The following is a 102,341-nucleotide window of genomic DNA, read 5'->3' as shown; positions in this document are numbered from 1 at the left end:
TGGTCACAAAGCGCCGAGCTATCTCCCTGTGCTATGCAGCTGCTTCCCACTAGCTATCTATTTTACAATTGGTAGTGTATATATGTCCTTACCACTCTCTCACTTTGTCACAGCTTACCCTTCTCCCTCCGCATATCCTCAAGTCCATTCTCTAGTAGGTCTGTGTCTTTATTCCCATCTTACCCCTAGGTTCTTCATGATATTTTTTGGTTTTTTCCTTAGATTCCATATATATGTGTTAGCCTACAGTATTTGTCTTTCTCTTTCTGACTTACTTCACTCTGTATGACAGACTCTAGGTCCATCCACCTCACTACAAATAACTCAATTTCGTTTCTTTTTACGGCTGAGTAATATTCCATTGTATATATGTGCCACATCTTCTTTATCCATTCATTCAATGATGGACATTTAGGAGGTTGCTTCCATTTCCTGGCTATTGTAAATAGAGCTGCAATGAACATTTTGGTACGTGACTCTTTTTGAATTATGGTTTTCTCAGGGTATAAGCCCAGCAGTGGGATTGATGGGTCATATGGTAGTTCTATTTGTAGTTTTTTAAGGAACCTCCATACTGTTCTCCATAGTGGCTGTACCAATTCACAGTCCCACCAGCAGTGCAAGAGTGTTCCCTTTTCTCCACACCCTCTCCAGCATTTATTGTTTCTAGATTTCTTGATGGCCATTCTGACTGGTGTGAGGTGATATCTCATTGTAGTTTTGTTTTGCATTTCTCTTATGATTAAAGATGTTAAGCATTCTTTCATGTGTTTGCTGGCAATCTGTATATCTTCTTTGGAGAAATGTCTATTTAGGTCTTCTGCCCATTTTTGGATTGGATTGTTTGGTTTTTTGTTATTGAGCTGCATGAGCTGCTTGTAAATTTTGGAGATTAATCCTTTGTCAGTTGCTTCATTTGCAAATATTTTCTCCCATTCTGAGGATTGTCTTTTGGTCTTGTTTATGGTTTCCTTTGCTGTGCAAAAGCTTTGAAGTTTCATTACGTCCCATTCGTTTGTTTTTGTTTCCATTTCTGTAGGAGGTGGGTCAAAAAGGATCTTGCTGTGATTTATGTTATAGAGTGTTCTGCCTATGTTTTCCTCTAAGAGTTTGATAGTTTCTGGCCTCACATTTAGGTCTTTAATCCATTTTGAGCTTATTTTTGTGTATGGTGTCAGGGAGTATTCTAATCTCATACTTTTACATGTACCTGTCCAGTTTTCCCAGCACCACTTATTGAAGAGGCTGTCCTTTCTCCACTGTACATTCCTGCCTCCTTTATCAAAGATAAGGTGACCATATATGCGTGGGTTTATCTCTGGACTTTCTATCTTGTTCCATTGATCTATATTTCTGTTTTTGTGCCAGTACCATACTGTCTTGATTACTGTAGCTTTGTAGTACAGTCTGAAGTCAGGGAGCCTGATTCCTCCAGTTCTATTTTTTGTTCTCAAGATTGATTTGGCTATCCGGGGTCTTTTGTGTTTCCATACAAATTGTGCAATTTTTTGTTCTAGTTCTGTGAAAAATGCTGGTGGTAGTTTGATAGGGATTGCATTGAATCTGTAGATTGCTTTGGGTAGTAGAGTTATTTTCACAATGTTGATTCTTCCAATCCAAGAACATGGTATATCTCTCCATCTATTTGTATCATCTTTAATTTTTTTCATCAGTGTCTTATAATTTTCTGCATACAGGTCTTTTGTCTCCTTAGGTAGGTTTGTTCCTAGATATTTTATTCTTTTGTTGCAGTGGTAAATGGGAGTGTTTTCTTAATTTCACTTTCAGGTTTTTCATCATTAGTGTATAGGAATGCCAGAGATTTCTGTGCATTAATTTTGTATCCTGCTACTTTACCAAATTCATTGATTAGCTCTAATAGTTTTCTGGCAGCATCTTTAGGATTCTCTGTTTATAGTATCTTGTCATCTGCAAACAGCTTTACTTCTTCTTTTCCGATTTGGATTCCTTTTATTTCCTTTTCTTCTCTGATTGCTGTGGCTAAAACTTCCAAAACTATGTTGAATAAGAGTGATGAGAGTGGGCAACCTTGTCTTGTTCCCGCTTAGTGGAAATGCTTTCAGTTTTTCACCATTGAGGATGATGTTGGCTGTGGGTTTGTCATATATGGCCTTTATTATGTTGAGGAAAGTTCCCTCTATGCCTACTTTCTGCAGGGTTTTTATCATAAATGGGTGTTGAATTTTGTCGAAAGCTTTCTCTGCATCTATTGAGATGATCATATGGTTTTTCTCCTTCAATTTGTTAATATGGTGTATCACGTTGATTGATTTGCGTATATTGAAGATTCCTTGCATTCCTAGAATAAACTCCACTTGATAATGGTGTAGGATCCTTTTAATGTGTTGTTGGATTCTGTTTGCTAGTATTTTGTTGAGGATTTTTGCATCTATGTTCATCAGTAATATTGGCCTGTAGTTTTCTTTCTTTGTGACATCCTTGTCTGGTTTTGGTATTAGGGTGATGGTGGCCTCGTAGAATGAGTTTGGGAGTGTTCCTCCCTCTGCTATATTTTGGAAGAGTTTGAGAAGGATAGGTGTTAGCTCTTCTCTAAATGTTTGATAGAATTCGCCTGTGAATCCATCTGGTCCTGGGCTTTTGTTTGTTGGAAGATTTTTAATCACAATTTCAATTTCAGTGCTTGTGATTGGTCTGTTCATATTTTCTATTTCTTCCTGATTCAGTCTTGGCAGGTTGTGCATTTCTAAGAATTTCTTCCAGGTTGTCCATTTTATTGGCATAGAGTTGCTTGTAGTAATCTCTCATGATTTTTTGTATTTCTGCAGTGTCTGTTGTTACTTCTCCTTTTTCGTTTCTAATTCTATTGATTTGAGTCTTCTCCCTTTTTTTCTTGATGAGTCTGGCTAATGGTTTATTAATTATGTTGATCTTCTCAAAGAACCAGCTTTTAGTTTTATTAATCTTTGCTGTCGTTTCCTTCATTTCTTTTTCATTTATTTCTGATCTGATCTTTATGATTTCTTTCCTTCTCCTAACGTTGGGGTGTTTTTGTTCTTCTTTCTCTAATTGCTTTAGGTGCAAGGTTAGGTTGTTTATTCAAGATGTTTCCTGTTTCTTAAGGTAGGATTGTATTGCTATAAACTTCCCTCTTAGAACTACTTTTGCTGCATCCCATAGGTTTTGGGTCGTTGTGTCTGCATTGTCATTTGTTTCTAAGTATTTTTTGATTTCCTTTTTGATTTCTTCAGTGATCACTTCGTTATTAAGTAGTGTATTATTTAGCCTCCATGTGTTTGTATTTTTTACAGATCTTTTCCTGTAATTGATATCTAGTCTCAAAGCATTGTGGTTGGAAAAGATACTTGATACGATTTCAATTTTCTTAAATTTACCAAGGCTTGATTTGTGACCCAAGATATGATCTATCCTGGAGAATGTTCCATGAGCACTTGAGAAAAATGTGTATTCTGTTGTTTTTGGATGGAACGTCCTATAAATATCAATTAAGTCCATCTTGTTTAATGTATCATTTAAAGTTTGTGTTTCCTTATTTTTTTTCATTTTGGATGATCTGTCCATTGGTGAAAGTGGGGTGTTAAAGTGGGGTGTTAATTAGGGTGTTACCCTAATTAAAACTTACATTTACACAAAAACTTGTATAAAAGTTCTATACGTAATTGCCAGAAACTGGAAACTACCCAAATATCCTCAACAGTTGGATACATCATACTCTGGTGTATTTGCTCAATACAATACTATTCAGTATTAAAAGGAATGGACAACTGATATATATAGCAACTTCCATCAATATCAAAGGCATTGTGCTTAGTGGAAAAAGAGATACAAAATGTTACATATTAGATGTTTCCATTTATACGACATTCTGGAGGAGATTATATGAGAGGGAGGGACTTCCCTGGTGGCGCAATGGTTAAGAATCGGCCTGCCAATGTAGGGGACATGGGTTCAAGCCCTGGTCTGGGAAGACCCCACATGCCATGGAGCAACTAAGCCCGTGCACCACAACTACTGAGCCTGTGCTCTAGAGCCCACATGCCACAAGTACTGAGCCTGTGTGCCACAACTACTGAAGCCCATGTGCCTAGAGCCCGTGCTCCACAACAAGAGAAGCCACCTCAATGAGAAGCCCATGCACCGCAACAAGGAGTAGCCCCCGCTCGCTGCAACTAGAGAAACCCCGCACGCAGCAACGAAGACCACACACAGCCAAAAAAAAAAAAAAAAAAAAGTGGGAGAACAGGCCAGTAGTTTCCCAGGGTTCGTGTTGTGGGGAGAGTGTGACCATAAAGTGTTAACACACGGAGTTTTTTTTGAGGAGATGGAACCAGTCTGTATCCTGATTCTGATGATGATTACACAAGTCTATACATGTAACAAAAGTTATAGAACTCTACTGAAAATTTAAAAAGTTAAATTTAAAAATTTAACTAAAAATTTAAAAATTTTCCTGTAAAACTTTTGTTGATTTAGTTATACAGTGAATAATATCAAGTTATTTATTTATACAAGATTGTGGATGTGTGCTTATAGATTTTGGAAGTATATATAGTAAAGTGGGAGAGTTTAGTATTCTTTTTTTTTTTTTTTTTTGGCCACGCAGGGAACTCCCATTTCGTATTCTTTATAAATTTTCTCTACTTTAATTTTATTTTCTTTACCATGCCTTATTTTTGGGGTAAAATATACATCTCATAAATGGTACTGTTCAACCATTTTTAAGTGGACAGTTCACTGACATTAAATACACTTATATTGTTGTGAAAGCATCATCACCACCCATCTCCAAAACCTTTTCAGCATCCTATTCTGGGGAAATCTGTATCCATTGAAGAATAATTCCCTATTCTCCCTACCCCCAGCCCTTGGAAACCATGGTCCTACTTTCTGTTTCCATGTATTTAACTATTCTAGGTACACCATATAAATGGAATCATACAATATCTGTCCTTTTGAGTCTGGCTTATTTTACTTGTTTTAATGTTTTAAGGTTCATCCATGTTGTAGCATGTGTCAGAATGTCCTTCCTTTTTAAGGCTGAATAATGTCCACTATATCTATGTACCATACTTTATTTATCCATTCATCCAGTGATGTAGGATTGCTTCCACGTTTTGGCTATTGTGAACAATGCTGCTATGAACATAGGTGCAGAAACATTGATATCTGTTTGAGTCTCTGCTTCCATTCTTTGGGGTATATGCCCAGAAGTGGAATTGCTGAATCATAATTATATGTTTAATATTTTGAGGACCTGCCATACCATTTTCCACAGCAAACCATACAATTTTAAACTTCCAATGCCATGTTTCTTTGTGTGGTTTTTTTTTATTTTTATTTTTTAGAGGAAAGGTAAATCTAAGGGTCCTTTTTTTAAAACTTTTATATTGGAGTATAGTTGATTTACAATATTGCGTTAGTTTCAGGTGTACAGCAAAGGGATTCCGTTACATAAACATATATCTATTCTTTTTTCAGATTCTTTTCCCGTTTAGGTTATTACAAAATATTGAGTAGAGTTCCCTGTGCTATACAATAGAACTGCCACGTTTTTATTTTAAGCCAAGAATAAGTATATTTGCATTGGGGCAAGAATTATATAATTAAATTATTTTTAAGTTTAAGTGTAAAATTCTATGATTCTTTTACAACTAATTTAATGGTAAGATTTGTGAACTGACTTACAAAATTAACCATCATTTGTAAAGTTGTTTCTGGGAGAAAATGCCTTCATAGATTCCTTGTGTTGGCTTAGAAAGTTTTTTTGTACTTGGGGATGCCAAGTATAAATATCTAGACTGTATTTAAATCAGTGCAGTAAACCTGATTTAATGGAACCAGTCTGCCGCCTTGTGGAATTTTAATGCAACTTCCAATTTTACAAATTGAGAGGATGGCTGTAATTTAGAAGCGATGCCACTTGTGTTCAACCATTAGGTTTTTTCCAGCGTCAATTTAAAGAACCAGTTTTATTTAACATATCTATGCAAGATCTATATGAGGATAACTTAAAAGTGTTGCTAATGGACACAAGTATTTGAATAAATGTAAAGGTATTTTATGTTCTTGTCTAGGAGGAATACACAAAACACATGCATTGAGTGGTCATGGAAAAAGATTCAAATCGCTTTTCACCATATAAAAGATTGCATATTGCAAAACTTCTCACTCTTAAGAAAAAATGCAATTTAAAAATAAAATTGTTTACAACGTGTATGAACCTTGAAAACATTATACTAAAGTGAAATAAGCCAGACACTAAAGGACAAATATTATATTTGTCCTTTTTTATTGTATGGAGTTACCATTACAAAATATGCTCTTAGGCTTCCCTGGTGGCACAGTGGTTAAGAATCCGTCTGCCAATGCAGGGGACACGGGTTCGAGCCCTGGTCTGAGAAGATCCCACGTGCCGCGGAGCAACTAAGCCCGTGCGCCACAACTACTGAGCCTGAGCTCTATAGCCCAGGAGCCACAACTACTGAAGCCCGCGCACCTAGAGCCCGTGCTCCGCAACAAGAGAAGCTACCGCAATGAAAAGCCTGCGCACCGCAACGAAGAGTAGCCCCTGCTCGCCACAACTAAAGAAAACCCGCACAGAGCAACGAAGACGGAACGCAGCCAAAAATAAATAAATAAATAAAAATTTAAAAAATAAATAAATAAGCTCTTTACTTCCACTTTATCTTAGCTGAAAGCATTTAGCAAATGGGAAGGAGTTATGAAGTAAGAATAATAGCATTTATTAAAGTCTGTTGTAGGCCTGAACATAATTCTCTCAATCCTCATAACAACCCTGCAATATAGACCTGATTAGTTACATATTGCAGATGAGGAAAATGAAGCTCAGTAAAATTCATTGGTGTGTCAAAAGTCTCAGCACCACTTCATGCCACAGAAAGGGCTTAAAGTCCTGTCAGTTTCCAAAGCTGAAACACTGGGGAGTTCCCATTGGGCACCCCACCTTAAAAGGGATTTCCCGATCTGTTGTCTGATGTCCTTTTTCTCCATATCCTTTGAAACACATGGTTCCACATTAGAGATGTGGCTCATATCCCAAGCTCTGCGGGGCTGGCTCTTTGTGGATTATTTTCCCCAGTTCACAAGAAAGTATATGGTGCTGAACAGGGAGGCGTGATGTAGCAGGGCGGCTGCCTGCCAAACAGGCTGAGCTTGCTGGGCTGCACCATAAAATGCCAGGCTTTGAACAAAGGGGAACCATCCTAGTATTCCAGGACTTGGCTAGAACATACTCTAATAGTTTTAGAGAAACATTGCCAAATGGGCATGTTCATAGATGTCAGGCCAACATAGTTATGGATTGGAAAACCATACAGTCAACAAATACTTACTGAGTTCCTACTATGACTGTTCTATGTAATATTTTTTTTTCTATGTAATATTTTGTTAAGTATCAGAACAGACAAAAATCCCTGCCCTAATAGAGCTTTCATTCTAGTAAGAATAGGCTGACAATAAGATAAATAGGTAAATTATGGCATGCATTGGAAAGTGATATTTTAAAAAAAGGATTACAGAATCAGATGTTTCTCCTGAAAAGAAAAGGCTAAAGGAAAATGTTGCTAAATCTTGCTAGTCAATATAACAAAATTGCTAGTCAATTCTCATCCTCATGTTGGTCAATTAGCAGCATTTGACATAATTGATCATTCCCTTCTTCAAATGCATTCTGGGTTCCAGGATTCCACACTGCTGCTTTCCTCCTATCTTAGTGGCTAATATCCTTTGGCTGTTTTTAGGTTATTTCTTCTCATTTCCCCAACCTCTAAACATAGTAGTGCCCTGAGACCTTCTCTGTCAGTCTGCACTCCCTTGCTTGGTGATCTCATCCAGTCCCATGATTTAAATACTGTATATTGCCAAACTCCAAAATTATAACTACAGCCCAGACCCCTCCTCTGAATTGAAAGCTATTCAATTGCTTACCCAATGTCCCCACTTGTAATTACAAATTTAATATGAATTTCTGTTCTTTCCTCCTAAGAAACCTGCCCTCCCCACTGTCTTCCCACAGTTAATGGCAACTGTCAGCCTTCCAGTTTCAGCTTGGGCTGCAAACCCTAATGTCTTCCTTGACTTTCCTCTTTCACCCCTGTCTTCTTACCAGTAAATTTGGCCTGTTGTACTTGCCAAATATATCCAGAATGTGCCAGCTTCTCACCTTCGATATTTCCAGCCTAGTTCAAATTATCATCATCTCTTACTGCATTATCACAAGTACGGTTTTCCTCTGCTTTTCAAAAAGTTCGAGTTTTGCCACTTCACTTCTTGGAAAAACCTACATTAGTGCCTACTTTCTCTAACTGATAAAAGTCCAAAGAGGATTTTCGCTTTCATAAAAAAAAAAAAAAACGAAAATAGTGTTCAAGTTTGTTTTGCAGCTAGCCGGTTCTAGAGGCTGCACCCGAAGCTCGGAGAATGACACCGCCAAGCTCCTTCCCCTGGAAATACACTCAGCATCTCAGCATCAAGCCGCCAGAGCTTTGCACTGTGTCTGTGATCATCTGCACTTTATCTCGATTTATTTTGTTCATCTGTTAGCAAGATGTGTCCTAAGGCAATTGCTTTTTCGCCTTCCGCCATTTCGGCTTAGAAAAAGTTTCATAGGATCGCTCTGCTTTCGGAGAGCAGGGCAAACCTGTACCTGGTCTCCCTCCTAACACCTTCGTCCCCGCTCCCTCAATCTTTTCTTAGAATGGCAGCTAGAGTGTTGGCTTTTTTAATTAAAATGTAAATAAGATCATGTCCTTTTTCTGTTCAACGCTTCTCAACAACTTTCCATCTCAGAGTAAAAGCCAAGCCCAAGTCCTCGCAGTGGTCCGTAAGGCTCTATATGCTCATTCTTCCCTCCCTGGCCCTGTCTTACTCTCCGTCTCCTATTTCTCTCCTCTCTGATCACCCCACTCCAGCCACATGAGTCCTCCTTGCTGTTTCTTGAGCCACAACAGACACACTCCTGTCTTAGGACCTTTGCATTTGCTCTTCCCTCTGCTTGGTTCACCCTGAAATAACCGCTTGACTCAGGCTTCCCCTACTTCAGATTCTAAAGTGTCATCTCGGTGAGGCTTTCCCTGGCTAACGAATTTAAAACTTCCAAGTCACATCACCTCCCCCCCTCCCGCCCTTTACTTTTCCAGATGGCGCTTAATCTAACACCATATAACATTTACATACATGATTCATTCTTCACCTCTCTGGAAGTTCTATGAGGGGCAGGGATTTTTGTCCACTTTATTCATTGCTGTATCCCTAGGGCCTGGCTCATATTAGGTGTTCAGTATGTCAACGTCCACCAGCCAGACCACCAGTCACACACCCACTGGTGAACAGTTGGGTTGTTGGCTTGTTGCAATGAGGGAGAACGCACACCAGAGGGAACCATGGAGTGACTCAGCAGATGTTAGCACTGACTTAGAGCAGTAAGGCTTGTGTATATTAGGTGATTTGCGGGGAGGTTTCAAGGAAGTGGGACTTTGCTCTGGATTGGATGCTGTCAGGAAACAGTAATAATTCCCTGGTTGGGTATCTTAATGAATTTTCTGGATAGAGGGAAGAGTGCAAGGCTGAAAACTGTCGGTAAAGCAGCAGCAGTTATATTAGCGGGGAGAGGGGGATGTTCAGTATTTTTGTGGTTTACACAGTGACCTCGTTTTTTATCTCTACTTAGATAAGATTTATGAAGTGGTTTTGTTTTTGCTTTGTTTTATCCTGCTTTATCAAGGTCATAGAGTGGTCTTGATTGATGTAGGTGTTCTGTGAAATCGTTTATGTCCAGTAGGGAAAATACATGTCTATCTGTGAATGCCAGGCTAGAGGCTAATGCCACTTAGACCTGCCTAATAGGACCAGGCTAGTTCCCAAGGTCAGTGGTTGCTTTTCTCTTGTTCAAGTATATATTTTTTAATGATTTAATGAATGAATATAATGGTGGTCTTCATATACCTGAAGGGCTGTCCCATGAAATAGGCTCATTTTATAAGAATTCAGAGGGTAGAGCTGGGACAATGGGGAAAGTCACAGAGTGAGCAAGCTTCCACTCACTGTAAAAGCTTTAACAAAATGAGCCCCTCAACAGGAAGATGAATTCCAATGATTTGACTTCTCAGTGGTGACTGGAGAGTTAATGGATTGGGATATTATAGACGTGACTAAGGCACTGAATGGAAGGCTGGACTAATAGCCTCAGATTTTTGTGCAGTTCTGTGAAGATCTCCCCAAACCTGCTTGGCCTTCCAGCATTCTTCTTATGGAGTTCCCAGTAAGAATCAGACACTGGCTCCGCTAAGATGAAGAAAAACTGTCTAGGGCCTTTTAGGATTTCACAGTCTAGAAGTGGAGACAGACATGGAAGCAAACATCTGCAGTGTAGTTCTTAAGGGCAGTTCTGAAAAATAGTTCTCCCTGGAGGCAATTTCACCCCCCATGGGACATCTGGGAATGTCTGGAGACATTTCTGATTGTCACCAAGGTGGGGGGGTGGAGCGGTACTACTTACATCTAGTTGGTAGAGGCCATGCATGTTGCCAAGCATCCTACAGAGCACAGGTCAGCCCCACATCAAAGGATCTGTCATTCATCTCAGAATGTCAACAGTGCCAGTGTTGAGAAACCCTGTTCCAGAGGGAGGGGGAAAAAGTGAAAGATACATAGAGGGAGGAATGGGTCATGCTAGCTCTAGGGAACATCAGGAAAGGTTTTACAGAGGAGGTCATAACTGAGCTGGGTTTTGAAGGTGGGATAGGAATTCCCTGGTTTAAAAAAAAGTGCCTAATTATTTTGGAGAAACAATCTGAAATATTTATTGATAAATGATATGACGTCTGGGAATTCCCTGGCAGTCCAGTGGTTAGGACTCCACGCTTTCACTGCTGAGGGCCTGGGTTCAATCCCTGGTTGGGGAACTAAGATCCTGCAAGCAGCTTGGCAAAAAAAAAAAAAAAAAAAAAAAAAGCGTAATTCACTGCAAATAATTTAGTGTGGGTGTAGGGGTGGTGTGAGAAAGAGTCGAAGTTTGGCCAGGAGTTGAAAATTGTTGAAACTGTGGATGGATACGTGGAGGTTCATAATATTCTTCATTTTTTTATGTTCTTGAAATTTTCCGTAACAAAAATTCCAATCAAGTTTTTTCTTTTTATATTATGGTAAAATATACATAGCATAAGATTTACCATTTGAACCATTTTTTTAAGTGTACAATTCAGTGGCATTAAATACATTCACAATGTTGAACAACCATCACCACTATTTCCAGAACTTTCTCACCATCCCAAACAGAAATTCTGTACGCATTAAACAATAACTCCCCACTCCCTACTCCCCACAACTCCGGTAACCTCTGTTCTACTTTGTGTCTCTATGGATTTGCCTATTCTAGGTACTTCATATAGTTGAAATCATATATTTGTCCTTTTGTGTCAGGCTTATTTCACTAAGCGTGTTTTCAAAGTTTACCCATGTTGTAACATGTATCAGAATTTTATGGCTGAACAATATCACATTGTTTGCATATAGTACATTTTGTTTGTCCATTCATCTGTTGATTCAAACCAATTTTAAAAGGAAATTCTTTATTTGGGGGAGGTGGGGGCAGGTGGTTGCAGGAAGGATAGTGTTTGCATGTTTAAAAGGATAGAAAGCAGTGGAGGGACTTACCTGGTAGTCCAGTAGTAAAGAATCCACCTCCAAATGCAGGGGACGCAGGTTCGATCCCTGGTCAGGGAACTACGATCCCACATGCCGCCGGGCAACTAAGCCCGCGTGCCACAACTACTGAGCTCATGCGCTACAAACTACAGAGCCCACGTGCCCTGGAGTCCACTCACTACAACTAGAGAAAGAAAACCTACATGCCACAGCTAGAGAGAAGACTGAGTGCTGCAGTGAAAGATCCCACATGTCTCAACGACGATCCCTCATGCTGCACCTAAGACCTGACACAGCCAAAAATAAATAAATAAATAAGTAAAGAAAATAAATAAATATTTTTTTAAAAAGCAGTGGAAAATGGAATTGTATAGGATTGGGGAAATAGAGAAGTTTGTCACTGCTGGGGGCTCAAGAGCACAGAGAGGGGAACTGTGGCTGATGGGGCTGCTGAGAATGCTAGAACTGAGTTAATATGAGTCTTGTATGCCATACTAAGGCTATGATATTTTTCTTATAGGCAAGGGAGAATCAGTGGAGGTCCCTCCCCTGCCCCAATCAAAATATATTTATTATTTCTTCTCATTATACAACTAATACATGCTTGTAGTCAAAAATTCAAACCATACTGAAATATAAACATTTGAAAGAAGAAATCACTATTTTCTTATCCATACAGCTAATCACCATTAAAAGTTTGATGTATATTTCATATCAGAACTCACCAGCTGGGCTTCCCTGGTGGCGCAGTGGTTGAGAGTCCGCCTGCCGATGTAGGGGACACGGGTTCGTGCCCTGGTCCGGGAGGATTCCACATGCCGCGGAGCGGCTGGGCTCGTGCGCCATGGCCGCTGAGCCTGCGCGTCCGGAGCCTGTGCTGCGCAACAGGAGAGGCCACAACAGTGAGAGGCCCGCGTACCGCAAAAAAAAAAAAAAAACAAAAAAAAAAACCTCACCAGCTGAAGACCACAAGAACCACCTAAAGTTAAAGTTAGATTTATTTAGCTTGCTGCAGCAAGGAAGAGCACACGCCAGAGAAACTGTGGGGATGGATCATTAAGAAGGAATTGGGGGGAATTCCCTGGCAGTTTTACTGCCATGGGGCCCGGGGTTCAATCCCTGGTTTGGGAACTAAGATCCTGCAAGCCTCGTGGCATGGCCAAAAAAAAATTAAAAAAGGAATTAGGAAGGGTTTATTACAAGATTTGATCTTGTGCTGATTTTAAGGAGGTTTTAGGGAAAGCAGGATCCTGTTCTGGATTGGGCACTACAGGAAGCAGGGGCAGTTTGGTGACTGAGTAGATCTTTGGAAATTTTTAACTGAAATGCCAAAGGATTAAGATTGAGCTAGAGATACCACTGGTAAAGGAGTTGTAATTATTTATGTATTTACAATATAAGAAAAAGGTAGTAGCCATTTTCATGGTTTCAGGGTGGCCTTGACTCTGTGTTGTTCCACAGCAGTCTCAGAATAGCCTTTTCTGATTATTGTTTATATCTTGTGAGGCCTAGCTGATGTTTTGTTAGGAACATTATAGCTTAGTGTGAAAATTAATGAAGGGAAAAGTCACCAAAATGGAGTCGGGAGGTCAAAAGGGGGAGCTCTCACACAGTTACCACTAGACCTCAATACAGATCCCAAAAGGAAGAGACAAACCCCATCACTCCAGCAGAAGTGACACTACTACCACCAGCAGGAGGGAAAAAAATAATTTCTTCCTGCCTGGCAACAGCCCATCCAATGAAAAATCCACTATACTTCAAACTCCCAGTTTCCTCCAATGGACCTCTTGTTTCTAACAGCCCCTCCCAACTCCTCCTCCTCTATAAAAGAGTTTTCTCTCTTGTTTTACTGGGCTTGCCTGTGGTTTGCCATAGTCGCATGTCCTGAATTGTATTTCTTTGCTGTTCCCACATAAACTCATTTTGCCACTAAAAATAACTGGATGTTTTATAGTTTTAGGTTAACACTAGCTATCAGCTTCCAGGATTATCTTTTTACTTTCTCAGTTCCCTGTTTTAATCAAGGGTGGATGAAGTCAGCCTGCAGGATATTTTATTCTGTGAAATTCAGATCCACTGTCAAGATTCCATTCATCAAAAGGTTGTTTAGAGGACACTATCTGTTGTTGAATTAAAGTCAGTACTTCATATTTTGTTAGAAGATGAGCTGTTGAATCATCTGAGGTGACAATGGCTGCATGGCAGCATCTACATATAGGGGAAAATCAGCCAAAGTACCTGACCTAATTTCTTGTTTCCTGAAACATTTTGGTAGTACTAAAGATTCCAGAGGGCTTCCCTGGTGGCACAGTGGTTGGAAGTCCGCCTGCCGATGCAGGGGACGCGGGTTCGTGCCCCGGTCTGGGAGGATCCCACATGCTGCGGAGCGGCTGGGCCCGTGAGCCATGGCCGCTGAGCCTGCGTGTCCGGAGCCTGTGCTCTGCAACGGGAGAGGCCACAACAGTGAGAGGCCCGCGTACTGCAAAAAAAAAAAAAAAAAAAGATTCCAGAGAAGTCTGTAGGAATCTAAGTACATTTTTCTTTTAAGATAACATATATTCCACCTTGAGGGGTCAATATTATATCTAGAGCAACTCTATTTTGATCACTGCCTATCCAAGCTTATGAAATTTTGAAAGAGGGGTTCTATGACTGGTGGTATTCATTTACCTTTCCTGTTACTTCCCTTCCCTAACACATAGCATCCCCCCTCTTACTTTTTGGTGGAGACAAAAACATCCCTTCCTAGGTGTGAAATGATAGGGATTTTAGACTTTTGAATGTCTTGACTGTTGTGGTGTAAGCCATATAAAAAGTTGTTAATGGGGCATTGCCTGGTGGTCCAGTGGTTAGGACTCCACCCTTCCACTGCAGGGGGCATGGGTTCAGTCCCTCGTTGGGGAATTTACATCCTGCAAGCCACAAGGCACAGCCAAAAAAAGTTGTTAGTAATTGAATCAAATTAACCATGGAATCAACTGATTTTTTACAAGGGAAATATACTAGAGGGAACTGGGTAGCACTCAAAGGAAAATGGATACAAACCCAACAGTTAGTTTTATTATATGTTTTAGCTAAATCACAAGAAAATCACATTAGGTATTAGACTCATACCAAGGACTAACTGAAGATAAAAAGAGCAATATTAAGAATGGGGCCTTACAAGTATTGTGGTCAAGAGGTACCCAGAGTCTTAAACCAAAAGAGAAGAAGAAAAATAACTAGAAAAATAAAGAACAAGAGCATATATATTAAAGCATGATAATCTGTGATTCTTGGTATTTGGGTCTAGTTCTGTGGGTCTTGAGTAGGAGTTGTTTACTTTATGCAGTTTTTAACTTGATCTGAAGGGCTTGGGTGGATGTTTCTCCTATCTGGAGTTTTCTACTTCTGCGGATTCCTAAGACTCCTCAGATGAAGGTTTTTTCCTGTAACAGTCTTCCAGTGTGGTGGTTCCAAAACATGTCTGTGAGTTGTTGACGCTCCTTCCATCAAGAGGTGGAGTCTATGTCCCTACACCCATGAACTGGGGTGGGCTTTGACTACCTTGTCTAATAAAATAAGATAGAAGCAACGTTGTATGACTTCCAGTTGCCCCTGGGGCACTCACTCTAGGAGGCTTCTGCAGTTCTCTAAGGGATCTGCTTATCCTGGGGCTGCCATGCAAAGAGATCATGTGAAGATGAGAGGGAGGAAGGAGGGGAGGAGAGAGACAGATGAGGAAAAGAAGAAGAAGGAGGAGGAGGAGGAGGAGGAGGAGGAGGAGAAAAAGAAGAAGGAGAAGAAGAATGGGAGGGGGAGGAGGGGGAGAGATGAGAGGGGAAGGAAAGAAAGGGGAGGGGAGGGGAGGACAGGGAAGGGAAGGGGAGAAGAGATGGGTCTGAAGGTCCTAGCTCTTTCAACTCCCAGTTGTTTGAGTCTTCCCAGCCCAGGGACCAAACATGAGTGAAGAAGCCTTTGAGATGACACTAGCCACAATCTGGCTGTAACCGCATATGAGACTTTAAATGCTAACTGCCTAGATGAGCTCAGTTAATTCCCCAGATTTTAAAAAGATTTTATTTATTTATTTTTGGCTGCATTGGGTCTTCACTGTTGTGCGCAGGCTTCCTCTAGTTGCAGCGAGCAGTGGCTACTCTTCATTGTGGTGCGCGGGCTTCTCATTGCAGTGGCTTCTCTTGTTGCAGAGCGCAGGCTCTAGGTGCGCAGGCTTCAGTAGTTGTGGTGTGCAGGCTCAGTAGTTATGGCACACGGGCTTCATTGCTCCGTGGCATGTGGGATCTTCCCGGACCAGGGCTCGAACCCATGTCCCATGCACTGGCAGGCGGATTCTTAACCACTGTTTCGCCAGGGAAGCCCAATTCCCCAGAGTTTTGAGCAAAATAAAATGGTTGTTATTGTTTGAAGTTGCTCTTTTTGGGTGGTTTGTTATGCTCCAAGAGACAACCAGAACACAATGAATTGATGATGGCTTGTGTCCCTCTAATTGAGAGACTTGAATCCAGGGATCAGTACCTTGGAATTTTATTGTCATGTAACTTGATAACAGCACTTGCTAAGGTCCTTTCTATTGAAATTGTTCTCTGATCTTCTTCATAATCTAAAAGTTCCTGGTCTAAGATTATGTAGAAGCTGATTAGGTGACTGGTGAGGACAATGGCCATGCATACCTTTTGGTAGCAAGACTAAACAGCTTTCCCTAATTTATTATATTTAGTACCATTATCAGAGTAGAGGAGAGTAGTATACTCTATTGAGGATTAATTCATAATTATCCTGAGAGCATCGAAAAAACTCCATAGTCTTTAATTTAGTTCATAAAATGTATTACACACACTATCAGTGGACAAGAACATTTAAACCTGAAATCTGTAAGTAAAATCTTTTGTAGACTGTTATAGTACAGTCTTTGTATATGAACATTAGTATGCTTTTTTTAAACCTGAGAAATACATTATTGAAACATATGTAGGGACTTCCCTGGTGGCCCAGTAGGTAAGGCTTCATTCTCCCAATGCAGGGGGCCCAGGTTCAATCCCTGGTCAGGGAACTAGATCCTGTATGCATGCCGTAACCAAGCATTCTCATGCCACAACTAAGAAGCCCGCATGTCGCAACAAAGATCCTGTGAGCGGCAACAAAGACCCAGTGCAGCCAAAATAAATAAATATTTTAAAAAAGAAACATATGTATATTAATAACTTACTTATACATAGCACAGGGAATTATAGTTATCATCTTCTAATAACTTATAAAGGAGTATAATCTGCAAAACTGCTGAGTCACTATGCTGTACATCTGAAACTAATATAATACTGTAAATCACTTATACTTAAAATTTAAAAAATTTTAAAGTAAAAAAATAACTTACACAAAGTTTAACTTAGAAAGACTGAAATTTTTTAGCTTGTAAATTTTCTTTTATCCTAAGTTTGGTAAACATAAGAGCTCTCATAGCAGTTTTGGGTCCATTACAAAGTGGAGAATGTGAAATAAACTTAATTATTTCTATTAGGTTTCCTTTTTTTTTTTTTGTACTGAAATAAGATGCATAGAATTAACATCTTAATTACATAGAATTAACCATTTGAAAATGTACAATTTAATGGTATTTAGTACATCTGCAATGTGTTGCAGCCACCACTTCTGTCTTGTTCCAAAACATTTTTATCACCCCAAAAGAAAATCCACATTAAACACTCACTCCCATCCCCCACCTCCCATGCACCCTAGCAACCACTTTCTGTCTCTGGATTTACCTATTCTGGATATTTACATATAAATGGAATCATAAATATGTGATCTTTTGTGTCTGGCTTCTTTCACTTAGCATAATGTTTTTGAGGTTCATCTATCTTCTACCATGCATTACTATTTCATTCATTTTTATGGCTGAATAACATGCTACACTGTTTTTATTATTGTAGCTTTGTAGGAAGTTTTGAAATCAGAAACTGTGAGCTCTCCAACTTTGCTTTCCTTTTTCAAGATTGTTTTGGTCATTCAGTGTCCCTTGCAATTCCATATGAATTTTAGGATCAGCTTTTCTATTTCTGCGCAAAAGACCATTGGGATTTTAATGAATTGCACTGAACCTGAAAATTGCTTTGGGTAGTATTTCCATATTAACAATATGTCTTCCTATCTATAAATAAGATTTGTCTTTCTACTTATTTACGTCTTTAATTTATTTCAACAGTATTTTATAGTTTTCAGTGTATACCTGAAAATCCTCTTGGTTAAATGCATTCCTAGGTATTTTATTATTTTTGATGTTACTATAAATGGGACTGTTTTCCTAAATTAATTGTCAAATTTTTCATTGCTGGTGTATAGAAATACAACTGATTTTTTTGTGTTCATCTGGTATCCTGTAATTTTGCTGAATTAATTTATTAGTTCTAATTATTTTTTATGGATTCCTTATATATACAATTTTCTATATATAAGATCATATCTTCTGCAATAGGATATACATTTACCTCCTCCTTTCCAATTCCGATAACCTTGTATTTCTTTTTCCTTGCCTAATTTCTATGGCTAGAACTTCCAGTATAATGTTGAAAAGAAGGGGCAAAAATAGGTATCCTTGTCTTTCCTGATCCTAGGGGGAAAGCTTTCAGTCTTTCACCATTAAATATAGTGTTAGCTGTGGGTTTTTCCATACATGTTCTTTATTATGTTGAGAATAAAAATATTCCTACTTTGATGAGCATTTTTTTTTCTTATCATATAGGGATGCTGGATTTTGTCATATGCTTTTTTTTCCCCACTAATTGAAATGATCATGTGTTTCTTCTTCATTCTATTTATATGGTGTATCATATTGATTGATTTTTGTATTTGAACCACCCTTGCATTCTTGGGATAAATCCCACTTGGTCTTCATGTATAATCTTTCAATATGATGCTGGATTTGGTTTGCTAGTATTTTGTTAAGGATTTTGTATTCCTTGTATACCACATATTCATAAGTGATATTTGTCTACAGTGTCTTCTTGTGATAGTCTTCCTTTTTTAAGTTGAAGGGGCATATCTTCTTGTTACTTGGTGGCCATTCCAAGAAAGCCAAAGATAGTTTATGGAAAAAAAATGCATTGTTCTAAATTTGAGGCCTGTATTTGGGAAGACAAATTGAGAAATATGGTCAGAGGACCCAAGATATGAAAATAAGTCATAATTATCTAAGGGCATAAACAGTTACAATCACTATTTTGAAAACACAGCAATAATTAACAATGTCAATAAATACAGATCTAACTGCATGTTGTGGAAAGCCATGGTACACTTGTTAGGGGAACCACTGACTAAAACCGCCCACCTTAGCCAGGCCTGATAGTAAACACTTGCATGAGTTATCTTACAGCAGGAGGTCCTACTAAGGAACGCAGAACTAACAAGCTACCACCAGCTGGAAGAATTTGGGAAAGGTCAAAAGGAGAGAGGAGACGTCAGTCCATATGTCCTAACAGCCACCCAGAATCCTTCTTGCTGGAATCCATCTTGGCAGAGTGATGCACAAACCATTAGGAAGGACCCTGAGTCAGAATGATTGGCCAGAGACAACCTGGAAACTAACTCCATTACCATAAAGCCTGAGACTGTGAGCCGCGTGGCAGAGCAGTTCTCCTGGGTTCCCTTACCCTGCTGCTCTCCACCCTGGCACCCGTTCCCAATAAAGTGGACATATGAATTATATATATTCTCTCCGCAGCTAGATTTTGCTCTCAGTGACATATATGTAGATATGTATAATTATAAATAACATAGACTAGTGGTGTAAGTACTAAATAAGTCATTCAAGTCAGTTAATGACATAGAAAGGAAATTCTCACATGTATTGGACTGGTTGGGAAAGAAAAGAAGGTAGAATTCAAGGTGGTCTTTAAAGTTAAGGTAGACTTGGGGCTTCCCTGGTGGCGCAGTGGTTAAGAATCTGCTTGCCAATGCAGGGGACACGGGTTCGAACCCTGGTCCAGGAGGATTCCACATGCCGCAGAGTGGCTGGGCCCGTGTGCCACAACTACGGAGCCTGCACACCACAACTGCTGAAGCCTGTGTGCCACAACTACTGAAGCCCGTGTGCCACAGCCGCTGGGGCCCACGCACCTGGAGCCCATGCTCCAAAACAGAGAGAGGCCACCACAGTGAGAAGCCCATGCACCACAACAGAGAGTAGCCTCCACTTGCTGCAACTAGAGAAAGCCCACACACAGCAACAGAGACCCAATGCAGCCAAAAATAAAATAAATTTTTTAAAAAAATAAAGTTAATGTATATGAGATAGAGAAGGAGGGAGTGGGAAGAGTTGGAATCTCAGGTGAAGACAATTTGGGAGAAGATATGAAGCCATTTTGGTGGCTTCAAGGCTCAGGGAATAGTGTTGAAGATACTCTTAGGTCTTGGGAGACAGGTTAAAGTTGGATTAAGTTAAGGCTTAGAACTAGACTAAGCAGATAGGATAAAGAAAAGGATGTAAAATGAGGGAAAGAGAAGAATGTAGAGATAGGAATTAATATTGGAGTGAGAGGAAGAGGAAGGAGAGTTACCTCACCTCTTGAGGTATCTCTGAACCTCAAGCTGTAGTGACATTAAAAATGGGAAAGAGAAGCTATACTTATAATCAAACAAACAAATAAATAGGCAAAGTTCTTGAACAGTGTTTCCCAAAAGATGGCTTAGGAATTCCTGTGGTTTCTTATATACCTTTCTTGAAATTTCTTGTATTAATATTTAGAATATGACAGCATCTGTCTTCTGTTTCTTTTGTGAATTATCATAGTTAAGACAAGTGCTATGTCCAAATGTGCTGAATTAATTATGAGATTTCTGAAATTAATTTTTAACTATGTAATATATGAATATGTTCTTGTAAAAAATGAAAACAATTCAGACACAGCTTAAGGGCACCAATTCTTATCCTCTCTTATTTGCATACTTATGAATTCTTATAAAATATATACTTTTATAAAACAAACATTATACTGTACTTATTTTTTGTAACTTAAAAACAATCCACCATTGGATTTATGAATCTTTTAAGCTGCTGCATGTATTCTGTAAGATGAAGTATCACAATTGATTTAGCCATTTACATGAAGAAAGTCCCAACTCTTCACTGTTACTGAGCTGGACCACACAACTAGCATTTGGCGCCTTGTGCAAACACGCTGGTGTTTAAGAGATTTTTAATTAACCCTTGGTAAATACAGTTTCTCCCAGGAGGAGGGTTCTAAGCCTGGCAAACACCGCCCCGCATCCGGCCCAGACCCAGGCGGCACGCCCCCCGACCGCCTCTCCAGGGCGCGTCTCTTCCCCGCCCCTTCCGCTCGGCCTCGGCAGAGCCTGTTCGGTGGGCGGGGCGTGGGTAGGCCGTGACGTCACTGCCGGCTGGTCGCCATCTTGCTGGTTTGCGGCCGATCTTGGAAGTGGCGGCAGCGGTGGTGAGGGCGTGGGGAAGGGTGGGGTGAGGGGGCGAGGCCGCGGCGGGGGCGGCGAAACTCTCCTCCCCCTCAGCCTCACCGCGTGGGACGGCGTGAGCACGGTATCGGAGTGATGTCCGCTTTCTCTGAGGCGGCGCTGGAGAAGAAGCTGTCGGAGTTGAGCAACTCGCAGCAGAGCGTGCAGACCCTGTCCCTGTGGCTAATCCACCACCGCAAGCACTCGCGGCCCATCGTCACAGTGTGGGAGCGGGAGCTGCGGAAAGGTGAGTCGGCCGCGCCTCTCGGCCTCTCCCCGCCGCTCCCTGCCGCTCCCCGCCACCCGGCCAGTTCCCTGGCATCCCCGGGACCACCCCCCTCCTTAGGAGCCCCATTCCCCTAGCGACCCCAACTCCCGACTGCCCCGCACGCCGCCTCCCCAGGGCCCCGGGCTTCCTGGCGTCGGTGGTCTGCGGGCCAGGAGGAGCGGCGTGTACTGCGTTTCCTGCAAAGTCTACGTTTAGTAGGTGTTGTTGAAGAAGGTATTGTATAAAGGATTAACATTTCTATTGGTTTAACGTGGAAACAGTAGCCAGGGGCTCAGCACTCCGCACCTAATTACAGTTAGAAATTTAGGCAGTCAGGTTTTTTCATTGGGTACATTATAATGGAGGATAGAGGAGGGGAAAGATTGGTATGGGGAGATACTTCCATTATTTCTATAACACATCAACTCAAACTTGTGAAATTAAGGGGAAACATAGTTTTAGAGCTGGGGAGTGTAAAATAAGATGCGTGATGCAATGGAAAGAACTCTGAATTTGTAGATTTCAGAGGAGATGGATTAGGGAGATTTCTTAATTTCTGGATTGCAAGTGCCTCACCTGAAAATGAGGGAATTAGATTAAGTTGATCTAAGGTCCTTTCTTGCTCTATGATTACATGCCTCTGGGGCAGCGTCTTTATTTTGCAAAGCATTCTATAGTGCTCCTGTAAATGAAGTTAACTTTTTTTCAGCTGTAGTCTGCTGTCACTAAAATATCTAGAAGAATCATTTCACTACTGCAGAGCAGATTTATCCGTAAGAACTGATTGTATGATGGTACGAGTGAAAATTAAAATATTTCATTTGCTTAGTCTGAATTTGTACCTTAATTCTTATTTCATTCGGTAAAGAGAATGGGCACTCTTAATTGTTGTTTCAGACATCCTAATGTACCTGATACGATGGTTATTATTAATTGTTTTAACAAGCCATTGTTAATCAAGTAGATGTGTACTGATCCATATGAAAGCCACATGATGATTAATATCAGAGCCAAAATGTGGCATTGGCTATATAGAGTGGAGACATTCTGTATGTTTTCTTGTGTATTTGCTTGTGGTTAATCCCTTAGAACAGTGGTCTCCAACCTTTTTGACACCAGAGACTGGTTTCATGGAAGACAATTTTTCCACGGACCTGGGGGGGAGCAGGATGGTTTGGGGATGATTCAAGAGCATTACATTTATTGTGCACTTTATTTCTATTATTATTACGTTGTAATACATAATGAAATAATTGTACAACTCACTATAATGCAGAATCAGTGGGAGCCCTGAGCTTGTTTTCCTGCAACTAGATGGTCCCATGTGGGGGTGATGGGAGACAGTGATACCCTAAGTGTGTTGCTTATGTCCAGTCTACTCCGTAAGATGCAGCTTAATTGTCACTTGCCACTCACTGATAGGGTTTTGATATGAGTCTGCAAGCAGTTGATTTATTATGGTCTCTGTGCAGTCAAACCTCTCTGCTAATGATAATCTGCATTTGCAGCCGCTCCCCAGCGCTAGCATCACCGCCTCAGCTCCACCTCAGATCACCAGGCATTAGATTCTCATAAGGAGCATGCAACCTAGATCCCTGGCATGCGCAGTTCACAGTAGGGTTCGTGCTCCTATGAGAATTTAATGCTGCTGCTGATCTGACACGAGGTGGAGCTCAGGTGGTAATGCGAGTGACGGGGAGCAGCTGTAAATACAGATGAAGCTTCGCTCACTTGCCCACTGCTCACCTTCTGCTGTGCAGCCCAGTTCCTAACATGCCATGGACCAGTACCGGTCTGTGGCCCAGCAGTTGGGGACCCCTGCCTTAGAATAAGTTGATGTAGAGCCCTGTTTTTCACTTCATATGTAAGTGTATGTGTATTGGCTGTCATGGAGGAATTCACCTGTGAGTGGCCGAAAAGGTTTGAGAAACACAGATATAAATGTCTGGCAAATAGCTGTGAACTTTGAGAAGGCAGGAATTGTCTTTGCTTTTCTACCTTACTAGATATGAAAATCAACAACAGGTTTATATTTGGGGGTGGGGTGGGGAGGGAAGAAAGAGCATAAGGATTGGTACCCAAATTGTTCTTAAGAACTACCACAAATCAGTAGAAAAATGGCCATACTGTTAAAAGGCATTTTACGTAAGCGGAAACCTGAAAGGCCTATAAATGATACTCAATCTTACTAATCAAGAAAAAATAAATCAATGAAGTACCACTTTAGACCCTTTGGTTTGCAAAATTAAAATTATGATAGGAAATGCCCTGCAAGTCCAGTGGTTAGGACCCGGCGTTTTCACTGCCTGGGACCCCAGTTCGATTTCTGGTTGGAGAAGTAAGCTCCCGTGGGGTACAGCCAAAAAAAAAAAAAAGAAAAACAGGTGTGACAGTACCTAGGATTGGTGAGGATGACAGGAAACAAGAACTCTCTCACACTGCTGACTGTAGTGTAAAAAAGGAGATGTGTTTCCATTTGTTTCCAACTCTAAAGAAGTTGGAAACAAAGATGTGTTTCCATTTGTTTCTAACTCTAAAGAAGTTGAAGGTATATGTCCTTTGGCCTATCAGTTCCATGAATATATCCTGGAAACTCAAGAAATTATGTTTATTGTAGCCTCTTAATAACAAAATTAGATAAACACTTTAAACATCTCATTAGTTAGAGTATGGACAAATATATTTTGTCTTTCATACAGTATAATATAATACTGTCCAACAGTTTTTGTGAATGAACTAGAGCTTCATGAAACAACATGACATGAATATTGGGCTAAGAAAGCAAGGTGCAGACCAATATGCTATATAGTGAAAGTTTGAAAACATGCAGAACAATACTCTATATTGTTTACAGGTATCTGTAGCTAGAACATGCATAGAAATGATTAACACCATAGTCCTAGATAGTGGCTACCATAAGGAAGAGAGGGAATGAAAATGGATCTGTGTTAGCTTATAGTACATATATATGAAACATTTTTTGAAACAAATGGAAAATGATAAGATGTTCTATTAGCTGAGTTTGGGGATGTTTTCATATGTTAAAATGTTTCATAAATAGAGTTAAAGGCATATAAATAGATGCTTTAGGAGGAGAATAGTGTTGGGTGATGATGGTGATGATAGAAATGGTAGTAATAGTGGAGGTGATGATCATGCTGCTGCTGCTGCTGCAGCTGCAGCTGCAGTTCTCAGTGTGCTCTGGGCTTTTCTGCCAAGGGTTTCCTTTCCTTGACACACGATTGTGCCTTTGTAGGGTGTAGCCATTATGTCCTCCCCATTCTCTGCAGTTTTGCTCATCAACTTTAGGATCCTCTCTTTCCTTTAGCATAATGATAGTGACAGTAATTTACTGAGTACAAGGCATTGTTTTAGACATCTTACTGTGATATCTTGACTCCTCACATTATCTCTGCAAAGTAAGTATTTTTGAAAGGAATTGATCAAATTTGAAATGTCAAGAAATTAAGGAAAATTAGTTGAACATTTTGTATTAAGCTAGGCATTCTTTAGTTTCTTGAAGTGTTTAAAGAAGACAAAAATGTGACATCGGTAGGAAAAATTACTGCTCAAAATATGAGAATGAGTAGGTAAAATGATACGTCAGATATGGTAATCATGCAGTTGTAAAGATTTCCCCTTTGTCCACTTTTCTTATTTTTGTCTCCTTTAAAGAAAGATAATTTATTTTTGGAGGAATATACCCTGTGGCCCTTATGAAGACCAAAGTAGCTATAATTTCCCTGATAAATGCAATAGAGTGTAACCAAAAACATAAGTGACCATTTTGTTGTTTTGTAACAGCTCTATTGAGTTATAATTAAGATACCATACAATTTACCCATTTGGTTTTTAGTATATCATATATTGTAAAACCATCACCACAATAAATTTTAGAACATTTTCATAACCCATGCCTTTTAGCTGTCATTCCCGCTTCCCCACCTCTAGGCAACCACTAATTTACTTTGTTTCTATAGATTTACCTTAAATGGAATCATATGATATATAGTCTTTTGTGACTAGGCTTCCTTTGCTTAGGATAATATCCTCTAGGCTCATTCTTGTTGTAGCATGTATTTAGTACTTCATCCCTTTTTATGGCCAAATAATAATCCATTGTATGCATTTATCCATTCATCAGTTGATAGACATTTGGGTTGATTCCACTTTTTGGCTATTATGAACAATACTGCTATGAATGTTTGTGTACAAGTTTTTGTGTGGATGTGTTTTAATTTTTCTTGGATATATACCTAGGAATAGAATTGCTAGGTCATATATGAACTCTACATTTAATGTTTTGGGGAGTTGCCAGACTGTTTTCCACAGTGACTGCATCATTATACATTCCTGCTTGCAGTGTATGAGGGTCCAATTTCTCCACATCTTTAACAACACTTATTATTATCTGTCTTTTTGATTATAGACACCCTGTTGGGTGTAAAGTGTCTTGTGGTTTTGATTTGTGTTTCCCTGATGACTAATGCTGTTGAGCATATTTTCATTTGCTTATTGGCCATTTGTATGTCATCTTTGGAGAACTGTCTATTCAGATCCTTGCCCATTTTAAAATTGCATTGTCTTTTTTTTTTAATTTTAGAATTTCATTTTTTTTATACAGCAGGTTCTTATTAGTTGTCTTTTATTATTAAGTGTTCTTTATCTTATTTTTTAAATTTATTTTTTAAAATTTATTTTTACATCTTTATTGAAGTATAATTGCTTTACAATGGTGTTAGTTTCTGCTTTATAACAAAGTGAATCAGCTATACATATACATATATCTTTATGTATTTTACATACAAGTCTGTTATCAGATCCATGACTTGCAAATATTTTCTCCCATTCATTGGGTTGTCTTTTCACTTTCTTAATACTGTCTTTTGAAGGTGATTGTTTTAAACTCTGAACTTCTCAGTAGTGGGCTAAATTATAAATTAGCCCACTAATTAAATTATATGTTGCATTAATTGCTGTAGAAATATCATCCATGAATGTACCAGAATTTACGAAACAACACTGACAGGCTCTTTCCTACATGCAAACACTAGGCTCTTTCCTACATGCAAGTACAAGAACAACAAGTCTCTGCAAGAGTTGTAGAAAGAGAATAGATAGGAGGAAGTTCTTTGTAGTTGATTAGAGTTGCTGCTTTCAGTAGTCTAGTTGATTGAGTCGTTTACACTTGCCTCTTGTATGTTATTCATATTTGAGTCTTAACAAAATCATAATTGTCTCAGCCCTTTAGAGTATGTTAATTCACCCTGTATTTATTATCTTATATATGTCTAGCATTGGATATATTCCAGTCATAAAACAACGTGTTTTTTTGGTTTTGTTTTGGCCATGCCGCGTGGCTTGCGGGATCTTAGTTCCCTGACCAGGGATTGAACCCGGGCCACAGCAGTGAAAGTGCCAGGTCCTAACCACTGGACCGGCAGGGATATATTTATATGTCAAATATATTTCAATTAAAAAAATAAATAAAAAGAAAGAACGTTGGTCCCTGCCCTCATAGAATTTGTAGTCTCATGGGGAGGGCAAACAACGAACAAGAATTGTAAATATAAGTTTTGTATTAAGTGCATTTAAGGGAGGAGAACATTAAGTAGTTAGATGGTGAGGGAAATGATCTCTGTAAGGTGACCTTCAATTAAAGACCTCTCTGAACCAGCTATGCCATAAATGGGGAGGAGGTATTCAGCTACTGGGATATGTGAAGATGCTGAGGCAAGAAATAGCTTGGAATGCAAAGAGCCAAACCTGGGAATGTTCAGCCCTTGAGTGCTCTTTACTGTTTTTCCCCCACTGGCAACAATTAAAATATTAAAATGCCTAAAGTTTAGATTTTCCTTCTATTTGTAATCACTTGTTAAAATCAGTACTTTGTTATCAATAAACTGTATTAGACATCTTTCAGGGAACTAATTATCACTTTATATTGTATTATAGACTGGGGGATTATGTGTTGGTTATGAAGTAGATAGTGGGTTCCTATAGGTGGTTGTTTTCCAAGTTTTAGCCTGCATAATCTCAACATATTGCCTTTGATAAAGGTTCTTAAATATGTCGAATTAACATTTATATTCATGAATATGGCTTTAGGTTTGTAAGTGGTGCTAAAATAAGTATATTCTTAGATACTCTATTTGGTTTTAGAAAAATACAAAAGGTTAAAGAACATTTTTCATCCTCTTTAAAAACATGTAGCCATATAAATCCTTAAAACGAAGAGATTCTGTTTTTGAATTGACAATTCAATGGCTTTTATATTGTCTAATACTGTTATTTTGGAAATACTATACTTTTTTGTAGTTAGCATTAAACAAGTAAGTTAGACAGTGTTTATATTTTGTTAATTACACTAAGAATTTGTTTTTCTCAAATCTGTATGACTTTTATGCACCTCAGTGTAGTCATCATCCAGCTGTAACAGTTATATTCTTTGTTAACAACTTTAAAAAAGTTAATTTCTTAAAATATCATCAAATATCCAGCTAGTATTTGTTTCCTTGATTGTCTCACATTTTTTAAATTTTAGCCAGTTATTTGAATCAGGATGCAAGTAAAGTTTCTTCATTGCATTTGATTATTATATTTAAGTTCCTTTACATCTATGGATTCCCTCTTTTATTTTAAATTTATTGTTTGAAAAAATCACATTGGTTGTTACATAGATATTCTCAGGGTCTAGACCAGGGATTATCGACTGTATGATTAAAGGATCCCTTTATTTTTGTAAAAATTATTAAAGGCCCCTGATCTTTCATTTATGTGGTTTATATTTACTGGGAGTTATATTAGAAAGTGAAACCTTGAAAAATATTTATTTAATAATTATTATTTTAAAACTGTGGTACTAAATTGATTTTATGTTAACATAAAATGACATTTTTAATGAAAAATAACTTAAAAATATTAGGAGTGATTGTTTTACATTTTTGCAAATCTTTGTCTGTCTTAATTAAAAACAGCTGAATTCTCATGTCAGCTTTTCCATTCAGTCTTCTTGTGATGTGTATCACATAACTGCAGGAATATAACACTGTACACAGGTGAGAGGATGAGAGCGAAAAAGACAAATAATGTCTTAGTATTATTGTGAAAATAGTTTTGAGTTCATGGACTCCATGAAAGGGTTTTGAGGACCCGCCAACAATTCACAAACCAGATACTAAGAGCTAGGCCATTTCCTATTATTGGTAGTTAGATCAAGAGGCTAGCACCCATTGCTTTGCCTTAAGCAGACATATTCCCTCCAAAATGTTAATTCCTACTCAGTGTGAACTTAAACCAAATTTATGAAATTTCCCTTTGGGTTATAATATAATTTTCTTTAGGTTCTCTTTCCTATAACATACAGCTTTTTTAAAAATCGATGGTTTGATGTTGTTTTTACGGCTCCAAAATTTAAGGAAATTATCCTTAAATTTCTAATAAAAATAAAGGTGTGCGCCTGCATTAAACAAACATAATTATAGTTCATAATTTTACAAGTGTATTTTTGAATAAAATGAAATTTTCATTTGATATGTAAAAGTTTCTCCTGTTGGTTTCCTTTACTCATCAAATACCTATTGAGCTCCTGCTCTGTTGCTAGACCAAGGATGATTCAGTGGATAAGGGAGACATAGCTTACATATCAGTCAGGGCAACAGACTCTGCTAAATTAGTAACTTCATAGTGATACAAAGAGAAATATCAATATAATTGGGAAACTAGCTTAGTTTAGGCAATTGATTTGAGATTTGAATTTACTAGGAGCTGTACAAAGTATGTAGACATAGTTTTTACTGTTGCTTTAATCGTTTGAATGTCGTTTTATGTCAAACAAAGGTTATTTGACATTTTAAATGTAACATTTCAGTTCACAACTCCTTTTTGGAACTAGACAGGATAATAAAGTAAATATTTTAGGTAGACTTTTAATGTTTTGTGTCTGCAAAGAACTTTAAGTGATTTAAGATTTTTAAAATCCTTTTGTTTGTAAAAATGTATGAAGAGGATTATAATAATGAATTATTTATGTAGTCACCTTGCAGTCATCTAGGTTATTTGGTCATTTTTGGTTCTCTTGGCTTTTATCAGGTACCTGTTAGTCTTGTTCTTCTTCTTCTTTTTTTTTTTTTTTTTTGCGGTACGCAGGCCTCTCCCTGTTGTGGCCTCTCCCGTTGCGGAGCACAGGTTCTGGACGCGCAGGCTCAGCGGCCATGGCTCACTGGGGCACGAACCCGTGTCCCCTGCATCGGCAGGCAGACTCTCAACCACTGCGCCACCAGGGAAGCCCTCTTGTTCTTCTTTTTATAGCTTTTCCTTAGTCCCTTTTATATCTATAATAACTGAGAAACTAAGAAAAAAATTACCATTCTATATACTTTCCAGGTGTATTTTTTAAAATACAGTATATTTTAGTAGGTAGTAACATGCATGTAATACAAAATTTAAAAGTCACAAAGCCTCCTTTCCACTCTTCTCCCCCTGCCACCCATTTTCCTTACCCAGAATCAATCTGTTAAGTTTATTCTTCCAGAATTTTCTGTGCATATATAGTCATCTACATATGTTACAGTTTCTTTCTCTCTTTCATGTTTAGACAAATGGTTGGATATTATATAGATTTCTCTGTGCTTTTGCTTTTCTTTTTAATATATCTTTCAGATTATGATGTATTTATGTATATGATGTTGCCTCAATTAAAAAAATGACTGCACTGTATTCCATTTTATGGATGCACCAAAATTTATATAACTGTTACTCTATTGATGAACATTTAGGATGTGTCAGTTTATCTTATAGTTTATAAGTATTAATTTATGTTACTAAATATTCTTATTTTCTTAACGGTTTCAGCTGATAGAAGTGGTAGGCATTGGTTTATCACACCATTTTTTTTTAAGTTCTTTTTACCTCCACCCATTTGAAATGCCTCCTTTAACATACACTCAGTTTTCATATATATATTTGGCATATTTGTAGACTGTCATTCTGCTCCATTCATCGGACTACTCATGTATCACTGTCACACTCTTTATTATGTTTTCACATCTAGTAGGACATCCCACTCCAACCCCCCGCCAGTCTGCAAATTGCTCTTCTTTTTTTTTTTCCCCAGAGTTTTCTTGTGTCTTCTTGTTTTGTTTTTCCATATAAACGCTAGAATCAACTTGTCATTTGCAAGAAAAAAATTATTTTGGTATTTTATTAGCTCAAAGAGAATTCACATCTTTTTTTTTTTTTTTTTTTTTATTTATTAATGGCATGTGGGATCTTAGTTCCCTGACCAGGGATTGAACCCGTGCCCCCTGCAGTGGAAGCTCAGAGTCTTAACCACTGGACTGCCAGGAAATTCCCGAGAATTTACATCTTTATGATGGCTAATCTTCTTAGGCTGAGAACCGTGCAGTCTTATTCTAAATGTATTTGTTGTAATTGTTTAAGTAAGTGGTTCTCAAACTTGTTCAGGTATTCGTTCATGATGCCTTGTAAAGCCCTGTGAAGACCATCACAAAATGCACATTTAAGTTTACAGTAACTGTATAACTTTGCACTAAATGTATCTCATTTAATTCTAGTACAGGCTAATAGAAGAAAGTGTCAGAGGATTGTCACGTTATGCGAAAGCACTTAAAACTGAAAACATTTACATTCATTAAGGTTTTGTTTTTTGTTTTTTTCTTTGTAAATTGGGAAAATGGTTTGCATTGGTTGATTTTTGTGATGACATTTTGGTCCAGTTCAAGGAATATTCTTCTTCAAGAGCATGGTTTAAAAACCTTATCTATTTATGAATGGATGAACAAGATGTACGTATATGCAATGGAATACTACTCAGCCATAAAAAAGAATGAAATAATGCCATTTGCAGCAACATGGATGGACTTAGAGATTGTCATACTAAGTGAAGTAAGTCAGAGAGAGAATGAAAAATGCCATATGATATCACTTGTATGTGGAATCTAAAACATAACACAAATGAACCAATCTATGAAACAGACTCACAGACCTAGAGAATAGACTTGTGGTTGCTAAGGGGGGCGGGGGAGGGATGGACTGGGAGTTGAGGGTTAGTAGATGCAAACTATTATATATGGAATGGATAAACAACAAGGTCCTACTGTATGGCACAGGGAACTATATGTGATAAACCATAATGGCAAAGAATATAAAAAAGAATGTATATATATGTATAACTGAATCACCTTGCTGTATAGCAAAAATTAACACAACATTGCAAATCAACTACACAACAATTAAAAAAAACCTTTGTCTATTTAATTCAACATGCTGTTTTCATCTCTTTAGTATTGGAATAAATCATAATGTGTATGGTATTCTATTTTATAGATTATTCTTTTAAACAAGGAGGTTTGGGTAGTTAAGGACCATGTTTTTCCTGAACTATCAAAAAATTCAGTTTTCTTAGTAGAAAATCATGAGTTATCTTGAAGAGCACTTGTGATGGTTAATTTTATGTGTCAAATTGACTGGGCCACAGGTGGCTTTAGATATTTGGTCAAACAGTATTTTGGGTATGTCTGTGAAGATGTTTCTGGCTGAGATAAAACATTTTAATCTGTAGAGTGAGTAAAGCAGGTTGTCCTTAATGTTGATGGGCCTCTTTCAGTCAGTTGAGGGCTGGAATAGAACAAAAAGGCTGATGCTTCTGTGAGTAAGAGGGAAACTTGTCCGGCCTGACTGCCTTCTTTCCTTCCTTTGGACTTAAAGTGAAACATGGGCTCTTCCCAGATCTTGAGTCTGCTTTCTGACAAGTGCTATGCCATCAGCTCTCCTGGGTCTCCAGTTTGCTGACTGCAGATCGTGGGACTTGACAGCCTCTATAATCACATGAACCAGTTCCTTATAATTTCTTTCTGTGTATGCACACACACCTTATTAGTTCTGTTTCTCTGGAAAACCCTGAGTAATGTATACATAATCCAGATTTACAACAATTTAATTAGTAAATCAACTAATACTTAATGTGGATTTAATCAAGTTTATTGTTTTAGAATTTTAAAAATGCAGTTGATGTGCTATAACTAGCACATAAAAACGCTTAATGATTAAGAATAATTTCACTTTATTTATTTTTAAAATTTTTTTAAATTTATTTTTATTTATTTTTTTGGCTGCGTTGGGTTTTCATTGCTGTGCACGGGCTTTCTCTAGTTGCAGCGAGTGGGGGCTACTCTTCGTTGCAGTGCACAGGCTTCTCATTGCAGTGGCTTCTCTTGTTGAGGAGCACGGGCTCTAGGCGCGTGGGCTTCAGTAGTTGTGGCACGCGGGCTTCAGTAGTTGTGGCTCACAGGCTCTAGAGTACAGGCTCAGTAGTTGTGGCACATGGGCTTGGTTGCTCTGCAGCATGTGGGATCTTCCCGGATCAGGGATTGAACCCATGTCCCCAGCATTGGCAGGTGGATTCTTTTTTTTTTTTAAAGAATATTTTTTTAAATTAATTAATTAATTTATTTATTTTTGGCTGTGTTGGGTCTTAGTTTCTGTGCAAGGGCTTTCTCTAGTTGCTGCAAGCGGGGGCCACTCTTCATCGCAGTGCTCGGGCCTCTCACTGTTGCAGCCTCTCTTGTTGCGGAGCACAGGCTCCAGAGGCGCAGGCTCGGTAGTTGTAGCTCACGGACCTAGTTGCTCCACGGCATGTGGGATCTTCCCAGACCAGGGCTCGAACCCGTGTCCCCTGCATTGGCAGGCCGATTCTCAACCACTGCGCCACCAGGGAAGCCCTGGCAGGTGGATTCTTAACCACTGTGCCGCCAGGGAAGTCCCACTTTATATATTTATAATTGACACTTTAGGTGTAATTTTTGCTTTCTTCCATCAATATGCTGATGATTCAATATTCTTTTTTTTTTTTTAGCAGTCTCAATGTCACTGTATTTCTTGAGCACCTCAAACTCAGCATGTACAATGCAACACTTTGTCATCTTTCCCCACTCTTGTCCCACTTCCCTGTTACTCTTCCTGTATTTCCTATTTGAGTGAAAGGGATTACCGTCTACCAGTTGCCTAATTTCAGAACTTCAAGATTATCTTGACAACTCTCTTTATACATACCTCACCTGCAGCTTTTTATTGCTATTTTAGCAGTATTCTGTTTGTCTCTGCTATCCCATCCCACTGCCCAGCTCCTCATCTTTTACTAGCACTCTTGCAGTAATCCTACTCCTAGGTATATATTCAGAAGAATTGAAAGTAGGTATTCAAGCAAATACTATACAAGAATGCTCATAGCAGTGTTATTCACAGTACTCAAAAGGTGGAAACAACCTGAATGTCCATTAGTGGATGAATAGATTTATGTGGTATATCCATGCAATGAAATATTATTCAGCCATAGAAAGGAATGAAATACTGATTCATGGTACAATGTGGATGAATCTCAAAAACATATGAAGTGAGGACTTACCTGGTGGTCCAGTGGTTAAGAATCCTCCTGCCAGTGCAGGAGACATGGGTTCGATCCCTGCTCCAGGAAGATCCCATGTGCTGCGGGACAGCTAATCCAGTGTGCCACAACTACTGAGCCCATGCTCTAGAGCCCATGAGCTGTAACTACTGAGCCCACGCACCACAACTACTGAAGCCTGCACGCCTAGAGCCTGTGCTCTGCAACAAGAGAAGCCAATGCAATGAGGAGCCTGAGCACCACAACGAAGAGTAGCCCCTGCTTGCTGTAACTAGAGGAAGCCTGTGTGCAGCAACGAAGGCCCAACAGCAGCCAAAAAACAAAAAACAGAAAAGAAAGGAAAAATGAAGAGAAAGAAGCCAGACACAAAAGGTCGCATATCGTAGGATTTCATTTTATATGAAATATCTGTTGAATACCAATAGAATATATGATTCCACAAAGGGAGAAAGTCGTTGCCAGGGACTGGGGGGGGAGAAGAGTAATGGGAAATGAATGACTGTTTAATGGGTATGAGGTTGTCTTTGGGGGTGACAAACGTGTTTTGGAAATAGATGTAGGTGATAGTTGCACAACTATATGGTAAATGCTCCTGGATTATACACTTTAACATGGTTAATTTAATGTAATGTGAACTTTCTCTCAATTAAAAAAAAGATGATATAGGGAATTACCCAGCGGTCCAGTGGTTGAGAATCCGGGCTTTCATTGCCAAGGGCACAGGTTCGATCCCTCGTTGGGGAACTAAAATCCCACAAGCATTACAGTGTGGCCAAAAAAATAAATAAATAAAAATATAAAAATAAAAAAAGGTGGGGCTTCCCTGGTGGCGCAGTGGTTGAGAATCCACCTGCCGATGCAGGGGACACGGGTTCGTGCCCCGGTCCGGGAAGATCCTACATGCCGCAGAGCGGCTGGGCCCGTGAGCCATGGCTGCTGAGCCTGCGCGTCGGGAGCCTGTGCTCCGCAACGGGAGAGGCCACAGCAGTGGGAGGCCCGCGTGCTGCCAAAAAAAAAAAAAAAAAAAGTGATATAAACGCATTGCACTTTTATGTGTCTTTTTTGTTGTCACAAACTACATTTTTTTTTTTTTTTTTTGGCTGCGCAGTACACCATGTGCGGTATGCAGCATGCGGGGTCTTGGTTCCCTGACCAGAGATTGAACCTGGGCCTCCTGCATTGGGATCGTGGAGTCTTAACCACTGGACCACCAGGGAAGTCCCACAAACTGCATCTTATATATGTTGTGTGCCCATCATCAGACTTATTATTATTTTATACATTTCTATTTTAATTCACATAGGAAACAAAAAGAGAAGTTACCAACCAAAAAATAAAGTAATACTGGCTTTTATATTTACTTATGTAGATACTTTACTGATGTTCGTTATTTCTTTATATGGCTTCTAGTTATGATCTAGTGTCCTTTCATGTCAGTCTGAAGGACTCTCTTTAGCATTTCTTGTAGGAGACATCTACTACCAATAAAGTCCTTCAGGTTTTGTTTACCTTGAAATGTCTTAATTTCTTCTTCAGTATTGAAGGGTAGTTTTGCCAGATTTAAAATTCTTGGTCGACATTCCCCACCTCACCCCCACCCCCAGGGGTTTAAATATGACATCTCATAGCCTTCTGGCCTCCACAGTTTGATGAGAAATTGTTAATTTTATTGAGGCTCCCTTGTGTTTACATGACAATGAGTCGCTAATTGCTGCTTTCAAAAATTCTTTGTCTTTGTCTTTGGACAGTTTGATTATAGTGTTTCTCAGTGTGGGTCTCTGAGTTATTCCTACCTGGAGTTCATTGAGCTTCTTAGATTCGTAGATTCATGCCTTTTTTAAAATTTGTGGAGTTGGGGGCCATTATTTCTCCATATATTCTTTATGCACCCTCTTCTCTTTCTCAGACTCCTATAATGTGTGTTTGTTAGCTTGGTGGTGTCCCACAGGTACATTTCACTCTGTTCTCTTGCCTTTATTCTTTTTCTTTCTGCTCCCCAGACTCCATTTCAATGGTCTTATCTTCATATTTGTCAGTTCTCTTTATTCTTGACATTTTCTCTGGTGTCACCTCCATGTACTTTTTATTGCTATTATTATAGCATTTAACATATAGTATTTTAGTGGTTCTGTGTTGAGTTTCTTATTACTGGAGGACTGAGCCTATTCCTTTGTTTCCTCAACGTAGCATACAGTAGATACACAGTAAGTATGTGTTGAGTGAGCTACTGAATGAATGTTGCAAAGTATATAGAATGAGACTTTCAGAGCTAGAAGGAGTATTACAGAATGTTTTGCTGTTTTTTTTAAAGAGTAGTGCCTGAATTTGGAACTTCTGACGTCTTAAGGCAAATATTGAACTCCATTTATAAACATTTACCTGATTGAGAGAAAGACTTGAAAAATTTCCAGCTTTTTCAGTCTATCATATTGTTCTGCTCTTGCCATATTTATCCATCTTTAGAGAAGTGGTTCTTAAAGTGTGGTAACTGGATCCCCCTTGGTGGATCACCAAGACCCTTTTAAGAGGCATATGGGACAAGGTAAAAAATGTTTTCATAGTACTACTGAGATGTTCCTCTCCCCTGGCCCTTTTCACTGTGTTGGCATGTTCTGTGGTGGTGTAAAAAAGCAAAGGTGGGTGAAAACTGGTAGTGTCTAATCAGTAGTCAAGGCAGAGACACCAGACTGTACCAGTAATCATTGTATTTTTCACACCACACGTTCACAGCTTAAAAAATATATCACTTACCTGACAGTGCTCATCAGCGTAGCTCAGATTACTAATTTGGTTAAATCTTGACCCTTGAGTGCATGTGTCTCTGTGCGTGTGTGTGCGTGTGCACTTTTTTCGTTGTGTAAAATATACATAACATAAAATTTAACGTTTTAACCTTTTTTTCTTTCTCTTTATTGTGGTAAAATATACATAATATAAGGGGCTTCCCTGGTGGCGCAGTGGTTGAGAGTCCGCCTACTGATGCAGGGGACACGGGTTCATGCCCCGGTCCGGGAAGATCCCACATGCCGCGGAGCGGCTGGGCCCGTGAGCCATGGCCGCTGAGCCTGCGCGTCCGGAGCCTGTGCTCAGCAGTGGGAGAGGCCACAGCAGTGAGAGGCCTGTGAACCGCAAAAAAAAAAAAAAAAAAAAAAAAAAAAATACATAATATAAATTTACTATTTTAACCATTTTTTAAGTGTACAGTTCAGTGCAGTTAAGTCCATTCACATTGTTTTGCAGCTGTCATCACCATCCACCTCCAGAACTTTTTTCATTTTCCCAAACTGAAACTCCATTCCCATTAAACAATAATTCCCTTTTCTCTCCCAGCACCTGGCAACCACCCGTCTACTTCCTGTCAGTTTGAATTCAGCTACTCTAGTTGCCTCATTTAAGTGAAATCATACAGTTTATTCTTTTGTGACTGGCTTATTTAACTTAGCATAATATCTTCAAGGTTCATCCATGCTGTAGCATGTGTCAGAACTTCTTTCCTTTTAAAAGGCTGAATAATACTCTTGTATGTATATACCACATTTTATTTATTTGTTGATGACATTAGGGTTGCTTCCACTTTTTGGCTATTGTGAATAATGCTGGTATGAACATGGTTGTACAAATATCTGTTTGAGTCCCTTCTTATTTTGAGTATGTACCGAGAAGTGGAGTTGGTAAATCATATGGTAATTCGATGCTAATTTTTTTAAAAATAAATTTATTTTACTTATTTATTTTTGGCTGCATTGGGTCTTTCGTTGCTGCACGCAGGCTTTCTCTAGTTGCAGCGAACGGGGGCTACTCTTCGTTGTGGTGCTCGTGCTCCTCATTGTAGTGGCTTCTCTTGTTGCAGAGCACGGGCTCTAGGTGCGTGGGCTTCAGTAGTTGCTACACATGGGCTCAGTAGTTGTGGCTCACAGGCTCTAGAACACAGGCAGGCTTAGTAGTTGTGGCGCATGGGCTTAGTTGCTCTGCGGCATGTGGGATCTTCCTGGACCAGGGCTCGAACCCATGTCCCCTGCATAGGCGGGAAGATTCTTAACCACTTTGCCACCAGGAAAGCTCTCTGTGTTTAATTTTTTGAGGAACAACTGTACTGGTTTCCATACTAGCTGTGCCATTTTACATTCCTACTTGCAGTGCACCAGGATTCCAATTTCTGCACGTTTTCATCAGTGCCTGTTATTTTCTGTTTTTTTCTTTTTTGTTTTGAAAAAAGACATTCTAATCGGAATGGAGTGGTATCTGTGGTTTTAATTTGTGGTTCCATAATGACTAGTGATGACTATATATGCAAGAGTTTTTTGCTATGCTCGCTCTTCCATTTTATTGGTCTATATGTCTGTCCTTATGCCTATACTACACTATTCTGATTACGATAGTTTTCTAGTAAGTATTGAAATCAGTAGTATGGGTCTTTCAATTTTAATTTTCTTTTAAAATATTGTTTTGACTATTTGGGATCATTTGGGAATCTATATGAATTTTAAGATGAGTTTTTTGATTTCTACCAAAATGCCATTGGGAGTTTGATAAGGATTGCATTTAATTTGTAGGTTGCTTTGAGCAGTGTTATCTTAGCAATATTAAGTCTTCCAATCCGTGAAAATGGGATGTATTTCAATTTATTTGTATCTTCTTTTATTTCTTATTATAGTTTTCAGTGTACAAATCTTACACCTCTTTGGTTAAACTTATTCCTAAGTATTTTATTCTTTTTGATATAATGGTAAGTAGAATTCTTAATTTCTTTTTTGGATCATTCATTGTTAATCTATAGAAATGCAATTCATTTTTGAACGTTTTGTATTCTGCAACTTTGCTGAATTCATTTATTAGCTCTAACAGTTTTTTTGGACTCATTAGGGTTTTATACAAGTAACATCTGTGAACAGAGATAATTTTACCTCTTCCTTTCTAATTTGGATGTCTTATTTCTTTTTCTTACCTAATTGCTATGGCTAGAAGTTCCAATACTGTGTTGAATTAAAGTGGTAAAAGTGAACATCCTTCTCTTTTTCCTGATCTTAGGGGAAAAGCTGTCAGTCTTTGACTATTGAGTATTGCATTAGAGGTGATTAAATATCTTTTTAATAATCTGTGTGACAAAATGGGAAGTCTACATAAAGTACCGTATACTGAACATTCTGGAGGAAATATGCCTGTGTGATTGAGTTGTGAGCTAAACCAGATGCTTTTTTCATGGAGCACCATTTTATTTGAAAAAATGACAAGAGAAACTGTGATTATTCAGACACGGATATTTGGCAGATGTTTTCTCAAAAAAATGAATACAATGAACCTGTTCATCAAGGAAGACAACTGACAGTATTTGTTGCCCATTATAAAATTCAAGTTTTCAAGCAAAAATTAGAATTTTGAAAAACTCAAATGTGCCATCATGAGCCTGACAACTTCCCAATGCTTTTAAACACTTTTCCAGTGAAATCAATAGTGATACTTACAAATGTGATTTTTTTATATTGCCTAATAAAATGTTTCAGCAGTTGGAATGTTTGTGTAACTCAGCAAACCAGTATTTTTCAAAAGACTTATGCATGATGTTACAAAATTATACAGGAGTCAAAGATCCATTCAAAGAGCATGGTAGCTTAAAGTATTTTAATGTAAGAGGGTTTTAGCCGTTCATTGATATGTTTTCAGATTCCATATTACAATTTAGAATCTTCTTAAAAACTACAACTTGTTGGATTTTGGTGTAGTTTCAAAGAATATCCACAATTATCTGTAAAGACTGTTAAAACATTTTTCTCTTACCAAGTTTATATTTGGATGTGGTCTGCTTTTTTTTTAACTTTACTTTTACTAAAACAATATATTGTGGTATGTTTAATAGGAAGCACATATGAGAATCCAGCTGTATTCTGTTGAACTGGAGATTTGCAAAAACGTAAAACAATATGATTCTTCTCACTTAAAATTTTTTTGGTGGAAATATATTTTTTAAACAAATGTTATTTATGTTAACATATAATTTTAAAAATTGTTTTTAAATGAACTAGCACATGTCTTAAGAATTCCTCTGTTTTAATTTCTAATAAGGTAAGTATTGGTGGATAAACAAAAGTTTTTTGGGGTTCTCAAGAATTTGTAAGAGTATGAAGGGGTCCTGAAACCAGAAAGTTTGAGAGTTGTTCTCAGATTAACAGAGACCATGGGTGCTTTGCATTAATTTTCTTTTAGTTCATCTCTATCTTGCCTAGTTTAATGTAGTAATTGTTTTCGTTTTTAAAGCTTTAGCTTTCAGATTCTTTTGGAGTTAAGTCACTGAAATTGATATTAATGTTTATAAATAAATATGTAGAGTGAACACTGGATTTTGTTTCAACCACCCTCTTCTGGGAGTGCTTTTGTAGTGATTTTTTAGCTTCAAAACTAGAGGACTTAAAATGAAATTTTTGAAAATACTGTTTATTTTTCTGTAACTACAGATTCACATTCATTTGTAAGAAATAATACAGAGGGGTCCTGTTTACCCATTTCCAGCTTCCCCCAATGATAGCATCATGGAAAACTAGTTTAAAATAAAATCTCTATAGATATTGAAAAACATCATAACTGTAATATTGACATTGATATAGTCAAAATATGGAACATTTCCATCACCACGAGGAACCCTCATGTTGCCTTTTAATAGCCACATCCACCTCAATCCCGGCACACCCTTATTTAACCCTAGTTTATTGAATTTTTCTTTTATGCGTTATGCTTTTAGTGTCAAGTTTAAGAACTCTGCTTAGCCCTGGATTCCAAAGATTTTTTTTCCCTGTGTTTTGTTCTAAAATACTTATAGTTTTGCATTTAAGTCCATGATCCATTTTGAGTTAATTTTTATATAATGCGTGAAATTTAGGTCAAGGTTCAAATGCTCCAGCACCGTTTGTTGAAAAGGCAGGCTGTCTTTCCTTTATTGAATTGCTTTGCTCCCTTGTCAAAATTGACTTGAGTGTATTTGTGTGAGTCTGTTTCTGGGTTCTCTGTCCTATTCCATTGATCCATGTGTGTCTCCCTCCACCAATGCCACAGGTAATCTTGATAGCTATATGATAAGTCTTGAAATTGGGTAGATTGATGCCTTCCACTGTATTCCTTTGCAGAACTGTTTTAGCTACTCTGGTTCTTTTGCCTTTGTCTATAGACTTTAGAATATAATCTGGTCTATATCAATAAAAATTATTTTGCTGGGATTTTGATAAGAGTTGCATTAATCCTGCATATCAGTTTAGGGGAAATTGACCTCTTTATTATGTAACATCTTCTAATCCATGAACATGGTATATTTCTCTATTTATTTTGATCTTCTTTGACTTTTTTTTATCAGTATTATGTAGCTTTCAGCATACAAGTCCTGTACTTGTTTTGTTTTATTTACACTTAAGTATTTCAATTATTTTGAGCAATTTAAAGGGATATTTTATTTTTAATTTTATTTTTCTCATATTTATTCCTAATATATTGAAATACAACTGATATAATAGCCAAGACATGGAAACAACCTGAGTGTCTATCAAGAGATGAATGGATAAAGAAGTTGTGAGATATGCGCGCGCGCACACACACACACACACACACACCACACACCGCAGAATATCATTCAGCCTTAAAGAAGTGAGGAAATGCTGCCATTTTTAACAATGTGGATGGACCTTGAGGATGTAATGCTATGTGAAATAAATCAGAGAAGGAAATACTGTACAATCTCACTTATATGTTGAATCTTAAAAAAAAAAAAAAAAAGCCACAAACCCAAACTCAGAAAAAGAAATCAGATTTGTGGTTGCCAGAGGTCGAGGTGTAGGAGGGGGAATTGGAAGAAGGTGGTCAAAAGGTACAAACTAACAGTTCTAAGATAAATAAGTAGTAGGGATGTAACGTACAACAGGATGACTATAATTAACACTGTTGTATGATATGTATGACAGTGTTAAGAAAATAAAGCCTAAGAGGTGTCATCGCAAGGAGAAGAAAATTTTTTTATCTTTTTGTTTTTGTGTCTATACGAGATGATAGTTAACTTACTGTGGTAATCAGTTCACAGTATATGTAAACCAAACCGTTATGCTGTACACCTTAAACTGATATAGTGCTGTATGTCAATTATATCTCAAAAAACTGGGGTGGGGGAAGCAGCTTTTTCTTTATTTTTATGTGTCAGTTTCATTTCTTCTTTTTTTTTACTTTTATTATTTCCTCATGCTTCCTTGTGTTTATTTTGTTCTTCTTATTCTAGGTTTTTGAGGTGGGAGCTTAGATTATTGATTTTAGACTTGTTCATCTTTTCTAGTGTGTGCATTTAGTGCTGCAAGTTTCTCTCAGCACTGCTTCAGCTTTATCCCACAAATTTTGTATTTTCAACATATTTGCATATGCTAGTTGAAGCATTTTTATGATGGCTGCCTTAAAATCTTTGTCAATAATTCTCAAATCTCTGTCATCTTAGTGTTGGCATCTACTGACTGACTTTTTTCGTTCAGCTTGAGAGCCTCCTGGTACTTGGTATGATGGAAATTTTGCTGATCCATAGATTTTTTTGTATTATATTATGTTATGATACTCTGGACCTTACTTAATCCTGTTTAAGCTGGGTTTCTCTGACACTACCCCATCAGGGGAAGGAGGTGTTCTTTGTTACTGTTGGGTGTGAGTGGGAGTTCTGGCTCCCCACGAGACTTCCGCTGATACCACAGAGTTGCTGGGCCACGGTGGAGGTGCTGACTTTCCACTAGGCCTGCTGTGACACCACCCCAGTGAGTGCCTCCTTACTGCTGAGTGGGGTGGAAGTCCAGGCTCCCTCCTTTGCCTTCTCTGACACTACTCTGGAGAGGTGTTGGGCTTCCACATTACAGCCTTTGCTGGTGTGGATGTGAGTGGGGTCACAGATTTTTCTTTTTTCTCTTTTCTTTTCCTTTCTGCGGTGTGTTTGGTTGGAGTAGATAGGGTATTTTCTAAAAGTTTTTCTGTCTTGCTAGGCTGCCCTTTTCCTGCTCCTTTGACGAGAGTGAGAAGGCTTTTGTTGGAACTTTTTATATCTGCACCTGTTAGGATTTCTGGGGTGCTGGCCTCTTCAACTTTGAATCTGAGATATATGAGGCAAAGTGAAAACTCTGGGAACTCACCTTGTGTTGAACTCCCAAGTTCCCTAGCCAGTCTGCTGCCTTTTCTTTTCCTATGTTTGGTTTATTTATAATGTCTAGGATTTGTAGTTGTGCTTTGCAGGAGGAATAGGGAAAAGTATGTCTGCTCTATCTTCTCAGAAGCAGAAGTCCTCTACAAATTGGGCTTTCTATTGGAATTGGTACACATCATTTGGAACTCTGAGACTAGTGTGTTCTACCAGTATTTTCTTGTCTTTGATATTATAGGATATTTTCGGGCTTGCCTGTTGTGTTAGTATTTTAACAAGCTTATTTTAATGTAACTGTATGCTAAACACTAAATTTTACTTTTTATCGGTTTAAAACATACATTTGTTGTATGTGTTTTAAAGTACAGTAGTATGTAAAATTGCTAAGTAAAAATTGATTGCAGAGAGGTCAGATATTCCCAGATTAATCTGTAAATTCAGGGCAGTCTGTAAGAAATGTAAAACTAATTCTATAGATCATTGGGAAATGTGAATGTGGAGGAAGAGCCAAGGCAATCTTTGTCTTGTGAATTTTGACAGTTTTGAAGGGAAAACAATAATGAAAGTAGTGTGCCCTTTTAGGTATCCACGTAGACTGTAAAGACATTGAAATTAGGAGAGTATGATGTCGGTAGAGGAAGAGAAATATATATATATGAAAGGAACAGAGTAGAGATTTGTGAGAAGACCTATTTTATGTGGGCATTTGGTAAATTAGACACTTGAAACTCATGTGATAAGAGATGGAATATTAATAAATGATTCTTAGATTCCTAACTAATATCATATGAAATTAATCCAGTTGAATTAAAGATATAACATTGAAAAGAATCAACTATGGAGTCATGTAAGAAAAATACATATTTATAATCATTTCTAGTTTTGGATCATGAAAGGACTTTCTAAATACAATATAGGCCATGAGTCATATAGGAAATAGATTTGGCTACATAAAGTTGTAAAATCCCTGAATGCAGAAAATATCAAATTTTAATTTAAGCAACAGATTTGGAGAAAATATTTGCACTACCTAAAACAGGAAAAAGCTAATATGCATAACATATAAAATGCTCCTGTGAGTTGATAAAAAAACAAACAGCTCAGTAGGAAAATAGGGAAAATGATGTGAGTGGGGAACTTGAATTGAATTCCTTCAATTTACAAAAGAAGGAATATAAATGACTGAGAAATCAGCTTTAGTAATATATAGGGAATTGCAAATAAAAACAGGATCACTTTACTCCTGAGAGATTGGCAAAGATCTTAAATATTAATAGTATTATGTTGATGTTGGGAAATGAGCATTTTCACGTGGGAGGAGTTCAAACAGTTGGCCTTTTTGATGGGCAACTTGACAATATCTGTCAAAATTTAAACTGCATACCTTTTAACCTATCACCTCTGCCTGTCAAAATCTATCCTATAGGAATACTTGCTCAGGTTTACAAACATAAAAGATATTAAAGATTTGAAACAACATATATATATATATATATATATATATATATATCATGTGACTAAGTAGTTATTAAAAGGAATGAGGCTCTTAAAGAGAGTTTGTAACAGATCTGTTTATGAACACAAAAATGCTTTGGATATATGAAGTGTGAAGAAAACTGTAAAGCATTATGTGTAACATGATCTTACTGAAGAAAAAATTCTGTGTATGTGTGTATCTGTGAATAAGTATATAGTATTTGCAAAGGCACATTAAATGGTATGAAAAGGATACACATACTAAATAATTAACTCATTCATGGTGAGGGTGTGGAGATGAAAGGAGATTTTACTTTTTATGCTCAATTTTTATTTAATTTTTAAATTAACTGTTTATCATAGACTTAAAATTATATACAAAAGTAAGTAAAGACAATAAGATTTTGAACTTCCATGAACCCATCACCCAGCTGCATTGTTACTAACGTTATACCTTTCTGGTTTCATCTACCTAAATCTTTCCTACCCTGATACCTACTTATTTTCCTGTTTTTTTGTTTTTTTAAAGCAAAACCCAGACTTCAAACCATTTAAAAGACATATGTCAGGATATATTTATAATAGATAAATTAAGCCTTATATTAAAATTTTAATGTAATTGTAAGAGCTCTGTCACACCTAACGAAGTTAACTTTGATTTTTGTTGAACCTAGTCCATGTTCAGTATCCTAGATTCCTTGAAAAATGTCTCTTTATAGTTAATGTTCAAAGTAGAATCCAAAAAGTTCCACTCATAACATTTGGTTAACAGTTCTCTTTAATTTGTGTCCCCTTTCCCCCTACATTTTTTTCATGTAGTTTACTTGTTGAGGAGACTGTGTCACATGGACTATAGAATTTCCCTCCTTAGGCATTTGGGTAATTCCGTCCTTATGGTGTCATTCCCAAAGAATACTGCATTACCTGTGTTATGCACTTCCTGCTGCATCACATTAAGAGATACCTAATGTCAAGTTGTTCTATATTTAGGGATGAGATTGATCAGTGGATTCAGTTGTTATCATTATGAATCCATTATGAAGTTCCTCATCACCTTTCACCCAGTGGTTTTAGCAGCTTCTGATGGTGGTTGGTTAGACTCCTTATTTTATCAGGAGTTGCGAAATTATGAATTTCTAGTTCTTTTATTCTTTCTGTGTTTATTATGCAGAATTCTTTTCTAACAGTGCCTCTCAAAAAGTGTAGGCCTCTGCAGCATCAGTATCACCTGGGAATTTGTTGGAAATGCAAATTCTTGGGTCCTATCCCAGACCTACATCAGAAACTATTGGTAGGAACCAGTTATCTGTGTATTAACAAGCCCTCTAAGTGGTTCTGAGGCATGCTGCAGTTTGAGCATTTGTTGCATAAGAACTTTCTTCATCAGCCATTGTTGACTCTGAAATTCAGTTCATCCAGGAAAAGGAGGATAAATGGCTTATTTTTTCCCCCTTGTCAGCTAAATTAGTTCTTTAGCAACCTTTTTTTTTTAAGTATTTTTTATGAACTTATGGATTTTTAGCTATTTGTGTTTCAGACCATTGTAGTCGTTCTTTTTGATACTCTTTTGCCAGTGGCAGCATCTTGGGGCATTGCTTGTGTCCTTTGGATACAACCTTGGTAGTTTTTAAAATAATTTTCTTACTTTCTATCACGACGAGATGTTACAGGCTCATCTTATGTAGTTCCTGCTTTTATTAACAAAATGTTATTTAGGGACCATAGTATGTGTTGATTGATTTCAGTGCATTTCTTTTAGTGCGTTTAATTACTTTAATACTTCTTTCATTGGTAAATGGGGATAATAACTTATTCTGTAGGGTTGTTTTGAAGACTAAATGAGATACGTAATAAACTTTTAGAACAGTGCCTAGGTCATAAGAAACTAGTCAGTATTATTTTAAAGATATTCTTAATAGGCCAAAAAAGTTTTAGTTTCAGTTCCACTCTATAAGCATAATGTGAATATACAATGTGATGTGTATTCTTTAGAACTCTTCCAGTTCACAGTGTCTTTTATAGTGGTGTAATGGTCCAGGATGAAGTTTGTGCTTTTCAAGATTTTAAGAATTCATTTGTTGTGTATACCAAAATGAAGGTTTTTAAAATTTGAGGAAGCAGAATTGCCTTGGGCCTTTTAGAATGGGAAAGATGTCCATTTGTCTGGGCCTAGGTGGAGTTTTTTTTTAAACCAGACATTGAGACAGGAGAGATCATGGGTAAATGCCCTTGCAGGACAAAGTCAGTTGGTGGAGCACCAAGTCGGTACTACCCAGAAGCCCTTTTCAGCATGGAGGCTCAAGTTAATCATTTAATATATAGCTCATGTTTCCATGTTATGACTTCTTTGTTGGTAACTCTTGATCCCCCTCAAATTCTTTCTTGATCTTCCCCCAGAGTAAAGCTATCTACTATGTGTGTGTTTGTTTGGATGTGTGTAATTCAATACTGTTAGATATCTTTCTATATTTGTATATAAATCTATCTCATTTTTTAACAGCTATAGAGTATTGGATTGTATGAATGTACCATGATTTAATTAGTTCTATCTTTTGTGTTTTATCATTAATATGCTTAGTGATTTCTTTGTGCATTTATGAGAAGATACCCATAGGATAAATTCCTGGAAGTGAAATTTGCAGGGTCAAGGGATTTGTGCATTACATTTTTCATAGATATTGCCAAATTATTTTTCTAAGAAGTCACACTAATTTATATTTTAATTACAATGTCTGAAGGTATCTAAAGGTGATAATCTTACCCATATTCTTGCCAACTTTAGTTAGTGTCAGACGTTCATCTTGATCAGTCTAACAGGTAGAAAATGATAGTTGGTGTTAATTGCTTAACATTTGTACTTTTTGACCTTCCCCTTCACCCTACTTGCATATTTTTCAATGGGGTTATGATTTGTGAGAACTCTAGAATGGAGGAGGGGAAAAGAAGATATTTGAACTCAATACACTGAAAATAAGAAAGAGTGCTAGATCTGTAAGAAAGTAAAGTTTGTCTTCCATAATCAGAATTTGAAGTTGAGGTTTCTGAAAGTAGTGTAATTTTACATGTGTTCCCCTTTCAGCTGCTGGGTGAGGTTAAGACCAGAAGCTAAGCTAGTAGAACAAATAATTAAAGACATAAGTTTAGGCCAAAATTGATTGATTTAGTAAATGTTGAGCAAATTATGAATCAGCTGCTAGCCTTGATTCCATAGATTGGTAGATGAGACTGACAATTGTTGCTTTAGATGGAATTTAGTTGGGAAGCACCAGATTAAATTAAAACAATTATAGTTGGAGTAAATACTCCATAGGAAAAGTATGAGGTGGTATGAGAGCATATCAGGGCTGCCTAACCTATGTGTAGTGGGTGGTCAGGGAAAAATTAGAGGAAACCATTTAACTGAGGTCTAAAGCATGGGTAGGAGTTGGGGAAATTGGAGGAGGAGTAGTGTTGGGCATGAAGAGAGAGTAGTGTAGAGGTGGAGACAGACCTTTTTGGGCCTTTGGTTCATGTTAAGGATTTAAAATGTTATCTGGAGAACAGTAGAAAATCTTTGAAGGATTTTAAGCAAGGGATGGGCTACCAAAAGTGTGAGGCATCCTGGCAGTGATACAGGAGTATGCCAGCTCTATCCATTTTTCACCCACCTCAGCCATTAAGAAGCAGCCATCTGTGTCTGACTGAACTGTTTGTCCTGTCTGGGATCGATAGGATCCATTCAAGAACCATCTGTTGACTATGCATTTTCTGTGGCAAAGAATATTACTAAGTTAAAGCAGTTTCTGCCTTACAGCCACCTATCCATCCATATGAACATGTTTTCTAGTCTGTGATTCAGTTTATCAGGGAAATAAATAAATAGGGCTGTCCAACAGTTGTTAATAAATCCTTAATAGATTTTTGTTTCAAGATAATGGCTTTTCTTCTGATGTCCTTCTATAAGAACTGCAGTAATGCTCATTGGTGCGTGTGTGTACATGCATGTGTGTATATACATATATATATTTGTTTATTAAATTTTTTTGCTGCTTCTCTATATAGAATGCTTCCCTTGGAAAGAAGGTTCCTGTATTTACAGATAAAACAACGTTTTTTTAGCTATTTGTTGTGTTTATGAGCATTATCATCTACTGTGGTTATAAATTTCAATCTACATAAAAACACAGTGATTAAATTAGATTATGATATTCTGTATCATATCAAAACAAGTAGGCATATGGTCTGAACAGTGTAAGAAAATAAGTAATGATCCTATCACTTTCTGATTATGAAGAAATAAAACTAGATTATGAACTCAGTATGAATTAGTGAGACTAGATGGCATTTCTGTAATCCTTTGAATAAGTTTGTTTCCTATTGTTTACTAGTCTGGATTCTTCTTTCTGAAGCTTTGTAATTGATCCTTATTTGAATTGTTTGTGAATTATTGTGAATCCATTTCTTACTTGTGTGATGAACTAAACTTGTATAGCCCTTTTTGGGGAGTATGCTCAACTTTTTAGGTAATACTATGTTCTCTTATATTAGCCAGCCAGACTTTATTATTATTATTATTTGTTTTGATGTACCTATTCATATACAAGGTCCCTGGAAAAGGGCTATACTTAGTACCTACAGGAGCTTAAGATTTAGTTCAGTGAGGTGAAATATAAGAAAATGGTTTCTCACAATACGTTGACTAGTCCTTACTTGGCTTATATTGGTACAAACATAGCAGTATACACACAGACTAACGGGGATATAATATTGAATTTATGGTTGCTTTCTCTGGTGGTGTCATATATTAGTGAAGACAAAGAATTAAAAAAAGAACTAACATACTTAGTCATGTCACCTATCATGTGCCAGTTTGTATGGTGCTTGCAAACTCCTGATTGAACAGGAAAGGTTATTTTTGGTCTGTGCCCAGCATGGTCCCTGGCACATAGCAAACATTAAATAAACGCTAGTTAAATTGAATGGAAGATTGAGAAAATATGTGTCTTTATAAGGAAACTGTGAACTGTAAAAACGTAGAAGTTGATTACATCAGACCCATTATTTAGCCTTATATTCTGCTGCCAATAGAGTTATTTCTTTAAGAAATTATGAAATGTCTTGTTTGCCCTTTCTGTTAACTTTGCATGTCTTTGTAACAATTTATGGCTCTGTTATATATAACTTATAAAAATTTATTTGAAAATCATTTTTGTGATTTTCTTCTGGAATTGCTTGTTGTGATTTGTTGCATTAGTTTATTATTTGTTCTACATAAAGTTTTAAATGGAAGTAAACTTTTCTCTGAAAATTTGGAGAAGGGTATAATTTATGGCAATTTCTAGTTTTTCTCATATTTTAGCCTGGGTTCCACAAGGAAAGAAATGAAAATTATGTTTTGGTATTTGGATTCCATACTAAAGCCATGCTCCTGGTACAGAGTTCATTCTTTGGAATATACTGGGAAATGTGTGTTGAAATCTTGAAAATTTTTACTTTAGTGTACATTGCAGAAATGATTCTGAATTATTTTCAAGAGATTAGTAGCTCACAAATTTTAAAAAACAGTGTAAAATGTATACTTTTAAATGTTTGTGGTAAAATAAACATAACAAAAAATTGACCGCTTTAATCATTTTTAGGTGTGAAGTTTAATGGTATTAAGTACATTTATCCTGTTATGCAACTATCATTAGCATCCATCTCCAGAACTCTTTTCCTATTATAAAACTGGAACTCTATACCCATTAAACAGTAACTCTCCATATCTCCCTCACCTAGCCCCTGGCAATCACCATTCTACTTTTTCTTTGAATTTGACTATTCTAGGCACCTGGTATAAATGGAATCACACAGTATATGTCTTTCTATGACTGGCTTGTTTCATTTAACTTGATGTCCTCTGGGTTCATTCATATTGTAGCATGTGTCAGAATGTCCTTTTTAAGGCTGAGTAGTATTCTATTTGTATGTATATACCACCTTTTGCTTATCCATTCATCTTTCGACAGACACTGGATTGCTTCCACTTTTTGGCTGTTGTGAATAATACTGCTAACATAAAATATTTTGGTTGAGTTGCTACTAAATCTTCTCTAAAGGTAGTATCCTCTTTCATTTATGACAGTAGGCATAGTCCAGTTGTAAAGAGGGAATGCTTTGGAGTTGGACTTTTAAGATTCAAATCATGGCTGATCCCTTCCTGTCTGTTTCACTGTGGGCAGATAACCTTTTTGATGTCTATTTTTATTCAACTGCCAAATGCAGATAATAATGGTACCTTACATTATATGGATAAATTAGGTTTTATATATATATTTATCTATATATATATAAAGTGCTTAGAACAGATTTGAGTATTTAAACTCATTTTGATGCTAAGAAGGCAAATACTTGGATTAAATAATACTTCTAATACTTGGATTAAATAAGGCCTTTTCTTTGTGTGAGGTGTTTTGTGGGCAGAGGCAGAGGTAGGTACAAAAAAAAAAAAAGGGTTGAATACTGGGAAAGTTACCATTATTATTTTCATGGGAAAGGGTCCTGGTATCTTAACCAGTTATACTCTATGGCTTGACTAACCAGACAAGCCGGAAGAATCAGAAATTGGTCTCTGTATTGCCATCTCTCCCTTATCTTTATTCTATGCCAGCAACTTTCAAAAGCATGAAAATTGGTGGGCTGCAACTTTAGACAGGCAAACCAGGTTATGCAGTGGGTGGCACAGGTTTGTAAGGTCCGATCAGTTGTGACTCAGTATTTTACAGTTTCTTATGAGAAGGTTGGGATGCTAGTTTCCCCTAAAAGAAAAATGTGAACTCAAAAGTGGGTTAAATTTTAAATTGAATACTCAAATCTTGAGGACCAAGTGCACCTGGCCCAAATATTTGTCTTAAATCCAATAAACTGGCCCACATGAATAGTGCACTGGATTATCAGTCCTGATCATAAGTCCCCTACACCATCGTAATGTGGATGCCACAAAGTATGTTGTTTCTGAATATAATTGTACAACTTTGAATGATTCAATTTTAATTCTAGTAAAATTGAATTATGAAAATAGTCAATATAAAAGATTGTGTTCAACTAATAGGTTTTCCTTTTATATATGAATCTTAAGTCATATTTAATACTACTATGCCACTTAACATTGTAACCAGTAAAAAATGGATTCTGGTCAGCAATTAGTGAAATCTTATCTGCTCTTTTGGGAGGATGACTATACCCACAGAATATAGTGAGTAGGGGCATATTTTTGTCAAGATGAATCAGTTATTTAAGGCCATGTAATCCAAAGGGGGGAAAAAATCTAAACTTTGTCCATTTGGTTTCCCTAACATTTACTCTATTAGCTTGGCAAATATTTCTTTCATAAACAAAAAATATGTAATTGATTGAAGTGATATCTCTTTCAACCTATTTTACATTTAGTATTCTTTTATTTGACAATAATATTGAGTTTTAAATCAACACGGGTATTAAAATAGTCATAAATTCAGTTAAGATTTAGGGTACCATTTTAATAACATGACCAGTCATCATCTTAAGTGGCTGTATTTCATGTAGTGTTTAATAGTTTTAATAAAATTTAGTACAGGATAGTCAGAGGTGAGGATTTCTGTGTATAAAACTATTAGTTTGGAAATAATTATGACTAGCAATCAAGGATCGCTCAGCCAAGATGGATTCCAGTGAGAAGGATTCTGGGAGGTTGGCAGGATGTATGGACTGGCATCTCCTCTCTCTTTTGACCTTTCCCAAATTCTTCTGGTTTGTGGTAACTTGTTAGTTCCACGTTCTGAACCAGGACCTTCTGTTGTAAGATAACTCATGCAAGTGGTTACTATCTTGCCTGAACAGGGCGGGCGGTTTTGGTCAGTGTTTCCCTTAACAGTCTCTTCGTCTCACACTGGCTCTGCCAGACACAGGCGAGGAGGGGCCAGGGCCTTCCTCAAGCTGCGGCCTTGGCTTCCTCCCCGCCCGCCTGCCCACCTGACAGCTGGTCCATCCCTGGCCCTATGGTGCTCGTGTCCACGACACGAGGTGGTAGTATTTTTATTTTTAAGGTTTGATTTTTTTTTTAATATAGAATTAGGCTTTTTATCTTGTGTCATGTAACAGTCTATTTCCTTACCACCAATATCTTTTTAATTTTGGATTAAATAAATAATTTGGAATAAATAAATAATTTTGTTTTGGGAAAAAAAAGACTAATCAAGGATAAGTGGTTTGGGCGACTTAGAACTGTAAGGAAACAGATATTTCATTGACTATCTCTGCCTCTTTAGTTCTCTTTTTTCCTCACGTGAGTGACCTTCAGAAACCAGAGTAGTTATCTTTTAAAGAATAATGACTTGCTAAGTTTGGTAGTAGAATGAGAAGTTAGGGTTGAACATAATACAAAAAGGTTAGTAAGTTTGTCGTAGTTCTCAAACTGCTTAATTCAGGTATTGAGAAAGTTTGTTTAAATTAAGTGAGGATATTTTAATTAGGTTAAATTTTTTTTTTTTTTTTTCAGCCAAACCAAACAGGAAGCTTACTTTTCTCTACCTAGCTAATGATGTCATTCAGAACAGCAAAAGGAAGGGGCCAGAGTTTACAAAAGATTTTGCACCAGTTATAGTGGAGGCTTTTAAGCATGTTTCAAGGTATGATAATTGTTTTGGGTACTAGGTAACCTGTTGTAAATGCCTAATGTGTCCTTTTGCTAAAACTTGCCTTAAGACATTAAAATAAAACAAAGTATATATTTCTTTGAAGTTTTCACTTGAAAAGACTTACCTGTAATGGCATTTGTAAATGTGTTAAATACTTGCTGTGAAGGAAACATTTTTTGAGCTGTTACTAAGGTGGGCATTTGGAGTACCTGAATTTCACCTTTTCCTTAAGTAACCAAAAGCAACTGCCATTTTGGAATGAAATTCATTGAGAATGAATGAATGTGTTGAATTGAAAATTTGTGTGCTTATAAAACTATCAATCTTCCAACTAATATTTCTGGAAAAACTTAGTACCCCTTTCATGTTGCTTATAATGATTTTAAGGTTTTCTAGTGTGTGGGTGTATGTCATAACATTTTTTAATGCTTTGGAAATATAGAATATTTAAAATAATCATAAGCCTGTTGAAAATTTTGCTACAGAAAAATTCTGAAGGTAGAAATCTGTACTTTTAAAATGCTTATTTCCAAACATTATATGCAAATATTTGGTAGATTACTGGGTAAACATTATTGGGGTAGGCGATTAAATCAATCTAAAGTATAGAATTCAGTGGTGAATGATGATCTGTGTTGAATGATTTAAGGATGAAAATATACTTACCACATGCCCTGCAGGTTCAGTCACAGTAGAAGCATTTTTTAAACAAATTATAGAGTGTGGAAAGAAAAATTACAGAGTGTGAAACACTACAGTATGTTGCTTTCTTAAATTAATATTACTTATCCTTCAATTTAGATACTCTTACCATCTTTTCAGGTGCTGGTATTTCTTAGAGTTTAGTCCTGGGCCTTCTTCTGGTGTCATATTCTTTACTAGCCCTCTGGGTGATTTCATACATTACATGTATTTATTTATTATCCATACCATAAAAACTGGCAATCTTATGCTTCAGTCCAGATGTTTTTCCTTTTAGTCCTGTATATCCAATTGCCTTTTGATTTCTAGTTGTATGCCTCCAAACATCTCAGACTCACTGTGTCTGTTATTGAACTCACTATGTCCTTCCTCCCTGTCAAACTTGCTTCCTCTCTGGGTTCACTCTGTTGATGAATGGCAACTCCATCTATCCAGATGCCCATGTGAGAAACTAGGTGTTATCTTGAACTCTCTGTGATATAGTGATTTATAATATATCAACTGTCCTTTCTCCTTCACGCCCCTTATCCCTTATAGTACATATAGTTCCCTCGGTTCTTTAGATTTCTTTCCATTCCAATTACCATAATGTCATTTCTGTATAATTACAGTAGCCTCCAGTATTGTTTAATCCACTTAGGAAACTGTAGCCAGAGTTGCAGAGCTGATACAACACTCTCTTGCCTTTGAGTGGTTCTCGTTTGTCCTAGACATCAAGTCTCAGGTCCTGAGTAAGACTTCAGGTGTTCCTTCATGGCCCAGGCTACCTGTTCAGTCTCCTGTCTCACATTCCCCCTGGCCATCCCCCCACCACCACACTCTCTCACACACACTCTATACACTATACAGTTTAAGCTAACTGAATCTCTTTTAGTTCTTTCTGCCTTAGGCCTTTTAATATATGTTGCTTCTCCCTAGAATTCAATAAAATATTTATTGACCACCTACTATGTGCTAGTCAGTGAGGATACAGTAGTGAAAGACAAAGTTCTGTTCTAATAGAGCTTACATTTTAGTGGATGACAAAGTAATAGACAAGTGAATATATATTAAAATGTCAAAAGATAAGTACTGTGAAGAAACTTAAAGCAGGGAAGGAGCTAGAGAGTGTGATGGTGCTCAGTTGTTTTATGAGATAAAGATTGACTGTTTTGGGGAGGTAGCATTTGAACAGAGACTAAAGGGAGGGATGAAACGAGCCATTTGACTCTAGGAGGAAAGGATCCTAGGTAGAGAAAAAACTTGGCAGAAACAGTGAGATAGCCATGTGCTGGGCATGTTTGAAGATCAGCAAGGAGATTTATATTTAGGAAATGTGGACTGATAGGTAGCCAGGAAGCAGAATATGTCCACTTTGTGGCCCAGGATAAGAATTTCGCTTTTATTCTTGGTATGATTGGTGGTTCTTAGAGAACTGAGAGCAGTATGATATGATTTACTTTAGTAGGGAATAGAATGAAGGAGATAATTGTGGCTCATTCTATAGTGGTAGTGATGAAGGCGGTGAGAAGTGGTTGGAAGTAGTCTGTTTCCCACTTCCCTGTATATCCAGTCTTTAGAACTCAGATTAAATACATCATTTCCTCAAATACCCCTCCTCACATATCCTTCCTGATCTCTCTTGAAGTGGACTGTGTCTCTCTGTTAAGCCTGTTTTTAACACCCTGTTCTCTTTTGTGGCACTTATAAAAATACAGCTGCCATAAAGCTCCATTTGTATCTCCAGTGTCAGAGATAGTACCTTGATCAATAAATATTTGTTAAATAAGTTTAAAAATCACCCATTAGAAATCTTCCTTAGCTTTATGTTCATCCCCCATTAGGTTAGGGGTATCTTCTTGATAACCCCTAGTCACCAGTACTAACACTTTCATCATTTTTTGTTTAATAATATGTCTCTAAGCTCTTTAAGGGAAGCAGGGAATATGTCTATCTTAGTCACTTCACCCCTAAACTGCTGGTCACATAGTGGAACTCAGTAAACATTTGGGCAGCTTTTTTCAGGGAATGAGTGTCATTGTATTTAAAATCACCATTTTCTTTGCAATAGCACTATGCATTTTACTGTTAATATTTTTATCTTTCTTTAGTGAAACTGATGAAAGTTGTAAGAAGCACCTTGGAAGAGTGTTATCTATTTGGGAAGAAAGGTCTGTTTATGAAAATGATGTATTAGAACAACTTAAGCAAGCTCTGTGTAAGTATATAATCTTTTATCATTATTTCTTCATTAAAATGTATTCTCTGATTAAAACTTAAATGTTCTTTCAATTCAGATGGCGATAAGAAGCCTAGGAAGCGAACATATGAACAGATAAAGGTGGATGAGAATGAAAACTGTTCCTCTCTAGGATCTCCAAGTGAACCACCACAGGTAGTGGCTTTTCTCTGTTAAGGGAGTTAATTGCTAGTACTTCATGTAGCCATCAAGCTTTACTAATTTCAGTGTTTTACTTCTGTAAATTGACTTTTATTATAATTCTGGGTACAGGAAAGAAGCTATGTGAATAAGTCTTATTTTCTGATTAATACATTGCTTATGTTTAATGTAGTGTGCTGTATATTGTATATTAGGCGCTTACATTTTGCGTAGAAAGAGTATTTGATTGCTAAGTATAATTAGGTCTGATGAGATATCTACCATTTAAACAGTTTCCTTTTAAATAAATAAAACATTATATGATAAGACTATTTTGTTGTTTGATTTAAGTATGCTAAAAATTCCATGCCTAGAGATAAGCACCACTCTTTTAAGTATTTTTGCTTTTAAACATGTAAGAATGCATGTTAGAGTTAACGAGTATGTATTCATACAGTTCTATGTAACTATATAAAACCATGTAGTTCCATGGTAATAAAATAAGATGAATCAGAATCATTATCTTAATACTCCATGTCCTCCCAGGTTGATACAATATAGCATTTTCTAACCATCAGATGATTCCAAAAAGACATTTTTACCTTAATTATGTGGGCATTGAGTCTTAAAGCTTCCTGCTTCTATGTTTCAAACATATAGGAGGGATAGATAAAATTTTAAAGGAGAAAATGAAGACATAGCCATAGTCTTAAAACAAGGTAAATATTGCCATGGGCTACAAATGGTACAGAAACATAACTCAAAATGTGAGCCAGAGTATGGTTCCTGCTGAGCTTGTGTCTGGAAGCAGACATGGTTTGCATAAATTAGTATCCTGTAGAGTAACAAGAACTTAAGGAGTTGGAGACCTGGACCAGAACTCACTGCGTGAAACCTGAAGGTGGATGGAGCTCTTTCCGCCATGAAAAGAGCTTGAAATAAAGATACAACCAATTACTGCCTGGAATTGTGGATTTATATCAGTGTTAGTACTTAGGAGGCAGAAAGAATTTGACTGAGGGTCTCAGCTAGTACCTGAGTCAAGCCCCTGTTGGGGCTTAATGACAGGAATGCTGAAGCCCATATGGTCACCATGGATAAGAGCTTGAATAGAAATGTAATAGGAACATAACGTTTGGAACAACCAAACGCTAAGGCTTATATTTCTCTCTGTTCGGTAATAATTCAAGACAAGCACCATAATGACTCCATGAACAGTATTTTACCCCAGTTCTAAATATAGGGTCTTACCCTCTCGTATTCTACCTCATGAAAGAGTAACCTAAGTTGTACTTCCTGGAGTTTCTGAGTAACCACCTGACTCTTCTCTAGTACTTGTTGTGTAAAATGCTGTCGCGTTTTGTTTTATAATGACCATTTTCAGATTAGTTGTACTGCTTAATTCTCAGTGGTTCAGCTTTATAGTTACCATTTTATATATGTCATTCTTTATAAGAATGGCTAAAATTTCTCTTTATAGAATGTAGTTGAACTCATTTCATTCTCCTCTATCAGGAAGTCCTAGGTTAGTGTTGTTTCAGACAACTTTGCTTTCTTATCTGGATCCTTGACTGAGCGTTGGGAGAATTAGCTCATGTAGGAGTGTGAAGGTGCGATGAGAGTAGGTTGTAATTAAAGCATGCGTACATCGTCAAAACCGTAAAGCCAGGTTTCTTCTTAGAACTCCAGAAAATTTTAGAGCTTTCTAAGACTGATTAAAAAATAAAAATATATAAGTTGTTTGGGATACCATGAGAAACAAGCTTCCCGGTAATTGTCATTGCTCTTAAGCTCACTTTCATTGTAGAGGGGAAATATAACAAAATTATTTTTTTAAATTTTGGGATTTTAAACATGTAGTGGTGAATTAAAAGCACACTTGGGGTAGTATATTTCTTATTAGGTTCCACTCATTCTTATCATGTTTGATCATTTGCTATGTACTAGACCCCAGTGATAGCATTTTTTATAAGGGAATAACTTAAAGAAAAATCAGTTACTGGCTGTCGGTGTCATCTAAATATATACACAGAATTTGAATATCCTATGTTTCCTATATCCTATCATGTATGTGTGTAATTTCCTAGTGTTCTAGAATCTAGGCTTAGAGATGAAAAAAAGAAGGAAAAAAGAAAAAGGGAGGTGGGATGGGAATGGAGACTAGCAAAAAGAAAATTTACTCCATTTTCTTTGGAATAACTTTAGATATATTACGAATTGTGAAATCATCAGCAGAGACTTGCCCTTCCCTCCTAATTATAGCTGGTATGAAAACAGTGCAACTAAAATATTCTGATGATAAAATACTGGTTAAGCATTATATAAATATTAGTCACCAGATGTATGGAACTTTGTAATATTTTAATGATCTTAGTAATAAACCATAGGATAGTTAAGGTGCCATATTTGAACATACATATTCCAAAATTACATTTCTCTTATGCTTTAACTACTTTATTGAGAAATGGAATTTGGGGGGCTCTTGTATGTTGTGGTAGATGATGATTTGTATCCCCCATCCCCCAAAATCAAATTTAATACAAAAAATTCTTATGTATAATGATAATACAGTGACTATAGCATATATAAAACTTGTATTCTCCAGGTTGAAATTATAGCCTACCTTTTACCACTGTATATATTTGGCTTATAAATGAATCACATTTTAATAGTCAGATAATTATTTTTACACTATCTGTCTCCACCACTAGAAATATCTATATGTTCCCAATTTATATATTTCCAATACCTAATATAGTGTAGCTTTTTTCTTAATATGTGAAAGAAATGGACTCTGAAAGCAGTTTAAACTAATAAATAGCCCATAAGGATTAAGGAATATGAAATAAATTTCAAGTCTTTTATATTTGTTTAAGCTTCACTAATTTTGGTTCTAAAGTTGTATAACTTTTTAGACTCTAGATCTCGTTAGAGCATTACAAGATCTAGAAAATGCAGCTTCTGGTGATGCAGCAGTTCATCAAAGGATAGCTTCTTTGCCTGTTGAAGTTCAAGAAGTATCCCTACTAGATAAAATAACAGGTAAGAAAAGAAAATGTGATCTGGAACTTTTTTGGGAGTTGGAGTAAGGAAACCACATATGGCATTGTTTTTGTTGTGTAATAATTTTGTTATTCTGTGCCTTTCTTAGATAAAGAATCTGGAGAAAGACTTTCTAAAATGGTAGAGGACGCTTGTATGTTGCTGGCAGATTACAATGGAAGATTGGCAGCTGAAATAGATGATAGGAAGCAACTCACTCGAATGTTAGCAGATTTTCTTCGTTGTCAAAAGGAAGCCCTTGCAGAGAAAGAGCATAAATTGGAAGTGCGTAACCTTTTCCTTATTTAGTGCTTATTTATTTAATTTATTTTTGGTAGGAATTTTAAAATAGCTTAATATTCCTGAACATTTTGCATTTTTTGGACATAGATCTTTTTAAACAATGGCCCAGGTAAGCTACTCCTTGCATTAATTGGTTTCTTTTTATTTGAACCAAATCAATCTGCCTAAGTAAATTTAGAAATTTGGAATTCGCAAAATTGGTTGCATTTTAAAATTATTCACGTGAAATTCCAGTAATAGTATTTCATCTTCTGAGCTTAAACCTTTATCTTCAAGAACAAAAATAATGGGAAAATAACAGTTGGTATAAAGTCTGGTGTCAACTACAGTAAATTATGGTTGGACTTAATTTCTGTCTGACTACATGCAGTCTTTTGGGTATACAGTTATGAAATAAAGACTTTTTGCTATGAGTATCCCCAGTCTCCCTGTTCCTGAACATCATTTTTGTTTGGGAAGGTAGTCTTCAAGTTACTCCTTTATTCCTATCCCTGATTCTGATGCTTAACATATTCCTACCCGACTCTTGGCTCAGACACACCCTTAGGTAGAAAGTTATTATTGTTTCTTTAAATTGAATGATGATTGATACTGTTGATGAGAAGTCTGGACACCCCTGGAAGGTGCAGGGGTTAAAAGAAGAAACACTCAAATTTCCTTTGAGCAGAGTAGCCATTGTCAGGGGTGGATGAACCAGATTGGTTTTATTTAAAAGAATCTTTCATTTGATTAGTTCTTGTTTAAATTGTTTGCTGCTGTAGCAATTTCTTTTTCAAATAATATGTAGGAGAATTTCTCATATGTCCAGATCCCTTTTTTAAGACAGTTCTCTTTAAATTTGTAGGTATGTTATGATGCTGCCTCTGTTAAGTTGCTTTTATTTATTAGAGTTTAGTTCTTGTTTCAGCAGTCTCTAATTGTGCCAAAGATGATTGCCATCTCTACCTGTGAAAGCAGTTAATTAGTATCAGCAGCAGAGCTCTCCCACCCCAAATTGTAGCACTGTTTAGCATTGCACCTTTTCAGTCTGCCCCTCCTCCGCTCACATATACACACTCATAGTTGTTGGCATTGTACTCTACCTTCAGAGAGGCTGCCCAATTTTACATAGAAAGGAAAAGATAGAATTTTTCAAAAAAGTACATTTCATAGTTAACTTGCCAGTTTTTGATCTTGTGATGGAACTTCAATCCTAAACATACTGTTACTTGTTTTATTGTTAGCAGAATTAAGGGTAAGTAATGTCATACAATTTTTGTCTTTAGTCTTTGGTATGGTTTCTTTAACTTCTATTGAGCTTCTGTTGCAGGTATTGGACATGGGCGTATCTTCTAACGATGTCATCATCATTAGCATATTCTTCCTGCTAAAAATAAATATCAAAATCCAAAGCCTGAATTGTCTCATGTTTTTGAAAATTGAAGACTGAAGCTTTGTTATTCTACTGCATACTGCTTTCTCACTTAAACTGGTTATATATCACTCGTTACAAAAATAGCATTTATGTTTGAAACGTGTAGAAGAAAGACCAGATACCATCCCACTTTAACTCCCTCTTTTCCCAGTGCCTTCCAGCCAGAGTTCATGATTGATAATTATAGGTGGTGAGGCTGATGATAATAATGGCAGTAAAATTTACCATGTGTCAGGTACCAGCTGGATTTCATGATTGATAATTATAGGTGGTGAGGCTGATGATAATAATGGCAGTAAAATTTACCATGTGTCAGGTACTTTTCTAAGCACTTCACATGTATCAACTCATTTAATCCTATGTAGCAGGAAATGTTATTATCCAGATTTTACAGATAAAGGAAACTGAGGTACTGGGAGATTAAATAACTTGCTAAAGGTCACAAAGAGGTAGTGAGTTGTTTAGAACCTAGGGAGTCTGCCTGCAAAATGACAATTTTGCTTTCAGTTTTTGCTTAAATGTACGATTACAGCAACAGCTAAAGCCCTCTCTCCAACTCTGTTTCCTCCCTCCTCGGAGGTAATCACTTTCTTAAAATAAAGTGTTCTAGGAACTTTTTTGTTGTTTTTTAGCATGACTGGATTTTCATATTATAAATAAACCACCTAAATTATGTCAAACGTTTCTTACAAGTAAAAAAAATTTAGATTTCTAATAAACTAGGAAGTTATTCCATATAACTCTTTGTAAATTATCATTTATAACTATGTGATTCTTGTGTCAGAAGATGTGAAAATGAGTTGAGTTATTTAGATACTTTTTTGTACCAAGTAGGTGGTATCCCTTTGAAGTTGAGGCTGAGAGGTCAGGATTTATACTTACCATATCAGCTGTGATAGCATCACATAGTTTTCACTTATCAGGCATCTTTGAACATCAACTGTGATTGACTAGGTATTGACATGTCATTAATTGCTCTTTAAAAAAAAAGACATAAAGTATCAGCTCAGGAATTGGCTATTTCATATTTCTTAAGGAAGCCACTGTTAAAGCATTTGTAATGAATGAAAACATGAAGTGTTTTCAAAATTTTTGAAAATTATGAATCATTTTTTAAACTTGTAACTACCTTCAGCTGGTTATTAAAGCAGTTAACTTAAAATAGACTAATAAACCTAATTAATAAACCTAATTTATGTTTAAAAATCTATTTCATAGATTGCTATGGGAATCATTCACCATGATAACATCTTTGTTGCTCAATTTTTAATACTTTTTTCATGATTCAATTGGTATAAGAAAACATGCTTTTATAAAATCCCAATTTAGACTTCCATAGAAAATTGGAAATCAAAGTTTGATGGCTCTTAAAAGGGGAAATCAAATCATAGTTCCAAGTTCTAGAAGTCAGGATGGGAAAGCTGTCAGAAAGGATAGTGTTTATCTTTTGTAGTCTTACATCAGTATATTCAGAGTTACCTCATTTAAAAAAAAATGAGGGGGGCTTCCCTGGTGGCGCAGTGGTTGAGAGTCCACCTGCCGATGCAGGGGACACGGGTTCGTACCCCGGTCCGGGAGGATCCCATATGCCGCAGAGCGGCTAGGCCCATGAGCCATGGCCGCTGAGCCTGCGCATCCGGAGCCTGTGCTCTGCAATGGGAGAGGCCACAGCAGTGAGAGGCCCGCGCACCGCAAAAAAAAACCCAAACAAAAAAAATGAGGGCATAATCATTTTATGAATGTTGTTTATGTCAGTCCCTTCTCATGGTGTCAGATTGCATCCATTGAGTTGCTTTAAGTTTTGTGCATTATAGGTAGTACCAGAGAGAACATCCTGGTGATGCAGGTTTGTACAGCTGTGCTAGTATATCTGTTGGATTGATTCTCAGAAGTAGAATAAAATAGGTGGGTCAAAAAGAATGTCTGTTTAAATGTTGATAATGTACTCAAGCCCTCCAAAAGGTTTTGCCTTTTTAAACTCCTTGAAGTATAAGTGCATCTTTTCCTGCACAACCTCACCCAGCACTGAATGTCAGTGATCTTTAAAATTTTTGCATATCTGATAGGTTAAAAAAAAATTTTTTTTATTCACTCAGATTGGTCATTTAAAAATATTTATTAGCCTTTTTATTTCTGCTGCAAATTTCCTATATCCTTTGGCTACTTTTCTGTTTGGTTCTAAGTTTATGGTTCTAAGACAAATTAATATTTGTCTTTGCCTTTATAGATTCTAGGTTTTTTGGATATAGTTAAGATCGCCTTCTCAATTCATAAATACAAGTTTTCTATAGTTTTTTTCCTCATAATTTTATCCATTAGGTTTTTTTGTTCATGGTATATATGATGTAGGGATATAACTAATTGTCTGAAAGTGATAGTAAATGTCCCGTCATTTATTGATTAAAGATTAGTCAATTAATGACAGTCTATATTTTACTATATTGTAAAATGCCATTTCTGTCATTTATTTCTATATATACATGTGTATACATGAATGTGGTCAGTTTTCTGTTCTACTGGCTCATTTGATTTACCCACATTTAGCTGCTTGGTAGATTTTTGTTTTTATTTTCGGTATTTTTCATGTCTGTAATTTTAGCTAATCATTATTGTGCATATGAATTATATTTTCTTCCCACTTATTATCATATATATTTGCCTTCATAATTAATATTTTAAATGACATTTTGCTAAGTAGACTTTTTTTTTTTTTTTTTTTTTTTTTTTACGGTACACGGGCCTCTCACTGTTGTGGCCTCTCCCGTTGCGGAGCACAGGCTCCGGACGCGCAGGCTCAGCGGCCATGGCTCACGGGCCCAGCCACTCCGCGGTATGTGGGATCTTCCCGGACCGGAGCACGAACCCGCATCCCCTGCATCGGCAGGCAGACTCTCAACCACTGCGCCACCAGGGAAGCCCAGTAGACATTTCTTAATTGGTCTTTTTAAGAGGGCTTGCTTTTATAAAATTTTGTTTTCCAAAATGTTCAATTTCCATTTTTTTAAGATGCTTAAAGATCAATTTTGTTTTGCCTGAGACATTTAGTGATTAGAAATGCTTAATGTCATCTCCCAATATAGGATATAAGAATGTTTGAAATATATAGCACTGAAAATGCAAATTTAAAAGTCTGTTGCTGAAGGTGTTGTTTTCATGTAGCTTTTTTGATGGTTATTGATTTATCAAATTACAAATACCATTCAAGGGGATAGTAGGAAGAATATGGAGAACTGCTTATGGAATCTTTCATCTGTGGTTCAGTTATTTCTTTATATTTTACTTTGTTTTTCCATTGAAATCATATTGATTTCATTTAAATTTAAAATTAATTTGATAAGATGGAGCTATATGGATTTTTTAAAGGAGCAAATGTTACTATTTTCTTAATGATTTCTTAGATAATTTTTCGAGATCGAAATATCATTAAGTCTAAAAACTTTTTATGGTTAATTTATCCATTAGTCAAGAATCATGTAATCTTTTAATTATTTTTATTAATTATGCAAATAAGCTATTTTCATCATAGAAAAAAGCTACATATGCAAAAGGCTTAGCGCCATGTATTGGGTCCATGTATTATTTTGCATATTGTCCTTTTCATGTAATATTTTATGTTCATCTTATCATGTCAGTGCTTTCCTTTTTAATGTATGGATATATCATAGCTATCTGTTCTTTATGACCAATTGCTTTCATTGGTTTGATATTATAAACAGTATTGCAGTGAACATCTTTTTTTTTTTTTTTTTTTTTGGCCATACCACGCGGCTTGTGGGATCTTAGTTCCCCGACCGGGGATTGAACCCAGGCCCTCAGCAGTGAAAGCACCGAGTCCTAACCACTGGACTGCCAGGGAATTCCCAGTGAACGTCTCTTTTATTAACCCTTTACTCACTTATTTTTTTTAAATAAATAAATTCATTTATTTATGGCTGTATTGGGTCTTCATTGCTGAGCGCAGGCTTTCTCTAGTTGTGGCGAGTGGAGGCTTCTCGTCGTGGCTTCTGTTGTTGCGGAGCATGGGCTTTAGGCTTGCAGGCTTCACTAGTTGTGGCACGTGGGCTCATTAGTTGTGGCTTGTGGGCTCTAGAGCTCAGGCTCAATAGTTGTGGCGCACAGGCTTAGTTGCTCCGTGGCATGTGGGATCTTCCCGGGCCAGGGATCGAACCTGTGTCCCTTGCATTGGCGGGCAGATTCTTAACCACTGTGTCACCAGGGAAGCCCGCTTTACTCACTTATATCATCTCTTGTGATAAACCCCTAAAGGTGAAATTGCTGATTCATGTTAAAGACTTTCAGTAAGATTATACTAGATCATTGTCTTCAGTGATTCCCGGATAATCATTATCTATATAGGTCTTCTCTTCTGAGCCATTCCTTTTCTCTAGAGAAAATGTTTTAAGTTTGCTGGGTAGCTAACATAGGGCATCTGTATTCAGAACCTCTTATCTGTGTGATTTGGATCTCCAAATGCAGATCTTTGGCTTAGTTTCTTATCCCTCATTTTTTCGCTCTATGGGATGAGTTTGAACAGATTGATGTAAAGATATCTATTTGATCTTCATTGTCAACCTTAAGACTCACCGTTATATTTCAAGGAGGTTGATGCCCCAAAGTCCTGAGACTTTCAAAATTACTCAGGGTGAATTACATTATTTTTGGTCATTATCCCTGTTTCAGTTTTTTCCGTCTTTCAAAAATTTCAGAACATTTGTGTACTGTGGTTCCCTCTTCTCTGTCTCTGTGGGTTTCTGCCCTTATAAATTGTTTTATTATTTTAGTGACTTTTTGGGAGGAGTGGAGATAAACATGAGTTCACTTTGTTATATAAATGGAAGACCTTTTGTGTCTAATTAAATAGAACTAATAATATGTTTCATAACTCCTGCCAAATTACTCTTGTCTGTTGCCTGGTTAACAACTGATATTCCTATTCCCTCTCTTAACTGTCTACATCACTGCAGCCAGATTGATCTTTTAAGAAAACAGGTCTCATCATTCCCCTATGTAAAACTCTCCAGTGCTTCCCATTTCACTTCTGGATATTAAACTCCATATAAGGCCTATGAGATCACTAGTCTTGAGTCTCCATTTAACCTCATCTTGTAACCATCTCAAAGGCATCCATTTTGCTCTTTAAGCAGATGAAGCAAGTTCTCACACCAGAGCTTTTGCTTTGCTGATTGCTAACAAGGTGGCTGGAGTGCTCTCTCCTAATCTTTACTTAGCTGGTTCCTTTTTTCATTCAGGTTTAAGTTCCTCTGTCACCTCTTTAGAGCCCTTCTGTATCCATTTCATTTGATTCCACCTACTCTTCTCCTGTATTACATTACTGATTCATGCCAATACATTGCTCCCTACCACTGTATTACATTGTCATTTTTGTTTTTTTAATTTTTTCTTCATGGAACTTACACTGCTTGAAATTTAAAACTTTGTATACTTAGTTATCATCTGTACCTGCCTGGAATGTGAGCACCATGAGAAGAAGAACTTTGTTTTGTTTTTCATGTTTATTGCTATATCCTAAGTGCTCGGAGCAGTCCTTTTCCCCTGGTAGGCAGTCAGGTGTTTTTGTTGAGTGAGTAAATGATAGTTGGCCATCGAATGATGAATGAATGAATGAATGCTAGTACAAATGTAGTTTGCAAGGAGTATGTAATGTTTATATTTTAAATTGGTGATTTCTTTTGTAAATTACAAAAGAATGATGCTTTGATAAAATGATTAAAGATACTTGATGTTTTTGAAGAAAGTCGTATCCAGCACAAAATAGGTTAACTAATTTTTTTTTTTTTTTTTTTTTTTTTTTTTTGTGGTACACGGGCCTCTCACTGTTGGGGCTCTGTGGCCATGGCTCACGGACCCAGTCGCTCCGCGGCATGTGGGATCCTCCCGGACCAGGGCACGAACCCGTGTCCCCTGCATCGGCAGGCGGACTCTCAACCACTGCGCCACCAGGGAAGCCCGGTTAACTAATTTTAAGTCATGTTAGTATAGCCCAGTACTTTAAAAAAAAGTGGTTGTGTGTTCAAGGACTGTGAATTCTAGAACTGCAGCTGAGCATTTTGAACTAAAGAATGAATGACCATTTTGAAATTTTAAAATTATTTTACCAGTTTGCCCTTTTTTTTCCTTTAGTAGAGTAACACATTAACAACATGTTGGAAAACATGAATGACAAATGAACAGTAGTACTCATGAGTCCATAAGTGCAGAATTTGTAAGCATCACAGTGCTACCTGGTGGAAGAACTGGAGCTACAAATGAAATCAGACCTTAGTCCTGTGTTTGTTCATTAGGCTCTAATTGCTCTCTGCTTGTTAACTCCTTCGTGGAATAGAACTCATAATAGTAATATCCTTCAAGAGGGGCATTGCTCTCTCAGCTTGCTGTAGCAGCTGAGAATTACTAGGAATGAGATGAGATTGATAAGTAGGTTGGAACCAAATTGTGAAGGGAGTGAATGGCTGGCCGAGCAGATGGTTATAGTAGTCCAGAGGACAGAGAGGACTGGTAGTAGTAGTGTTTGGAGACCTGGTTATAGTTGCTAAGTGGATTAGAATGGCAAGAGATTTACAATAGGGAGACCAAGATATTGACTTGATTGGAAATTTTTATATTGTGGGTAATGAAGGCCTGAACCATAGTTGATGATAGCAGTGAGAAAATAAAGGAATGGGCAGGTATGGGGAACAATTAAATCACCATAATTTGTTAATTGGGTCTGAGAAGTAGGAGGAATCAGTGATAAATGAGATATTGAAAATGATGGGGCACATAATTCTGGCACTGACTAAGAGGATATTGAACTAGGGAGCTAGTTTGGGGGGGGGGAAAGGATGATTTTGGTTTTAAGTAGATCAATAAATTTTAGTTCTTTAAAAGAAATTATAGAAGTAGTATGTGCTCCTCATGGTTTAGAAACCATTGGTAAGCACAGAGGCCCCCTAAAGTCTCATTACCCCTTAAATAACCCTTGACAAGATTTGGAAGATGGAATCGATTATTACATTAGCATCTAATGACATTTTTACACATTGTCGTTTTTACACATTTACTGTAAACGTTTTCCCATGATTACAGATATTCTCATTTTAATAGCTAGATCATATTCTGCTTTAAAGAAGTATTTCTTTAGCCAGCTACCTGTTTAGCATTTGTATTTTCCAGTTTCTTGCCATTGAAAAACATTGTTTTGAATCACCTTTTAGCTAAAAATCTTTGCTTATCTGTGATAATTTTCTCAAATTCCTAGTAGGGGAAAACAAGAAAAAGTAATAAGCAATGTGATTTTCATGCTCAAGTCAGGTAGTTTAAGAAAATGAAATGAACGTCCTCTGCAATGGCAAGGGAAGGTGGAAGTGGGGACTATTACTACATTGTGGATATAAATTCGTATATCACCCATTCTATGTGAAGGACAGTTGGCAATAAGTACCAGAGCCCTTATTTTACATGATTTTTTCCTGCTTTTGGCCTTCTGCCAGATCATTTTAGATTGCACAGTACTCTAAAAGTAGTTAGTGGGACAAATTCTGGGAGCACTTAAAGTGATGGTATAGTTTTTTTTTCTTTTACATGAAAAAAAATTGTAGTTAAGATAGACATACAATTGATCATATTAACCATTTTTAAAAGTGTACAGTTCAGTTGTGTTAAGTATATTCATGTTCTTGTGTAACCAGTCTCCAGAACTCTTTTCATGTTGCAAAACTGAAACTATACCCATTAATCAACTCCCCATTCCCTACTGCCCCGGCTACCTGTCTCTATGAATTTGTCTATGCTAGGTATCTAATAAATGTGGAATCATACAGTATTTGTCCTTTTGTGACTGGCTTATTTCACTTAGCATTATGTTCTCTAGGTTCGTCCATGTCATACCATCTGCCAGAATTTTCTTTTTTAAGGCTGAATAATATTTCATAATATGTATAATACCACATTTTGTTTTCCCAATTATCCATCAGTGGACACTTGAGTAGCTTCCACCTTTTGGCTATTGTGAATAATGCTGCTGTGAACATGGGTTCATAGCAGATATCTCTTTGAGTCCTTGCTTCACATCTTTTGGGTGTATACCCAAAGGGATTGTTGGATCATATGGTAATTCTGTTTTTCATTTTTCTGGGAAAATGTTATTACCATACTATACCATCTGTAATGACAACTATTTTAGATTCCCACCAACAATGCACAGGGTTCCAATTTCTCCACATCCTTGCCAACACTTGTTTCTGTTTTTGTTGGTCAGTAGCCATCCTAATGGATGTGAGGTAGTATCTCACTGTGGTTTTGCTTTGCATTTTCCTAATAGTGATATTGAGCATCTTTTCATATACTTGTTGGCCATTTGCTTACCGCCTTTGGAGAAATCCTTTGTCCATTTTTTAAATGAGTGTTTTGTTTTTTCATTGAAAAGTGATGGTTATAGTCTTAGATTGATATTTGTTACTCGAAATAGTTTGGAGATCATCTAACCTACCCAGTGCTGGAAATTATTTTAGCACACTTCCTGAAAGATAGATTAATCTTTCTTCCCAAAAGATAGATTACTCTATCTGCTTGAATGTTTCTGATGTGAAGGGAGCATACGGTTCTGAGAGTAGTCTTCTCCATTTTCTGGGCAATTGCTAGAAATTTATTATATCCTTTTATTTATGAAATTTCACAAAAGTATTTGTTCACCTATATGTGTGTGTGTGTGTGTGTGTGTGTGTGTGTGTGTACATTCACATTTATTCGTTGGGGAAAACGTGGAATATACCAGAAATCCAGAATGGTAGATAAAAACCACAACCTACTATTGATATTGAAATTGCATAATTTGAAATAGTAGCCCTCTTTTAGTTTCTCCCTCTCTTCTCTTTCTTCCTTACCGACCAGTTTTATTTATAGAATCCTAGATCCTTTTAGTGGTCTGTAGAGAATCATATTTTTCTTATTTTTAGATTTTATTACATTATTCATATATTATTTGTCATTAAAAAATTTACTTGAGGGCTTCCCTGGTGGCGCAGTGGTTGAGAATCCACCTGCCGATGCAGGGGACACTGGTTTGTGCCCCGGTCCGGGAAGATCCCACATGCCACGGAGCGGCTGGGCCCGTGAGCCGTGGCCGCTGAGCCTGCACGTCTGAAGCCTGTGCTCTGCAATGGGAGAGGCCACAACAGAGAGGCCTGCGTACCACACACACACACAAAAATTTACTTGTAAAGTTATTCCAGTCAACTATGTCAAAATAAAGGACAGAGATGTGGAAGTCATGAAGAATAACAAAATAGTGCAAGTCCTGGTGTGTCTGAGAGTGCCTTTCCTTTCTGCTCACCTGTGAATGTCTGCTTGGCTGAATATAGAATTCTTGGGTCACTTTTTTCTTTTGGCCTAATTACTGTATTTTTTCCTTTCTCATACACATTTAACAGTTTGACTATCATATGTCTAGGATATTGGCCTTTCATTAATTTGGCTTGACATTGATATGCCCTTTTATCGGAAAAATGCATGTTGCCTTTTATTTTTGTTAATTTTTTATAGTTTCTCTTTAAATTCCTATTACATATATATTGAATCTTTTGAATCTTTATTCCACATTGCTTATCTTTTTTCATCATTTTTTCTCCTTTCTGTTATTTTCCTTCAGTTTTTCCCATGAGTTTTTGTTGATGTTGCTGTTTTTGTTGTAGTTGTCCTTCCTCGCAGCATGCTTGTCTAATGGTGGGAGTGGAGAGTTTTGTCAGTTTTTTATCAGTCTCTATTGAAAAAAAGAGATTTATAACAGCTTTTACTTGGCCAGTTCACAGATTCTGCGACTCTGAGGCAAGTGCATAGGAAATCAGAGTCAGAGGAGGTGTTAGGGCCAGAGTTTTGTGAGTTTGCCCAGTCAGCCCAGACCTCACTGGAGCTTTGCCTCTCTTTTGCCAGCCCACCAGCCACACCATACAGTACTCCTTTAGTCATTGTGGTGCTTGGACCCTCTCCGTGCTGCTGGGAGTCCCCACGGGCGCAGGTTGCTTTGTTAAAGTGACACATACGAGAGTCTGCAGTATAAATATCTGTAACGACTGTAAAATAGTCCTGCATCCAGAGCTTGGTGAAGTCTACAGGAGTGTTGGGACCTATTCAATGTAAATGTAAAATACTGCTTAATTTGCTACTGTCTACTTTTTATAAACCTTAATATATGTTTCTTTGTAGGATAGCTTCTTATATTTTTTATTACTAGCAATGAGTGCTTAAAGCATTTTCTCTCCTTTTATTTTTGTAGCAAAATTCATTTTTTATTTGAATTTATTTATTTATTTTAAAATTTATTTATTTTTGGCTGCGTTGGGTCTTCGTTGCCGCGCACAGGATTTCTCTGGTTGCGGTGAGTGGGGGCTACTCTTCGTTGTGGTGTGTGGGCTTCTCATTGCGGTAGCTTCTCTTGTTGCGGAGCATGGACTCTAGGTGCGCGGGCTTCAGTACTTGTGGCTCGCGGGCTCTAGAGTGCAGGCTCAGTAGTGGCTCACTGAGCCACCAGTGGCTCACGGGCCCAGTTGCTCCGCGGCATGTGGGATCGTCCCAGACCAGGGCTGGAACCTGTGTCCCCTGCATTGGCAGGTGGATTCTTAACCACTGTGCCACCAGGGGAGTCCCTATTTATTTATTTTTTTATAGCAGCTTCTTATTAGTTATCTATTTTATACATATTAGTGTATATATGTCAATCCCAATCTCCCAATTCATCCCACCACCACTGGCCCCTCACTGTTCTCCTGTGGTGTCCATACGTTTGTTCTTTACATCTGTGTCTCTATTTCTGCCCTGCAAACCAGTTCATCTGTACCATTTTTCTAGATTCCACATATATGTGTTAATATACGATATTTGTTTTTCTCTTTCTGACTTACTTATATGACAGTCTCTAGGTCCATCCACGTCTCTACAAATGACCCAATTTCATTCCTTTTTATGGCTGAGTAATACTCCATTGTATATATGTACCACATCTTCTTTATCCATTCGTCTGTTGATGGGTATTTAAGTTGCTTTCATGACCTTGCTATTGTAAATAGTGCTGCAGTGAACATTGGGGTGCATGTGTCTTTTTGAATGATGGTTTCCTCTGGGTATATGCCCAGTAGTGAGGTTGCTGGGTCGTATGGTAATTCTATTTTTATTTTTATTTTTTTATTTTATTTTTTTTTTTTGCGGTACACGGGCCTCCCACTGTTGTGGCCTCTCCCGTTGCAGAGAACAGGCTCTGGACGCGCAGGCTCAGTGACCATGGCTCACGGGCTTAGCCGCTCCGCGGCATGTGGGATCTTCCCAGACTGGGGCACGAACCTGTGTCCCCTGCATCGGCAGGCGGACTCTCAACCACTGCGCCACCAGGGAAGCCCTAGTTTTAGTTTTTTAAGGCACCTCCATACTGTTCTCCATAGTGGCTGTATCAATTTACATTCCCAGCACAGTGCAGGAGGGTTCCCTTTTCTCCACACCCTCTCCAGCATTTGTTGTTTGTAGATTTCTGATGATGCTCATTCTAACCAGTGTGAGGTGATACCTGATTGTAGTTTTGATTTGCATTTCTCTAATAATCAGTAATGTTGAGCAGCTTTTTACGTGCCTCTTGGCCATCTGTATGTCTTCTTTGGAGAAAAGTCTGTTTAGGTCTTCTGCCCATCTTTTGATTGGGTTGTTTTTTTAATATTGAGCTGCATGAGCTGTTTATATATTTTGGAGATTAATCCTTTGTCCGTTGATTTGTTTGCAAATGTTTTCTCCCATTCTGAGGGTTGTGTTTTCGTCGTTCATAGTTTCCTTTGCTGTGCAAAAGCTTTTAAATTTCATTGGGTCCCATTTGTTTATTTTTGTTTTTATTTCCGTTATTCTAGGAGGTGGGTCAATCTCTCCCGGCTTTTAGATTACTTTTCCTAATCCATGGGTTTAGGAAATGTGCAAGTAAATAGGTATTTGAAAGTATATGTTTGGTGAAAATAATGGGCTCTGAGAAAGGATCTTAAGGATCATTTCAGTAAGCAAAGTAAATATATAATGAGTCTTTATACTTTTTATTCTTTAAGTAAAGAATATTTAAATTATTTCCTGTAAATAAAATATTTATTACAACATAAATAATGTAGAGCTTTTTTGGCTGCATATAAACTTTTTTCTAGGCTCTGAGGGGTCTTTTTTTTTTTTTTGGTGGCGTATATTTTTGACAATGTAGCACTGGCATTTTTTTGCTCATGCTAATTTTGGGACTACCTCTAACTTTTTAAACGTCAGCCATTCTTTTTTATTTTTTTTAAATTTTTTTAAAAAATTAATTAATTTATTTTGGGCTGCATTGGGACTTTGTTGCTGAGCGCCGGCCGGCTTTCTCTAGTTGCGGCAAGCAAGGGCTGCTCTTTGTTGTGGTGCACGGGCTTCTCATTGTGGTAGCTTTTTTTGTTGTGGAGCACAGGCTCTAGGCCCGTGGGCCTCAGTAGTTGTGGCCCACGGGGTCAGTGGTTGTGACCCGCAGGCTCTAGAGCATAGGCTCAGTAGTTGTGGCCCACGGGCTTAGTTGCTCCACAGCATGTGGGATCTTCCTGGAGCAGGGCTCAAACCCGTGTCCCCTGCATTGGCAGGCGGATTCTTAACCAACTGCGCCACCAGGGAAGTCCACGTCAGCCATTCTTAATCTTGGAGTTGTTTGTCAGATTCTTATGTAATTAGTTTTTAAAATATATATATGTCTATGTTAATTAATTGAGTCAATGTTTAAGCCTGTAGAGTTTTTTTGAAAACTTGACTTTTGTTATTTCTTGTTTTGGTTCTCTTGGCTTTGTTTCTTCTTCAGATTTCTTAAGGATATATTCTAAATTATAGATAAAAATCATTTTATGTGTTCAAGAGATAAGGCTAAAAATATGCCTGTGGTTAGAAATTTTTCTCCGTTAATTGACTTGGTCTTGGATTCGTGAACACATCGAGAGGCAGTTTTAGCCTTGTGCTGAGGAGTAGGGACTCTGGAACTGGATTACCTGAGATTAGATTCTGGCTTCACCACTTACTAGCTGAGTGACATTCGGCAAAGCATTTGACCTCTCTGTACCTCAGTTTCCTTGTCTGTAAAATAGAGATAATAATTACACCTGCTTTATATGGTTATTATGAGATTTAAATGATTTGGGTGCTAAACTGCCCAGCATATAGGAAGTACCTCAGAAGTTGCAGCCACAAACAAAAAGACTTGGAGGTTTTCTAACTAGTTTATATCTGTTCTCTCATTTAACCAGTGAATTTATGTTTTATTTATAGGGATACTCTAAAAAGAGTATAAGATATCTGCAATGTTTTTATATCTGTAGTCCTCTCAAAAAGCGTTTATAGTCCTCTCAAGAAGTGTTTACATTCCTAGTTATATTCTTAGCATCTCAGTGATTGCAGCTGGATTCCTAAGTTCTTTTAAACAATATGTTGAATCATTTTCTAAGATTCTGACTTAATCTGCACCAGGCCTACCTCTCTTGTTTATAGAGTCTACCTCTTTTCAGAATTAGGTACGGTATTTGCTGGTGTGTACCTTCTTGGTAGTTCTTCATGACATCTGAGATGTAATTGTCTCAGGAATCAAGTTGGTCTGAAGTGTTTTTTACCTTTTACCCCAGCATTCTGGAATGTAATTGATTCTGTTAAGAGACTTGGACTTAATTAAAGTGTGGTGTTCACATTATTTCCTTGCCTGATTTAGATTTTCACTCTATTCTGTAGAGAAAACAAAAGCAGAATAGATTTCTTTTTACGATGTTAGACTGAGTGGCAGCTTTTCCCACCTCCTAGAACTTATAGAAAATTTAATATATATTAAAATAAATTATAAAACCTAGTGTAGTCTGTCTTTATCATATAATTATATAATAAAGATGTATACATCTTATGTTACATATATATTACCTAAATATAAAATATAAAGATATAATGAAGAGAGGGAGATGAAACAGGAAGAGAAATGAAATGGAAGGAGAGAGATGAAATGAGAGGGTTGAGGTGAAATGTAGAGAGATAAGGAGCTGCACTGTTCAATAGGTGGCCACTAGCCACAGTGATATTTAAATTAATTACAATTAAATAAAATTTAAATTATCAGCACTAGCCATATTTCAGATGCTTAGTAGCCACATGTGGCTCTTGGCTACTCTGTTGAATAGTGCAGATGTAGAACATTTCCATTGTCAGAGAAAGTTCTATTCATAATGATTGATAAAGATTGCTTAAAAGATAGATGTAGATAAAGTGGGGAAATTATATTTATTACATATGAGGTATGTAATAACTCCACTCTAATAAGAGAAGGAATGCTGTAGGTGCCCCCCTCCCTCAAGTGGCAGTCTTCTTAGAAGGTGGATTACTGACAGGAATTGAATTGAAGAAATAAACCACATCCTGGCATGTGCCCTCTTAAAGGTGGGAGCATCTCATTTACACAAATGCTCTATGCTCAGAAGTGGAACACTGGGAAGGAGGTTGGAACAACACAGTAACTAAGGGTGTTGCAGTGGAAACAATCAGGAAGGTCGACTCCTGTGCATTCCCCCCTTCCTGGGCCAGGTACCAGTGGTGAGGTGTCTGTGTCTTTGTAGGAGCTTGGAACAGGGGAAACGGGTAGTGTCTCCTCCAGGCTGGTGAAACCCAGGAGTGATGGGGATCATCTGTATCTGGAAAACCATTCCCTGGGATAATTCATGTTGGATCTTGTCCACTTTACTGACATCCCAAGTAGGTTGTACATACAGTCTAATTACATAAAAATAGTAACATCACTGGAACCATCAAACATTTTTGAAAGGACAGTACGTAAGACAGCAGATTCAAGAGGGAAGAACTTTTCCCCTAGGAAATAGTTGATAGAGGATTCAGCACAGTAATGTAAACTACTGAAAATGCCTAAACACCTCGAGATCCTGTCCCATCCCTAATTAGTATTCATCAGAAAACAGGGTGTCCTCACAGCCATGTTATGAAAAGCTCTGTACTGTTTTGTTCTGATCAACAAAGGAATGTTTGGGAATTCTAGGCAAGTAAGCAAGGAAACAGTGTAAGCAATGACATAAAAACCTCAATGGCTATGAAATGAGAGTAGGTGAGAGTGGAACAGTCGAACAAGTGAGATACTTTGTGAGATTTTGCAAAACTAAAATTGTGCTGATGAAGTTTAAACATAGTGTAGTAAGTCAGTGCTCCATTGTTGGCATATGATGCATTCCTAAAAATGTGAATAAAAATAAATTATACTAAATTTTAGCAACAAAAGCATATATTAAGAGGGACAATTTTTGCCCAGAGAGATTTTTTTAAATTACAAACTTCCTTGCTGTAGTTATTGATGTTTTTTAAGCCCCCATGTATTATTTGAGATATAAAGTTAGTAAGGACGTAAATTAATTATTAAATATAGACAATGCAATTTAAAAATAATATAGTCAGGAAGAACTGATCTTCAAGTTGAAGGATTTAGTTTTTATTGAACTGGATATTGCAGTGCTGATTTTGACATTTTGACAGCAGTCTCATCAACTTCTATCTGTCAAGCAGAAGATGTGTAACAATTTGTCATCTTCTCTTGCTTTCTTATGAAATGTAAAGAAGCATTATCGTCCTCTCTTTGGATTTGTGAAATTCCCTTTACTTTTGGATTACTGGAGTTTTTGATGTTGAATCCCAATTCAGAATAGTAAAATTCTGTTTTCATTATCTTTTAGCATGGAACACACAGCAAGCCAGCCAAAGTCCAGGGAGTATCTGTGTGGCAAGTATTCGCCACTCTTAGCATGTCTGACTTCTATCCTTGTATTTTTGTTGTTGTTTGTTTGTTTGTTTTTATCACTAGTATCACCACCCACGTACCTCCTCAGACTTCTGTACAAAGCTGAAATGTTGACAGTAGTATCATGATAGGGTAGCTTTGACCTGTTTGCTAACGAATGTGTGAAAATCTGAATTTGGTGTCACAAAAGCTGTTTAGGATTATCTGTATATAGTGTATATACGTAGGGAGTATTAGGTATACTGGTATATAGTATATATACATTTCACACAAAATGAACTTCGTGTTGTAAATGATAACAGAGTTAAGAGTTTCCTTTGACAGTAGAACTCAGCATGAGGCAAAGGAACAAAAACAGAGGAGAGAAAAAAAGATGGAAAGAAGGAAAACTGGGAGAAAGAAAGAAGATAGGAACAAAGAGTACAGCTTTCTTCACACCTGCCAGAATTTAATGTTGGTTCCTATCCAGCAGCTGCTATTGCCAGATGACTCTTTTTCTTCAGCTCGCTACCTAGACCTGTCTGAGAATTTATCTGTAGGAAGGAGTGGAGCATCTGGATGACTAGTGCTAGTGAGGTAGATTGACTTTTAGGACGTCAGCTCGGGCTCTGCCTGCTAGATTTCATTCTCTCTGCAATCCCATGTTGTTACTCCTTCCTGACTCATCAGTGAGCACCATTTTCCGTCATTTTGAGTGTCTACACTCATAATGAAAACAACAAAAACTCCTATTCATCAAGAAACCCTGCTCTTGGAGCCTCTAAGAGATTATTAGTTTTTAGATTCCCAGAATTCTTTGGCCTCTTGAATGCAATATCCCAATCCTGCATAAGGGAAACATTTCCATACATTATGTGGGTGAAAAATTACCAGTGCCTAACCTGATACCTGCTATTGCACTTAAACTCCATTGTAAGGGAGATCATTTAAATTTTTATCATAAAATAATAACTGATACTTAGCATTTACTCTGTGTGAAGGTACCATTCTAGGTACTGATCGTATTTTTATTTGTGACTATATGAGGTGGATTACTATTATTATACCTGTTTTATGAATGAGAACACTGAGGCACAGAAGTATTAACATTATCTTCAAAGGAAATTTGAAAAATACATTAATTACATTAAAATGAATACATTAAAACCACTTAGCTCCTGATAACACTTCAATGTATTTCCTTAATCTTATAAAAATCATAGATTAAAAACACCATTGTAAGCATAATTATAAAAATGTTAAACAGTTGTAACCATACTGTGTACAAATTTACATCCAACTCAGGTATTTATCTTGGTTAGTCTTCAGTGAGTATGGAGTATGGATTAGAGTAATGAACTGAGAGTTATGAGTTTTAGAACTTACTGTGTGAACTTGAAGAAATTGTGCAATATCAAGCCCTTTTTTTCAAAATGTAGATATCAAACCTAATGATTTGTGAGATCTATTTAAGTTCTAAAATTCAGTGCTTTTGACTTTTCTCCTATTCCCTTCTTATAGTTAGAAACTTCTGAATACTTTAGAAATTCATCTCTTGAAAGCAATATGCAGAGTTTAAACTTTTTTCCTTGCCTTTTATTCCTAAAACACTTTCCCATCATAAAAACCGTACATGCTTATTATAGAAAATTTGGAAAATACTGAAAAAAAAAACCAACTCAAAAGTCTACACGAACCTCTGAAAACACTTATTAATATTTTAATGTGTTTCACTCCACTCTGGGTTTTTTGTTTGTTTTAAATAATTGTGTATATTCAGTCTCATCTTTTAAAAAATGTTTGTGAAAGTGATTTTTTAAAAACATTATAGGTGGCTAGCATTTATTGTATCTTTTGTTTCCTTTATTTCAAACAGGGGTGGAACTTTAAAAAAGGTCCATTTATCCACATCAGGATAAATAAGTTGTACTTACTGGATTTACTGAAAGAACTAGGTCCATGTGACAGATTGGGGTGGGGGGGGATATTTACTATCAAGAATATTGGAAGTTATCTGTTTACTACAAGTCATTTCTTCTCTAAGTTCAGTCCTTGAGTACACCATTGTAATTTATTGGGGGAGTGGTATTTTTGTTAGCTATACCTTCTAATTTATTCACTCCTTACTTTTGAAGTAAGATTCATGTTAGAACTAGAATTTATCTTGTAATTTTCATATCATTGCACACATAAGATTTGATAAAGTAAAATGTGAACCTCTTAGATAGTTAAATCAATCAAAATTTTAAGGAGAGCCTTATGTCATTCACACTAACAGTCTCACAGAAAGAATTCTGTCAGGCATAACTTCCTAAAGCAAAAATTCTTTGTAAAGCATCTGCCAAATTTGGTCATGCTTAGATCAGGTTATGGAGAAAAGCACTGCTTCAAAGTAAAGTCAGTCCCATTCTTGGGATCTTTCTAATATCAGTGATCTTATTCCAATATAAAGTAATAGTCTTGGGTGTTTTTTAGGATTAATAAACTTAGTACATTTTAAAAGTGAGGTAATTTGCATACAATGAAAATGTACATATATTAACTAGGCAGGTCATTATCAGTAAATTTGATAAATTCTGATAACTTAGATGCTAAACACATTTTGCTACAGTAATGTGCTTTATATTCTAATTCCAAATGAGATTGTAGTTACCTTTTGACTTTCGGGACCATAGCTAAATGTGTTCAGTTTTCTTTGATTAAAAAGGTGTATTCATGAAACACCAGAAAGATTGCAGAAATATGAGAACATGGCCCTTTTTAACCTTTTTTGAGTTGCCAACAGGTTTGAAAAATGAACACGCGCACAAATTTGCTTACAACTTCAGTTGAATTAGGGCTGCCCCTAATATGCATCTTTGGCTCACAGTTTAATAACCATTGGTCCATAACTAGTGCAAATTGAATGGGAATCAATGTGAATCTTGCATTGCTTTCATTATCACTTTTCGCTGCTTAAAAATTTCTACTGTCAGTTCCTACATTTAGATTCCTCTAAGCTAACTGCATCAACATGATCAGGACCTGGCTTGGCATCACTTCATGGAAGAAAGCAGCGGTCATGTAGCTGTTAGTCAGCATGGTGATATAGCTATGGTAACATAAACAGTGTTAAGCTACACTAAGTGTTCAGAATATGGAAAGTACGTTCTGTTTTATTGGATGCTGGTTAAACAACAGCCGGATTTATGTATTGAACTCAGGCTGAATTCTGCGTTAGCAAAGGGAATTAACTTAGCACAGTGTTTATTCAGAGGCAGAGGCCAGGATGGCAAAGGAAATGGAAACAAAATACATTGGAGAACAGTTGAACAAATGGGGATATCAGAGATCAGACTTGAGGACAGGCATAATTTATGTGCTACCTGTCTTCAGATGCTTTGAAAGCTATCAGAAGAGAAGAGTTGGGTTTACATAAGAAGGCAGAACCTAGGACCAGTGGATATGTTCCAGGTGACAAGCAAGACCATTCTGGCAATTAGAACTGTCCTAATGTGAAAGGATTACTTAATAAATGTTTCAGCCTCAGCTATCTACATCTACAGCAAACCTTAAATACTGCACCAATCCTGGCCAGATTAATGTAAAACCTCTCAATAAAGATTTATTTACCTCAGTTTTTATTGCCTGGTAATCACGTTCAGCTTTTGAAAAAATTACAAAGCATGCCAAAAGGCAAGAAACAGCCTGAAGAGACAAAACAAGGATCAGCAACAAATTCTTGTATGACACAAATTCTGGAATCACCGGTTCAGGAATTTAAAATAGCTGATTAATATGTTAACAGCTCTAATGAAAAGTAGACACCATTCAAGAACAGATCTAAGTAGAGGTGAACATGCTTAAGAAAGAATCAAAAGCAAATTTTAAATGTTAGAAATAAACACTGACAAATGAAAAGTGCCTTTGATGATCACCTCAGTAGACTGGACACTGCTGAGGAAAAAATCAGTGAGCTTGATAGTGGAAACTTTCCAAACTGAAATGCAAAAAGAAAATAGAACAAGCAACAACCTCCCCTCCCAAACAAAACAAAAACCAAACACAGAGCATTCAAGAATTGTGGGACAGTTTGGAAAAGTGTAACATACATGTGCTTGGAATACCAGAAGAACAAATGAAGCAGAAGAAATATTTGAAGTAATAATGGCCAAGAAATTCCAGAGTTAATGACAGACATCAAACCACTGACCCAGGAAACGCAGAACAAACACCCGACAGGATATCAGAAAATCTAGTCTGCACTTAGGTGTGTCATATTCAAACTGCAGAAAATGAAAGGCAAAGAGAAAACCTTGAAAAAAGCCAGAGGGAAAAAACATCTTACTTGTAGGCTAAGAATTACAGTGCACTTCTCAGTAGAATCACGCAAGAAGGGAGTGGGGTGAAAACTGTTCAAGGAAAAACAACCTAAAATTCTATATCCAGTGAAACTGTTCTTTAAAAGTGAAGGATAAAGTATTGTTTGCTGTTACTGAAGGTGGTCAAGAAGAGGTTGAATGACAAGGACAAGAGAAATGTTGGGTCTAATGTTTGCCTCACTGTATTCTATATATAAACAACTGGCTCTGGGAGATGGTAGTATATATTCAGCAAACATGTATTTCAGGTTTTTGAGGAATGTTACAAACCAGATTCCCTTCTTGGAGCTTCACTCTGGACATGAGCATATTGGAGATTGGAGCAGGGATGTAGCAGAGAAACTATGTGTGCTCCCAAACAGCCCAGAACCTCTGATTTGTGGCCTGCCTGTTAAAGCCTTGTGTAACAGTGTTCCATGGGACGCCCAATTTGGGAAATATCAAATTGGCTGACCTCCATGACCCTGAAATAGTGTGATTCTTTAGAAACTGGGTAATACATACTAAGGGAGTGAGACCAGAAGGTCACACAGAAAATGAAAATAATTTAGGCTAAAAGGTCACACAACATGAAAATTTATAGAAAGCATAATTAAGTCTACTTCCTAACTTAAATATCAGACAAGTAGAAAAATTAGTTATATCTCACTTCCTTAAATTCCTTCTTCCCACTTGATTTTGAAGTTGCTTACAAATAAATGACCTCAGTTATATGCTGCCTATCAGCTCCTGGCTCCCCCTCCCCCTCCAAGGTCAAAACTGATGATTAGTGATAGGTTCAACTTTCCTGGAATATTGGTCATCGTTCCTGATTGGACTAGCCCCTTGCCTTTTCTTGTTTCTTTTCCCTTGTGTCTTCTGTATGTTGCTGCTATTATTATTAGTCCTTCTTTTGTTTTGTTTTGTTTTGTTTTTTTAAGTCTCTAGGCCCATATGCTGTTATTCATGAGAAAATGACAGCTCCTCTCCATTACTGGGGATTCCAGAGATGTTTTAATGGCAGAATTAGACTACCTAATACAAGTCACAGTTTGTTTCCTAAACATGTTGGATTTTGAGTTTTAGGGACATAACTGTTAGTCCTGTGACTGTGGTGATCCTATATTTCATGTAAGGTAGATTTCAGTTGGATAACACACTTCTAAAGAATACCCATCCCAATAACAATTCCAAGATACGAGAGGCAGGATAGCATAATGGTTAAGCATGAGGACTCTGAAGCCAGACTGTCTGGGGTTTCAAGCTTTTTTGACCATGTCTGTTGACTTAAGAGGAAGTTTCTAAATTAGTGGTTAATTGTGCTTTAATTTTATTATCTGTAATGCATGGATAATAAGAGTCTCTACCTATGAAGATTAAATGGACCACTTAGAACAGCATTTGGCATTTAGTAAGCACATCAAAATCTTGGTTAGGGTCACACTCAATCTAGAAATTTATAAAGCTTATTTATAACAGTATCTACCCTCATTACAATTTAGCATTTTTGATTTTTTAAAACCCAGTCAATAGCCAGGTAGGCATTGGGTTCCTTGCAGAAAACTAATTCCCTGAGAAAATATTAAATCTTTTTTCTACTTGTTAATCCAGAAGGCTAATGAGCCTTCATGGTAATAGAATTATAATTTACTAACAGGTGGGAATTACCTATTCCAAGAATATTTTAGAAGTAAAATCTGCTTTTATTGTAGAATACTTATTTAAGAATGATAGTAAGCCCTCAAAGGAACTGCAAGATATAAGACAGTCTGTTAGATGACATTCATTTACACTAAAGTATTTCCCACTAAAAGGTAACTTTTCTGCAGTTGGTCGAGGAAAAATGGTTCCATCAGAGATGTGTGGGATAATGTGAAAAGAAATGAGAAAGGATTTGATATTTTACTTTTAAAATACTTTAATTATATATACAATAGTTTTTAACAATTGCAGGACTAGATCCCAAGCTAAGTTTGGGTATTTGTTTTCTAGAAGACAAGTTAGGGCAAATCACTGAGATCTTTACCTGCTTTACACTCTGTTACCTGGAGATGGCAACAGACTTGACTAATCTCCCTGACATCATGGAATTTCTTGGCTGCCTTTAAGAAAATAAGTGGTATTTTTAAAATATTGATTGATACTTCAATTAACTTTTCCTGTCTAATCTAGCAAAGAGCCCCAACCCCAGGGTAAGCAAAATGAAGTAAATTATGGTGGATCCTGAAAAATGAGAATCAGAGCTTCTAAATAGTTACATTGAAGAAAGTCACTTAAGGAAGACTTGTTAACATTTAAAGAGAGGCAGAAGACATAATGAAATACATATCAAAGAACAAAACCATTTAGGGGTCTGCAGAAGAACAAATAAAATGAACCAGGATTATGAAGATTACCATCAACCTAAGGGGTTCTATAATATGTTCTGAAGATTATGTCTTGATAACTATTTTGAATGAAGATAACTAGCTCCACCTTCAACGTTAATTTGTGCTTTTGTGACCCAAGGACCAACTTATTTTATTCTCAAACATGTAGTTACTATGACGACTGATTAAAAATGATGTAACAGGTAAATTTTAAGTAGCCAAAACTGAATCAACCAGATTTCAGACTAAGAATACATATAGTGAGATATAAAGGGAGAAATTAAATTGCTTAGGTGTTTGCATAGATACAGCTTGTGGAATACTATGGAAATAAGATGTCGTATGGAAATACTACATCACTCCATCTTTAAGAAATGCTATTGTGGAGAAAGTCTTTATTTTATTTTATTTTATTTATTTTTTTTTGTGCGGTACGCGGGCCTCTCACTGTTGTGGCCTCTCCCTTTGCGGAGCACAGGCTCCAGACGCGCAGGTTCAGCGGCCATGACTCACGGGCCCAGCCGCCCCGCGGCATGTGGGATCTTCCCGGACCGGGGCACAAAGCCGTGTATCCTGCATCGGCAGGCGGACTATCAACCACTGCGCCACCAGGGAAGCCCGGAGAAAGTCTTTAATACTAGGATGTCCATGTTTTTTTGGCTGAAAAAAATATCCTCATATGTCTTTTAAAACGGGGGGTTGTCCAGCCCATATTGTTATACTTGAAAGGCACCCTAAACATTGATTTCACAAATGAAAAGTGAGAGAGAATGCATTATCAAAGCCTTGTTTTCAGAGCATTCCGGAATCTGGATTACACTCAAACTTGATTCCTACAAAAGCTACACAGCTTGCTCACTGGAATCAGGATTGGGCTTCCTAACTTGATATATTCCTCTTTCTGCTGCAGCAGCTGTCTCTCAGGAAGTGGGTAGGAAGGAAGGGGCAGTAATATGGTAGGCATGATGCTTGAAATTGTTGACCATAGCCCTTAATGGCCACTAAAGATGCACATGTGGGTATAGTTGAATTTCTCCCAGTTTTTTTTTTTTTAATTCAGAGTCATGTATGAGAGAAGAGAGCAGAATTATTAGTAGCATGTGCTAGGTAATGGCAGCCCCTATATATATATATATATATATATATATATATATATATATATATATATATTTATTTATTTATTTAAATTCAGAAATAGTTAAGGTATTTAAGCAACTGAAATATTAGAACAACTGTATCTGGATCAGCCCTAAAATGAATAAGAACTCCAAATTTTAGGAAATTTATCCTCTTAGCTGTTTTTGGTGCAAGATGGTTCTGATACCATCCCCGAATGATAACTGCAGTTCTGTGGCACTTCATAATTTGAAAACTTCCACATTAACTTATTTAAGCCTCACAGCCCAATAAAATAGATACCCATATTTTACAAAGGAAGCAGCTGAGGCTTAGATAATCTTAGGGTGCCCTTGCCTAAGATTACAGGTAGTAAATTGAGGAGGTGGTACTTGTATCCAGATCTTTTGACCTAATGCCCAGGAGAATCGACTGGGGACCTCTTCACACCCAGTGTTCTGCTGAACACTGTAAGGAATATAGATACACACAAAGTGTGTTTCCCCCTAATTATGAAAACTAGAAAACAGTATAGTAGTATTTAAGTTCAGAAATAACTTGAATAGTAGCAGATCATAGGAAGTTAGTGTGAAACTAAAGTAGGAAAAGTTTCTGTGGCAAAGTTTGGTCTTAAAATAGGTCTTGTAAAATGGAGATTTGGACACAATGTATACTCAACATTAGCTGTAAAGAAAAGCATTTCTAGTGGTGGTTCAGATTTCAACCTAGCTCTAACCCACTCTAACTGCACACAAGATAGATAACACCTCCTGATTCATTAATGTTGAAATATAGTCAGACGAGGATTTGCAGTTTTAGGGTGGTGGTGGTGGTGATACTGGCAAGTAAATTAAGAACAAAAATACAGACCTTGTTGAATGAGGGGAGAATAGTGAGGGAGAAGTAAAATGACTCATGTAAACAGTCAACAGGAAATGAGGTGAAGCATTGGTTCCCAAAGTGGCAGCTGATCTTTCAGCAGAAATTCCGCAGGCCAGAAAGGAGTGGCATGATGCATTTAAAGTGACAAAAGGGAAGAACCTACAACCAAGAATACTCTACCCAGCAAGACTCTCATTCAGATTTGATGGAGAAATCGAAAGCTTTACAGACAAGTAACAGGTAAAAGATTTCAGCACCAGCTTTACGGCTGTTAATGGAACTCTCTGGGTAAAAAAGAAAAGGCCACAACTAGAAACAAAATTACAGAATGAAAAAGCTCACAGATAAAGGCGAACATACAGTAAAGGTAGGAAATCATCCATACACAAAGCTAGTAGGGAAGTTAGACAAAAGTAGTAAAATTATCCGTCCACAATAAGGAGGTAAGGGATGCACAAAACAAGATGTAAAATATATCAAAAACAGTAATTGTGAGGGGAGGAGAGTACAAATGCAGGGTATTTTTAAATGCATTTGAAATTAAAAGATCAGCAACTTAGAGCAATCACGTATATATATAGACTTCTATTACAAAACCTCAAGGTAACCACAAACCAGAAAATCTATAATACATATAAACACGAAAAAGAAGGGATCCAAACAACACTAAAAATAGTCATCAGATCACAGGAGAAGAGAACAAAAGAAGAAAGAGACCAAAGGGGACAGGGCGGGAGGGATAAATTTGGAATTCGAGATTAACAGATACAGACTACTATATATAAAATAGATAACAAGGACCTACTCTATGGCACAGGGAACTATATTCAATATCTTGTAATAACCTATAATGGAAAAGAATCTAAAAGAATATATATAGATATATTCTTTAAATATATATTATATATAACTGAACCACTTTTCCTGTACATCTGAAACATTGTAAATCAACTATACTTCAATTAAAAAATTAAAATTAAAAAAAAGACTTTTAAATACACAGACTAGTTAGAGCACGATACCTTTGCAGTAAAAGCAGTTCAGTATTGCTGAGGGAAGAGGCTTAATTTTTTAATGCTTTGGCTTTTCAGCAGTTTTTTTTAAAAACTTAAGATTAGGTCCTTCCCCTTCTTTGGGACTGGAACAGAGCTAAATTCTTTTAGGAAAAAAAAAAGGTTATTTAGGTTAAAACACAAAATAAGTCTTTTGAAAGCTGTTTTTGCAAAATGCAGGTTTAGTTAGAAAAGAATGAGAACACTGAAAGAGACTTACGTAGTGGCCTTACCTATTGATGTGTTTATCAGATTAGACTATCACACCTTTGACTTTCCCTGATACATGCATGCCACTGGGTCCACGTTTGTGTTTTCTCTTTCATGCTTAGGGTAATTTTTCTGGTTTACTGAGAATAAAAAGAGATATTTCTTTTCTCCCACTCCAGCTTTATTGAAGTAAAATTGGCACATAAAATTGTATATATTTAAAGTCTACGATGGGATGATTTAACATATGTATTTGTGAAATGATTACCACAACCAGGTTAATTAATATATTCATCACATGGCTACTTTGGTGATGAGAACACAAAGTCTACTCTCTTAGCAGTGTATCAAGTGTACAAGTGTACAACACAGTATTATTAACTATAATCACCATCTGTACATTAGATCCCCAGAGCATATTCATTTTATAACTGAAGGCTTGTACCTTTTGACCAGTATCTCCCCATCTCCCACCCCCGCTCCACCCCAGTCCCTGGTCACCATCATTTTCTGTTTCTGTGAGTTCATCTTTTTTTTAAGGGTCCACATATAAGTGAGATTATATAGTATTTGTCTTTCTCTGTCTGGCTAATTTCAGTTAACATAATGTCTTATAGGTTTGTGCAGGTTGTTGCAAATGACAGAATTTCCTCATTCTCATAGCTGAATGTTCCATTGTATATATGTACCATGTCTTTATCCATTCACCTGTTGACAAAGAGTTGGGTTTCTTCCATATCTTGGCTATTGTGAATAATGCTGCGATGAACATGGGAGTGCAGGTATCTCTTCCAGACACTGATTTTGTTTTGAGGTCAGTGTTAGATATTTGTTCTGACACCAGGAGGGCGCTATCTGTTTTATTACATGTTTCTCATGCAAAATCTTTGAGTCAGGTCTGTGGAACTAGGAGTGGGACAATGGCAAGCTTTTCTTTAAGTGATGCCCCTGCTATAGGAGCTGAGCCGTTGGTGAAGGGAGGGGCTGCAGGAGCCTGTGTTCCTCTTGGCTTGCCTCTTCTCGTGAAGACCACCACCTCCTGAATTGGGGGCAAGGGTTATCCGTGCTCCAGTATTCTCAGCTTCTGCATCTAAGGTAGAGCCTGCGTTTCACGGAGTGGGGCTGAGCAGAAGGGCGCCCTCAGGCTCTTAAACTTAAAATTTTTGAACCCTTAATCCTCTCTTTTTTTTGTTTACTTGTAAAGTAGCCTTGACTTCCCCGCCCCCCCCCCACATGGCTGTATTTTATTCTCCTATTGCTCAACTTTATTTTCTTCATTTATACCTGAAATAATATTGATATTTATGTTTTTTTATGCCTCCTTCCCCCTGAAATGTTAGCTTTGTAAAGGCAAGAGACCTCATCTGTTTTGTTTAACACTGTTATCTCCAGCGCTTAATAAATATATACTAGCCATATGCTGGGGACTGCCATCACAACACTCCCAGTCTTGTAGGGCAGAGAGGAGGATTGTAAATAGACAGTCAACAACATTTTTCTAAAGGTGTGCATTCATGGTGCTGTGATGATTCTGACCTAAGAGAATTACTATCATTATTGTACATCAGAATCAAAACAATATACATATCTTATTGTAAGCATTGTTGCCATAGGAAGCCAACTTGTGGAATCTTGGAGCCTCTTTCTAGACCACCAGTGAGGCAATTGAAAAGTTTTGGGACTATGGCCTGGATCATAGAATTGGGTAGTTCGTCAGGTTTCATCTGGTTTTTTCTTCAGGCTAACATCAAATAGTTAACCAGGGCTACTTAAATCTTTTGTCTTTCAGATGAAAGTCTGCCTGTGACAGTAGCAGAAAGCTTTTGATTACTACTTTTGTTCCTAATATAGTAAAGCACGATTTTACTCGCTTATGAAGGATAATCACTCTTCTCACAGGATTATTGAAAGGATTAAATGAGTTCGTATTTTAATGTGTGGCATATTATGGGCATTCAATAAATGGCAGCTTTTGATTATGTTTACCAAATTTCTTGTATGCAGTGTTGCCAATTGGTAGAAGGCTTTTATCAATAATTGCCACAGATCCTTTGAATCAAAGGATTAATATAAACCTTAATAATTGAAGTACAGCCTATCTGGATGCTAGAAACTAGAAATTAGGGTGAGCAGTAATGACCACTCAAGGCACATAAGACATTTCTCAAAACATCTAGCCTCGAGAGGAGCAGAGAGTAATTACTTCTGAGCATGTTTGAACAGCATCTGGCTATGTCATGCTGACCCCAGAGTACTTTAGGTGTTACTTATTAGAGAATGATTTAGTAAGAACAGAGGGACAGATGGAGATGTGTGTTTGCCCCCCTATCAGCATGTGCTGAGGAAGACACGTATGCTAAATGAGATGTGTGTGGAGATCCGACTGAAGAGTATGCATCTAGAATGAAATACTCTGGTGCTTCTCTTTTGTTTGCCACTCCGAGCTGTTATGCTGAAACCTACCTGATGTTCCAGTGTGTCACTGGCAAAGGGGAAAAGGGAACAGGAAAATCTTACCTTGAGGTTATAGATCCCAATTAAACTCTCTTTTACTCAACCTTGATCTTCATGATGGATTAGAAATTCAGGAACAGGTAGACATGGCAAAGATTGACCCCTCTGTTGTGTGCCCAAAGCTCTCCTAGAACATGTCCAGCTTTCAACCTTGTCTGCTTTGTCTGCCATTGTGCCCAGTTCCCCATGCTTCAGAAATCTTCTCCTTTCCCTTAGAGCAGTTGCGATATAGTAATTCTGACAAACTCCTTTCCCCAGGTGTAGTTACTCTTTAAAAGAGGAGGCTCAGTAACACAAAGTTTGCTAACTGATTTCATTTTAGACAGAAAAACCGTGGAGAAGTAGCTCACAAGTTGGCTGTGTATTAGCATCCTTTGGGGGAGCTTTTACAAAATTTGAGAGCTCTGGATCCACTGCCAGAGATTCTCATTTAATTGATAGATAGTGAGGCTGGAGTTCTCTTGAAAATTCTGAGTTTCTTCAAAAATTTCCTAGGTGATTCAGTCAGAGTTGAGAAACAGCTAAAGAAGAAGGGCTCTTGGTGGAGAGACCCTCGACCCCAGATGAAAGCTTATCACTCACCTGGTCTGTCTTGAGATCACCCTCGGTCAGAGGGAAGGAGAGGGCTGTAGGCTTTATAGAGGGAATAATACCCACTTTCTAGGTTCCCCTCTTCACATCCCACCTCTGCTAGGTGATGGAGTAAAGAAGGGTCCTCTCTCCTTGTTGAAGTCTGGAAACTTCAGTTAAAAGATATTTCCACTATAGAGAATGGGCTGTTTCCCCCTAAGCCAAACATGATCTTAATTAGTTTCCAGTCTCTGACTCCTTAGGCTGCTGTTTGCAGGGTTGCCTAACCTTCTTTTTGTGGCATTGTAATCCTTTGGTGAGCTGGCAAAGCCTTGGACCCCTTCTCAAGTTAAATATTTTAAATATAGAAAATAAAATGCATAGCATTACAATGGAAGCAAGTTATATTGAAGTAGAGCTTATTGAAATAATAAAAGTACAATAATATATGCTTCTTTACTGATACATTAAATTACATGTAGCAGTTGGTCTAATAATTTCAAAGTAGTCATAAATGTAAACAATATTTTAAGATAGATGTGAAAAACTGTAAAGTAATATTGAAGCAACTGGTTTCTGTTAAACTCACAGATACTGATAATGCTCCTGTGGTCTGCTGCCAACATTCAGAATTGAAAACAGTGCTAAATTTCAGTTTAAGTTTGTGAAAATAAATATATACTTTTTCTTATCCAAGCTCCTGTATACCTGAAAATCTTATATGCTGTGGTTAAGTATATTAATATTTTAGTCTTCTCTTTACAAGTGTGAAACAAGAGCTTACGATTGTGATTTTTCATAATAATGAGTTTACCTACTTATTTCTGAAGTCCCTCTTTTAATCCTAAAGCTCACATTATAATCTCGTTATTCAGCATAAACTGAATGTTTTACCAGATTTAATGTAGAGCATTAGCTAGATAAGCTAGATAGCCCTTCTCTGAACTCCCAGAAGTGCTAATGAGAGTGGTTTGATGTTACAGGAATACAAGCGCAAGTTAGCCAGAGTTTCCCTGGTGCGAAAAGAACTCAGGTCCCGGATCCAGAGCCTGCCGGACTTATCTCGATTGCCCAATGTTACTGGCAGCCACATGCACCTGCCCTTTGCGGGGGACATCTACAGTGAAGATTGATGACCAGTCTCTTTCCAGGGCCCAGGACTTTGCAAGAGATGGAGACAGGTTAGGTGGATAGTCCTGTAGTGTTATTTTTGTATATTGTTGAGAGAGTGACATTAACAAAAAGAAATAAGTAATTTATAAAATTGTTTAAAATGTTGGTTTGTTTACTATTTTATTGGTAAGTTAACATGACTTAGTTTAAACAACGTGAATCTCTGTGTATTAATAAGCTCACAAATAGTGATTATTTTCAAAAGATCTTTTTGTAAATTTTTTTGATTCAGGGCCTTGTGAGAAATTCCATGTTTCTATTTCTTCATGTATTTTCAAATGATTTTCTTTATTTTCTTCAGTATCTAATCACTGTATAGTATGTAATTCCTAAAGAGTAAGAACTAATGAGGAGTTTGTTGAGAATTTATTATGGTATAGTTAGGACTTGATTGTAGAAGGGACTAAGTGTTCCAACTTAATTTTCACCCTTCTCCCCAACCAAAATATCAGTTCTGTGCCTCTCAATGCCTTTGATTCCTATTTCCTAGAGGTCAGTAATTTAACAGTAAATATGGATGTCATTTTGAGAGTCAGATCAGAACCTAGAGAACTTTTCCACTATAGTACTATAGGGGTTCCATTCCAACTGCCACAGTGTAGAATAAAAGGAGTGTTAAACAGGGACCCCCTTGAATAAACTGTTTATTATTATTTGGATAGATTAATATGAAAATGCTTTGGAAATGTTATGAATTTTGACATTGTACCAAGAGAACAACTCTGATTCTAGAACTGATTTCTAGTTGTCAAATCAGGCTCCTTTTAACATAATTGATCCCTTTAACACAAAGCCATCTGTGGGATTAAAAGAAGTGTAAAATAATGATACTTTATTATTCTCTTAGCCATTTAACTTTAAAAACAATAGTATTTTTAGCTTTAATATCTCAAGAACACAATATTCATTAATGTTCAGTAAAGTAGCCTGGAACATTATTAATGTTTCCTTAAGGTTTTTGAATGACTGTATATTTGGAAATTAAGCAGTGCTACACTACAGGGTAGATCTGGTAAATATTATATTTGTATATTTAGAATTACCAAAACAAATGTACTTTTTTTTTATCTTTTATTTCTAACCCTGTGTGTTAGAGCAGTTGCATGCTCTCCTGCTTTCTCTTTAAATCACATTGTTAAGCTCTGGATTTTGTACTCAGTGATGACTTAGGATGAACTTTTTTTCATTCATTACTTTACATATTAGAAATTTTTCTTTTCGTTGTAAGAAGATTCAATTGAGATAGTCAATAAAACATCTTTTAGATCCCACAAGCCAGTTATGTCTCACTAGTCTGAATGGCTTCACTCTTTCTCAGTATTAGAGATTATAGCTAAAATGAATTTCTATGTGAAGGAGAAGACAAATATTTATTTTTAGTAGCCAGTAGTTTTGGGAACAGTGCTTTTAACAGTTTGACCTCTCAGAAACAGACACACAGAGAAGTAGTTCCCACATATGGCTTATATTCCAAAGTTTTTTAGTCAACTTTTGGGACTCGGGGCACATTTTTTCACAGGAACGGTAGTAATTAGATTCCCTGTGAACACTACCACAGAAAGCTCACCCAGGAATCTAATCCACTTAACCATGAATGTACTTAACTTGTAATGTGGTTGACAAATTACTGGTAGTAGATCCTGACCAACATTTGTAACGTCACTAAGAAAATGGTGTGTAGCAGCCAGACTTACACATTGGGGTGTATGTCTGTCTTGTGTACTTCTGTCCCTAGGTGTAGGATATGTAAGAAAAAGATTCAGCATGGTGGTGGAGGGTGTAACCAATGCACAATTATTAAAACCTGGTTATACCTGTTGTAAAAGTATGCCACATAAGTTAATTTTTGTTAAAGTGAAAGCAAAAGCTTGTGTATTAATTTATTTTCAGCATCTTGACCTTATTTATGATCTGCTGAAGTGTTGATTTATCTATTCAAAATGCATTTTTTCCATTTAAAACTAATTTATAAACTATGTACTCCTGGGAAGATTTGAAACCTATTAGAAGTTTGTTGAAATATTTTCACCATTTAAGACAGACTTCTGACATAGATACTGATTTTAATGCCAGTATCTGCTCTAAATATTTATGATAAAAATGCATTATTTTTTAACGAGCTTGATGCGATTTGTGATAAGTGATAGTACTCAACCTGAATCCTACTCCCAATTTCACCCTTTGACCAATCCTCCACAAACCTTCAGTTGTTGGTTGATTTACTGACTGTAAACACAAATGATATGGTCTGGTTTAGAAGTTATGTTTTCAGCCTTATGATAATTAACATGGTAAGCCTTAGCGGTAAATAACTTTCCTTTCTAAAAGGGAGACTACATTTTCTCAAGAAATGGGGCTAGCTGGGGGTACTATAATACCAGATTCTGAATCATGAGCATTTTCTTCACTGTGTACGTGAGGCAAATCATGCATTTTTGAGTGCAGCTTGGCCTGGCCCCTCAGGAGAAAAGCATGTCACCACACCTGCAGTAGGGGTATTTTGGTTTGAATGGATACCATCACTCTTTTCTCCACAAACAGTGCAGAGAGCTGTCTGGAGTGGCAGTTTGAACAGATTCCCTGGCGTTCCCTCTGCTCCTTCCATCATTACAGTAAGTAAAAGAACCACATGGGGGAACCTGGGAGTCTGAGAAAAAGAGCTGTGCTTAATAGCCAACCTCCCTTTCTATGAAAACCAGTCCAGGTGCAGCTATTTTGGTACCTCTTCTCACATGCACTCTGCGTCAGGGTTTTTCTGTAAGAACTCCTTCAGGGTCAGCAACAGCCGGGATGACCTTGTCATCTTGACTTGCAAAATTAAAATAACAAACCTAGGTTGTCAATTGTCACTGTAGATGAGCAACTCATCTATTATCATTATTGAACAGGTTCTGAGAAATCTTTAGAAAGAAAACACTCAAAAGTACAAATTAATAAGGAAAGTTAGAATGTCCTTTCTGAATTTTCCATTCAAAAAATTTATATTATATGAAATAACATAAAGCTCTATACTGCTTTGATTTCTATTAAGAAGTAGCTCCTAAGATGTAGTCTTGTTTAATAGTTGTTGCACTGTATCAAAGCTTTTTAAAGTGTAAATCCAATTCTTCTCTGTATAGAAAGGGAGCATTGTGTTACTTACTGAATTTATTTATACAGAGCATTTGTTGCCATCTGCAATTCCAGCCATCCACACATGAGTCTGTTCTGAGGTGGCAGTAGCACACGGGAAGATGAAGTTTCCCTATTTCTTTACCCCTTTTTCTTTGGTGGTATCTGATGAAAATATAAGATGTTCTTAATAAAGTTTTACGTTCCTTTTGAGATGTGTAGATTATTTTTGTGAATTTGTTTAATTGGATATGGGGTGGGGAGGGAGACATTGATGGACTGGGAGGGGAACAAAGTACTGGAAGTGTCCAGCAATATTACCGTGGAGAAACTGTCAAAGGAGATTCTATTTACATGGTCAATGGGAACCAAACTTGAGCGAACATCCGAATCACCTGGAGGGCTTATTAAACTATAGGTTGCTGGGCCCCACCCCCAGAGGTTCTGGGATAAGGCCTGATAGTTTACATTTCTAACAATTTGATGCTAATGCCACTGAGTTTAGGGACCACATTTTGACAACCGCTGCTCTAGAGTAACTTTCAAGTCCGTGACTTGCTTCATGATTTAAAATTCCAGGTAATTTCAGGCAATTCCAAGTAATAAGATAATAAAGTATGGGTTTTACAGTTCCGTATATAGCAGGTTCCTTTGGGCAGAGAACGAGACCATATCTTGTTTTGTGACCTACTGCACAGAAATAAATAGTGCTTTTTTTCTTTCTTTCTTTTTTTTTTTTTTTTTTTTGCGGTACGCGGGCCTCTCACTGTTGGGGCCTCTCCCGTTGCAGAGCACAGGCTCCGGACGCACAGGCTCAGCAGCCATGGCTCACGGGCCCAGCTGCTCCGCGTCATGTGGGATCTTCCTGGACCGGGGCACGAACCCGTGTCCTCTGCATCGGCAGGCGGACTCTCAACCACTGCGCCACCAGGGAAGCCCAGTAGTGCTTTTGAGTGAACAGATTCACTTGGTACCTTGAAATCCCTGGAGTACAGGTCCTCTCACCACATCTTGAATTTAAAGCAGAATTGGAAAATACTAGAAATCTGAGGGAATCTCTAGGGCAGTGTTTGCCAAACTCCTTTTATAAGACTCACTTGGGACGTTTGCAAAAAGGGCACATACCTCCTGAATCAGAATTCTCTGTGATTCTTATCTAGAAAGTCTGGGAGGTCTAGTCCTTAGGCTAGTGCCCCTGGTTTTCCATTCTGGATGGCCTCTGGTCACTTTATCTGTATCCGGGTGCTTCCCATTCCCATTCCCATTCCAATCTTCCCCCCTTGCAGCAGTAGGTTTTATACAGTGGGACCTGCATCCAGAGATTCTGTTTCTGAAGATTTGGGATAGATTTGGAAATCTGCATTTTAAACAAGCTGCCAAGATGATTCTGATGCAGGTAATTCTTGACTGTACTTTGAGAAACAATGCCCTGCAAAGCAAATTATGGTCTATAACATACAATGATGGTAGGTCACGCATTTATGGTACTTCCTGTACACCAGGGCTGCTCTAAGCACTTCACATATCCTTTGCGATAGATGCTCTGATTATTCTAGTTTTACATATGGGGAAGCTAAGACACAGTGTAAATTCTGTGTGACCTTGAGCAAGTCAGATGGTGAAGCTGGGATTCAGACCCAGCTCCAAGTCTGACTCTGAGCCTGTGCTTCTGAACTACTACATAGTGCTGCCTGTTATACTGATATGTTGTGTAGCAGCTCCATCATCACCATATCCACATTTTGCATAACCTGAAGTTATAGTGAAATTATAACATGCAAATATTCAAATTAAAAAGTAACATCTTAGCTAGAAGTGTGGTGAAGGAGGGGGGTTTTGAAAAGATATTATATGCAGTTGTCTTGTGTGTTGTTTTTATTGAGGTAAAATGTATGTAACATAAAATTCACCATTTTAAAGTGTACTCTGGCATTCAATACATTGATGATTAACACTGTTGTGCAACCATCACCACCATTCATCTTTAGAACATTTTCACCTTCCCCATTTAAAACTCTGCCCATTAAACTATAACGCCCTATCTCTCCAGCCCCTTGCAACCATTTTACTTTCTGTCTCTATGAATTTGACTTCTCCAGGTACCTCATATAAGTGGAATTATAAAATATTTGTTCTTTTGTGCTTGGCTTATTAAACTTAGCATAATCTCCTCTAGGTTCGTTCATGTTGTATCATGTGTCAGGATTTCCTTTTTTTTTTTTTTTTTTTTTTTTTTGGGGTACGCGGGCCTCACTGTTGTGGCCTCCCCGGTTGCGGAGCACAGGCTCCAGACGCGCAGGCTCAGCGGCCATGGCTCACGGGCTCAGCCGCTCCGCGATATGTGGGATCTTCCCGGACCGGGGCACGAACTCGTGTCCCCTGCATCGGCAGGCGGACTCTCAACCACTGCGCCACCAGGGAAGCCCAGGATTTCCTTTTTTTTTTTTTTTATAAAGTTTCTCACCACAGACATTCTTTTAAAATTAATTTATTTATTTTTGGCTGCGTTGGGTCTTTGTTGCTGTTCGGGCTTTCTTTAGCTGCATCGAGCGGGGCTACTCTTCGTGGCAGTGCGCGGGCCTCTCATTGAGGTGGCTTCTCTTGTTGCGGAGCACGGGCTCTAGGTGCACGGGCTTCAGTAGTTGAGACACACGGGCTCAGTAGTTGTGGCACGTGGGCTCTAGAGCGCAGACTCAGTAGTTGTGACTCACGGGCTTAGTTGCTCCGCGGCATGTGGGATCTTCCCAGACCAGGGCTTGAACCCGTGTCCCCTGCATTGGCAGGCGGATTCTTAACCACTGCGCCACCAAGGAAGCCCTTGAATTTCCCTTTTTAAGGCTCAGTAGTATTCCATTGTATAGATATAGAATGGAATATTTTGTTTATCCAATGGATATTTTGTTTATCCACATTTTGTTTATCCATTCGTCTGTTGATGGACCCTGGATTGCTTCCACCTTTTGACTATTGTGAATAATACGACTATAAACATGGGTGTACAAGTACCTGTGCAAGTCCCTGCTTTGATTTCCAATTGGTTTTTTCAAAGCAATTATTTATATTAGTATCAATGAAGTAGAGTTAGAATGAACTATTGATAGGGATAGTCTAGACAACATTTTAATGAATACCTATGTTTAAGGCATGGTGTTAAATCTTGTGAGATATACAGAGATTATTCAACTGCATGGCTGCTCTCAAAAAACTTACAATCTAGTGGGAATGGATACAATAACAATTTTTAGAATTGACCAAAGCTTGCTTTTATTTTTAAACTAGCATATTTTTTCCAAGCCAGTGGTTCCATAGGCCAGCATTAGCCTCAGCTGGGAACTTCTTTGAAGGGCTGAAGTCTCAGGCTCCAGACCTACTGAATTAGAAAATCTAAGGCTGGGGACCAGCAATGTATCTTTTAAACAAGCCCTCTAGGTAATTCTAATGCACACTCAAGTTCCAGGTTTGTTTTGTGTACCACTGTTCTAGGCATCCAACACCTTACCTCAACACTTCATTCTCAAGTATGGGAAAACTTTAGAGGGAATAAAAGGACTTGGTCCAACAAAAGCAATTGTAAAAAAGTGTGCTTTTCCTGACAAGCCAAGGAATGCTTTTTATCTGCCTTTTTATCTGCCTATTTCTTTATCTGCCTATTTCTACTCTTAGGAACCCCACTCTGTCTGCCCTGGCAAATTTCTCCATATTTTCTTATTTCATTTCTCTGTCTAGTGCATCTCTTGTCATTCTTCTGAGGCGGGTAGAGTGAAGGAGAAACAGTAATGCAGTCTGGGCTCTGACCATTATCTGCCTTATCTAAAAGACTGATTAGCCCTTGGTATAATTACACCACCACAGGTTTAGCCATTTTAATTGCTGAAGTCCCTGTGATTTTATTTCCAACTTGTTGGATGCCATCAAAAATGAAAACTGTATTTTACTGCCCTTTTTGTAAATGAATCACTGACTAAAATGGAATGACTGAAGTGAATTTTAGAATTACACATTTCACATTTGAATTCTATGCATCATGGAAAAGGTAAAAAATCGAAATTTTGAATTAATTTAAGTGAAATTGTTATGCAGAGCCATTAGCTGATTCAGATGTATCTAGAAAAAATCAGTTGTATCGGTATTGTTTAGTTTGGTTTATTGTCTTAAAGTCATATTTCAAATATACAAAGAAATATTTTTAAAAAATAAAACGTGTTTATTTATGGAAATACAAGTTAAACAAGAAATTCTGAGGTTTAAATCATATATTAATACATTATTACATTAGTATTTAGTGTCTCCTTTTTCCAGCTCTTGATATTTATGTTATAAAATCTTGTAATACTCTTATGGGATTGAGTTACTAGCAGAGAGCTCACAATGCTATTTGATTCTTAAGGGTCTTTGCATAATTTAGTGATAACTGCCATAAGGTGCTTGTGGTTTTGGTTGTAGTTTTGTGATTTGAACTGTTAGACTGCTTAACAGAGGGAAATTCAGTTTTCATTCTTCTTTTTGAGCTGGTATTTGAGCTCTGCAGGACCTCGGGCACACTTCATGTCCATGTCCAGTTCCTTGTGCCTTTATCTAATTGATAGTTCTTGATACCCTATCCTAGTCATTAGTGCTTAGCATTCTCCCTGTTAGAGTTGCTAGTCCCTCCCTACCTTGGCTAGCATGAGGAAGAAAGACTAACTTCTTTCTATTTCCTTTGTCTTTTCTTCCTTGCTTTTATGTCCATTGATGGACAGAGCAATTACAATTGTGGTAAAGTTTTACATCAACAGAATAAAGCTCTTTTACTAGTTGGGTGTAATTTTCCCACCAGGAACCAATAAAAAGCAAACTACTAATGATGGAGCTTATTGATTGGTTAAAATATAATTTTTCCTTAACCAGCAGGTTTTGCAACATGGCTTAGAGCTTTTTTTTAAGGCTAGTATGTTTTTCAAAATGTATGACTTAGAAATAATATTTAAACAGAAAACCTAATTATTTTAATATAGTGGAAGTGTTTTAGAAATAATATGTAAACAGAAAACCTAATTATTTTAATATAGTGGAAGTGTTTTTAAGGGCGTTTTGTTTTGTTTTGTTTTGTTTGCGGTACATGGGCCTCTCACTGTTGTGGCCTCTCCCATTGCGGAGCACAGGCTCCAGACACGCAGACTCAGCGGCCATGGCTCACGGGTCCAGCCGCTCCGCGGCATGTGGGATCTTCCGGGACCGGGGCACGAACCCGTGTCCCCTGCATCGGCAGGCGGACTCTCAACCACTGCGCCACCAGAGAAGCCCCTAGGGCGTTTTTAAAAAGCTCCATATTATTTAAATTAGTTTTAAAATCCTTGTAGTTATACAATGTAATAATTGGTAATTCAAATAACCCAGGGCAATAGGTATGCAATTTTATTTTTAGCTGTTACTTAATCATAGTCATATATGAAATTTAATCTTTACTAGATATATATTTTGCAGCTTAATAATTACCTTTGAATACTTTGATGAGGTTAGATATAATGAAGAGATTTCCCAAGTGCTTGTTTGCTGTCATTTTAGAAATTCTAAACAGTTACTTTCATCATAAAAAGTTAGAGGCAGTGTTAAGCATCATTTGGTTAAAATATTCCTCTATTTCATATTTGTTTTTGAACATTGATTTGGTTTCCATTTTTGTTATATTACTGAGTGTATTACATGGATATGATAGCATTCTGTAGGCACTTTATAATTTCTTGGTACTGTAGTAGAAATCTCATTTGTTGTTAAAGTATAGTATTAAGGATATATAGACTTGTTTCATTGTATGCCACTTAGTGAAATTGTGATTTGTATTTTATGTCCTCTAAGAATGCACAGTGTACTTTTCTAAAGGATGAAAACTGTCAATAATTGTTTGCAGAGGTCTTCAGATTAAAAAAATTAAGCAGTCTTCTATTTCAAAAGACATACTATCAAGAGCCAACAAAATTCAGCTGGAGTTGGAACAGCAATTGAAATACATTTCTTTGCTGTCTAGGAAGAAGTTTAATGAGTTCTTTACAGTTTCAAAAATGGCGCCAACTAAACTGTAGTGACTAGTAAGAGGAAGGTGGTCTCAGAGTTTGTAGATTCCCAAGAAAACTGTAGTTTCCCAGTCCAAAATTCCCAGTCCAGCTTTTCAAGATTTCATTGACCTAAGTTGTCAGAAGCCCAATTAGTAGGGATGTATAGTGTCTAAATAAATCCCTCCTTTCCATTTAATACAGCAAATGTAGTTTCTATGGTTTTTGAATGAATGTGTTGAGCCTTTAATATATGGAAGTTACCATACCAGAAGCTGAGAGAATTCAAACATGAGTAAGATGCAGCTCTGCCCTTACAGAGCTCAGAATCTAATGTGGGAAACAGATACTGACTATATTATAATGTCTTAAGTTCTACACAAGTGGTATGAAAAATGTGGAACACTGAGAAAAGAATGGTTGATGTCTATGGGGAACCGCTGCCTAGAGCTTTATAGAAAAGATGAAGGACATTTGAATTCATCTCTGTTAACTAACCACGGGTCAAATAAGCAATGAAAAAGATTTTTTAAAATGTGTTCTGTACCTGAACACAACAATACTGATGAATTAAATGAAAATTAAGCTAAATGAAATAGTATATATAAACATACCTTTTGCTCAGTGGAAATCTGAAGGCATTAGATCTTACTCATGTTGAATAACATGGCTAGGTTTAGGATAAGTCTACTGGAAAGAAGGGTAAGATTTTAAGGAAGAACGTAGTTACCTGATTTCAACCATGTGCTGCATGGGCCAAACGACAGAAGCTGTCTTCAGGATTGTTCCTTGCCCCCCCAGCCCCTACCCCAAGCCACAGCTATATGTGTAAGTACACGTATGTGTGTATGTATATATACACACACACATTTCTCTGTGGCTAAAAAGGTGATGCAGTTTTTTTATTCTATTCATGTTGTTGGAAATTCTGTGATAGATAGAACATGATGTTTAGTTTCATAAAACCCAACTCTGTGTCTGAACTGTATTGCAAAAATTGTTAAAGTATAGGCCAGTAAAATAAATACTCTAGCATATAGAAATGAAACATGATGTGCAGTCTGATTTCTTTCACTATATTGTCATGACTGGGATTGACTATCTGACAGGGAGAGTGGAACAGATTGCAGCTATCTGTCTGAACTGTAGACCAAGGAGCATGCCACTTGTTCTTGCTGCTAACTAGCTAGATTTACTCTTGGGTAAATGCAGCAGCTCATTTGTTTAACCACATAATTTGAGGAATGCCGTTTCTGACTGTGTAAAGGATCTGAGGCAACAGCCAGGACTACGTACTGGCTGAGGTAAAATATTTGAATTCTCCTTGGAGGAGCATCCCTCACCCAGCTTTGGCTGTGTCGCTCAGACCTGGACCTTTAAGTTCAAGACTCAAGTGAGGGTTCTGTTCACCGATTAATCTAAGGACTGATTTGTTGGAATCTGCTATATTTTCCTGCTTTTATTGAATTAATAATTCCCCTGCATGAGCCTAAAGGCTTACATATTTAATTGAGGTTATGAAACTCCCCCAGGTTTCATAGCCTCAGGTTTCATTAGGCTTACTGATCTGAGTAAGTAAGTGTTTTTCTCTTGTCAGAATTTAGGTACTATAGTTTTCAAGGAAATGCCTAGAGAGAGTATTATCATATTTGATGTGTGTATATAAGACTGTGGTAAGAAAGTTTGTAAATTCTTTAGAATAGAATTGGTATGCCAGAAATAGTTTAGGTAGACCATTCTCTCTGAGCACTTTTATCCTAGACAAGATGCTGTACCTTAGAGAGAGATACTTGAAGCTCAGGGGAATAGTGAAATTCTTACTGAACTGATGTGAGGGAGCAACACAGCACTGATTGGAATCTTAGCGGTGGAGTGTGCTCTCCCCAAAACCCAAAAGTCAAGTTAGATTTTTATTTTTATTTTTTGGCCACACTGTACGGTTTGCAGGATCCCAGTTCCCTGACCAGGGATTGAACCCAGGCCACAGCAGTGAAAGCCTGGAATCCCAACCACTAGGCCACCAGGAACTCCCCCAAGTTAGATTTTTAAACAGAAGTTTGAAGTCAGCCACCCAACTGCTCCTTTATATTCCATTTGTCAAACAGTCGTGTCTTTCATCAAGACGACAGCAGAAGTTTAGGAGATATTTAAAATTCAGAAGCATTGCCTGTATTGACTTGGGAGTTCAACAAAAACTGCTTTAAACCTCCCCAAAACTGTCACTATTAAATAAATAGTCCTGCTTTTGGCCACAAAATTAAGAAGTTAAATTTTACCTACCTAAAAAACTTTTGTCTCTTTTCATTAA

The 102,341-nt window shown here is 37.3% G+C and overlaps 1 protein-coding gene across 6 annotated transcripts; it reads left to right on the top strand.

The window, feature by feature from the left end:
* The first annotated feature begins 21,146 nt into the window (after positions 1-21,146).
* Positions 21,147-94,217, top strand: RPRD1A (regulation of nuclear pre-mRNA domain containing 1A). Of its 6 annotated transcripts, XR_002175405.2 has the most exons (9): positions 21,147-21,373; positions 52,931-53,060; positions 55,862-55,968; positions 56,048-56,145; positions 59,046-59,172; positions 59,282-59,457; positions 90,704-90,901; positions 93,435-93,505; positions 94,053-94,217. XR_002175405.2 is itself a non-coding variant. In XM_019930402.2 (8 exons), the coding sequence occupies exons 1-7, from the start codon at positions 21,223-21,225 to the stop codon at positions 90,851-90,853; spliced, it is 939 nt and encodes a 312-aa protein (XP_019785961.1). In that variant the 5' UTR covers positions 21,147-21,222; the 3' UTR covers positions 90,854-90,901; positions 93,435-94,217. The 6 variants fall into 6 exon arrangements, 4 of the variants coding, with proteins under 4 accessions (XP_019785961.1, XP_004324319.1, XP_019785962.1 ...); XR_012325379.1 differs by having other exon boundaries at positions 90,704-93,505; XM_019930402.2 differs by having other exon boundaries at positions 93,435-94,217.
* The last annotated feature ends 8,124 nt before the right edge of the window (positions 94,218-102,341 follow it).

This window comes from Tursiops truncatus, chromosome 13, assembly GCF_011762595.2.
Source record: "Tursiops truncatus isolate mTurTru1 chromosome 13, mTurTru1.mat.Y, whole genome shotgun sequence".
NCBI lineage: Eukaryota > Metazoa > Chordata > Mammalia > Artiodactyla > Delphinidae > Tursiops > Tursiops truncatus.
Note: the sequence above shows the minus strand (reverse complement) of the source record. Positions and strands in the feature narration are given on the sequence as shown.

Bases quoted from the DNA above. Each gene is read 5' to 3' on its own strand.
- RPRD1A (XM_019930402.2), top strand. From the start codon at position 21,223: ATGTCCGCTTTCTCTGAGGCGGCGCTGGAGAAGAAGCTGTCGGAGTTG. The intron at 56,146-59,045 runs GTAGTGGCTTTT...ATAACTTTTTAG, and splicing joins CTCCAAGTGAACCACCACAG to ACTCTAGATCTCGTTAGAGC. The intron at 59,173-59,281 runs GTAAGAAAAGAA...TGCCTTTCTTAG, and splicing joins CCTACTAGATAAAATAACAG to ATAAAGAATCTGGAGAAAGA.